Consider the following 144,179-nt stretch of genomic DNA (forward strand, 5'->3'; position numbering starts at 1 on the left):
TACTTGTGACAATAAAAAATTATAATTAAAAACCATACAAAGGATAACCATGAGGGAAATAGCCCAGGTAAAAGGAGCGGCAAGATACTTGCTGCGCCAAAACTGTTCAATATGAAGCTTTGCAATCTTCTGTTGAGAGCTGTACACCTCCAAGCCCCTGGAGTGGGACTCAAAGATGAAGCAGTTCCTTGACAGACTGGACATGCTGGTCTGGGGGAAGATAGGGGATAGGGCCTTGAAGCACCATTAGAACTTAGGGAAGTCATGGAGAGCATTACCTCCATGCAGGATGGGAAGGCACTGGAGCCAAACGGATTCCTGGTGGGCCTTTGTAACAAATTTGCACCAGCACTGACCCGGCACCTGCAGGAGACGTTTGCAGACTCACTAGCAGACTCACTAGGTACCCTGCTGCCAACTTTGGTTCAGGCCTCAATATTACTGATCATCAAAAAAAGACAAAGACCCGATAGAGTGCGGGTCCTACATACCCATCTCCCTCCTTAACATCAACGCGAAGATCCTGGCGAAGGCCCTGGCAATGTGGCTGGAGAGCGGTGTGCCAGAGGTAATCGAGGAAGATCAGATGGGCTTTGTCAAGGGCAGGCAGTAACAGTGAATATCAGGCACCTGCTGAGCGTGATCATGATCCCATGCGGTGAGAAAACATCTGAAGTGGTCATCTCCCTGAACGCAGAAAAGACCTCGAAAGGGTCGAATGGGAGTACCTAATAGAGGTACTGAAACAGTTTGGGATTAGGCCAGGGTTCACCTCCTGGGTGGAACTACTGTACAGCGCTCCCATGACGAGCGTATGGACAAACATCACCAGCTCTGGATACTTCTGACTGCACAGAGGTACGAGGCAGGGATGCCTGCTGTCCCCGCTACAGTTTTCCCTGGCGATCAAGCCACTGGCGATTGCCCTTCGAGCGACGAAGGGGTGGTGAGGTATGCAAAGGGGAGACAGAGAGCATAGTGTCTCATTCTATGCAGATGACCTGCTCCTCTGCATCTCCAACCCCCTGGCCAGCATGGAAAGAATAATGAATCTCCTGAAGGAGTTCAGCGCTTTCACGGTATACAAGCTTAACCTGTAAGAGCGAAATGTTCCCTGTGAACCTGCAGAGGGGAGGGGCAGATCTGGGGATCTGCCATTCAAACTGGCTCAGACCAAATTCCACTATCTGGGACTCCAAATAGCCTATGAATGGTCACGGATCCACAAGTGGAACCAGACGGGTCTGGTGGAGGAAGTTAAGGAGAACCTGCAGAGGTGGGGCTCACTCCCACTCTCACTTGCAGGGAGATTGCAGATGATCAAGATGAACGTGCTGCCAGATTCCTCTTCCTGTTCAGATCCCTCCAGATCTACATCCTCAAGGCCTTTTTCAACACAGTTGATAAGTTACTCATGTAGTTTGTTTGGGGAGGGGTGACAGAGAGGAAAGAACTCGAGGATTAGGACAAAGGTCCTACAAAGGAGGAGAAATGTGGGAGGCCTGGCCGTCCCGAACCTCCAGTTCTGTCACTGGGCGGCCACCGCAGAAAGCACCATGGCCCCCATCTGCAATAATCACAGTTCACTTCAGCAACAATGGACGTCTCTTTCAAGAGGTGGAGACAGGACGGGGGTTAGGGACATGTACATGGATGGTAGAGTAGCGACCCCGGAGGAACTCATGGAGAAATTTTGGTTCCCGAGCGGGAACGACCTGAGGTACATACAGGTCAAAAGACTCCTGAGACAAAGAAGAAGTGGGAGGAAGAACCCGGCAGGGAAATAGGAGGATGATTCTGGATTGAAGCACTGAACATGGAAAACTTCACCTCCATATGTGCAGAGCTGAACCTAACACAACTAAAGGTTGTGTACAGGGCACACCGAACGAGAATACTAAGGAGTGGGTTCTTCCTGGGGATGGAGGGCAAATGCGAACGGTGACAGGGAGGCCCAGCCAACCACACCCACGTGTTCTGGGCATGCCCCAGACTTGTCGGGTACTGGACATCCTTCTTTGAAGCCATGCCCAGGTTGTGAGAGTGGAGCTGTGCCCACTAAGTGGCAGTCTTCGGGATATCAGAGCTCTTCATAGGGAGGGGGGCTGATGCCTTAGCGTTTGCATCCCTGATCGCCCACCAGAGACTCCTCCTCAGCTGGCGAATGGAAGCACCACCCAAGACTGCAGACTGGCTGTCCAACCTGGCGGAATCTTCTCAGGCTGGAGAAGATAAGGTTTGTCATCCATGGGTCGGAAGACTTTCACAGGACCTGGAAGCCATTCACCAACTTTTTCCAAGACCTGTTCATGGCCAGCAACCAATAAAATAGGGAGGGGGGAACACAGCAAAACATGGAACAAGGAAGAGACAGAAAGGGGGCAGGGCATGGGAGGGTAGGGGGGAACAAATGCACTCAAAAGAAACACTGGAGACAGGCAGAAGGGAGGAAAACTACGAGACCAGTTTGTTGGCAAATTAATGCCTGAACCACAACGTACATAAACCACTGTAAATACGTGCGTTGGCCAAGTCTGGCTATGTAAAATCTGTAAGAGAAGTATTATTGTTAAGGGAGGCTATTGTTACAGTTGTCAGTTGGAACTTATTCTTTTGTTGATATGTGTATTGGTCTTGTTTGGCCCTGTCAATTTGCGATGTAGAATGTTAAAAGCTCAATAAAACTATTTTCAAAAAAAATACAGAGGATATTGCATATTTACAGTGGAACTGAAACTTTCCAGACTGCTGCAAACAAACCCATTGTTATATTTATGGACAAGGTACACCTTATTTCCTCTAGAACATCCTCTTTCAGGCATAGCTATTGAGAATCTGTGCACAAACTAACTTCCTTTTTTGTCCAGCAGTTTATCATTATAATTTAGTAGTTTGAATATAGTCATTTTACACAACCACAGTCAAAGCAATTTAGGTAAGCTATTGTCAACCACCAGGAAACAATCACACAAACATTGTAAGAAAATAGATTCCTGAAACACACAATTGTTTCATCACTGTCTGGTACTGCTGAGTGCTTGTGGATCTCCTGTGAGTGTTCATAAATTGACACATATAATCCCTCGTTTACGTGTCTGTGTTTTCTCTTCCTTTTTTTTCCTTTACCTTTTACTGTTTTTTCTGAGTTGCTTATTATGCTTCTCCCTCTCATTTCTTTTACATGTGAGATGTTAAGTGGATCATAAGGGATGGCAATAGTTACATAACTGAAATTGTGCAATTTCCATGCAGGGGAAATGATTACAAAATAGTACATTCTCGATCCACCGGCTTTCTAAGATATTCAACTGCACCATCATTTTTGATTCGAGCCTCCATTTTCCATCCTGGCCAGCTGTACAAGGGACTAGATTCTCTGTTTTTGGGACCATGACCCCACACCGGCATCAAAACTGCAGACTTTCACGCCAGAAAAACTGGCATGAAAGGGCCATATATTCCGAGCCTTGCAGGGGGTTAGCAGGGACCCGGCGTAAGTCTAGCAGTTTTGCTGCAGATGCAGGCCCCTGCACATCCGGGTCGGAGGCTGCGCATGTGCATGGCAGCGGCCTCCAGCGGCTGCGCCGGTCTCAGATCACGGAGCTGGACCCTAAAAATAGCTCCCCCCCCCCCCCCCCCCCCCCCCATTTGGCCATGCGCCCGGCCCTGACCGCCCGCCCAAACATTATCCGGACGCCTATAAGCCCCCCCACCCCCCGCCGTCCGATCGGCCCACCCCCAACCAGGGCAGCTGCGGATTGAATCTGCAGCTGCCACGATAGTTTCCCGACCGGCAGGACCACAGTAGATCCACGCCGTCAGGACTTCGGCCGGTCGGGGGCGGAGAATGGCAGAGTGGACCTCCAGCAATGGCCTCAGGTAGGTGCTGCGCGGTGTCCTCTCTGAGAACACCATTTTTTGGGGCCCACGGAATCGGGAAACTGGTGCCGGTCCCGATTTCATGCTGGGAAATGGATTATCTGCCCCGCTGGCCGTGATTCCGGCGTCGGGGTGCGGAGAATCCAGGCCCAGGTATTCCTCCAATTTTTTTTTTCTTTATTAACCCTGGTCTTTTCTCTTTATCTTGTTTATCTCCGACGTGGCTGGGAGAAGGTGGCGGAGTGGGGGGCAGACTGTGCAGTCATGGTGTTCCAACTATCATGTTTTTTTTAATAAATGTTTTTTATTAGATTTTTGAACAAAGTATATTTGCCGTTATGTACACAGAATATATATATATATATATATAGTAGGCATCTGTTTGTGCCGGAGAGACAATTCCGGAGGGTAATCCTGGTGCTGGTGTTGCCGCCGTTGTCTTCTTGTGCACACTTGCGCTTCAGCCGGTCCTCCCGTCTTCCGCCTGTATTCTCCTTTTTCTCTGTTCCTGTGGTTGTCAAGTGAGTTAACGTTTCCCTGCCTCCCATCCCCCTCCCCCTCCCCCCACCTACCTCGCTGGCCCTCCTCTATTGTTCCCTGTCTCTTCCCTCCTCCCCTCCCCCCCCCCCCCCCCCCCCCCCGTGGTTCGCCTTTCCTTCCTCTTAGATTGAGCTGTTCCCCCCCCCCCCGCCTTCTCCTGGTCTATCTCTCCCCCTCATGCTTTGGCTGCTTTCCCTTGGTTCTTGGCTATTCTTCTGCTTGTTTGTTGGCCACAAACAAATCCTGGAACAATTGGGTGAATGGCTCCCATTGTGGAAGCTGTCGTCTGACCCTCGGATGGCGAATTTGATTTTCTCCATTTGGAGAGATTCCAAGGTCGGACAGCCAGTCTGCAGCTTTGGTGGTGCTGCTGACCGCCAGCCAAACAGGATTCTACGGCGGGAGATCAGGGAGGCAAAGGCAAGGGCGTCCGCCCTCCTCCCCCGGAATAGATCTGGCTGGTCTGAAACCCTGAAGACCGACACTTTCGGGCATGGCTCCACCCTCACCCCCACCACTTTGGACATTGCCTCGAAGAAGGCAGTCCAGTACCCCGCAAGTCTGGGGCAAGACCAAAACATGTGGGCGTGGTTGTCTGGGCCTCCTTTGCACCGTTCGCATCTGTCCTCCACCTCCGGGAAGAACCTACTCATACGAGTTCTTGTTAAGTGGGCTCTATGTACCACTTTTAGTTGCTTCAGGCTGAGCCTTGCACACGTGGAGGTGGAGTTGACCCTATGCAGTGCATCGCTCCAGAGTGCCCACCCTATTTTGATCCCCAGGTCCTCCTCCCATTTCATTCTTGTTGCGTCCAGTACGGTGTCGGCCCCTTCTACCAGTCGGTCATATATGTCGCAACAGTTTCCTTTCTCTAATATGCTTGCGTCCAGTAACTCTTCCAGTAATGTCTGTCGTGGTGGTTGTGGGTAAGTCCTTGACTCCTTTCGTAGGAAGTTTTTGAGTTGCAGGTACCTTAGCTCGTTCCCACCTGGCTAGCTGGAATTTCTATGTCAGTTCGTCAAGTGTTGCAACCCTGCCATCGATGTATAGGTCCCTGACTGTCAGTGTCCCCCTGTCCTGTCTCCACCTTTTGAAGGTGGCGTCAGTCAGTGCTGGTGTGAACCTATGGTTGTTGCAGATGGGAGCTTTGTCTGACATTTTGGTCAAGCCAAATTGCTGCCATAGTTGAGTCCAGGACTGGAGGGTGGCTATCACCACAGGGCTGCTGGAGTGTTTTTTGGGTGGGGATGGGAGTGCCGCCGTGGCGAGGGCCTGGAGGAAGGTCCCCTTACAGGAGGCCTCTTCCGCACACCCGCTCGGCTTCTGGCTCCTTGATCCATCCCCTTATTCGCTCGGCCGTCGCCACCCATTGGTAGAATTGTAGGTTTGGGAGGGCTAGCCCTCCCCTTGATTTTGTTTTTTGTAAGACCTTCTTTGGGATCCAAGTATTCTTCCCCCCCCATACGAACGCCATGATTAGTTTGTCTAAAGCTTTGAAAAAGGCCTTGGGGATGTAGATCAGGATGGATCTAAATAGGATGAGGCACCTTGGCAGCATGTTCATTTTGATCATCTGGACTCTCCCCGCCAGGGAGAGTGGGAGTGTGTTCCATCTTTGCAGGTCCTTTTTTACTTCCTCTGTCAGACTGGTGAGGTTCCATTTGTGGATCCCTTTCCAGTCATGGGCTATTTGGATCCCCAGGTAGCGGAATTTGTGTCGGGCTTGTTTAAACGGCAGCCACATTAGTGCTGCCCCACCTACTTGTGGGTGTACCAGGAAGATCTCGCTTTTGCTCATGTTGAGTTTGTAGCCCGAGAAGGCGCCAAACTCTTTCAGGAGCGCAATGATTCCGTCCATGCTGCTTTGTGGGTCTGAAATGTAAAGGAGCAGGTCACCTGCATAGAGTGAAACTCTGTGCTCTCTGTGCCCCTTTGGTTCCCCCTCCAGCTTTTTGCCGCTCTAAGCGCAATTGCTAGTGGCTCGATCGCTAGGGCGGACAGCAGCGTGGACAGTGGGCATCGTTGTCTGGTGCCCCTGTGCAGCTGGAAGTATCTGGAGTTGGCGTTATTTGTCCGTACGCTCGCCATGGGAGCGTTGTTTAGGAGTTTCACCCAGGAGGTGAATCCTGTTCCAAGCCTCAACCGCTCCAGTACCTCTGAGGTATTTCCATTTGACTCTGTCGAAGGCCTTTTCTGTGTCGAGGGAGACGATCACCTCTGATGTTCTCTCCCCGGATGGGGTCATTATCACGTTCAGCAGGCGCCTAATGTTGGAGGTAAGCTGTCTACCTTTGACAAAGCCTGTCTGGTCCTCTGCGACCACCTCCGGCACGCAGTCTTCTAGACTTTTAGCTAGAATCTTGGCCAGTATTTTGGCATCTGCGTTCAGCAGTGAGATGGGTCTGTATGACCCACATTCTGTTGTGTCTTTATTTTTCTTAGGTATCAGTGAGATTGAGGCCTGTGCTAGCGTGGGTGGTATTGTGCCCTTAGCCAGCGAGTCTGTAAACATCTCCCGCAGGTGCGGGACCAGTGCTGTCGCAAATTTTTTGTAGAAGTCCACCGGGAATCCATCTGGTCCTGGCGCCTTCCCCGCCTGCATGGAGCTAATGCTGTCCATGATCTCTCCCAGTGCTAGTGATGCTTCCAGGCCCCGTTTTCTGCCCTCCCCCACTACTGGTATGTCCAGTCCATCAAGGAACCGTTTCATCCCGGACTCCCCCATTGGGGGCTCTGAGGTGTATAGCTCTTGGTAAAAAGCCCTGAAGGCTTTGTTGATCTTTTCTGGCTGTTTCGAATGTGCCTCTAGTATCCCTGATTTGTGCAATTTCTCTGGTGGCTGTCTGCTTTTTCAGCTGGTGTGCCAGCAGGCGGCTGGCTTTGTCTCCGTGTTCTATAGGGTTCCACGTGCTTGGCGGAGTTTAAGCACTGCTTTCCTGGTGGAGAGCAGATCAAAGTTCCTTTGTAACTCTTTCCTCTCCGCCAGGAGCTCTACGGTCGGGGCCTCGGAGTATTTATGGTCTACCTCCAGTATGGAGTTGACCACTGCTGCCTAGCCGCCCTTTCCTCCCTATCTCTTCGCGCTTTGAAAGCGATGATTTCCCCTCTTAGTACGGCCATTAGCGCTTCCCAGAACATGAAGGGTGAGACCTCCTCATTCTGATTATTCTCCATGTACTCTGCTGTGGCCCGCGATATCTTTTCATTGAAAGCCTGGTCAGCTTGTAGGGTAACGTCCAACCTCCATGTGGGGTGTTGGGCCCTGACCGTCTCCAGCTTGACGTCCATGTAGTGTGGAGCGGGGTCTGATATCACAATTGCGGAGTATTCCACTTTGTCTATCCCCGGAAGCACCATTTTCCCCACCACAAAGAAGTCAATTCTGGTGTAGACGTTGTGTACTGGGGAGAAGGAAAACTCCTGCTCCCCTGGGTGGGTGAACCTCCAGGGGTCCACCGCTCCCATCTGTTCCATAAAGTGACCGAGTTCCCTTGCCATGTTGAGCCCACTATCATGTTGTGGGGTAGGCTTTGGTATCTTTGGAATCCTGCCAGGAACATGTCTAATTTGGTGCACTGATTTAAAAAAAATATTAAAGTACCCAATTATTTCTTTGTCCAATTAAGGGGCAATTTAGCCAGGCCAATCCACTTAACTTGCACATCTTTGGGTTGTGGGGGTGAAACGCACACAGGCTCAAGGAAAATGTGCAAACTCCACATGGACCCAGGGCTGGGATTTGAACTGGGGTCCTCAGCGCTGTAGGCAGCAGTGCTAACCACTGTGCCACATGCTGACCCCTGGTGCATTGATATTTGTAGAGAACAGACTTATGATCATAGAATCATATAGAACAGTACAGCACAAAACAGGCCCTTCGGCCCTCAATGTTGTGCCGAGCCATGATCACCCTACTCAAACCCACGTATCCACCCTATACCCGTAACCCAACAACCCCCCCTTAACCTTACTTTTATTAGGACACTACGGGCAATTTAGCATGGCCAATCCACCTAACCCGCACATCTTTGGACTGTGGGAGGAAACCGGAGCACCCGGAGGAAACCCACGCACACAGGGGGAGGACGTGCAGACTCCACACAGACAGTGACCCAGTCGGGAATCGAACCTGGGACCCTGGAGCTGTGAAGCATTTATGCTAACCACCATGCTACCCTGCTGCCCCACCACATCATAGAATTTACCATGCAGAAGGACGCCATTTGGCCCATCGAGTCTGCACCGGCTCTTGGAAAGAGCACCCTATCCAAACCCACACCTCAACCCTATCCCCATAACCCAGTAACCCCACCCAACACTAAGGGCAATTTTGGACACTAATTGCATGACCAATCCACCTAATCTGCACATCTTTGGACTGTTGGAGGAAACCGGAGCACCCGGAGGAAACCCATGCACACACGGGGAGAATGTGCAGACTCAGCACAGACAGTGACCCAAGCTGGGAATCGAACGTGGGACTCCGGAGCTGTGAAGCAATTGTGCTAACCACTATGCTACCGTGCTGCCTAAACTTTACACCAATGGAATCTGCGTATTTTGCATGGAAAGTATGATCGTGTGAGCACATTAACAGGAAAGGGATAGATTCTGGCTTTAATATAGGTCCCAAAATTCAAAAGGCAAGTGGCAGCCAATCCCCGCAGTGGTGACTGATTGTTGGCACAGTTTCTTTTGAATATGTGAACTGGATTAAAATGTTGGCATTTACTTAAATTGGGTGGATCGACCCCCGACCCCTTTCTCAGAGCAGGAGGGTGCTGAGCTAAGTCATGTTTCTTTTGCTGAGTGCTGCTTACCCATTGATGTACCATCAATTGGACGCGAGACATGATGAAAGTCCAAACTTAGGCTTTAATCAGCTAGATGTTAGCCCGGCGGTCGACTACAGTGAAAGGCCAACCACTGGAACCTCTGGGTACTTATACCCCGTCTACTTGCCCCTCGACCAATTGGTGAGCAGTCACATGACTAGTCTCAGCCAATCAGCCGAGAGGCACATGACCAGCCAGAGCCAATGGGAAAATGGTGCTCTGCACCAATGGCAGCACTCCTAGTCATCCCATCACACCCATTATTTAAATATTCCCCTCGTGTTGTATTAGGGACACAAGACACAGCAGGAGCATGACAGCAAGTGTAGGTTCTGCCCAGCTGCACTTCCAATGGTGCCATTTCACCAGAATGTGTAAATGTGGACATAAAACTGTTAATTAAAAATCGTGACTGTTACTTCAAAGTGAAGATGCGCAGGCATGAATGCCTTGCTATATTCAAGACTTTTGATAGTATAGTGCTAATACGAGTTACCTTCCAACAATTTACTTGTTTAGATTTTTGATGTAGAAAAGTAATATAACTTCATGATTTAAAATGTTTTAAATTTCATTGGTAGGAGGAAGCCCTTTAACAGGAAATAGTTTTATCTGATAGAATTCGAAAGTAAGGACAACATAGCATCAGGTCAATCGCTTTCTCTATGTCATGGACAACCAATGGACCGAGCAGCGGTAGTCTCAGATTTACACCATTTTGCCATCTTTAAAACCCCTTCCAGCGTGAGAGGAATCCTTTACCCTGGCACTGTGTTGCTGCTGCAAAATATTCAAAATTACACTTGTCGAATGTCTTAAAATCTCAACTGGAATCTTCCATTTCATGCTCAAACTGTCGTGCCACTTTGGTCTCAAGGACACAGGTTCAACTTTACACCAATGGAATCTGTGATGCGTATTTTGCATGGAAAGTATGATCGTGTGGACATAACGGAAAGGGGTGGAGTCATATTATTTTGGCAATAACCTTTAAAGGTCAGACACGGGGTGAATTTTAAGCATGACATTCAACGACCAGTTACTTCTGAGAATTTAGGTTAAAACATCCAGCTTGCCAGTGTGCATTATCAATGCGCTAGGAGCAGCGAACGTTCTGCCTCAGATCCCTCCAACTCCAACCGTCAGATTCCAGCAGCTTCCACTGCACGCGCTTCGGGGGGCCGGGGGTAAGGGACAAGAGCCTGGCGCGCATGCCCAGTCGGTGCCCGCTCCACCAAACCTGATAGCGGAAGCGCTCTGAGGTTAGTGATTGACGTCATATCTTGACCAATCACGGAGCCGCACCTTGCCGGCGCCTCCCGCGATTGAACAGTTCCTTTGGGGGCGTTGCCAATCGGGAGCAGCGCCGGGGGTCAGTTGAGGCGGGACTTGGCACAGGCACAGGTTTGGTTGTCGCGCGTTTACATCCGCCCGGGAATACAGCTCGGTTTATTTACAGCCGCTCTGGGCTTCCCTTCGGGTGGCTTTCTCCTCTCCTTCACCCCCCCCCCCCCACCGTAAATCGGCCGCCAGCTGGGATCTTGTCGGCTCTTTATTACAGGGTCCCGAGAGGCAGAGCGGAGGTGTCCCGGCTCTGTAAGTGAAAGTTGGGAACTGGAGCTGAGTGAGTGAATGAATGTGTCAGAATCCCCCAGGCACCTCTCTTCTCCCCCCCCCCCCCCCCCCCCATTCCCCAACCATCTCCCCCATCCCCCCAAGCATTCACACCCCCTCTCTTTCCCCCCCCCCCCCTCCCCCCAGTATCTCCCCACCCCCATCTCCCAAGCATCACCCAATCTCCCTGGCATCTCTTCTACCCCCCTCCCCCCCCCCCCAATCGATCCCCCAGGCACCTCTTCTCCCCCCCCCCCATTCAATCTCCCAGTTAGCTCCTCATCTCTCAATTCCCCTAGGCACCTTCCTCCCCCCACCCCTGCTCGATTGCACCTAACCTTTGGGCCCCGAGTGTGTGGATAAGTATATCCTTTTCATTGTTGTCCTTCCTCACTTGAAGATGTTGGTATCTTTCCACTGTGTTCTGACTGTCTCTGGTGTTAGACCTTTGCCTTCAGGTGCTGAGGTTGACGGTATCATGATCCAAAAGCTAACATTAGGCAGAAATAGGGAGTGAAAAAAATCTGGTGCGGGATTCTGTGATCCTGAGGCTAAGTGTTGATGCCGTCGGAAATGCCGTTGCGTTTCTCGATGGCGCCAACACGACCTCAGGATCAGCAATTCTGGCTCCCACAGGGCACTGGAGCGGTTCACGCCACTCCAGTTGCTGATCCTACTGTGAACTGGGATCCGTGCATGCGCAGTGGCACTGGTGCCAATGTGCGCATGCGCAGTGGCTTCCTTCAATGCACCGGCTCTGACGCAACATGGCGCAGGACTACAGTGGCCGTCATGGAAGAAACGAGGCCGCCAGCCAGAGAGGCCAGCCTGCCGATCGGTGGGCCCGATTGTGGGCCACCTCCCCCCCCGGGTCGGGCCCCCCCCCGACCCTTACACGCTGAATTCGCAGGTGTGGGCGGGACTCGGCGTTTTTACTATGGCCGCTCTGTGATTTGAGCGGGGGCGTGTAGAGCGGCCCCCGACTGGTGCCATGCCAACCACACTGGTGCCAATGGTGCCAATTCTCTGCTCTGTGGAGAATTGTGTGCCAGCGGCGTGGCGCAATTTGCACTGGTCGCGGGGATTCTCCAGCCTGTCCCTGGGCTGATAAAATCCCACCCCTGTTGTTTTCCCACCGTAAGTTTTGGGTAACTGATGCCATTTTTGTGCTTTCTTGATTGTTACCCGATATGAGTTAGGTTTGGTGCATAGACCAGATGTGTGATTTGTAGCTGGCCGTTTAACTGCTTTGGATGGTTCAGTACTGTAGCACTTCGTGCATTTACTTACAGAGCCACCGAGGAAAGGACAGTTCTTTCTCCAAGCAAATTATGTTTTAATTTTGAGGGATTTGTTTTTCAGAGTACAGCCACAGCGATCTATCTCAGTTTTACCTTTTAATAACAAGCTTAGATATTCATACCCTTGACTGCCAATGCACAGTGGTTGCAGAGTTTACCATATACAAGGTGCAATGCAACACCCATCAAGACTCCTGTGACAGCTCCTTCCAAAGTGGGCAGCACGGTAGCACAAGTGGATAGCACTGTGGCTTCACAGCGCCAGGGTCCCAGGTTCGATTCCCCTCTGGGTCACTCTGTGTGGAGTCTGCACGTTCTCCCCGTGTCTGCGTGGGTTTCCTCTGGGTGCTCCGGTTTCCTCCCACAGTCCAAAGATGTGCAGATTAGGTGGATTGGCCATGCTAAATTGCCCTCAGTGATCAAAAACAGGTTAGAAGGGGTTATTGGGTTACGGGGTGGAAGTGAGGGCTTAAGTGGGTTGGTGCAGACTCAATGGGCCGAATGGCCTCCTGCACTGTATGTTCTATGTTCTAAAACAAGCAGAAGGACATGGGCAGCAGATGCATGGAACATCACCATCTGCAAATCCCCTCCAAGCGATGCACCATCTTAACTTGGAACTATATTGCTGTTCCTTCACTGTCACTGGGTTAAAATCCTGGAACACTCTTCCAACAGCACTGTCTGTACCTACTGTACATGGACTGCAGTGGGCCAGGAAGGTGGCTCATCATTTCCTTCACTAAGGCAGTTAGGGATGGGCGACAAATGCTGGCCTAATTGCCAGTCCCCCACCCATGAAAGAATAAAAAAAAATCTAAGGTGAATTTAAGGTCATACAATAGTGTATGCTAACCATTCCAATAAACCTGTTCAGATTTTTATGGTTGTGGGCCAGCTTCATGTTTTTTGACCTGCTTCAGGAATGCATGATGGAATACAAGCTGATGCACTATATTGCATTGCCTTTTGATAAAGGGCTATGATTAGTTTTGATTCTTTTGTTGCTGTTGTGATTTTCTTTGGACTGAGATATTTTCTTTACTGTCGATTATCTTGATTATGATCTGACAATGGAAAATGGGTTTAGTTGAAGGGCAGCATGATTTTCCTGAAGTGAGTGGTTTAAAATTTGGATATCGGCCGTTAGGCTTGCACTGGATTTTGACATGTTGATCCTGCAATGATTGACCAGCTAATAAATGTAATTGTATGTATATTAACACCAGAGGATGTTTTTGAGAGAAAGGATGGTATAATTTTTTTTTATAATTGTAAAATAAGCAGTCAGGAGTTTCGCTGAATATTCTAATTGGGTGCTAAAGGTGTTAAATGTTCCTAGGTACAAAGTGTTCAAGAAATATAGGAAAGAAAAAAAAAAGGAGGAGGGGTGGTGGTGGTATTGGTTAAATAGAGAGTATTGCAGTGTTGTTAAAGAGAGAGTATTGCAGTGTTGTTAAAGAGAGAGTATTGCAGTGTTGTTAAAAAGAGAGTATTTTGCAGTGTTGTTAAAGAAAGAGTATTGCAGTGTTGTTAAAGACAGAGTATTTCAGTATTGTGGAAGGAGAATGTCCCAGAGGGTTCAAGGACGCAATCTATTTAGTTAGAACTAAAGCACAAAAAAGGTGCAATTACATTGTTCGGCATAGTCTATAGGCCACCAACGACTGGAAAGGATGTAGAGAAGCAAATTTGCAAATAAATTAGAGGTGCTAAAATTGTAGAGTACTTCTTTTTTTTAAATAAACTTAGAGTACCCAATTAGTTTTTCCAATTAAGGGGCAATTTAGCGTGGCCAATCCACCTATCCTACACATCTTTGGGTTGTGGGGGTAAAACCCACGCAGACACGGGGAGAATGTGCAAACTCCTCACGGACAGTGACCCAGGGCCGGGATTCGAAACCGGGTCCTTAGCCGTTTAGGCAGCAATGCTAACCACTGTGCCGTCCCTGTAGAGTACTTCTATTAGTGGATTTTAATTATCCAAATATAGTCTAGATTTATTCCCTTGAAAGGGAATGGTATGGCAACAAATCCAGAGCTCCTTGGTTGATGAAGTAGATAGTAATTAAGATAAAGAAGAAAAAGTGTGTATGCCAAGTGTCGGGCTGAAACTACAATTGAGAACCAGGTTGACAATTGAAGGTTCAGAAGGGAAGTGAAAAAACAAAAAGAGGGAGTATGAAAAGAGACTGACAGCTAATATAAAAGGGAATTCTAAAGTCTTCTATAGGCAAATAAGTAATAAAAGGAGGCATAGAGCCAAGGAGTGAATTTATGCATGGAGGCAGAGGACATAGCTAAGGTACTAAATGAATAATTTGCATCTGTCTTTGCCAAGGAAGAATACATGCTACCCAGGCAAAAGAGGAGGAGGAGGAGGAGGAGGAGGAGGAGGAGGTAATTCAGACATTGGCACGGTTCAAAATGAAAAGGGGCAGCACGGTTCAAAATGAAAAGGGGCAGACATTGGACAGGTTATCTTCATTTGAACCAGATGTGATGCATCTCCAGATGCGAGAAGTGAGAGAGGAAATTGTGGACCACTGGCCATAATTGTTCAGTCTTCCTCAGATTCTAGGATAGTGCCAGAGGACTAGAGAATTGCAAGCGTTACACTCTTGTTCAAAAAATGGTGTAAGGATGCGTCCAGCAACTGCAGGCCAATAGTGTAACTTTGGTGGAAGAAACTTTATAGAAACAATAATTTGGGACAAAGTTAATAATCTTAAGGGCAAATACAAGTTAATTCAGGAAAGCCAGGGAAAATCATGTCTAACTAACTTACTCGAGATGGGAGAGTTAACAGAGAAGGTTGATGAAGGCAATGTTGTTCATGTGGTGTACATGAACTTCCAAAAGGCATTTGATACAGTACTACACAGCAGACGTGTGAGCAAAATTAAGTAAGTTTGTGGATGATACAAGACTTGGAAACATTATGAACTGAGGAGGCTAGTGCAGAACCTCAAAAAGACATCAACAGGTTTGTAGAATGGGCAGACAGATGGCAAGAGGTTCAATGCAGAGAAAAGTGAAGTCTCTCATTTTGTTACAAAGAACAAAAGATAGTATGGAGAGATGGTATAAAATTGTGGGTGCAACTCTAAAGGAGGGACGAATCAGAGGGACCTGCATGTATATGTCATTTAATATGGTAGGACAGATTTAGCGAGTGGCTATTAAACATCCTCCTATTAAACATACAGTATCACATGCTTTGTTAATATGAGCATGGAGTACAAGAGCAAGGAGGTTATGCTGAACTTGTGTAAGTCACCTAGTTTGGCCTCAGCTGGCATATTGCTTCCAGTTCTGGGTGCCACACTTCAGGAAGAGGTGAAGGCAATGGAGAGAGTGCTGAAAAGATTCACAAGCATGGTTCCTGGGATGAAGGTAGATTGGAGAAGTTGTGAGAAAAGAAGGCTGAGAGAATATTTGTTGGAGGCATTCAAAATCATGAGGGGTACAGACATAGTAGCTAGAGAGAAACTGTTCCCACTCATGAAGGGATTGTGACCGAGTGTGCCCAGATTTCCAGTGATTAGTAAAATAATCAATAGTAATATGAGAAAAAACTTTTTTGTGCAGAAATGATTAGGGCCTGGAATGCTCTGCCTGAAAGTGTGGTGGAGAAGGACTGGAATTTGAAGAGAGAAAATGTGCAGGATTACGTGGAGAAGGCAGGAGAACGGAACTATGTGTTACCCTTTCGGAGAGCTGGTGCAGACACGGTGGGCCAAATGCCCTTCTGTGCCAGAACAATTCTGTGATTGAACTTCTATCTGAAGGGTATATTCTCTCTCTCAAGTGTGCAGCATGATCAGCATTTCAAACAGGTGGCTCTTCAGCATGATTTAGACTTGAGTGGTTGACTGACTGCAACTATAATATTGGAGTTCTGCTTCAGAGCTCTTCGTAAACACTCATTCAGCCTGGCAGAAACATTAGTTCACTTCAACAGTCACTCAAAATACCTCATCTAACCAATGTTTTCAGTGAATTCTTTTTATTGAATACATTAAACTTGTGAACATTAAAAAGCCTAATATGGATGCGAGACCTTGGCAGGATTTAAATTCTGTCCCTGAGAATTAGAATTCAAAGGATTGTTGTTAGTGAGCTGGGAGCTGCTTTTGTTCAGCTTCTTTGAAGGTAGAGTAGAAAACAGCACTGCCCTGGACAGGTTGTATGCAGTTCGGCTGGGTTAGGAATGAACACTGTTTTTCCTGATCTTAACATTGACAAGCTACATCTTCAAACATTCACAAAATGAAAACCTGACCCTCACAAAGGCAAATAATCGCTAGGTTCTATATTATTATTATTTTTTAAATTTCGAGTACCCAATTCATTTTTTCTAATTAAGGGGCAATTTAGCATGGCCAATCCATCTAGCCTGCACATCTTTGGGTTGTGGGGGCGAGACCCATGCAAACACGGGGAGAATGTGCAAACTCCACACGGACAGTAACCCAGAGCCGGGATCGAACCTGGGACCTCGGCGCGTGAGGCAGCAGGGCTAACCCACTGCGTCACTGTGCAGCTCTGGTTCTATATTATTTTAAGAAAAAAAAAATCTGTGGCTTGAATTATATACATTTTGAAAATCGAGGTGGTGAATCCTGCTTGGGTAAGTACGTCTGACGTTTTCAAACAATTGTTCATGAGCTGTGACTTGGAAGGAAACTTGCAGGTGCTGGTTGTTTCCATGCACCTACTATCCGTGATCCTTGAGGTAGTGGCGATTGTATGTTTAGAAGGTGCTCTCGAAGGAGCCTTTGGGATTTGCTGCATTAAATTTGCCATCGCACTCCTGACTTGTGCCTTGTAGTAATAATAATAATAGCCTATTGTCACAAGTAGGCTTCAATGAAGTTACTGTGAAAAGCCCCCAGTTGCCTGTTTGGGGAGGCTGGTACGGTAATTGAACCCGTGCTGCTGGCATTGTTCTGCATTGCAAGCCAGCTATTTAGCCCAATGTGCTAAACCAGCCCCTGATTGTAGATGGTGGTCAGACTTTGGGGAGCCAGGAGACTAGTTACTTCCTGCAAAATTCCCAGCATCTGACCTGCTGGTCCCAGTTGAGTTTCTCTGATCACCTTTCTCCTGCTGGATGTTGATGGTGGGGCATTCAACAATGCTAATACCATTGAATGTCAAGGAAATGAGGATATTCTCTATCTTGTTGGAGCTAGTTGTTGCTCTACAATTGTGTAGCATGAATGTTACTTGTCTTATCACACCAAGCCTGAATATTATCCATGTCTTATTGCATGAGGACAGTCGGTGCTTCATTATTTATTTGAAGAGTTGCAAGTGGAATTCAAATAGGGATGTCTTGCTGAAATTATACAGGACCTTGGCGAGACCACACCAGGAATATAGTGTAGTTTTTGTCTCCTTATCTGAGGATGGGTGTTCTTGCTATTGAGGGAGTGCAGCGAAGGTTTACCAGACTAATTTCTGGGGTGGTGGGACTGACGTTTGAGGAAAGATTGAGTTGGTTAGGATTATATTCGCTAGAGTTTAGAAGAATAAGGGAAGATCTCATTGAAGCCAAAAAAATTCTAACAGGACTAGACCCGATAGATGCAGGAAGGATGTCCCCGGTGGTCGGATAGTCCAGAGTAAGGGGTCACAGTCTAAGGATACAGGGTAAACCATTTCGGACTGAAATTAGAAATTTCTTCACAGAGTGACCCTGTGGAATTCGTTACCACAGGAAATAGTTGAGTCCAAAACATTGTATGTTTTCAAGAAGGAGTTAGATATAGCACTTGGGGCCAAAGGGATCAAAGAACATGGGGGTTGGGGGCTGGTGGGAAGCAGGAACAGGTTACTGAGTTGGATTATCAGCCATGATCAGAATAAATGGCAGAGCAGGCTTGAAGGGCCAAATGGCCGCCTCCTTCTATGTTCTATGCTTCTATGAATTGAGCACTGGACAATTATCAGCAAGTGTCCCCTCCTCTGACTTTATGATGGAGCAAAGAGTCATTAATGAAGCAGCTGAAGGTGATTTGGATTTTGGATTGAGCCTTGAGGAGCTTCTGAAGTGATATCCTGCAATTGAGTTGATTGGCCTCCAACAACCACAACTTTCCTTTGTGACATGTATGGCTTCAGCCAGTGGGGATTTTTATCCCACCCGATTTCCATTCTCTTCAATACGCCTCTTTAACACCACACTTAGTCAATTGCTGCCTTGATCTCACTCTCACGTTCCGCCTGGGTTTCAACTCTTGTGCATGTTTGGACCAAAGCTGTATTTTATGGTCTGGAGCCAAGTGGCCTTGGCAGAACCCACACCGAATATTGCTGAGCAGGTTATTCGCGAGTAAATGGTGCTTGATAAAATTGTAGAAATGTAAAAACATAAAAAATAGGAGCCTACTCTGCCATGATCATGGATGAACCTCTTATCTCAGTGCCATACTGCAGCGCTCATCCCATATCTCTCTTGACACCTTAAGAGTCTAGAAATCACGGGCGGGATTCTTCCGTACCCGGCGGGGCGGGGGGTCCCGGCGGGACAGAGTGACGTGAACCACTCCGGCGTCGGGCTGCCCCAAAGGTGCGGAATCCTCCGCACCTTCAGGGGCCGGCGGTGGAGTGGTTTGCTTCCCGCCGGCCGGCGTGGAAGGCCTTTGGAGCCTCTCCAGCTGGGGCGAAGGGACTCCGCCGGCCGGCGCGGGTCTCGGGAGCGTCACCGGCTGCTGACGTCATCCCCACGCATGCACAGGTGGGGGATTCACATACGCATCGGCCATGGCGGAGGCTTACATGGCCGGCGCGTAGGAAAAGAGTGCCCCCACGGCACAGGCCCTCCCGCGAATCGGTGGGCCCCGATTCCGGGCCAGGCCACCGTGGGGGCATCCCCGGGGCCAGATCGCACCAGGCCAAGACCCTGGAGCCCGCCCGCGCCGCTAGGTCCCGCCAGTAAGGGACCTAGTCCAATTTAAGCCGGCGGGATCTGCATAGAACCAGCGGGACTTTGGCCCACTGCAGGTGGGAGAATCGCCGGGGAGGGGGGCGCTGCCAGCGGCCGCCGACCGCGTGGCGCGATCCCCGCCCCCGCAGCTGGTGGGGGCGGGATTCACACCGACCCCTGGCGATTCTCCAACCCGGCGGGGGGTCGGAGAATCCCGTCCCTATTGTCTCTGACACCTAATGGTTTGTTGATTGAGAGTAGAATGATCTTGCCAAATTGGATTTATCCCATTCACAGAAAAAGAGAATATAGGTGGGCAGTTTCTAACTTTGTCAGGTGGATGCCGAGTTCGAGCTGTACAGGAACAGTTTGGCAAGAGGCATTGCCAGCATGGTAGCACAAGTCTTCAATACTGCAGTTGCAAGTTGTTGGGACACATCCTTTGTATCCAGAGTGCTCACTTATTTTGCAATTGCATTTAGTCCCATGTTGCTTCATCAAGTTGGCGCCTCATTTTAGATGTGTCTGGTGCTGTTTCTGACATTTGGTTCCACACTTCCCATTGAACCGAAGTACCTGGACCTGCACCGTCAGTGCTGTAAGATACAGGGCTATGGACTGGGTGTTGGAAGGTGGAATTAGAAAAGGCAGCTGAGCGTCCGCTGACTGGTATGGACAAGATGGGCCGAATGGCCCCTTCTCTGCTACAACTTTTCTATGATCCCCTGATTTGATAGTATTAGAAGTGGAATGGCTGGTTTAGCTCACTTGGCTAGACGCTGGTTTATGATGCAGAGCAAGGCCAGCAGTGCGAGTTAAATTCCTGTACCATCTGAGGTTATTCATGAAGACCCTGCTTTCTCAACCTTGCCCCTTGCCTGAGGTGTGGTGATCTTCAGGTTAAATCACCACCAGTCAGATCTCCCCCTCAAAGGGGACAGCAGCCTATTATCATCTGTTACTATGGCCTCCCCTAATGAGGGATATACTGGGCCATGAGGTTACAGATTGTGATGGAATTCACAAGGCCAGTCGTGTCTTGAGTGGGTCCAGTTTTGAGCTGCTTGATCTGTTCTGAACATATCTCGCGTATCACAGGGTAAGGAGCATACAACATAAGAGGGTGCATCAGCATTAGGTAGATTGGTGAGGTCAAGTAGATTATTTTCCTCCTGGTTTCCGTGCTGCCAGTTGCCATCGGCCCAATCTATTAACGACGTCCTTCATAACTTGATCAATTATACAACTGAGTGATTCTTGCTTCTACACAAATAAGTCCACCCACAATCATAGAATCATCGATTTTACAGTGCAGAAGGAGGCCTTTCGGCCTATCGAGTCTGCACTGCCCCTTGGAAAAGCCCACACCTCCACTTTATCCCCATAATCCCTGCTGACCGTTTGAAAACGAGGAGCAATTTAGCATTGACAATCCACCTAACCTGCACTTCTTTGGATTGTGGAAGGAAACCGGAGCACCCGGAGGAAACCCATGTAGACACGGGGAGAAAGTGCAAACTCCACACAGGTGGTCACCTGAGGCTGGAATTGAACACAGGTCTCTGAAGTTGTGAAACAGCAGTACTAACCACTCTGCACCCTGCCACCCCATTCTGTGCCCTTGCTACCCTCTGTGTTAGTCCCAAGTGGTGCTCAACATGAAGGGATATTGATTCATTATCTGAGGGAGAGTGGGAGATGATAATTAGCTGGAGGTTTCCTTGCCCATGTTTACCTGATGCGATGAGGTATCAGGTTAAGTCTGCCAGTGGGACAGTACGTACCAGGCGATGAGGATGGAGGAGTGTGGGTGTTGGCTGAAATATTTGATTTATCTTCATTTTTATTCTTCTTAAACATTTTCATGCAATTTGATGCAAATAACTGACTTGCGGAATTTAAATTTCTCCAGCTGCCATTGCAGAATTTGGACTTTTGTCAGGATAATTAATCCAGACCTATGGATTGCTAGTTCTGTAACATGACCACTATGCTAGAGTGACTAAGTTCACAAAACAGATGCAATTATAACTTTTGCTGAATAATTCATGTATCCATGATGCACAGCCTCCTGTATTTTGTGTGGCAATTATAGAACAGTTTATTTAAAAAATGGTTAGAATAATATTAAAATACCATCTTTTTTTTCTTTTCCAGCTGTCCAACAAATCTTTGACAAATGTCCTTCACCTGAAGAATTTATCTTCCTGCTGCAGAATCTGTGTTCAGCAGAATGACGAATGTACATCCTTCGGGCGCTTAGAATCATAATAACACATTGACTTTGAGAATACGATCAACACATTTTTACTGAAAACCTGCATCATGTTGAATTCTGCTATATGGAGCAAAGAGAAGTCCAATGTGACACTTCGTGATGAATTCAAATATTATTTGGTTCCTCAAGAATGTAGTGCGATTGATAAACATACTCAAATACCTTTAAGACTAGTTAAAGGTCGCATGCTAATGCTTCATGATCGAGGTCCTCACATGTCAAATGTTCATTCTAACAAGAATAAAAGAGGGTTTATTACTGTGCAGTGCTTAGAACAGCCATATACTGTTATGCTTGCTGAAGAAAAAGATTTGCAAGAAATTGAGGGAAGGATAGCTGAACTGCTTTTAGCTGTTTCAGCCTGTGATGAGAGGCATGTTCTTTCCAAAAACAAACCAAAACTGCAGAAAGCACTCCAGATTGATTATGATTCTAGGGTTAAAGTTCAGCTGAGGTCTGGTGATGAGAAAGTACCCGGTATTGTACGATTCAAGGGATCGCTGCTACAGAGCAAGTTGCTGTGTGAATTGTGTTTTGGAGTGGAATTGTTGGTAAGTGTTCCAAATTCTTTTCTGTTTCTTGAAAGTAATAAGGTAAATTATATTGAATTAAAAGAGGGGGAGGGAGGTAGAAGCTTTTATGTCTTTCCCAGTTAACTTTGATGTTGAATAGTCAAAGACTGCAATCCTTAAATCAGCTCATTTTCTGCCTTAATAATTATTCTGCATGCTTGCTCTGGAAAAAAGCAATTTCTTTCCTGATTTGTAGAGTCCTATAGGATACACATTGGTCTCTATCTGTCCGAGCAGATCCTGAACAGAGTGAAAAGTTAATTATTAGTGGACCTTCTACGCTTTAACGAGGGAAGTTGAAGAATTAAGTTTATCTTGTCACAATTGTCACTTTGGTGAAGGTTCTCTCCCACCTTTTCTGCATCCTTTTATCTCTTTTTAAACATTTTTTAAATCTTGTTTTTTTACTTGTAATTTTTCCCCCTTTTTCCTCTTTTGAATGATCCAGACAGCATGGCATTGTGTAGTGAATAAAGGACCATAAGACAGGAGCAGAATTAGGCCACTCAGCCCATCGAGTTTGTTCCGCCATTCAATCATGGCTGATATTTTTCTCATCCCCATTCTCCTGCCTTCTCCCCATAACCCCTGATTCCCTTATTCATCAAAAACCTATCTATCTCTGTCTTAAAGACGCTCAGTGATTTAGCCTCCACAGCCTCCTGTAGCAAAGAGTTCCACAGATTCACCACCCTCTTGCTGAAGAAATTCCTCCTCATCTCTGTTTTAAAGGATCGTCCCTTCCATCTGAGATTGTGTCCTCTGCTTCTAGGTATTCCTACAAGTGGAAACATCCTCTCCACGTCCACTCTATCCAGGCCTCATAATATCCTGTAATTTCAATAACATTCCCCCTCATCCTTCTAAACTCCAATGAGTACAGACCCAGAGTCCTCGACCGTTCCTCATACGACAAGCTCTTCATTCCAGGGATCATTCTTGTGAACCTCCTCTGGACTCTTTCCAAGGCCAGCACATCCTTCCTTAGATACGAGGCCCAAAACTGCTCACAATACTCCAAATAGGGTCTGACCAGAGCGTTACATAGCCTCAGAAGAACATCCCTCGTCTTTTATTCCAGCCCTCTCGACAAGAATGCTAACATTGCATTTGCCTTCCTAACTGCCGACTGAACCTGCATGTTAATCTTAAGAGAAGCGTGAACAGGGACTCCCAAGTCCCTTTGTGCTTCTGATTTCCTAAGCATCTTCCCATTTAGAAAATAGTCTATGCCTCCATTTCTCCTTCCAAAGTGCATAACCTCACACTTTTCCACATTGTATTCCATCTGCCACTTTGCCCACTCTCCTAGCTTGTCCAAGTCCTTCTGCAGCCTGTCTGCTTTCTCAATACTACTTGCCCCTCCACAGATCTTTGTACCATCTGCAAACTTAGCAACAGTGCCTTCAGTTCCTTCCTCCAGATCATTAATGCATATTGTGAAAAGTTGTGGTCCCAGCACCGACCACTGAGGTACACCACTAATCACCGGCCGCCATCCTGAAAAAGACCCCTTTATCCCCACTCTCTACCTTCTGCCAGTCAGCCAATCCTCTATCTATGCCAGGATCTTACCCTTAACACCATGGGCTCTTAACTTATTTAACAGTCTCCGATGCGGCACCTTGTCAAAGCCCTTCTGGAAATCTAAATAAATCATGTCTACTGGTTCTCCTTTGTCTAACTTCCTTGTTACTTCCTCAAAGAACTCGAGCAGATTTCTAGTCCTCTGGGACCCTTCCTGCCTCCAGTGATTCCTGAAAGATCATCACCAATGCCTCCACAATCTCCTGAGCTATCTCGTTTCGAACAATGGGGTGTAGTCCATCCGGTCCAGGTGATTTATCCACCTTCCGACCTTTCAGTTTCCCCAGAACCTTCTCCTTAGGAATGTCACTGCGCTCGCCTCTGCCCCCTGGTTCTCCTGGACCTCTGGCATCCCACTGGTGTCTTCCACCGTGAAGATTGATGCAAAGTAACTATTCAGTTTGTCTGCCATTTCTTTGTTTCCTATTATTACTTCTCCAGCCACATTTTCCAGTTGTCCAATGTCTATTTTTGCCCCTCTCTTACCTTTTAAATATTGAAAAAAACTCTTCCTATCTTCCTTTAATTTACTAGCTAATTTGCACTCAAATTTCACCTTCTTCCCCCCTTATTGCTTTTTTAGTTGTCCTGTGCTTGCTGTTAAAAGGCTTCCCAATACTCTGACTTCCCACTAATCCTCACCACTTTGTATGCTTTTTCTTTAGCTTTTACGCTGTCCTTGACGTCCCTCGACAGCCATGGATGCCTTGTCCTCCCCTTAGCATGTTTCCTCCTCCTTGGGATAAATTTCTGTTGTGCCTCCCGAATAACCCCCCCAAAATTCCTGCCTTTGCTGTTCCACTGTCTTACCTGCTAGGCTCCTTTTCCAATCAACTCTGGCCAGCTCCTCCCTCATGTCTTTGTAGTTACCCTTATTTAATTGCAATACCGTTATAACTGATTGCAGCTTCTCCAACTCAAACTGCAGGGTAAATTCTATCATGTTGTGATCACTGCTCCCTGAGAGTTCCTTCACCTTAAGTTACCTAATCAAGTCTGCCTCATCATACATCATCAAATCCAGAATTGCCTGTTCCCTAGTGGGCTCTTGTCGCAAGCTGCTCCAAAAAAAATGTCTCTTAGACATTCTGCAAATTCTTTTTCTTGGGATCCACTACCAACCTGCATATTGAAGTCCTCCATGATTATTGTGCCTTATTTACATGACTTTTCTAACTCCTGATTTATTTTCTGCTCCACATCCTGACTACTGCTAGGGGGCCTGTACATTACTCCCATCAGGTTCATTTTACCTTTGCGATTCCTCAACTCTACCCACAGAGATTCTATGCCTTCTGATCCTACATCGCTCCTTGCTATCGATTTAACTTCATTCTTCACTAACAATGCAACCCCGCCCCCTTTGGCCATCTGCCTGTCCTGTCGATAGGACACATATCCTTGGATATTTAGATCCCAGCCCTGATCCCCTTGCAGCCACGTCTCTGTGATGCCCACAACATCGTAACGGCTAATTTCAAGGTGTGCAACAAGCTTGTTTCGTACACTGCACGCATTTAGGTACAACACCCTCAATCCTGCATTGACCACCTCCCTTTTCACACTTGTCACCTTTTCTGCTCTGCCTGTTCTTTTATATTGGCTATCTATTTCTCCTTCAGTTATTATACTGTCTAAGATCACATTCTGGTTCCCACCCACTTTCCATACTAGTTTAAATCCTCCCGAGTGAATCTAGCAAACCGTCCAACCAGGATATCGGTGCCCTCCAGTTTAGATGCAACCCGTCCTTCTTGTACAGGTCCCATCTGCCCCGGAAGAGATTGCAATGGTTCAGAAATCTGAAACCCTCGCTCCTACACCACCAGTTTAGCCACCTGCGAAAGGCTGTGGAAAATGTGGCTTCCCACCCCCTCTAACACCTTTATTTTCTATTTAGCTCCCATAACCCCTTTCTTCCCTGACAGTTTTCCTACACTGTTAGCCCTACAAACTCTCAACACCATCCACCCCCACTCCCCTGTCACTTTTTTCACTCTTCAGGTACTTTTTCATGACTTCCATTTGCTGCTCCTTCTCCCCACCCAGGATGTGTGGATAGGAGACTTCAAACTTCCTGCCTCCACCCCTTCTGCCATGCCACCCCTCATTTCTCTCTCTTAACTTTTTACTTTTCGAACTATAAAATGTCTATGGGAGGACCCAGACAGGTAGTTGGCAGGTTTTTAAAAAAATGCAGCATAAGGTGGTGTGTCATGGGAAGCCGTAGATTAACATTGGGAATTGTATTAGAGTGCACCTACTGACATAGCAGGAAATTGGCTATGTAGACCATTATCATACGGAAAGTAATAATAATGATTATTATTATTAAGTAGACTGTTATCACATGGAAAGTTCCACAGGTGACATAGACAAAGTGGTTTTGATAAAGCATAAGATGACAATTTTGGTATGCTATATATTCCTATCATTTGCATAATAAAATAGACCGTGGTAAAATTGTGTAGTCTTAAGTATTTTTAGAATATGATTTTGGCCAGCATAAATTTTTATTTCAGCAGGCACTAAAGTCTTTAGAGCTGTGTAGTCAGCTGATGACAAGTAGGAGTGTGGAATATCCAGATGCCAGTATCTCAGTCAGAAAATGGTCATCGTATTACTGTGGTCTGCAGTGGTAGTAGAAGCAGAAGGAATAAGATAAGAGGAAATGGGGAATAAATAAGCTTGGGAAGATGCGGCTAAATTCTTAGGTCTATGTTCCAATACGAACGACAAATAGAAAATACTGGAAATCCTCAACAGATCAGGCAGCGCCTGTTGTTTGATTTTCCTGGAATATTGATAGTCAGGTTTTTCTCTTGGTAAATATTATACTCCGGTTCTGTCATTGTTTCAGAAAGACAGTAAACTACTTAAATATAGATTTGTGCAGTGAAAATCACATGCTAGAGAATTGAAATGCAGGAAAAATATAGTATGGAAAATTCTCAACACATTGGGTGCAATTTCCCATTTTGGGCATGTAGTGTGGGGCATTTCTCGGCTTTATCCAATGGGACTGTCAGTTTTTGGTCAGCAACACCCCACCAAAACCGCACTTGCCTCAAGATGACTCACCAATCTTTCAAACCCCATGTCAGCATCCTCACGTGGCCTCCAGACCCCCCCCACACCCCATTTTGCCCCTAAATATCTCCAGGCCCCTGTCACCCTATTTCAAGGGCATGGCAACCCCAGGCCCAATCCCTGCCATGGGCATCTTGGCACCCTGGCAGTAAACCCTGCCATTCTGGCTGTGCCAGGGTGCCTGGGAGCAGTGCCTAGGTGCCACCAGGAGTGCCAGGGTACTACCTCTCCCAGAATCCAACCAGCCGCGGGCCTCCAATGGCCTGGGAGACACCCCCAGGTGCCGTTACGGCCTGATCCATCTTTGTGTGGACCAGTGTTAAACAGCGCCATGGCAAAGTCTCCCAGGTGAGGCTATTTAGTTTCTGGACCTAATGGCTTATTTAAATATGTTAATCTGGATCACGCCCAGTGAGGGAGAGATCCATATCACGACGTCTTGCCAATGCTCCGAGTGGCCCTCTTGTGAGATTTACTGCCTCGTCGCATCACCGAGTCACGCGAGATGAGACCATTCGATTGCGCTTATTGTTTGCGTGGCACAAAATATGCCTGCTCCAGCCAATTACATTGTGGGGGCTGGCAAGGTGGTGTAGTGGTTAGCACTGCTGCCTCAGGGCGCTGAGGACCCGGGTTTGATCCCAGCCCTGGGCCACTGTCTGTGTGGAGTTTGCACATTCTCCCCGTGTCTGCGTGGGTGTCAACCCCACAACCCAAAGATGAGCAGGCTAGGTGGATTGGCCACGCTAAATTGCCCCTTAATTGGAAAAAATAATTGGGTACTCTAAATTGCTTTCTTTTAATTACATTGTGGGGGTCTCTAACATTACCTCCGTTGATGACCAATGGTGAAGCGAATTTAACTCTCTCTTTGCGTTATGCACATATATAATTGCATACATGCTTGAACAAGCTAAATGTCCTCTTAAAATACATTGGAAGCTTTTATTTTTTTATAAACAACTTTACTGTCAGGAAAAAAAACATAATTGTCTATACCCTGAAATAGAACTGGACCTGCCACATTACTACTGTGGCTACCAGGGCAGATCAAAGACGAGGAATCCTATGGCGAGTAACTCACTTCCTGATCTCCTCCCCCCCCCCCCCCCCCACCCCCCACCTCCCCAAAGCCTGCCCACCATCTACAAGGCACAAATCAGGAGTGTAATGGAATACTCCCCACTTGCCTGGATGAGTGCAGCTTCTACAACACTCCAGAAGATCGACACCATCCAGGATAAAGCAGCCCGCTTGATTGTTCCCCCTTCCACAAACAGTCAAACCCTCCACCACCAACGAACAGTGGCAGCCATGTGTACCATCTATTCTACAAGATGCACTGAGTAACTCACCAAGGTTCATTAGACCACACTTTCCAAACAAACAACCACTACCACCTAGAAGGACAAAACCAGCAGATACCTGGGAACCCCACCACCTGGAGGTTCTCCTCCAAGTCACTCACCACCCCAACTTGGAAATACAGCACCATTCCTTCAGTGTTGCTGGGGCAACTTCCTGTAACTCCCTTCTTAACAGCATAACGGGTGTACCTACAGCCCAAGGACTGCAGCGGTTCAAGAAGGCAGCTCACCACCACCTTCTGAAGGGAAGTAGAGATGGGCAATAAATGCTGGCCTAACCAGCGATGCCTGCATCCCGTAAATGAATTTCCCCACGAAAAAACCCTGTGACAAAGAAACATTCCTTAATGCTCCACCAACCTCGTGTCTGTCCCAGTCAGGAACTTACCAAGTTTTCTTTTTCAGTGTTTGAAGTGAATCTGCACTTGGTCGGTCAATAACACTGCAAAAAGAAATGAAGGTGCCCGATCTGCTTGTGGAAAGTATCCTGTTTTCTGGTCCTCTTTGTCTATCTGATTTAAATAACTTATCCACAGAAACCAAATTTAATACATTCACCCTCACCTGATGAAAGAGCTGAGCTCCGAAAGCTAATGATTCCAAATAAACTTGTTGGACTTTAACCTGGTGTTGTAAGACTTCTTATGTGTCCACCCCAGTCCAATGCTGCCATCTCCACATCATCATTATAAAGATCTTGTTAACGGCAGCACGGTGGCGCAGTGGGTTAGCCCTGCTGCCTCACGGCGCCAAGGTCCCAGGTTCGATACCAACTCTGGGTCACTGTCCGTGTGGAGTTTGCACATTCTCCCCATGTTTGTGTGGGTTTCGCCTCCACAACCCAAAGATGTGCAGGCTAGGTGGATTTGCCATGCTAAATTGCCCCTTAATTGGGAAAAAATGAATTGGGTACTCTAAATTTATATTAAAAAATAAAGATCTTGTTAGTCTACATTTTTTTTCTAGTGCAAAACGATTAGTATTTTTTTCTCCTATTATGGATCTTTAAATTGTGTGTCAGTCTAATAATCCTCCTCTGTACCTCTTCCAAGTTTTCAACATCACCTTCTATAAATGGATCAAAACTAGCCACATTATCCCTGCAGCCATTTTGTTTAAGATCATGGATGCATTTATTTTTGTAATCTTCTCAAATTCCCTAAATTATGCAAAGTTCCCAGCGGATTGGAAAATTGCAAATGTAATCTTTCTATTCCAGGAAAGAAGCATATAGAGAGCAGGAAATTAAGGGCCAGTTCCAAATTCTGGAATCCATTATTAGCAAAATAGTAACAGGCCATTTGGAAAATCATAATGATCAGGCAGAGTCAACATGGTTGACAAATTTATTAGAGTTCTTTTGAGGGTGTAACAAACAGGGTGGATAAAGGGGGGGGGGGGGGGGGGGGGGGACAAGTAGATGTAGTGCATTTGGATTTTAAAAAGACATGCAATAAGGTTGAACATGGGTTACCATGAAGATGAACGCTCATGATGTAAGGGGTATAATATATTACCATCGATAGAGCATTGGTTATCTAAAAGGAAACAGTCCGAATCAATGGTTCATATTCAGGTTGTTAAACTGCAACTGGTGGAGTGCTAGAGGGACAAGTGATGGGTTTCAACTATTTATGATCTATGTTAATGACTGTATTGCAGCCATATTTGCTGACAACCAAAGATAGGTGGGAAAGAAGTTGAGGAGGATGCAAAGAGCCTGCAAATGGATAGATTCAGTGAATGGGCTTACATTTGGCAGATGGTGTATAACATGGTAAATAGTGAGATTGTCCACTTAGAGAGGAAGAATAGAAAAGTAGAGTAATATTTAAAGAGAGACTGTGGTACAGAGGAATCTGGACATCCTTGTACATGTGTGGCAAAATGTTGGCATACAGATACAGCAAGTAATTGGGAAAGGGAGTGAATGTTGGCCTTTATTGCAAGGAAGATAAAAAGGGGTCTTGATACAACTGCTTACGTGGCTTTGGTGAGACCAAATCTGGAGTGTTGTGTACAATTTTGGTCTCCTTAATTAAGGGTGTGGGGGGTGGGAATATACATGCTTTTGAAGCAGTTCAGAGAAGGCTCATTAGACAGATTCCTGGGATGAAAGTGGATGCTTTATGAGGAAAGGTTGAGCAAATTTGGCCTATACTCTGGAATTTAGAGGAATGAAAGGTGATCTTATTGAACCATAGAAGAGGCTTGATGGGGTAGATGCTTTGCGGATGTTTCCTCTAGAGGACACAGTTTAAATATAAGGGGTCCCCCCTGATGAAGATTAAGATTAATTTCTTCTCTTGCGAGTCATTAGATTTTGGAACTCTCTTCTCCGGAGAGCAATGTAGGTTGGATGATTTAATATATTCAAGGCTGTGCTAAGCGCATTGATCTGCAAGGTACTCTAGAGTTGTATGGGGATGTGGTGGGGGGGGGGGGGGGGGGGGTGTTGTTGTTCAGGCAACTAATGGATCAGCCACAATTTTAAATGGTGGAAGGGGCTGAATGGCCTACTCCTGCCTCTTTCTTGTGGCATCATCTTATATTCTAAATGAGGCCCAATCGAGATCCTGTGTAAATACAACATAAATGTTTTTTTGCTCAGTATTTTAATCATCCTGGCAATTTTCTGCTTTTGTAAAATCTCATCCATTCAAACATTCATGTCCTAAAACATCCAAGTCTTTCTCTCACTTAATAGCCATAAAAGTTGCTAACTTTGTTTAAACGCTTGCATTGGGGCTACCTAAAATGCCTAATGCTACATTTATCTGTATTAAATGATTGCCAGATGCAGGCCCATTTTGCCCATTACATCAGCCGGTAATTATCTTGCATTTGCTGCTTCCTGCTGCTGATATAACTTTTGATTTAGTGCTGGCTGATCTTCTATAATCTGTTAATTTATTCTTACCTACTTAGCTGTGCTGCATTCTTCACCAATTTCTATTTTTTTCTTCTCCACGATGGTAAATGAGGTTTGAGTGGTTTCAGTTTCCCTGTAATGTTTACCTGGTGTCAGATTATAAATTAAGTTCTCTGAGTTATTTTGCTGTTTTTAATTATTTTAGTCACAGTTTCTGTGGTCTTGAGTTTTAGGATATTCTGTCACCATATCCTTTGGAAACCTCAAGATAAAATGGTTCAACACTACAGATCCCTTGTGCGATGCCACAGAAAGTAACATTCCTAATAAATCGGTGGTACAGAGGTTAGCACTGCTGCCTCACAGCACCAAGGACCCGGGTTCAGTTCCAGCCTTTGGTGACTGTGTGGCGTTTGCACTTTCTCCCCATGTCTGCATGGGTTTCCTCTGGATGCTGCTGTTTCCTCCCGCAGTCCATAGATATACAGGTTAGGTGGATTGTCCATGATTTAAAAAAAAAAAATTGCCCATTCGAGTCCAGGGATGTACAGATTAGGTGGGTTACGGGGATAGGCCAGGCGAGTGAGCCTACTTAGGGTGCTCTTTCAGAGGGTCGGTGCAGACTCAATGGGCCGAATAGCCTTCTGCACAACCGATTTTATAGTTCTAATCTATACAGTAGATAACCTTGTAAATTCCCTGGAAACTGGGAACTTTCTTTATTTGCCATGAGTCTATAAGACAAGTTCCTCAAAATACTGAGACCTGCTATCCTGTCAGTGTTATTTTGTACCCTTCTCCATGATGTCCTTCCTATGTTATGGTGACACAGCACACCATGAAAGAGTTGGTCAGGGCATAAACCTGTTTTCACCTTGATTTGTCTTCTGTTCCTCTGTTACTGCAACACACCTTGTTTGTTTTCACTGAAGCCAGCTAATGGTTTCAACAGTTTTTTAAACACACAACACCCAGATCCCTTTTCTGATGAGCAGGGTTTTATATGTGCATGTTTTTACTCTGGTTGCTTGCTGCCAAAGTAATCATTTTACATTTATCTTAAGTTCATTTACATTCTCTAGACTAATTTCTTCAATAATAGCTTTAAAATTTGGAAATTATTCCTTATTTGTTTTCCTTTACTTCCTCGTTTTTGAATTCCTGCTTCCTTTTGAAATCCTTACTCAAGTCATTTCCATAGTTTACATGAGAGATTCCATAGTTAAAATGCAAAGTATAATAATTCGGAGAACTCCACAGACTAAATGCATGCGTGAATAAAAATAGGAAGAACCACAAAAGTGACGTAAAGTTTTAGGTCTTCAAATATTCTCCTTGTCACTAATGTAAGTGATCCAAATGTTTTTCTTCAGAAGCTTACTGTACTGTCCATTAAACCTGGGGTGTAACGATAGGACCCATGAGTGATTTGAACCGGGTGTTGGCTTTTCTTTCATGCACTTCCTTTATATGAACTGAGAAACACTTTGATAAAGCTTTCTCTCCATTCGGTGAATTCACCAGTCAACCTGTCCAGAAAATTGGCTACCACCTACCTCTTTGGTATAAAGAAATACTCTCCTAATCTCAAAAGGAATTGGGGCTGTCTTGGGTTGAAATGGTGGGTCATCATTGCATTAGAATTAGTCTAAGATGTGAAATTCTACAAATGAACACATTTGGCTTTAACGTGCATCATCAATGTCTTGGGTCTGTTGATTTATATTTTAACCCTGTGAGCAGTCAGTTTGGTTGGAATGTAGCATTTCAACAGATTCCAAAATTCTTACTGTTTATTAAAAAACAAATCGCAGTGTGACACTTAATCAAACAACTGTTTTCTCACTGGTCTTTTTGATTGTAGGGAATATACCTGCTATTATAACCATTTATGGTTTGCATATGGATAGCCAGTTATTTATTTTGTGTAATATCTTTATTCCTCAGTTTATTTGTAATTTGAAGCCTATTTTATTAAGATATTAATGGCTCTGATTTAACAGGAAGAAGGCAGGGGTCAAGGCTACACCGATGGCTCGTACAAAGGAAAACAGCTCTTTAGGTGTGAAGATGATTGTGGAGTTTTTGTTCCTTTTGACAAACTGGAACTTGTTGAAGAGGAAGATGACACTGAACTCCAATCTGGCAACACTGAAATGTTTCTGTACAGTGAGAAGTCGGCAATAGAAATTAACTCCAGGGTGTCTACATACATAGAAAATGATCTAATGTTTGGAACAGTCGTATTTTGCGGTCTACTATCAGGGAAAGAAGACTATGGCTATTTTTTAGGTGTTGACATGGTGAGAAGATTTCTTTGTAAGTGTTTATGATTTTATTCTCTGATGTGGAACACCTTCTGCTGCTATATTTGAAACTAGTTGTCACCTGTCTCTGAGGGTAAGCATAGAAGTAATTTTTCTTTTGGAAATGTTGAGCCTAATGATGTCAAGAACTACACCTATGAATACAGCTTCATCAGTGAGGCAATTGAAACACCCTTCAACTGTAAGACCAAAAGAAAGGGGACGGAAGTAGGCTCTTCGGCCCATTGAACCTGCTCCGCCATTCAATAGGATAATGGCTGAAATAACGTTCCTCACTTCCACTTTCTTGCCCTTTACTCGCAATCCTTGATTCCCTTACTGATCAAGAATCTATCTATCTCAGCCTTAAATATACACAAGAACCCTTCAGCTCTCTGTGGCAAGGGATTCCAAAGACACTCAATCCTCTGAGAAAGAAAAAATCCTCCTTTTCTCAGGCTTAAATTTGCACCCCTTTAATTCTGAGACTCCCATGAGGGGAAACATCCTCTCAGCAATTAACCCGTCCTCTCTCTCTCCCTCTCGAGGTAATTTGGACATTCTGAGTTCTCCCTCTGTGTACCTGAACAGGCGCCGGAATGTGGCGACTAGGGGCTTTTCACAGTAACGTCATTGCAGTTTTAATTTAAGCCTACTTGTGACACTAATAAAGATTATTATATTATATCTCTCCGTGTCTCCCACCCTCCCTCTCTGTGTGCGTCTGTCTCCCACCCTCCCTGTCTGTGTGCGTCTGTCTCCCACCCTCCCTGTCTGTGTGCGTCTGTCTCCCACCCTCCCTCTCTGTGTGCGTCTGTCTCCCACCCTCCCTCTCTGGGGCTGGTTTAGCTCACTGGGCTAAATCGCTGGCTTTTAAAGCAGGCCAGCAGCACGGTTCGATTCCCGTACCAGCCTCCCCGGACAGGCGCCGGAATGTGGCGACTAGGGGCTTTTCACAGTAACTTCATTGAAGCCTACTCGTGACAATAAGCGATTTTCATTTCATTTCATTTCTGTGTGCGTCTGTCTGTCTGTCTCCCACACTCCCTCATTTGTGCGTCTGTCTGTCTGTCTCCCACACTCCCTCTCTGTGTGCGTCTGTCTGTCTGTCTCCCACACTCCCTCGTTTGTGCGTCTGTCTCCCACCTTCCTTCTCTGTGTGCATCTGTCTCCCACCCTCTCTGTGGCCTCCAGTGCTCTCTTAGAGTTACTCCCTCTTTTCCCTTGTGCTCCAAAATCCCTAATCATTTACTTTAAAGAGCAGAAATAAGAAGGGACTGATAATCACCTGTTTCACCAAACTGCAGCAAAGAAGGAACCTGCTTTAGTATAATGCTTTTAGTGCCTCAGGATCTTCACAGCCAATTAAGTAATTTTTAAAATGTTGTCTCTGTTTTATTGTAGAAAAATAAGCAGTCAGTTTGTTTACTAGATCCCACAAACACCGTTGCAATAAATGTCAAATTGCTTTTAAATTGTGATGAATAAAGGGTAAATGGGGAAATGTTGAACAGGTCACTGGAAGTATTCCCCTTCTCTTTGATTAAGGTCCTCCCACACTCCTCTCCCCCTCCCCACCCCCCCCCCCCCCCCAACCCTGCATTTGAATTTCAATTATACCACATTCTTGTATTCACCAACATCTCTCTCTAAAAGCACCATTTTAGGTGGAAAGATGAATCTGAAGAAATGCTTAAAAGGGGAGGGGTCTGTGCAGTAGAAGAGAGAATCCAACATAGCAAAACATTGCCCTTGAGAGGTGATATACATTCTTCCACTGTTCCTCCTCTGATTTTTCTTCTGTTGCTAAAGTCTGGTTTCAGGCAGGAAAATATAATAGCCCATGCGCTGTTTAAAAATGCAGACCCATATGACTAAGAAGCAAAAGTGCTGTTGATTTTGTCTGATTCCCAATGGATAAATGTGCTGCATGATCTTCCCAAGCCTTGCAGACTGCGAAGGTCCTAGGTGCTGTCCCTTTTTTCACTGTGGGGGAGGAGAATATCTGGTTTCTTGCTCCTGTTGGCAGATAAATGGACCCTTGGGACGGGTAGACATCAGCCAAGGATTGGACCATTGTGATGCCCTTCTCTGTTCAGCTTGAAAGCCTGCCAGCATTTATTAGGGAAGCTCATACAAAGCACTTGGGTGCGGGGCTAGAGGGCTGTTGGCAACAATAAATTGAATCTCAGAAAAAATTTTCAGAAGTGGAGAGATCCCACACTCAGACAACTATGTTCAAGCTTCTTCAGGGAAGATGTATAATATTCCTTTCTCTTGAAATAAAATTCTAAATGAGGAAAGTTCTCCTTTTAGTAAGTATACCGTAACAGTACAATAGCACAGTTACTTCACAACTCTAGGGTCCCACGTTCGATTCCCAGCTTGGGTCAGTGTCTGTGCGGAGTCTGGATGTTCTCCCCGTGTGTGCGTGGGTTTCTGCCGGGTGCTCCGGTTTCCTCCCACAGTCCAAAGATGTGCAGGTTAGGTGGGTTGGCCATGCTAAATTGCCCTCCGTGTCCAAAAAAGGCTAGTTGCGGTTACAGGGATAGGGTGGAGGCGTGGGCTCAAGTGGGGTGCTCTTTCCAAGGGCCGGTGCAGACTCGATGGGCTGAATGACCTCCACCTGCCCTGTAAATTCTATCCAATGTTCTCACTTTGTCCCACTGAGCCAAATGGATACTTTTTCAATAATGTTTTTACTTTCCCCTCCTTCGTTCAAAAGTATATGTGATCCAGGTGTATGGAATGCTTTGTATCCAGAATTACTTTTTCCAAAATTTCTAGCAGCTTGCCTCCTTTCTAAACCAAAAAGCCCAAGCCTCTGCAGTGCTTCATAACAACTCTGATCTCTGGCACCAGCTGCCTTTGTGCTTGAATGATTTCTTGGAGACCAGAATTAGATGCAGCATTAAGGGTGTGGTCTGGCCAGTGCATATAAATTTTGATGATTACCTTCTGTGACTCGAATTGTACTGTATTAGTAGAGCAATTTAACATTCCATTAGATTTGCTGCTTTGCATTGGTTAGACTTGGTCCACTAAGATTCCCAGGTCGCTTTGCCTTGTTCCTTTGCTATTTGAGATCCGTTTTGTCTCACATTTTTCCTTCCAGTGCATTTTGAATTTGGGTGCATTAAATTTGATATAATTTTTATTGTCACAAATAGACTTATTACACTGCAATGAAGTTACTGCGAAAAGCCCCTAGTCCCACATTCCGGCGCCTTTTTGGATGCACGGAGGGAGAACTCAGAATGTCCAAATTACCTAACGGCATGTCTTTTGGCACTTGTGGGAGGAAATTGGGGCACCCGGAGGAAACCCATGCAGACACAGTAAGAATATGCAGTCTCCGCACGGACAGTGACCCAAGCCGCGAATCGAACCTGGAACCCTGGTGCCGTGAAGCAACAGTGCTAACCACTGTGCCATCGTGCCGTCATTGTTCTGCCTCCTAAATGCTTTGTCCAATGTATTGTCTGTTTTTCTAATTGATCTCTTCCAATTCTATGTTCCTCTCGGCTTGATGTAATCAGCAAATCTGACCACTTTGCATTGAATTGCTGAATTTAAATTCATGTAAATTGGAAACCATTCTGGATCCAATACTGATCCATGGGGCACCCAGTGAATCATCATTTCTCTTCTCTAGCCCCCGCACCCTGCCACTGTTGTATATAGTGCAGTGGGCAGGGAGGGAGGGTAATGAACTGCTGCAGTGGAGGGTTCAGAAAACTGAAACATCGATAATGGAATGGAATCAAGACAAAAAGTACAGGTAGAGGAGGAAAGAAATATTAAAAAGCCATTGCTGCAAAATAACTACATTCTTTGTATTGTGTACTATGTATTCATCATTAAACATGTATACTCTAGGCCGGGGCATTATTTTAATCCCATGAGCAGTACAAGAATGCTTAATGTAAGTAAAAACCACTGAACTATTAAAATTTCTGTTTTCAGGACAATGTCTTGGGTGATTGGGATGGCACATGGGAAGGAAAAGTACTGTACAATATTCCGCAAGGAAAAGTCTCCCTTCTATGGATAGAAGATGTAATACTAGGTATATATACCTTTTGGTCCTCTAAAGTTATAAAAGTTAATTCTGGAAACTCCTTGGATTCAAAATGTTTTTAAATTTAATGAGGTTTGTAGAGAAGATTGACCAAGTCACATGAGATTCTGTTGTCTTACTGAGAGATCTGTTGGAAGGCAAGCAGGGTTGGCTTTCCGCGGCGCCCCTCATTCCCGATGATGGGTCCCTCGATTGGGCACAGAGTGGCTGTGAGCTAGGGTCCCCTTTGCCTTCAAGGCCACAGGGTTTTCCAGGCGGTCTCCTCAGATGGCAAGAACCCTGCCTGCAGCTGGTTAAATGCCACCTATGGTGGGATAAGGCCCTTGAGTGCCTCAATTTGTCTGCAGGTGGGAAAGGTACATTCTATCCTTCCTACCCTGAGCTTGACTGGGAGAGGTAGGAAAGCAGCAAGGTTCCCATCGGAGCCCGCTCGTCTCTGAACTCCACTTGGGGAAGGTGGGGGGTATTACATTCCTTCCAAGGTGTATGTTCACATTCAGTTAGTTCATACCATGAGTTATGGTTGCTTGCATAAATTACTGTTGCTGGAGCATTACTGTATGTTGTTATGTTCTTTATGATGTCACAGAGCTATATCTTTAACTCTGCAATGTAAATCTGTACAATGTTTTGAGCCAGTCTGTTTAGTAGATGATACAAATTAATCTCTGAAGACGGAGACATGTATGTATTGTAAATTTTTTAGATAAAACTTTTCTCAAAGTGAAAGATGGAATACAATATTTGTTTTAAACAGAAAAGAAAAACACAATGTTAATGTCAGTGCCCTTGTAAATCCATTCTTTTCGCTCAAAATCTGAGAGGTGATATCATTAAATTGTTTAAGAACATCAAATGATTTGGTAGGAGAGATAGAAACCATTTATTCTGGTGAGAAAAGTCCAGAATAAGGGGAGGTACGATGGCACATGGTTAACACTGCTGTCTCACAGCGCCAGAGACCCAGGTTTGATTTGGCTTCGGGTGACTGTGTGTGAGTTCGCACTTTCTCCCTGTGCCTGCGTGGGTTTCTTCAGGGTCTTCCGGTTTCTTCCCACAGTCCAAAGTTTTGGAGGTTAGGTGGATGATCAGCGCGCTGGGTTGCACTGATTGTAGATGCACTTTCAGAGGGTACAGACTTGATGGGCCACGTGGCCTCCTGTGCTGTAGGGATTCTATTGATAATAAAATTATAGCTGGGTCAATCAGGGATGATGTGAGGACAGAGTTTTGGAAATCTTGAACACTGTCTAGGTCACTTTGAAATGTTAAACCTGAGATTGATAGATTTTCATTAAACAAGAATATTAAGGGATAAGAAACCAAAAAGCATAAAAGGAAGATACGGATTAGCAGTGATCTAACTGAATAGTGGAACTGACTTGTGGGGCTGAATGGACCACATTTTTTCCAATGATTGTTATTCTAATCAAAACGATGTTCAACTGGGTTTTGTCAATATGGAATCTCTTGTGTAGCAATGAGACTGTGGATGTCCAAAAAAATCACAAATAGAATAACATTTTTAATATTTCTGTCATGACTAATATATGGGAGTGTGGTTAATAAAAAACTAAATTAAATATATCCTTTACAACTTGTATATTGACTAAACTATTTCTGAAGAAAATATACTTTTCAATGCAAGTTTGCTAATACATATGACTCACAATATTCCCCACAAATTTATCTGTATCATTAAATGTTCTGCATCTACCACGTTTGTCCATTAGGCCAAATTTCATGATTGTGATAAATAGCTACCATCTGTTAAATTAACTATACTAATTTCTCACAAATTCAAAGTAATTAAAATTCCATTCCAAGCTTAGTAGAAAGATTTCCAAATTTCGCAATCATTGGACCAAATCGTTTTTTCCCAGTTTGATGTATTTGACATTAACCAAATTATTGAAATGTCATTATACGGTTTACCATTGCCATTTCCCTTTCTTGCTAAGATCAGTGTAGAACAGTTTAAAATAACATGCCATAGAAGTTTAAAAAGTTGCACTCTTCTGGGGATAGGACAGGGGGGGGAAGAAATAATTTCTAAATGTAATTGGTGCTAGTGTGGTGTCTGGTGTGGGTATTGGAAAATAGTGTTACATTGTATAGGAGAGTGTCCTCTTTTGAGCAAAGTGAACTGGTTTTACCTGTCTCGGTTGTTGAAATTGTGTGTGCCTGAAAGAGTTCCAGTTCCCAGTTTCTCAAATTGATATGAGCCAAAATGTTAAAATATCTCATTGCTTATACAGGTGCCTGCAGAAAACTCTACAATGAGTGTATTGTACTTTGCACAAGTAAAATAAAACTATCATGTATTTTGTAAACCAACCCTGGTCAGAAACTAAGAGAAAGGAAGAAACCAGAAAGAATAGTTTTCTTCGCAGTTGATGCATTTAGTGGTAATAAAATGCTGTGAGCCAGGAAGCAGGTTAGTCACAGATGCGGGGCTGGATTCTCCCCTACCCGGCGGGGCGGGGGGGTCCCGGCGGGATGGAGTGGCGTGAACCACTCCGGCGTCGGGCCGCCCCAAAGGTGTGGAATCCTGCGCACCTTTAGGGGCCAAGCCCTTACCTTAGGGGCTAGGCCCGCGCCAGAGTGGTTGGCGCGCCGCCGGCCGGCGGAAATATCTTTGGCGCCGCGCCAGCCGGGGCCGAAGCGACTCCGCCGGTCGCCGAAAGTCCGCGCATGAGCGGGAGCGTCAGCGGCTACTGATGTCATCGCCACGCATGCGCCGGCGGGGGGGGGGGGGGTCACCTTCACGTCAGCCGTCGCGGAGGTTGATGCCCGACGTGGAAGGAAAAGAGTGCCCCCATGGCACAGGCCAGCCTGCGGATCGGTGGGCCCCGATCGCGGGCCAGGCCTCTGTGGGGGCACTCCCCGGGGCCAGATCGCCCCACCGGTAAGGGAAGTGGTTTGATTCACGCCAGCGGGACCGGCATTACAGCAGCGGACTTCGGCCCATCGCGGGCCGGTGAATCACCGGGGGGGGTAGGGGGGCCGACAGGCGCAGCGCGATTCCCGCCCCCGCCAAATATCCGGTGCCCGGCGATTGCCCGAGGTGTTGAAGAAGCAACAGAGAGATAGAGGGGGGCCGCCAATCTCCGGAAACCACACAGCCGCAGATACTGAAGGCCAAAAGCCAGTTGTTGCAAAAGGTTGTTTTCTTCACTGAACTAAAGACCATCCCCAGTTCCTGGTCACTTAGGCCATACAGTGTGGTAGTCATTGGCTAGATTTGACCAATAGATTTATGCTTGTTATTTGGGAAATAGAGAGGTCTCAGTAAAATTTAGGATTACGGGTGAAATAGATGCTTTTGGATTTCCAGTCTTTGGGGGACTACGTGCTTACTGTTAATGTGCCAAAGTATAAGATTGTTCTATGTAATGTTTCATTATCCTTCTTCTACTTTAAACAACAATAAAAGTATTTATTAATCCAAGAGATTTGAGTTCCCACTGTTTCCGCAGACGTTTGTCACTAATATCCAAAACAAAAAACAACATTCCATGCATGAACAGTGTTTCAGATGCACTCGCACATAACATAGAACAGTACAGCACAGAACAGGTCCTTCGGCCCTCGATGTTGTGCCGAGCCTTGTCCAAAACCAAGATCAAGCTATCCCACTCCCTGTCATTCTGGTGTGCTCCATGTGCCTATCCAATAACCGCTTGAAAGTTCCTAAAGTGTCCGACTCCACTATCACAGCAGGTAATCCATTCCACACCCTAACCATTCTCTGAGTAACGAACCTACCTCAGACATCCCTCCTATATCCCCCACCCTGACCCTTATAGTTATGATCCCTTGTAACAGCTACATCCACCCGAAGAAATAGTCTCTGAACATCCACTCTAACTATCCCCCTCATAATCTTATAAACCTCTATTAAGTCACCTCTCATCCTCCTCCGCTCCAAAGAGAAAAGCCCTAGCTCCCTCAACCTTTCTTCATAAGACCTATCCTCCAAACCAGGCAGCATCCTGGTAAATCTCCTTTGCACCCTTTCCAATGCTTCCACATCCTTCCTATAGTGAGGTGACCAGAACCGCGCACACTGGGGTTTCATAACATGCTTCCATTGAGGTGTAAACAACAGAAATATGTCTTTCTGCACCAACTTTTTAGCTGTATTTATATGTACTTTGAAACAATAAACTAAAGTTTTGAGCTTAATTGGGTTTGTTGGAATGAGGTTTCTCGGGCACTGCTGATGGCAGTGCGATGCTCTGGGATGCGTAAACAGTGTGCCCGCAGGTCTGCGAGATGCTACTGTTAAACAAAATGTGAACCTGTGTTGAAGATACTTGTGTGCTAATTGGGTACTGTGCAAACATTGCAGACACCCCAGAATCACGACCGGTGAAACAAAGCTTTGTATCGAGAGGCATCAATGAAAAGATCTCTTCAAACGTGAGCAACAGATCAAAAAATAAAGGTAGGGCAGTTTTCTTTTCTGTTCCACATTGTGAAGATATTTTATTCATCAAATGTTGACCTGTAAAGCAACTAGTGCTCTAAATCTATTCCTACAGTTTATTTAGAACATTACCTCATGATGGGTTTCTGGAAGCTGCTGATATAATATGATCATAATCTATAATAGAACCTGGTCCATCAGGAATATAAATGTAACAGTACAAAATAGAATTGCTGGCTAGCAGTCAGGACCAGTAGTTTTGCACAGTCTGTGGATCAAACTTGGGACCTTTTTGGTGTATGCTGTATTAACCAAGTAACCTGAACTGAAATGAAGTCCAATTGTTATTTTATAAGCATTAATTTGCATAGATGTTCGGACTTTGTTACAAGAACTGATTAGATGCTGCAGTGGGTAACTTTTAAGGTCTTTGTGGATGGATAATTGATATTGGCTGAATGGCCTTCTTGTGACCCTGTGAAATATTTGCATAAAGTTGACAATTCACTGCGGTTATTTTTACATTCCAGAAACCATATTGAATTGGTGTACCAAAATGGGCAATATTTGTTTCCTGATGCTGATGACATGATTTTATCAGCTTGCAGTTGTGTAAGATGTTGTCCTGATATTAACACATTACCATAAAATGATAAATGTGTTGTAGTTATGTTTTATTACACAGTAAATTGCTTCAATATGTTTAATATTTAGCCCTTCAATTTGCTCTGCCATGATTTCCAAAAGCAGGTGGACTGATAATTAAAATCAATAGCAATGTTAAATTCATAATCTATTATTGTCACAAGTAGGCTTGCATTAACACTGCAATGAAGTTACTGTGAAAATCTCCTCAATCAAGCCACATGGTACGCTGTATAAGATTCCTTTGATCTTTCAATACCTTGTTAAATTTTGTCATCAACAGGACTGGTTTCACAATCGGGAAAGCCTCCAGGACATAATCGAAGCCGATCTGAATTACGATGCACATTAAATGGCACATCTATTGATCAACAAACAAAATCAAAAAGTACATGGTATATTGACGAAGGTAATGAACTTGGAATCAGCAGATATTATCTGAAATAATGCAATCACTGCATTATTTTGTGATTGATTGCAATTTCCTATACCACTGGTACTTCCTTGACAAAATCCAACTTTGTTACAGCAGTTATTCATCAAGTAGATGTGCTGTTGCCCATCTTTGATAAAAGGGTTTGAAGTTTTAAAATTGGTTTTAGATTTGCAAAATCTTTTCACCAGCGTTTTGGGAAAAGCTCGCTGTTAATATAGATCACGAGCTAAAATAATTTAGCACTGTCATATATTAGTATTTATAATGGCGAGTTCAATTTATCTTTTATTTCTAAATCAGTGCAATTGAATGGATATTGAATGGATTGTCTGTGCGGAGTCTGCACGTCCTCCTCGTGTGTGCGTGGGTTTCCTCCGGGCTCTCCGGTTTCCTCCCACAGTCCAAAGATGTGCGGGTTAGGTGGATCGGCCATGCTAAATTGCCCGTAGTGTCCTAAAAAGTAAGGTTGGGGGGGGGGGGGTTGTTGGGTTACGGGTATAGTGTGGATATAGTGTGGGTTTGAGTAGGGTGATCATGGCTCGGCACAACATCGAGGGCTGAAGGGCCTGTTCTGTGCTGTACTGTTCTATGTTTCTATGATACTTCTGAGGTTAAAGGTCATCTAATTGTACACAATAAAAAAAGAAGTGCCACCATTTCAATTGGGAAATGTTGAACGTGTAAGCAAATTTGGGCAGATACGTTTGGTTTAAATAATAATCAATGGTTAAACAGAATTAAGATTGTCAATTGCTAATCATTAGTTATTGACTCCTAGTAAATAAACTTTGGATTGAATAAAAAATTCTAAATTCTTGAGAGAGTAAATGCTTAATGATCAAAGTTTAATTGAAATGTTAAAATTACTTATCTTAAAACACATGACAATCTGGCAGTACCTTTGGCTGTTGTGAATCTGGGCACATTCTTTTGGAACAAGACTGGGCCATTCAACCCACCAAGCCTGCTCCATCATTCAGTTAGATCATGGCTGATCATTTACCTTAACGCCTCACTCCCATGCTATCTCCATATACCCCTTGTCCAACTAACTGGCACCATGTTAAAACCTCATATTGAAGTTCATGACAAGGATCTGACACTTTATTAGCATGCACTTGTAGACTCAAATTTTCAATTACATCAAAATAATAATACTAGTTAATAGTTTAAGGCATGAAATTAGAATATATCATGCTCTTTACTATCTCAAATTGACTTTTAGGCAATAAAAAAAAAAATTCACTTCCTGTCTCTTTTAAATTGCAACAATTATTCACCAAGCATATCTAGTCTCGGGTTGCAATTTGTAATATGTTTAATTTTTAAAAAACTATTTTTCTTGTATTAATATCCATTTATTGATTGACGTTTGTCAACGATCAAAGGTTAGATTAATCCTATGTTTTAGAAAGCACAGATTGCTTTGAACACAAGTTTAATATTTGTAGGCAATTGCATATTTTGAAATTTCTTAGATATACATTAGACAATAAGGCAGCAATGTTGTTGGAAGTCATTAGATCGACTCCGTATGCCTGCTGTATGTTGCGTTATTTGATAATCTTTGTGAATAAGAAACGCTTTTTTATTTTTGATATGCAATTTTTTCAGACTGTCACTAAGAAAAGTTACTCGATTTCAAAGTAATTAACTGTATCTGAAGTGCTTTGGAACATTTGAGTAGGTATGAAATGATGTATATATCTGCACAATTCCACATTTTTATGTCCAATCTTTAATTGCTACTTCATACTCTACCACCTTGTAATAGCTGTTTCCCATTGTCATTTTAGCGAACTGACCACATGTACTTCTCTAGGTTAAAGCTTGTAAATTAGCATTGATTTGGTTGACATGGAAATTTATTTTCTTTACTTGGTTTAACCTTTTTGATGCTGCTCAAGTTACTCAATTTTAATCAACTAAATATCTTTATTTGAATTCTGTGATGTTTTATTTTATGTAGATTCTGAATAAATATAAGCTATTCGATTATCACTTGCATAAGAACCAAGAGCAGGACTATGCCATCTGGCCCCTCGAGCCTTCTCCGTCATTCACTAAGATCATGGTCGATCTTTATGTGGACTCAGTTCCATTTACCCACCCGCTCTCTATCTATCTTTACCTTAGAAACATTTGACAAGATAGCCTCAGCTGCTTCACTGAGTAGGGAATTCCACAGATTCACAAATCTTTGGGTGAAGAAGTTCCTCCTCAACTCAGTCCTATATCTGCTCCCCCTTATTTTAAGGCTATGCCCCCTAATTCTAGTTTCAACCATCAGTGGAAACAACCTCCCTGCTTCTATCTTATCTATTCCCTTCATAATTGTATGTTTTTATAAGAACAATGACTATAGTCCCAGTCTACTCAGTCTCTCCTCATGAGCCAATTCTCTCAACTCCAGAATCAACCTAGTGAATCTCGCTGCACCCCCTCCAGTGCCAGTACATCCTTTCTCAAGTACTTCAGGTGTGGCCTCACCAGCACCCTATATAGCTGCAACGTAATCTCTATGTTTTTAAACGCCATCCCTCTAGCAATGAAATGCAAAATTCTATTTGCCTTCTTAATTACCTGCTGCACCTGCAAACGAACTTTTTGCGATTCTTGCACAAGGGCATCCAGGACTCTCTGCAGGGCAGCATACTGCAATTTGTACCATTCAAATAATAGTCCATTTTTTTGTTAATCCTACCAAAATGGATGACCTCACATTTACCAACATTGTCCATCTGCCAGACCCTCACTCACTTAAACTATCTATATCCCTCTGCAGATTTCCAGTGCCCTCTGAACACTTTACTCTACCACTCATCTTCGTGTTATCTGCAAACTTTGACACATTACACATGGTCCCCAGCTCCAAATCATCTATGTAAATTGTAAACAATTGCGGTCCCAAGACTCATCCCTGAGGCATACCACTAGCCATTGTTCACCAACCAGAAAAATGCCCATTTTTACCCACTCTTTGCTATCTGTTAGTTAACCAACCCTCTGTCCATACTAATACATTACCCGTAAGGCTTTGCACCTTTTAGCTGATGCAATAGCCTTTTTTGCAGCATCTTATCAAATGCCAGATGTACCACATTCACCGGTTCCCTGTTGTCCGCCGCACTCGTAATGTCCTCAAAGAATTCAATAAAATGGTCAAACATAACCTGCCTTTCATGAGCCCATGCTGCGCTTGCCCAATGGGACAATTTCTATCCAGATTTCTCACTATTGCTTCTTTGATGATAGATTCAAGCATTTTTCCCACTACAGAAGTTAAGCTAACTGGCCTTTAGTTACCTGCCTTTTGTCTACCTTTCTTAAACCATGGCGTCACATTTGCTGTTTTCCAATCTGCCAGAACCGTCACAAAGTCCAGCGAATTTGGGTAAATTACTAAAAGCGCATTTGCTATTTCCCCCACCATCTCTTTTAGTCAATCACTTGTGGACTACCTCCTACAGACCAGCTTTGATAAACATGTAATTCGTTCAAGCATTAAATAGTAACTAGCTGGCCCTCCCACAGTAGTTTCCCTTTGCCTTACCCAAATTACTGCTGTTAGTGTAAGTTTAATAAAGGTAAGTAAGTAAACAATCTGTACGTCAACATAGTAGGTAGGCATGTGTGCATCATTTGGTTCAGTTTCAGCCCTTCAGTCTGGCTAGCCACTCAGTTAAAAATAAGCCTGCCCACAAGTAGAAATGGGAAAGCTACTTCACGTTTCTGTTTGTGAATCCCAGGCTAAGAAAAGGATTTATTGGCTGGTGCCCTCTGCAAAGGCAGAGTCTGCCTGTCCTTCAGCTTGGGAATATGTCACAGAAGGTTACTGCACAGGACATTTGGCCAGTGTGTCTGCACTGGCTCTCCAAAGGAATAGTTTACCTAGTGCACTGGCTGGTTTTCTCCCCATAGCCCTGCACATTCTTCCTTTTCAAATAATAATCCTATTTTTCTTAAATGCCTCAATTGAACCTGCCTCCATCATACTCGGGCAGTCATTCGATATCTGAACTATTCGTGCGGTGAAATGGTTTATCTTATCTATGTCGTTTTGACACCACTATCTTCCTTGCTGTTCACAATGCTTCCAAGTTTTGTATCATTCTCAAATGTTTTTATTGTAACTGGTACACAGGTCTAGTTATTAATATATATGAAGAAGAGCAAGGATCCTAACACTGACCCATGGGGAACTCCACACAAATCTTTCTGCAGTCAAAAACTTCCATTAACCACCATTCTCTGCTTCATGTCACTCAGGGATTTTGTATCCATGTCGTTACTGTCCCTTTTATTCCATAAGTTATAACTTTTCTATCAACTCGTGCAGCAATTTATCAAATGCCTTTTGAATGTCTATCAGTCAGCATCACCCTGATCAACTCTTTCTGTTACCTCATCGAAAAGCTCCAGCAAGTTAGTGAAGCATTACTTTCCCTTAAATCCATACAGGCTTTCCTTAATCAACCTGCATTCACCCAAGTGGCTATTAATTTTGTCCCAAATTATCATTTCTGGAACCTTCCCCACCACTGAGGTTAAACTGATTGGCCTGTACTTGTTAGGCTTATCTTTATGCCCTTTCTTGAACAAAGGTGTGACGTTTGCAATTATCCTAGTCCTCTGGCCCGAGTCCTCTGCACCACCCTTGAGTCAAAGGAAGATTGGAAAATGTCTCCGCAATTTCCACTGTCACTCTTCTCTATATCTATATTATTTACTGTATCTAATATGTCCTGGTGCAGTATCAACTTTTAGTACCTCGTCTTGATCAGTTTTAAATCCTTCAAATGTGTGACTTACCTCTCCTTTCACCATGACCTGTGCAGCAGCAGCTTCCGTGGTAAGGTCCGATGCAAAGTATTTATTTAATACCTCAACTATACTCCATAAGCATGCACATACCTCCTTGCCATAGGAAGGTGTGAAATTCAACAAAATATTCATAAAACCAATTTGCTTTCAAGGAATCTTACTGAAGAATTTCTTCAGAAGATGATCATGGATTTGCACTTTGAGATGTATTGCTTAATTTTGGTCACTTTTGACGAGTATGGGCGGCACGATGGCGCAGTGGTTAGCACTGCTGCCTACAGCGCAGAGGACCCGGATTCGATCCCGGCCCTGGGTCACTGTGTGGAGTTTACACATCCTCCCCATGTCTGTGTGCATTTCACCCTCACAACCCAAAGATGTGCAGGTTAGGTGGATTTACAACGCTAAACTGCACCTTAATTGGCAAAAACATTATTGGGTAGTCTGAATTAATTTTTTTTTAATTTTGACGACGTATGATACCAAACCATTATCATGGATTGATATAGTATAGAAGTGAGCCATTCAATCCATTGTGCCTGAACTGGCTCTTTGGTAGACTTATCCAAATAGTTCCTCTCCTCTGTACATCCGTTGTGGTCCTGTCATTTTGTTGCCTTCAAGTACTTATCCCATTTCCTTTCTTAAGCTGCATTAAATTTGCTTTGGCCATTCTTTCGAGCAGTGCATTCCAGATCTAAACATTTTTTTCCATTCATTTTCTACGGGATGTGGCTTCGCTGGCTAGGCCAATATTTGTTGCCATCCCTAATTGCCCTTGAGAAGGTGATGGTGAGTGACTTGAACTGGAACTTCCAGGTGGTGGTGTTCCCATGTATTTGCTGCTCTTGTCCTTCCATCTGGTAGTGGTTGTGAGTTTGGAAGGCACTGCCGAAGGACCCCTGGTGAGTTTCTGCCATACATCTTGTAGATGGGATACACTGCTACCACTGTGCAGTGGTGGAGGGAATTAATGTTTGTGGAGGGGGTGCCAAACAAGTGGGCTGCTTGGTCCTGGATGGGGTCCAGCTTCTTGAGCATTGGAGCTCCCATCACACTCCTGACTTGTGCCTTATAGGTGGTGGACAGGCTTTGGGGGGTCAGGAGACCAGTTACTTGCTGCAGTATGCTTAGCCTTCTGGCCACAGTATATCGCTAGTTCAGTTTGTGGTCCATGGTAACCCCCAGGATGTTGATAGTGTGGGATTCAGTGATGGCAATGCTATTGAATGTCATGGGGTGATGGTTAGATTCTCTCTTGTTGGAGATTGTCAGTGCTTGGCACATGTGTGGCATGAATATTACTTGTCACTTCAGCCCATCCTGGATATTGCCCCGGTCTTTGCATGTGTACGTGGACTGCTTCAGTGTCTAAGGAGTCGTGAATGGTGCTGAATATTGTGCAATCATCAGCGAACAACCCCACAACTGACATTATGTTAGAAGGAAGGTAATTGATGAAGTAGCTGAAGATCGTTGCGCCTAGGATACTACACTGATGTCCCGGGACTGAGATGACTGACCTCCTACTACCACAGCCATCTTCCTTTGTGACTACAACCAGTGGATAGTTTCCCCATGATTCCCATTGACTCCGGTTTTGGTAGGGATTCTTGATGCCATACTCTATTATTATATGCTGTGTTGATGTCAAGGGCAGTCACTCTTACCTTCCCTCTGGCGTTCAGTTCTTCTGTCCATGTTTGAACCAAGGCTACAATGTGATCAGGAGGTAAGCGAACCTGGCAGAACCTAACCTAAGCTTCAGTGAGCAGGTTAGTGCTGATTAAGTGCCACTTGATAGCACTGTTGATGACCCCTTCCATCACTATTTGAGAGTACACTGATGGGGTGGTAATTGACTGGATTGGATTTGTCCTGCTTTTTGTGTACAGGAAACACCTGGGCGATTTTTCACATTGCCGGGTAGATGCCAATGTTGTAGCTGTACTGGAATAGCTTGGTTAGGGGCACGGCATGTTCTGGAGCACAAGTCTTCACTATTATCAGGACTCATAACCTTTGCAGCATCCAATGCCTTCAGCTGTTTTTTGATATTACGTAGGGTGAATTGAATTGGCTGAAGATTGTCATTTGCGATGCCGGGGACCTCTGGAGGAGACCGAGATGGATCATCCACTCAGCACTTCTTCTGTCTGAAGTTTTTTTTTCTCTTTTTCTTAAAAATAAATTTAGAGTAGCCAATTATTTTTTTTCTAATTAAGGGGAATTTAGCGTGGCCAGTCCACCTAGTCTGCACATCTTTGGGTTGTGGGGGTGAGACCCACGCAATCACAGAGAATGCAAACTCCACACAGACAGTGACCCGGGGCCGGGATCGAGCCCGGGTCCTCAGCGCCGTTTTTGTGGATGCTTCTGCCTTGTCTTTTGCACAGATGTTCTGGGCTCCTTCATCATTGAGGATGCGGATATTTGTGGTCGAGCCTCATCCAGAGATATTTTAATTATCCACCATCATTCATGACTGCATGTGCAAGACTGCAGAGCTCAGACCTGATCCATTGGTTGTGGAATCGCTTCGCTCTGTCTATCTCTTGCTTGTGTTGGCTGGCATGGAACTAGCCCTGTGTTATAGCTTCACCAGGTTGACACCCCATATTCGGTATGCCTGGTGCTGCTCCTGCACTCTTAATTGAACCAGGGTTGATCTCCTGGCTTGGTGGTAATGGTAGAGTGGGGATAAGCCAGGCCATGAGGTTACAGATTGAGTATAATTCTGCTGCTGCTGATGGTCCTCAGCACCTCATGGATGCCAGCCTCGAATTGCTAAATCTGTTCTGAATCTATCCCAGTTATCACGATGGTAGTGCCACACAACACGATGGATAGTATCCTCAATGTGCAGACAAGACTTGGTCTCCACAAGGACTGTGCGGTCGTCACTCCTTGTTTTAAAATAATTTTAAAGTACCCATTACTTTTTTTTTCAATTAAGGGGTAATTTAACATGGCAAATCCACCTACCCTGCACACCTTTGTGCTGTGGGAGTGAGACCCACGTAGACATGGGGAGAATGTGCAAATTCCACACAGACAGTGACCCGGGCAGGGATTGAACCCAGGTTCTCGGGGTGGTCACTTCTACTGATACTGTCATGGACAGATGTATCTGCGTTAGGCAGGTTGGTGAGGATGAGGTCTAGTATATATTTCCCTCTTGTTGGTTCCTTCACCATTTGTCGCAGATCCAGTCTCGCAGTTATGTCCTTTAGGACTCATCCAGCTTGGTCAGTAGTGGTGCTGCCGAGCCACTCTTGGTGATGAACATTGAAGCCCCCCCACCCAGAGTACATTCTGTGCCCTTGCCACCCACGGCGCTTCCTCCAAGTGGAGGAGTACTGATTCATCAGCTGAGGGTGGATGGCGTGGTAATCAGGAGGTTTCCTGATGACCTGAAGCCATGAGACTTCATGGGGTCCGTAGTCGATGTTGAGGACTCCTTCCTGAGTGCATGCCACTGTGGCTCCATCTCTGCTGGGTCTGTCCTGACGGTGGGACAGGAAATACTCAAGGATAGTGATAGTGGTGCTTGGGACATTAACTGTAAGCTATAATTTTGTCACTATGACTTTGTCATTTTGACTATGTCAGGGTGTTGCATGACTAGTTTGTGAGACAGCTCTCCCAACTTTGGCACAAGCCCCCAGATATTAGTAAGGAGGACTTTGCAGGATCGGCACCGCTGGGTTTGTCTTTGTCATTTCCAGTGGTCTGTTTGCTTTCTTTCCCTTTTTTGCCTTTGTAGTGGTTCGATACAACTGAGTGGCTTGCCAGGCCATTTCAGAGTCAAGAGAGCATTTAAGGGTCAACTACACTGCTGTGGATCTGGAATCACATGTAGGCCAGACCAGATGAGGACTGCAGTTTTCTTTCCCTAAAGGACATTAGTAAACCAGCTGAGTTTTTTTAACAATCAGCAATGGTTTAAATTTCAGATACTTATTGGATTTAATATCCACCATCTGCCATGGTGCGATTCGAACCCAGGTCCCCAGCATATTATCCTGGGTCTCTGGATCACCAGATAATACCACATTGCCACTGCCTCCCCTAATCTGTCATTAAACCATCTTTCCCTGCTTCTGGTTCCTTTGCCTTTAATCACTTTTTAATTATCATACTGTCACTTGAAACAGTTTTTCCTAATTTACTCAAAACCATTAATGATCTCTATCAAATGTTCTCAGCATTTTTACTCCAAGTAGAACAACTTCAATTTCTCCAGTCTCTCTACATAAGCGAAGTCGCCCTTGAACTTGGTGTAATTTTAGTAAACCTTCTCTGCACCCTATTCAAGGCCTTGAATGTGATGCCCAGAGCTGAACACAGTACAAGGGGACATGGGAAACGTTAGCAAAAAATCTCTTTGTATCTTAAAAAAACATATTGTAATGTCATGTTACTGCTAAAAAAGGTAATTGGATTTGATAGAATCTTTGAATCTGATGTTATACTTGATCTCACAAAAAGTCTTCATATTTAGTTAATTAGTAGCCTCTGAGGGAAATGCATAGAATCCTTCCCACACCAGGACTGGCTGCAAAAAAGGAACTTGCAGTGACCATCTTTAAGAACTGTAGTCACTTTTAAAATTTCAAATTCATACCTTTGTTTCAAATATTTTTTTCAGTCCTTCCAACGCAATAGGCAAAGGGGTGGAGGAGCAGAAGGTTGCACAGGAAGCTATCTGTATTTAGGAAAATGGAAGGAGAAAGTGGTGGCTATGTTTTGAAGTGCATCAGATTTAAGCTTGCGCACCTATTAAATGGTGAGTTAGCTTGAGTGGGTTCATGCTTCAGACTCGAGTGGGTCTTGGCTAACTCGGCAATAAATTTCCTTTAATTTATATGTTCCAGAATGATATTGGATTAAATAAAACTAGTATGCAAATCAAGTTTTAAAAAAAAATACTAAACTGGACCTTAGTTTTGACCACAGAGTTGTGTTGAAAAGTCTCATGTGTTTAAGAGTTTCTCACTCCTGTTAATTAAGCTGTTCTCTACAATATTGGGCAGCACGTTAGCACAAGTGACGAGCACTGTGGCTTCACAGCGCCAGGGTCCCAGGTTCGATTCCCTGCTGGGCCACTGTCTATGCGGAGTCTGCACGTTCTCCCCATGTCTGCGTGTGTTTCCTCCGGGTGCTCCGGTTTCCTCCCACAGTCCAAAGATGTGCCGGTTAGGTGGACTGGCCATGATAAATTGCCCTTGGTGTCCAAAAAGGTTAGGGGGGGTTATTGGGATAGGGTGGAAATGAGAGCTTGAGTGGGTCGGTGCAGACTCAATGGGCCGAATGGCCTGCACTGTATGTTCTATGTCCAATAGGGATGGTGGGTGTAACCTGACCACTGAGAACTAACTCTCTTGCTCCTGCCAATGGTTTGTGATTTTTGTACTTGCTATCGGTTTGAAAAGATGACAATTGTTAACCTATTGCATGTAAATTCTGATCCTCTCGGGCCACTCATTCTTAGTGAATTAAAGGAATGTTGTGCAGGCAATGAGAGGTGTCATTGTATTCAAATAGCATTCTAATTCAATTATCCACATGATCTAAAATGAGGAAAAATGTTTTTACCGATGGGTTAGGATCTGGAATGCATTGCCTGAGTGCATAATTGGGGCAGATTCAGTCCTGGCTTTCAGAAAGAAATTGGTTAATTGTCTGAAGAGGAAGATTTTCAGGGCGACAGGGAAAGACAGGAGAGTAGGATTAGTTGCATTCCTACAGAGAGCCAACATAGAAATGATGGACTGAATAGAGGTCTCCTTGCTATAACCATTCTTTTGATTCTTTATTTCTATAACTGACAACGTTTAAAATTGGTTAACATTTTTTTAAAAACCTGATAATGGTGCTACTATTTACACTTATTTTTTACTGAAAGTATTAAATTGGCTGTGTATGATATTTTTGTAGGAAGTGAAGATACAGCAAAATCACTAGTAGATGAACACTCTAAGTTGAGTCAGTCACCACCCACCACGTCCTCATTTCAAGCTTCCCTTTCAAATGAAAACAAGTTCCATTCGTTGCCCTTCAGCCTCACCAAGAAACCTAGTGTTAATGGAAGCATTGGTCATACCCTTTCCTTGTCTGTCCAATCAGTAATGATGGATGTGAATGCCAGTGCAAATCAGGATGCAGAACCAGTCGGAGTGTCAATGAAAGAACAACCTAGTTTGGAAGTGGGATCATTGGTACAAGTGAAGGAAAATCCTCCTCTTTATGGAGTAATTCGATGGATTGGTCAGCCTCTTGGTGTTAATGAACAAACAGCTGGACTTGAACTTGTAAGTAGAATGGATACAAAGCTAAATGCAATATTTTTCTTTCCCTTGCATAATAGATTCTAACCCTCACTTGGCTTGCCTTACTATAAAAAAAGTGAAATATTTAACAAAAGAGAAACCTGGGGACGAAGTCTAATATCCAAAAGTGGCTGGATTTGGATCGAGTCAAATGTTAAAGTTTTAAATATTCGAACCTCGACCACACGCTTCGTGCAGGTGGAGAGAGGGCTGAGTAACCATTCTGCATCTTGGAGGCATGTTGTCAATTTAAATATTTTAATGAGGCTGGCAACCTTTTGTTACAAGTTGCTTTGCTGGCTCAGCAACGCCAAACTAATTTTCCCAGCCTCAAGGAAACCTGGCAGCTGAAGGGTGCAATGACCACTTTGGGCACAGTAAGAAGTCTTACAACACCAGATTAATGTCCAACAGATTTGTTTCGAATCACTAGCTTTCGGAGCGCAGCTTCATGGTGATGAAGGTGATGAAGCTAGTGATTCCAAATAAACCTGTTGAACTTTAAACTGGTGTTGTAAGACTTCTTACTGTGTCCACCCCAGTCCAATGCCGGCATCGCCACATCATCACTTTGGGGAGAATACAAATGCTTTTACAGGACTGTTTGTGAGCCAGACATGGAGGAAAGTGGACTTGTGTGTTTCCCAACTAAAACTCTGCATTCACCTCCACAGGCAAGCACCCCTGCACCTACCATGACACTATGAAACCCACCCTTGATATCTAAAAGCCTGACATCTGTTTCCTTTAAACTTTAAAAAATAATTATTATTTGTCTCTTTTCTGCATTTCGATAGACTGCCCAGAATTACTTTGTTTTTATCTGGTTTCTAGTTCTCATTTCTCTGATGTGGGATGCTTGCATTTTCCAGTATTGGCCGACAACATTGGCCAGGGGAGTTTAATGGCTTTCACAAAATAAACATTTGTGATAGGTTTCTGCATTGAATGCCCTATTCCGGGCCATATATGTCTTGATGCAACTTGGGATTTGTGTAATCACTGTAGACTTTAGATAGTGAAACATAATTTAGGACAGTGCCTGTTATTATCATCTCTGTAAATAAGATAAGCATCCAGATAAACAAGTCACGTTAAACAAATGAGTTTGAGCCATTGGTTCTTTAACAGACAAGGGCAACATGGTAGTCATTTTACGTTCAGCAAAATCAGCAGTGTGATAATGACCCGATAATTTGTTATTATTTGTTTGTTGAGAGTTAAATATTGGTCAGGACATTAGGAGAAATTCCCTGCTCTCAATGCCATGGGATCTTTAACTTGCAACTTTAAAATCTGACTTGAGTCTCAGTTCAATGTTATTGCAAAAGGTTGGCACCTCTGATAGTGCATTAATGAAGTGTCACCCATATTTTATGCTCAAAACCCTGGAGTGAGACTCAAACTCACCAGCTTTTGTTTGAGGGATACACCTATTATCACTGAACCATGGCTGCCATGGTTCCCTAACTCTTGAAGAGTGTGATTGTTGCTTGTTTTTTGGTTCAAAATAATAGTTTTAGATTTTTGCTTTTATTCAGGAAGAAGAAAGTGCAGGTTGTACAGATGGTACTTTCAAGGGAATGCGTTACTTTATATGTGCATCGAAGAAGGCCTTATTTGTAAAACTTAAAAGTTGCCGGCCCGATTCAAGATTTGTGTCGTTACCTCATCACTCAAATCAAATTGAAAGATGCAATTCAATTGGTAATTTAAAATATAATTAACCTTTCCACTCTGCTTATTTACTGTTGATGTGTGATTAATGCCAATTCTAATAGCTTTTTTTTCAGAAAGTTCTTTATATAATGTTGTCTAATCCAATCCTCATAGATGCTGCTTGGGTCAATCTGCTGGATCGCTTGTATTTTTGACAGAGCTGCTTGCCATGTGGATCAGTTAGTGTAGATAACATTTTGAACTAAGACATATAGAAAATAAATGTTTCCTCTTTTTGATTCCCCTCACTATCAGTTTAGTGGAAAATTGATAATCAATTGCGCAAAATGAAAAACAATAAATTAATGTGGTGATAGTTGAAAGTGAAACTACTAAGCTATGTGAAAAATATTTGTTGAGAGTAAAAAGAATGATGATATAAAGGTATGTCTTTAGGCTGGGCAAAAAGATTGCAGTGAATCAAAAAATGGGATGTGTTTAAATCTTGCCAAGAGTTTTGTGATTGAAAACTGAAAAAATACAGATCATAGTTAAACTGGGACAGTAATTTATGCTCCATTTAAGGTATGTGTTATGAAGAAAGAATTGAGAGTATGTTCCCACTACAATATTAAAAACAAATAATTATAAGCCATTGGCAGATATTTACACGGGGGGTGGGGAAACATTCCTCTCAATGTTTACCTGAGCATTGCTAACCCTTTGGAATTCTAACCTGGCAGGAGAGGAGGGAGTTTTTCTGATGATTTACAACTTTGAGATTATGCTTCACCCGTGTTTTGTTTGTGTGCATCTCTGTTTCAATGGAGAAAACTGAGTTAATTTTATGCACGCACCATTGGTGCCAATTATGGAGGAACAGTTTCATATCTACAATATTTTTGATAAATCTTTTGGATATAAATCTTGTACTTCTGAAATGATGTTTGGTCACATGTGTATGCAACATTTCAAATTAGGTTCTACATGATCTTATAAAATGTTTATGAACGAGTGAACAGATCGTGTGAACTGTTAACAGATGTGTGTATAGCAGCTTATAGACAAGCATTTAAGCATACTTTTAAATGGAAACGCAGCATTTTTAAATTACATTTTCATCTGTTTAACAAAAATTGATTTGTTTTAAGTAAAATATTTCGTTTTCTTGACTGTTTTCTTGAGATTAGATTATTAGGGGACTAAATTGGATACTCACCCCACACGAGCAAGTGCAGGAATCATGGTGCACAATGAATCCGTCTCTGATTGCAATGTAGGCAGCATGCCAACTTAGTGCCATTACTCATTTCAATGATCTGTGCCCAACCAGCATTAACCATGCTGTTCATTGGCTAGACACATTAGTCAGGGGCCAATATCATTAACGCCTCGCACCACTGAAAGCTAGCTTGCACTGCTCAAAGTGGCAATACATTGTGGCTGGAGCAGATTTTGGGAGCCATGATTAAAAAGAATCTGAGCTGCGAAAGAGTGAGGAAACCACACAGGGAAGAGAACAGCCTCCAAGGTTTTCCGACACTGCACTGGAGAGTTTGGAGGTAGGAATGAGGAGAAATGCTTGAATCTGCAGGAGAAGAAAGAAGCTCTACAGAGATGCATTCAGAAGATAGTGTGAGCAGATAGACCTGCAGGCCAAAGACAGTAGTTTGGTCCCCAGGACTTGCATGCAGTGCCATAAGACATGCAATGATCTCAAAATGCATCTTTAAATGCCACAGTCCATCACTGCACCACTAGACTCTGTCACTGCTCAAATCATCACACCCTTATCACTCATCTATTCTGTAATATCTCTCAACAATCTCTATTAATCAGGACTCAGAGCTAGCATTCAAATACTTTACTTCACCTTCACACACTTAACATTGCTCCCCACACCCACATCTTGCAGGTTCCGCACACCACCAGCTATTGAATCATGACAGCAACATCTTTCAGATGACAGAAGGGGTTGCACAACTGGAGGCAGCAGGAACTAACTGGTGGAGGGTAGCATGTCCAACCCCCTAGTGGGACACTGTGGTGACCATATTAGATCAGCCATTGGTGTCTCTGGCCAACAATGGGGCCGAAGCTAATTGCTTTGTTTCTTCCCACCTCTTCCTCCTCCCACATGCCATCAGATTTGCCAGTTGCAGATGACAGACACCTGCCTACAGCTCAGATATTCTCACTGCAGTTGTCAATTATACTAGAGACACAAAGTTATATACAGGACACAAGCACTAAGCATTTAGGTGATTACTTGACTTTTTTATGCAATGTGGCATGATTTCATTTGTGAATTTGGTTAGCAATGCTGATTTTTGTGGCAGCTTTTAATTTTGAGTTGTAGACATATGGATGTTTTGAACAAAGTTTTAAGATGGTTGGTGAATGGAGAATTGGGGAAGTAGTTACTGCAGCAGTTAACTTTTTTAACAGAAATTTAGAGTACCCAATTATTTTTTTCTCAAATTAAGGGGCAATTTTAGCGTGGCCAATCTACCTAACTTGCTCATCTTTGGGTTGTGGGGGTGAAACCCACGCAGACACGGGGAGAATGTGCAAACTCCACACGGATAGTGACCCAGGGCCGGGATTCAAACCCGGATCCTCAGCGCCGTAGGCTGCAGTGCTAACCACTGTGCCACATGCCGCCCACTCTGCAGCGGTTCAAGAAGATGGTGGTGAACAGTGCTGTTAGGCAGAGTGTTCCAGGATTTTAACCCAGTGATATTGAAGCTATGGCATTGTAGTTCCAAGTCAGGATGCTGAATGGCTTGGAGCAGAACTTTAGGTGGTGGTGTTCCCATGTGTCTGCTGCCCTTGTCCTTTTTAGGTGGTAGAGGTCCTGCATACACCTTTTGCATTTACTATACACCGAGAGAGGGCTCAAAACCGGTATTTGTCAGCTGTCTGATTAAGTATCATCTTATGAGTGGATTTTAAAAAATATCAGTTCAGGGAGGCTTTGAGAGAACCTTTTCTAACGATGGAAATTTGGATTCTGTTCTGACACTTCAGCCTGGGATGTGGGTAGCATTTCAGAACAATATTCGTTGTTCAGCCAGCTTGGTTGATCAGTGAAGCTTGAAGGGACTGTCCTGTCCCTGGAGGTTGGATTTCTTGCCACTGGAGTTCAAATAACCCTGCAAGCAAATGTCTTAAAGGGCACAGTAGCACTGGCTAGACAAATAGGAAGCGTATTATGTTGGCAAACTGTAGTTTACATTATTGGGGTCTTGCTGACCTGAATCCAAGTTAACTGAACTTGGATAAGTCGGGTATGCCCTTGGGAGCAAGGGTAGTGTGCATTTGGTATTAGACAAATAGAAACTCCCTGAGTGGACTGTTCAGGAGCTCTATAAGAAGACTCTTAAATATGGTGATGTTCCATATGTGCCACAGTCCAAGTGATTACAAAAACAAATTCACTCCCCTGTTCTTAATTCCAATCTGGTAAAGGTCTCAAAATGGTGAAAGCCTAAATTTGGGTTTGCTTATTCCTGAGTTACCGTCTCTCCTACAATTTGTATTCTTGTTAATATACCACACTGTGACCTTGTTACCAAATATCTTAATTTAAGATGAGTGATTTCTGAAGATTTCTACTGTGAGGCCGTCATCATTCTCGGCAGGAATGGGGAATTGCCAACAATAATTCCTGGATTTCTGTGTTTAATTATGAATATGAAGATTGCAGAAGTTGCTGTTCACTTTACAGAGTAATAACAGCGAGCACTGAGAGGATCACGGTCATTACTATTGCTAAATTTGGGCTGTTGCGAGTAATCATGTGCTGAGATTTTTTTCAAAACCAGCTGGTCCCTGCTTTGTATTTCTTAGTTAATAGCTGCAGCTTGGAAAATTTGCTGACCGTTTGCTTTTGCTTTAGCATTTGGAGGATATCGAAGTGAAGTGGTTAAAGAAAACACTCCTCCCAAGATGGAGAAAGAAGGCCTAGCTATCATGGTTGGGAAGAAAAAGGGTATTCAAGGACATTACAATTCCTGTTATTTGGACTCTACTTTGTTCTGGTAAGTCTGTTTATGCCAATTTTAGTGCTCTCTGATGGTTGGGAGCTTGGCTTGTATTTATTAATTTGTGGGATGTGTGTGGTGCTGGCTAGGCCCGTCTTTATTGCTCATCCCTAATTGCGCTTGGGATGGTACTGATAAATTGTCTTTGTGAACATGACTTGAGTGACTCACTAGGCCTTTTTCAAGAGGGCAGTTAAGAGTGAGCTAACCCCTCTAGTTAATTCTGACACTGTGGTCAAATTTGCGTTTTAGCACCTGACACCTTGGCCGTGATTCTCCGCAACCACGATGGGTGGGAGAAAAGCAGGAGGTCCGCTCCCGCACCTCTCGCTATTCCCCCCCCCCCCCAAATGGCGTGTCCAGTTTTCCGACACGCCGCTCGGAGAAACGCGGGCCGCCGTTTTTCACGGCAGTCCGCGATTCTCCGGCCCGCATGGGCCGAGCGGCCTGCCATTCCCGACCTGTTCACGACGGCGGCAACCACACCTGGTCGCTGCCGTCGTGAACATGGCGCGCTAGGTAAGTGTGGGCCAAGGGGGGGGGCGGATCGGGGATCGAGCACCACGACCGTGCTCGGGAGGGGACTGGCCCGCGATCGGTGCCCACCGATCGTCGGGCCGGCGTCTCAAGGGGACGCACTCTTTTCCTCTCCGCCGCCCCGCAAGATCAAGCCGCCACGTCTTGCGGGGCGGCTGAGGGGAAAGACGGCAACCGCGCATGCGCGGGTTTGAGCTGTCCAACCCGTGCATGCGTGGCTGATGTCATTAGGCTCCGCCGCGGCGTCATTCTTGGCGCGACGGGCCTTGAAGCCAGGGACAAGGCCCGGCCGCCGTGTTTCCCGGTACGGCCCGCCTATCTCCCCGGGTAGGGGAGAATAGGGGACCGGGGGAGGCTTCTGACGCCGTCGTGAGACCTGGAGAGGTTTCACGACGGTGTTGGGCCTTGCGGAGAATTCCTCCCTTTTCTTCCAATCTCAGTGCTAGATGGATAAAGACATTCATGTGGCAGATGGGGAGGGGGGGTAAAGATTATTGCACATAACTGATGTGAGAATGGATAAATTCTTGATAATTTTTGCACTGAGTTGGAAAAAAATGATCTGTATAAGAACAAAAACAACATGAGAATTGGAAGGTAGACCATTCAGTCTTTTGTCCTGCACCTCTGTTTGATGCGATCGTGGCTGATATACCGGCACTATCCTCATTTCCCTTAATTCCCAAATATCCTCTGATTTCTGTCCATATTATACTGCAATGGGTGAGAATTCTTGAGTTTAAAAAATTCTACTCGTGTCAGGCACAGGGTTCAGTATATTTGTCATTAAGTCTTGTTCGTTTCTCCAATACTATTTCTTTATTAATAATATCCCTAAGTTCCTGATTTCTCTAGTTCCCTTGGTTCCCCAGTGTTTGAGAGTTTATTTTTCTCTTCCATTATGAAGTCAGATATAAGATATTTGTTTAATTTCTCTGCCACTTTCTTATCCCCATTTCAATTTCTCTGCTGGTAATGGACTCCCATTTACTTTTTCTAATCTCTCTTCCTTTTTTTTACGTCGATTGTAAAAGCTTCTATATACTCCCATTCATTACTTTAGAACATAGAACATAGAACAGTACTGCACAGAACAGGCCCTTCGGCCCTCAATGTTGTGCCGAGCCATGATCACCCTACTCAAACCCACATATCCACCCTATACCTGTAACCCAACAGGCAAGACAAGGCAGGCTGAACAATGTCGACCAAAATTGACTGTTCGCCAGTTGGTACTTGAATTTAATAATATATTGCATTTCTATCTAATAGTAAGAAGAAAATCTGTTTTATTATCATTAATCATTTAACATTTATAATTGTTTAACATTTTCCCCACAGTATGTTTGCTTTTAGCTCTGTGTTGGATACTGTATTGCTTAGGCCTAAAGAGAAGGATGATGTTGAATTTTATACCGAAACCCAAGATTTGTTGAGAACAGAAATAGTCAATCCTTTGAGAAAGTAAGTATCATGTATTTTCATGTATTTCATGACCTAAACCCATGGTTACAGCAACTTTACTATTTTGCACTTGGAGATAATTGAGGGCTAAAACATAATTGGCCAGCTGGAAAAGGTGAAATCCTGGACTGACGTAGAATTAAGTGCAATTTTTTTTAGATTGTTAACTTGCGAATGTTTTGTGTGATCGGGCGTACCTATCCAGAAATTGGAGTATCAGTGAGGCTTAATTCCTTCAAAATCAGTTTACTTCAGAGTTGGAGAAAATGCACCCCTGGGGCAAAATTCTCCGACCCTACTGAAAATCCCACCCCTGCCGTGGCAGAAATTCTCCAACACCCGGGAATTGGCGGGGGCGGGAATCGCGCCACGTCGAGCGGCGAGCCCCCTGCGGCGATTCTCCAGCCCGCGATGGGCCGAAGTCCCGCCGCTGGGAGGCCTCTCCCGCCGCGGTGGTTTGAACCACCTCTGGTGGCGGCGGGATCGGCGGCGCGAGTGGGCCCCCGGGGTCCTGGGGGGGGGCGCGGGGCGATCGGACCCCGGGGGGTGCCCCCACGGTGGCCAGGCCCGCGAGCGGGGCCCACCGATTGGTGGGCGGGCTAGTGCCGTGGGGGGCACTCTTTCTCTTCCGCCGCCGCCACAGCCTCCGCCATGGCGGAGGCAGAAGAGAATCCCCCCCGCGCGCATGCGCGAACTGGCGAAGGCCTTTCGGCCGGCGGCGGGCCTGAAAGGCCCCATGTGCCGGTTTTCGCGCCAGTCGACGTGGTGCCAAGCGCTCCGGAGGCCCGACGCTGGAGTGGCTGGCGCCACTCCCCTACGCCGGAACCCCCCGCCCCGCCGGGTAGGTGAGAATGCCACCCCTGGTTTTTGAGGACTAGGAAATATATTTTTTTAAAGCCTTTAATTGATACAAATTGTCTGGGTGCTGTTATGTATGTTTAGATTAATCAAACAAAACAACTTCATTTTGTTTCTATTGAGGTAGTGTTTTATTTGTTACACTGCTGCTCTCTAATTGCTACAAAAAAAAAATCCTTTTTCTCCTTTTAGTCATGGGTATGTATGTGCTACTAAAATAATGAAACTTCGAAGAATTCTTGAAAAGGTCGAGGCAGCTTCAGGATTTACTTCGGAAGAGAAAGGTGTGTCATCTTTTGTATTTTGCTGGTTGCAGGTTGTGTGTGTTTGCATATAGGCCCCCCCCCCCATCAATCATTCAATAGAACCATATATTTGACAATGCTTTCTACATTTTTCTGAAATGCCTCTTTGTACTTTTTAGTGACAGTTATCTCTGCTCAAATAAATTAGCATTTTTGTTTTTAAATATGGAAAGAGGGATTTTAGCTGAAATTATTTAGCACTCATATAATTTTATTTCTTGGTTCACTTGACAAGATTTCACACTTGTATTTATCAACTCAACACTGAAGATCTATTTGGGCCAGAGTGCTTGACCACTTTGATTAGTTGGTTGGTCCTTGGTTGACACATTTGATGCTTTCAAGCTTTTCAAACCGTGGCTATCTTGGTGACATTAACTGGCAAGTTCTCGATGAAGTAGCACATACAGGAAGACCACAAGTAGGTTATCATCAACTCCCCAAAGTCTGGGAAGCCACAGCTAATACTCATGTAGCTGGCACCAACCCACTACCTGGATGGAGGGCATCTTGGGACACATGCTGCATAAACAAAAAACCATTCATAACTGACACAACGGTAGAGGTCCTGACTTAAATCTCCCTCAAAGATGGTGGCAGTGCTCAAACTAATCCACACATGATGTGGATAATCTGACCACCTGCTCCATGAATGGAAGCTGAGGGCCAACCTAAGGTGTAATTGATTCGATGAGTCCCAGACCAGGGAAAACATCGCATAATAATAATAATCTTTATTAGTGTCACAAGTAGGCTTACATTAACACTGCAATGAAGTTACTGTGAAAATCCCCTAGTCACCATACTACGGCACCTGTTTGGGTACACTGAGGGAGAATTCAGAATGTCCAATTCATCTAAAAAGCACGACTGCCTACTAAGATCTGTTGCTGAGGCATCTAATTTCTCCACAGCATCTCGGGTGACCATGAAATGGACAGACAAACTATAAGCTCTTCCTGTCATGGAAGAGTTGTAGTCAAGGGCCATACTTTTATAATAAAAGTGACACATGTTTGATGGGTTAAATGGGAAGTTTCTAAGCTTGGATTCCACAGATATCTTTCTATTAGCAGCCGTTTCTTTTTTTTAAACCAAGTCGGTTAGTTTCGGTTAGTTGCACCAGTCTTGTTCATGATCGCTAAGTCATTATAGCCTGGTGTATAGTAAAGTTACCATGATTCATCCTCTATCAGAATATTTGCTTTTGAATTATTGTAAATTTTCAGTTCTGTGTTATGAACTTGATCTGAAGTTGCTGGTTTGGGCATGCCAAATTTGAATAATTTCCTTTTGAAGTCTCAATTTAAAATTTAAACAAATCCTGAGAAGTCTGTAGACTGCCCCATCCAACCAAAGAGGGATCTATTTTAATAAATGCCTGAGATGGTGGTTTGAGAAGTTTCAAGAATATATTGTCCCAAATCTTGATCCACAGTATTGCTTACCCCAGACCTGATGACAATCCGTCTACAATGGAAATGATAAAACTGGGTATCTAAATTTAATTTATTTATATCTCGAGCCGATAGAGAACATCTTTCATAATTCATTGCTGATCAAATATTTTGTAAATTTACAGTGTTCTATAATGCCAATAAGACACGTCTTCGGGGATTTGTTTGTTTGTCTACCTGACCAAAATTTCCAATTTTATAGATCCTGAAGAATTTCTCAACATATTGTTTCATCATATATTAAAGGTAGAACCTTTGTTGAAAATCAGGTAAGCAAACTTTTAACAGGGCCAACTGAAGGGTTTTTGTGCTACAAATCTTATCGAAATTTCAAGGGCGGAATTCTCCGCTCCCGCGATAAATCGGGAAGGCCGTCGTGAACTCGGCCGAGTTTCACGACGGCCTCGGAGGCCACTCCTCACACCTAATTCACCCCCACCTGGGGGGCTAGGAGCGGCGCGCCGTAAATCTCGGCCGCCGGGCCTTGATACCTGCGTCAAGGCGGCGCGCCGAGAATGACGCGACGGCGGCGCCTATGTGACGTCAGCTGCGCATGCGCAGGTTGGCCAGCTCCAACCCGCGCATGCGCGGCTGATGTCATGACGGCTGACGGCTCCAACATGCGCGGTTGCCGTCTTCCCCTCCGCTGCCCCGCAAGACGTGGCGGCTTGATCTTGCGGGGCGGCGGAGGGGAAAGAGTGCGTCGCTTGGCGACGCCGGCCTGACGATCGGTGGGCACCGATCGCGGGCCAGTCCCCTCCCGAGCATGGCCGTGATGCTCACTCCCTTCTCCGCCCCCACAAGCTTCAAACGAGCCTTTGGCGCCATGTTTACGACGGCAGCGACCAGTGTGGTTGGCGCCGTCGGGAACGGAAGGCCGCTTGGCCCATTCAGGCCGGAGAATCGCCGGTCACCCTGAAAAACGGCGAGCGGCGATTCTTCCAAGCGGGGGGTGGGAGAATCGTGGGGGGGGCCAGGGGAGCGTGTCGTGAGTCGCCCGGCCCTTCCGCGATTCTCCCACCCGGCGTGGGGAGCGGAGAATCGCGCCCCAAGTGTTTGGGATTGAGAAAAATCTGATTTGATGAAAATAGAATTGGAAACCCCCCAGTCAATGATTTAATTACTAGCATGTGGTCAAGACACTAGCTTCATGATTGAAAACTTCCTGTCCAGTTTTGTCTCAACAGATGTAGCCATAAAGAAACAAAAAATCTTTCCTTTTGTATTGCGTTTTCATTCCCTGAAGATGTTCCAAATGTGGCTGGAAAAACAGCCTCACTGTTAATATGTAGACAATTATAGCAGCTGGTTTCTGCATGGCAAATAAATAGAATGACCAACTAATCTGTTTTGGTGACAGTTGAAAGATGATTGCTGGCCCAAGTCTGCTGTTTTCCACGTTTTGCTTTTTCATGAGTGGGCAGAGATTTAACTTTAAAAAAAAAGATTTATTTTACTATCCAATTATTATTTTTCCATTTAAGGGGCAATTATCTACCTACCCTGCACATCTTTTTGGGTTGTGAGAATGAGGCCCACGCAGAAACGGGGAGAATGTGAAAACTCCACACGAACAGTGACCCAGGGCCGGGATCGAACCTGGGACCTCGGTGCCGTGAGGCAGCACTGCTAACCAATGTGTCACCGTGCCGCCCGAGATTTAACTCTTCAAACATTTTGTCAATAGGAATGTATCTTGTCTGGTATTGCATTGAAATGCCAGCCTAGATTAAATAACCAAACCCTGTAGTGGGCATTATACTCATGACCACCTGATCCAGGGACAAGAATGCTTCCTCTAAAGCAAACCTCATTTAGAATACAAACTTGAACTTCGCATTGAGCGCTATGGATGCAAGTTTGAGAGTTTTGTGAGGGACACGAAGAATCCAGCACGAGTCTTCAGGATACAAAGAAATAACATTTAGTTACAATAACATATATATAAAGAAGTCTTACAACACCAGGTTAAAGTCCAACAGGTTTGTTTCAAACACGAGCTTTCAGAGCGCAGCTCCTTCCTCAGGTGAAGGAATTCACCTGAGGAAGGAGCTGCGCACCGAAAGCTCGTGTTTGAAACAAACCTGTTGGACTTTAACCTAGTGTTGTAAGACTTCTTACTGTGCTCACCCCAGTCCAACGCCGGCATCTCCACATCATATATATATACAACAGCAGCAACTTCCCTTGCAGCTAGCCTCTCTGTCTGCTGGTTCCAAACTAGCCAGCTTTATTTATGCAGGGAGTCTGCTAATGATTTCTCTGCCCCCCTCATTGGGGAAGCTCATACTCCCACAGGATTGTGGGATTGTCATTAGTCCCCAGCCAATGGTAAGCAGGCAGGCAGTACCACCCTAGTGACTACATCCTGCTGGGTGACGGGTTGGAGGATTTCATTGTAGGAGACCCAGGCCTTGAGGATAACCTCAACAGCTCTGAGCATGAAAGTCCCGGCTGCAATATCTAGGCAAGGGTGGCAGCAGTCTATGCTGCTTCATTGACGGTAGCAGTAAGGTTGCTGGTGAAGTGGCGGGATGGGAGCATGGATGGTGTCATCATGTATTCAATTTAACTACTGCAACTCCTGCGGAGCAGTGGCTCAGCCACCCAGTAAGCTTAGCCACCCAGTAATCTGTTGGAAAATAAATTGCTGGACTGATGCAACACACTGCAAACCCCTTTGAACGCTGATGTCCACAGTCCTGATGGCAACCATCTGAGCTTGCATGGCAGAAAGGGTGCCAGTCCAAGCTTCTATTGTAGCACTTAAACTTTTGGTAGAAATTGCTTGTGCGGAAATGGAAACTTGAGACATTGGCTGGCGGACACTGCTTCATGGCTGGTTCCACAAGTGCACTGATGGAATTGGCCACACTTCAATCCAGAGAAGGATGGGCTCTGTATTCATGAAAGTCCTGTGCCAAGTTGGTGCCAGAGTCCTCCTTGAAGTTGAACACTGACTTTTGATAGACTTCCAATGCACAAAGCACTTTGTTGAACGTACGCATCATTCACCTTCTGCAATAAAATAAAATGCTGGAGATGTTCGGCAGGTCTGGCAACATCTGTGGAGAGAGTTAAAGTTTCAGATTGATAACTCTTGACCAGAACATCGTAGATCTAATAGAATGATACCTGGACTCCCAAACGTTAAGCTACGAAGATTAGTTAAAAGAATTGGGTTGTATCCTTAAAGAATTTGGAAAGTTAAGGCTAACAGAGCAGATTGGGGGAAATTATTTGTGCTAGTTTAGTCTAGAACCAGGGGTCCTTGTCGGAAAATTGGAGGCAGACCTTTCAGGAGTGAAATATGAAATCTTGGAGCTCCCTTCCGCAAATGGTAACTGACACTAAATCAATTGAAAATTTTTGAAGTAGGTTATACAGAGTTAGGTCACAGATTAGCGATAATATTGCTCAATGGTGGGTCAGGCACACAAGGCTAAATGGCCTAATCCTGTTCCTGTGCCCCTAACTCTGCTGTCTCCCAAGTTCCCCTCCAGGTCACACATCATCCTCACTGGCCATATTATCACTATTCCTATTATTTCTGGGCCAGAATTCTGAAATCCTACACTCATTACGGTGGTGCCCCATCAGTGGAACAACTGCAGAAATTCACAAACTGACAATGCCATCATCTCTGGGTAACCAGGAATGGCCAAAGAAAATGAGACTTTGCCAGAGTTCCCTACACCCCGAGCCAAATCCACGCAATACCCATGAACCAATCAGTGCATATCATGTCTCATTGGCCTTCTGAACTAAAACCTACAAACCTGTCAAGATCCTGCCTGTTCTGCCTTTTGATTATCATACTACCTAGCCAAAAACCTTGCTCTAAAATTAATACAGCATGCAATATTTGGATCTCCACACCACCTTTTTTCGTCTTGTCCAGCAGGAGGAAGGTCTTCACCTAAAAACCATATGAGTATCTCCAGTTGTCAACGTTATACGGGGATACTAATGCATTTGTGTGCTTCTATAGCATGTCCAGCAATCGTTGTTTATATTTCACGGTGCCATATTTACTTGCTACACCACTAAGTGGGCAAAATTTTGTGTGGAATTCATTTTTAACACTTGTTCCAACACAGATCAGCAGGACAAAAAGTGCAAGATTGTTTCTTTTACCAAATATTCATGGATAAAAATGAAAATGTTGGAGTCCCAACAATTCAGCAGTTACTTGAATGGTCCTTTATTACTAGTGACCTTAAATTTGCTGAGGTATGTGATATTTAAATCAATATCTTGGAGTTGCATAACAAAATTTCATTTTGTACTTTTGTATGCAGGGAAATTAATAAAATGTTCATTCTCTTGATTAATCTGGATTTCATTACTTGTGTGTCCAGTTTGGATCTACCAGTACTCGTCTGTCTTACTAACCATGGAAAAGCCAAGCCTAACTTTAAGTTTCTTGACCTGCATTTAAATTAGACAAAACCCATGTCAGTAACATAGATGCTGACGCAAGCAACCGGAATCTAAAGTTAAACGGGTGGGTCTGAAGAGAGCTAGTAACCAGGAATACAGTGGAGAATTGGCACTGCTATTGTGGGTTTTTCGTAGTAGAGAAATAGATTTAAATAAGGAACTGCTCATGTTGGAGGACAAAGACTTTATTTACAGTATTATATTGAGGTTAAATAAACAGTTGTGTTTCCCTGTGAAGGTAATCATCAAGCATCCTGTGTCAGAAATGCATTTTTAACGGAGGAAAACTGGATTGGATATTTGCCCCTCTGAATTAGAGATGGGATTATATAATTGCTTTCATTAAGTTTTGTTTGCAAACTGCAATAAAGTCAATTTTTTTACTGAAAATGAATTAGTGGATATTGAACAGAGGAAATGCAAAGTGTTGAGAAAGGCTGGTCACCATAAGTCCTTTGCATCATATTGTCATGTTAAAACAACTAGACTGCTTCAGTTCTCATAGGTAAATTATATAAAACTTTGAAAGTTCAGTTGAGCTTGAAATTCATTTTGAATTTAACAAATAAGATGACTAACCAAAATGCCTGTGCTTGTCTGATTTTTCTTTTTAGGCGCCCTCCTGTCTCATAGTTCAGATGCCTCGATTCGGAAAAGATTTCAAGTTGTTCAATAAGATATTTCCATCTTTGGAACTGGATATCACAGATTTATTAGAAGACAGTAAGTAACATTTTTACTGCACTTTAAATGATGTAGAATTAATTGCTTCTTTCGGTGTTACTATTAGAAAACTATTTGGCCTGCTCAGCATTTTTTTCTGTTGGGTCTTTGGAGTCTTCCTCCTCAAAAGCCACCCAGGCTATTAATTATGTTGCATCAATGTAATTTACTCAGATTTGCCGCTCCTTTTCAAGAGTGCTAAACTGTGAATAAGCATAATCATCAAAACATTTTTAATTGAAGGTTAAATGCTTAAACTTAACATTTTGATTTCTTGGAACGGATATTCCGAAGAGCGAACCATTGTACTTTCTAAAGTACAAGAGTTGGGACCCTTTGCTTTGTTTCTTGCAATTATTTATCTTTGTTGTATGGTTTTATCCTCGTTTGAGTAGACCATTATATTATTTTAGCACACACCCATGTTCATTTGAATGCCATTTGCCACTTTATTACCCTGGCGCTGAGTCTGAGCATCTCTTTATGAATGTTATATGTCTCCACATAACTTAGTATCCTGAGCGAAGTTTAGTTTTCTGTTTGTGGTCCTTTTTTTTTGTCCATTTTCTTAGAAGCTATCTGAGGTTATTGCTCCAATATTGAACAATTCCAATTCAGCAGCTCCACCACTTTTATGGTTAATATTATATCATTTCTGCTGCTGCTGGTCTCTATAAACTACTGGGGCATTCAGTCCTGTGTCTGCTGCCTACATTTTCATTTGAGAGTAATGACAGTTTTCCATGACTCAATTTTGTACAAGTTATACCCTTCCCTCAGCAACAAAGCTTAAAAATGTTTGCGTTGATTTTCATCTCACACTTGCCTCGACAGCTCCCTTCTTCTGAATTCTTGTCTTTCATCGTTTATTTTCCACCTGAGTCTGGCTGTGGATGGTCTGGTGTCTGATGTGTGTTGTCTGATGGGTTTTTAAGATCTTATTGATGATAACATGAACACAGCCACCTAAAGCAAGCAAAGGTGACAATTCTTCATTGCTTTACAAAGTTTCGACTGTGATATAGCTAGCAGCCACTTGAGGGAGCACCACTTCGCAAGAAATCAAATTACAATCCAGTGCAGATCCCTTTTAAAACAGCATGTTCGTCAGTAGATGAAAATACCTAAAACCCAGAATCATTTCTGATGATTACTTCGTAGGACACACAATTTTTGACTAGAGATTCCTATTTCCCCCACCTCAATTTAAACAACTTGATAGTCAATTTCTGTTTTCAGCTATTTTTGTATTATTCTGTTGCCATTCAAAGTTGGCCCACTAAAACAGTAAGTCCATCATGCTAATGTATTGATTTGTTTAGAATTCTGTACTTTCAGTAGCACATATTTTGTGTTGCTTTGACATTTATTAAGATATTTTAGAAGATGCCACCCCAATGTCCTGTCCTCCCTTATATTTATCCTCAACCAACATCAGCACCATTGCAGTTATCTGTCCAGGTAGCTGACAGCTACAAATCCAACATTGCACATACAAACTTGGTTACTCAGACTATTTGTCATTAGTTTCTTCAAGATGCAGGAACTCACTCAAGGTTCTGTCGGCAGCACTTTCCAAACCCATGACCGTTGCCATTCACAAGGACAAGGGCAGCATATATCAGTGAACCCGCCACCTGGAAGTTGTACTCCAACCATTCAGTATCCTGACTTTGAAATTTATCGACATTCCTTCAATGTCTCTGGTCAAAATCCTGGAATTCCCTCCCTAACAGCACTGCGGTGTACCTACACCTCAGGGACGCCAGCAGTTCGTCATCACCTTCTCGAGGGCAGTTAGGGGTGGGCAATAAATGCTGGCCTAGCCAGCGGCACCCACGTCCCGTAAATTAATTTTTACGAAAGGTTAATTGAAATAACTATTATCACGTCCACAATCATGTCATTGAGCCAAATAGTTTGTATGGAAACGGTACTCTTTAGCAATGCCACGATATCCCTTCTGGTTTTTGGAACAAATAAAGTGAAGCAGAAGTACCCTACTTAACTTTTTCCTCTTCAGAAGATGGTGTTGACAGTGCTTGGTATGTCTGCAAATTAGCTCCTCTTCGTCTGTAAATCTAAAGATTGTTGGCAGCTATTCCATAAAACAGCTACCACTTTTAGCACATTCCTCATGCTTTTGACAGCCAAAGCAAAGTTGTTTTAAGGGAAAATACCAAAGTAGCTGGAAGATCTGCCATCGTTACTAAAGTAGAAGACAAGGCAGTCTTGGTGTCAGAAGAATAGAAAGTGGTGGTTAGCATAAATGCTTCACAGCTCCAGGGTCCCAGGTTCGATTCCCGGCTGGGTCACTGTCTGTGTGGAGTCTGCACGTCCTCCCCCTGTGTGCGTGGGTTTCCTCCGGGTGCTCCGGTTTCCTCCCACAGTCCAAAGATGTGTGGGTTAGGTGGATTGGCCATGCTAAATTGCCCGTAGTGTCCTAATAAAAGTAAGGTTAAGGGGGGGGGGGGGGTTGTTGGGTTATGGGTATAGGGTGGATACGTGGGTTTGAGTAGGGTGATCATGGCTCGGCACAACATTGAGGGCCGAAGGGCCTGTTCTGTGCTGTACTGTTCTATGTTCTATGTTCTACATATGCGGTCATGAGACTTGAGAAGATTGCTCAAATAGAATGATATAGCCTGACTGGTTAATGGAATTGGAGCCAGAGACATGTAGTTACTTGCACAAGGTAGAGAACAGATTTTCTTTTGGTTGCACTGAAAGAAATTGTGGCTCATTCACTCTTTGCCGTAAAGCCTAATGTCTCTTGGCGACTCCTAGTTTTCTTCTCTCCCTCCGAAGTGCACCGAGAAAGTCCTAATGTTTTCATGTTCAATCCAGCTGAAATTAGTTTGCACAACACCTATCTGGAACTTGACAGCTGCTGTGTATCATTCATTAATGTGCCTCTTGGACATTTATTGACTGAACTCTGAGAGTGTAGAGGGTAGTGTTTTATAGTATTCCCCCACTGTCTGTGCGGAGTCTGCACATTCTCCCCGTGTCTGCGTGGGTTCCCTCCGGGTGCTCCGGTTTCCTCCCACAGTCCAAAGATGTGCAGGTTAGGTGGATTGGCCATGCTAAATTGCCCTTAGTGTCCAAAAAATGTTAAGTGGGGGGTTACGGGGATATGGTAGATATATGGGCTTCAGTAGGGTGCTCTTTGTAAGGGCCGGTGCAGACTCGATGGGCCGAATGGCCTCCTTCTGCACTGTAAATTCTATGATTCTGTGTTGCAGTCATATAATTCCTTTGTCAAATTCTGTGGAAATGAATATGTGGATATAAATGTTTTGGCTGAAGCATTTTAAAGAGTACTGAAATATTCAAACTCTTGTCATGAAACGTATATAAAATCAGTTAAAAGTATGGTGCAACAAGCTGATTGTATTTTTATTTTAGCACCCAGAGACTGTCGTATCTGTGGAGGTCTTGCACTTTATGAATGCAAAGAATGTTATGAGGACATTGATATAACTGCTGGAAAAATCAAGCAGTTCTGCAAAGCTTGTACTACCCAAGTAGGTATTTTTCTTGGTGGATAATAGAAATTCCATTACAAAATGCAAGACTCCATGCTCACCAGAATAGACATCTGTTATCAATAACATTTTCACTTTCCCCTTGAAGAAATTGCTATGATTATGTTCAAGCTGATCATTTTGTTTTATATCCTTCATAGAAATTGCAAGACAACATAATAGGCCATGGTTCATCTTGATATTGTTGCATTGTACCATCCCAGTGCACACTGGAACCATAGCTCCAATGTCAGCTGTCCCTCCCAAGCTTTACTATTACACTTGTCTGATATTTCCCAATTCTGTACTACAAACTGGTATTTTCAGAAAAGATCTCATTTACGTTTGAATTAGTATCAACTGCTTCTACCACCTCCCTAGCAAACCTTTTCCATTGATTGACCACTTGTTCATTGGAAAATTGCGCGCAATTTTCCCACCGCGTCACGGCAGTGAATCATCGGAGAGCCCCAAACATCTCTGCGCCGGCATGATCTGGATCTCGCCCTCGCTGGGCATGATACAGATAATGATGTTTAAATATCCAGATGCCATATTCGCCTGGCAGCCGAGAGTTCATGGGCACATCTGTGAGGCCTCAACCGGGCACCAATTAGTACCAGTTTCCACAAATGTGGACCAAGTGTGATGGTACCTTGGCGGGGGGAACAAATCTTGCAGGCCACTGAGCTCCCAGAGTGCTTGGCTGGCACTGCCTAGGTGCCTGGTTGGCACTGCCGGGGGTCAGGGCATGGGGGTGCCATGCCCATGAAAGGAAGGGAGAGGGGGTTTGAGAGGACCAATAAAAAGTTTGGGAGGGTGAAGGGGAGGAGTTGTGTGTAGACATCGAGGCAGCCATGTGCAACCTGATCTGTGAGGAACCGGTCCTGATGGCGAGCTCAGCTCCTCAGTGCAAGAAATCTACCTAACTGTGGCCTCCACGGAGAGAAACTCCCTGAGGCCCAAAAAACGGCTACGTCTCGTTGAATTGCGGTATCATTATGTGCATTGCAGCTGCTAAGAAACACCCTGCCAAACACACACAAAACCAGACTTTTGTCCAGGTGAATCGCGCGCATTGTTTCTGCAGATTATTTCTGAATTGGCCCCTCCAAGTGCATGCTTTACAGTTCTGGACAAAGTGCAATAACTTGTCATGCCTGTATTAATTAGACCTTATACAATCATATCACCACTCAACCTTTCTTCTTTGTAGCAAAATGTGCCCAATTTATTTATCTACTGTGATCTAACATTTTGCCCATATTCTCTTAATTTATTTTAAATCTAAATTTAATTTGAATTAATACCATTAATTAATGAACATGTCACCTGTTGGGTTGAGTATTCTAGTAACAGGACACTTTACAAATCCAGAATAATTTAATTTAGCTGCACATATCTATTGGCCCCATTAATGTTCAGTAAATGATAGCCTCAAGTCTTCAAGTCTCGACTGATCACTTATTTGCTCCAGAATGATGTTTGGTTGTCTAGTATTGGCATGAAAATCAAATTACTTTACAAGCTAAACTGGGTCTTGCAGAGTTGTTTTGAAAAGTGGCAATGTGCTGTTAGAATTTCTCAGTCTGTTGATGAAACATGTCGGGATTTTTTTTATCAACAATAGGGTGGGGGAGGGGGGGGGGGGGGAACATTGCCAGTGGGAACGCCATTATCCTCTTGCCAACATCTGGTGATTCCTGTGCTTGTTTCTCCTACTGTTGATTTGAGAAGGGTAATCCTAACCATTTCAGGACATTTATTCAAACTGATTGAAAGGAAAATTGTCCAATCATTTGGAGGTTATTACATTAAACTTCTATGGGATTAGATCTAAATTATCCACACAATATAAAATGAGGAAAAATATTTTTATTGAGTGGTTGGGATCTTGAATGCACTGCTGAAAGTGTGGTGGTGGCAGATTCAATCGTGGCTTTCCAAAGAGAATTTGATAATGATCTGGAGAGAGGAAAAATTGCATGAAGACAGGGCAAAGATCAGGAAGTCGAACTTAGCCGAGTTGCTCTTGCAGAGAGCTGGCATGGACCCGATGGGCAAAATGGCTGCCTCCTGTGCTGTAACCATTCTATATGGCTGCTTTTAATTCTTCCTTCCTTCTCTTCAAACTTAAAAATACCAGCATAAGAATGAATATAAATTTGTAAAATTGTTAGCAAAATCTAACTGATTCACCAATGTCTGTGGGGAAGGAAAATTACCCGATTTGGCCTGTATCCAATTCCGGTTTGGACACTATAATAACCCTCATGAGACACACTGGGACACGTTGATCAATCTCCCCATGGGACTCGTAGAATAAGAGCTTCTCCGCTAGTCGATGGAGATCCGCCCAGCTGGTGCTCGTAAACTCGCCCTCTAAAAGCCGGCCTAAACTGGGACTGGCATTTCCGGTGGACCTTTTGAGTCGTAAGCTGCATTGCGGTCTTTACATTAACAAAATAAATGTTACCTTCTCGGGCCTCCGGTGCTTTTATACACGCACCAATGTCATTGACTCTTAAACTGCCCTCTGACGTGACCTGGCAAACCACTTAGCTGTGTTTGTTTTAAAAGAAAAGCTGGGCATTCAATCCAGCCTTGCCAGTGATGCCCAAGTAATTTGGACAAATCTGAGTATTTGAACCTTTGGCTGCTCAGACTCTGAACTTTGCAGAAGATTATTATAATGGTGTCTTAAGCTTGCATTGATGCCGTTCTTTGTTCCAGGTACATCTCCATCCTAAGAGACAAGGACATAAGCAGAGAAAAGTAACTCTACCAGAACAGATGGCTGACTATGCCTGGAGGCAGTGTTGTGTACCCAGACAGACGATGAAACTGTTTGCTGTGCTCTGTATAGAGACTAGTCATTATGTGGCTTTTGTCAAATATGGCCCAGATGACTCCGCCTGGTTGTTTTTTGACAGCATGGCAGATCGAGATGGTACGGTGCAAATTTCATGACCTGTATTTATTTTGTGCCTTCACTGTTTTGTGCTGTTTGTGTGATGTTGCCATTGTGTTGAAAACCAGAATTTGTGTCCAGAGATGTTCTGTGTCGCAAATAATAAGAGGCAATGTAACACCAAAGTTTTATTTGCGTTAACTAGAATCTACAAATGGGTTTTGTTCTATTTTTATCTAATTTGTTTAGTTGTATTTTTTATTTCATGAGCATTTTTAGTCAATTGCACAGGAGAGCTGACTGCTAAAAATTAGTTAAGTCTCAGGTAATTGACATTTCTCTGGTACTGTAAGCAATTTAACATGCTAAAATATATTATAATATGCACTGGGTTGCAAAATGCTAAGAGCGTACTGCATAACTTGTCTTTAAGACAGTACTGTAAATGCAGGAAAAGCTTTCATTTGATCACAACACTGAGGCACAGGATCCTGCTAAGTCACTGAACCTGCTGCAAACTTCTGCACAACTCAAATTATAGTTATAAAAACTTTTATTTCTGTGAATGTTGCAAGGAATTCAAATGCCTTTAATATATCACAGAACATCCGATGTGTGCATCCGTGCAAATCAGAATACTTTGGAAAATAATGGGATTGTCCCCCACTTGCTTAAAGATTACATTTTGGTTAATTTGTCTGTTCCCACCATGGAAGAGGGTGTACATTTGTATAGCACTGTTCGAATCTCAAATCTTCAGGATGTTTCAAAGTTTCACAGCCAAAGAAGTACTTCTGAGATGTCATTGGTTGTCATAAAGACTCATCCGGTCCACTAATGTCCTTTTAATGAAATAAATCTTCCTTGCCTGTTCTGGCCTACATGTGACTCCAGATGCACAGCGATGTCATTGACTATTGATGGCCATCTGAAAAGGCTGAGCAAACCATTGGGTTAAAGACCAATGCAGTATGGGCAACAATTTCTGACCTAACGGTGATGTTCAGATTGCATGAAATATATATATTTTTTAAACTGCATAAGCTAGAAAGCAGTTGCACATCATCAGATAAAATGCTTAAATGAAGACACAACACCTTAATAAAAGCATTTGCGTGTCTTTTCACCTGACTTTCAATCGGTTCAGGGTTCACTTAGATTTGTGCATTGGGAACTGATACCCTGTGAATATCTTACTGAAATAAAAATAAATGCATTGTAGCAACCAAATTCCGATTCTATTCCCCCCACCACCACCACCATTCCAACATTCGCAGTTGCTCATCAATGCTGCTTTCATCATGCTAACTATTGGGTGGGGATATATCCTCACTGATTTTAAATCTTCCCTTAATGTAGATGTTTCAAAACTTAGTCATGTAGATGTACTTTTTTATTGGCAAGTAAATTGTCCGGTTACTGAATTGAATTCAAGTTGAACTGATTTTCTTGAAATTCCAGATCTAAAATTAATTGCACTCTACATAATCTGCATATTGTTTTCTTTTTAGGATATGATTTAGAAAGCATTAGAATTAAAACCGTTGTTTGATTATTTTTTGTAGGTGGGCAGAACGGTTACAACATCCCTCAGGTGACTCAGTGTCCTGAGATAGGAGAATATTTAAAAATGTCACCAGAGGAGCTACATGGATTGGATCCTAAAAGTATCCAAGGCTTTGCACGAAGACTGCTATGTGATGCATACATGTGCATGTACCAGAGCCCAACTATGAGTTTGTACAAATAGACTGTGAATCCTTCAGTGCTTAAAGAGAGAACCCCGGATACTAATTTATTACACTTTTAAAAAAAGAAATTCTAAATTACATAAAATAAAGTGAAAGTATTGCTGTAACATGTTTTGCACTGTAGAATATATTTAGTATTAAGTGTTCAGTAGTTGAGTGTAAAAGTAGGACTAAGGCCTGTTTAAAAATGGAATTCTTGTGTGAATAATGAATTTTTTCTTCATTTTGGTGGGAGGGGGGGGAAGTATATAGGTACTGATTTGTTAATGAATACCTTTGCAGCTTTAACAGATTTAACATTGAAAACTGTTTTGTTAACCTACACATCATTGGAATAGTGTTGACTAATTGCAACATGCAAACTCCTAACTTGCCTGTTAACTATTTGGCACATGTTGCTCAGTGGCAATCCTGCATTCTAACAAATGCAAGTTCTTTTTTATTGTCAGCCCCCATGAGTCACAGTTCTTTTCTGTAGATCAATATTGGTGTGTTTCGTGATGTTGTTTTCCACTGTATTATGAACGTATGAATCAGATATTTTTGTGCACCTATAAAACATTATTGCAATTCTCTTGTAATTTTCAAAAATCTTGGTTATACTGGAATAGGGTTTTGTCTTTGCAAGTTCTTATTTTCCCTCCTTTTGAACCTTGTGGGAGAATGAGATGCGGGGACACAGCAACACTTGAGTTAAGTATATTTTTAGTGTTTGTATCTTTCTATTCATTTGTGATGAGGCCTAATCGGTTGGATCCTTGCATCGGTAATACAGTAAAATGCAGAGATCTGTTCTTTATCTTTTAATTTTTTATCATTGCAAAATATGCACTATGGGAAGCAATTCTCTTCTTATTTATTCTTGCACAACAAAATCTGTATCTGACGGAGATGTTAATCAAGGAACGCTATTTCTCTAAAGTAGTAAGAAAAATACTGCTGAGCAGAATGTATGCAACCCTTTTCCTGCACCTAGTTAATGAATTGAATTCACCTTTGGACTCTGCTGCACACATCAGAGAGAGTTTGGAAAATAAAATTGGGTATCATATATGAACAGGTTCATCCTGATTGTACTAGAACAAAGAGAACAAAGAAAATTACAGCACAGGAACAGGCCCTTCGGCCTTCCCAGCCTGCGCCGATCCAGATCCTTTATCTAAACCTGATCCCATTAGCTTTGAAAATCAATTTGTATTCCGTCTGAAAGTATAATATTACATGTATGGGATCTTTATAATTCTACAATAATAATCGCTTATTGTCACAAGTAGGCTTCAATGAAGTTACTGTGAAAAGCCCCTAGTCGCCACATTCCGGCGCCTGTTCGGGGAGGCGGGCACGGGAATCGAACCCGCGCTGCTGGCCTTGTTCTGCATGACAAGCCAGCTGTTTAGCCCACTGTGCTAAACCAGTCTTGGGTTGGTTGTTGGTAAGCATCTATAACTGCCTTTTTTTATCAGAATACAGTGTATTGCTATAGTCCTTGAAAAGAAATAACTGGAATCAGCAAAATAGCCAAGTATTAATGTTCACTTGCAGCAATTTGGAGCACCTGAAGAAAGGCCATCAACTTGAAACATTAATGCCATTTCTCTCTCCATGGACGCTGCCAGACCTTTGGAGTATTTCCATTATTTTATTCTTTTTAATTTCAGTTAAGTACCTCCTAGCTTTTAATATGTCCTTGTAAGTCAGATACCATGGGAATACACCGTTGGCCTTCTCATTTGGAGTTTCAGTAATTCTAAATTTTGTTACAAAATGAGCTATGCATGAAGAAAGATGATGTTTTGTTTGCTTTAAGGAGAATAGGCACTGGACATTTCTTTGGTTCAGGGTTTTCCCAACAAGACAGTTGCACTCTGATTTGATTGGTTTTTGGATTGAGCATTGCTTTCTGAGAGTTGAGCTGTGCGGAGTACAGCCCTACAAATGTATACACCAGACATGGTGAAGATCGACCATGAGTATGCTTAAGATCCAGGGCAGAGTTTTTCCTCATGGGCTTCTTAATCCCACCATCAGCTAAAATGGAAACCCGAAGTCCACGCTGTCTAGTGAATAGTGACTCATTGTGATTTTCCCCAAATTGACAAATTAAAGGCCAGAGGGTGGACCCACTGTCAAATCCAGAATGTTCGACAGGTCTTTAAAGCTGGAGGACCAATCGGAGACCTTTCCACTTGAAAACAACAAGCAAGATGCCATAAAATAAAAATAGAAGAAGCTGTAAAAGCCCACCAGATCTGGCAGTATCTGTGAAGAGAGAAACTGTTAACGTTTTGAGTTCAAAGACTATCCTTTGGAACTTAGGAAGTTGAGTTTAGAGAGGAAGAAGGTACCTCAAAATGGAGGCAACCTCTCTTTTTAAACATTTGAAACAAAGCAAAAGAAAGACTTGCATTATATAGTGCTTTTCACAGCCATCTCGAAAGTGCTTTACAGTCAATTAATTACTTTTGACGTGCAATCACTTGTTGAAAACACGATGGCCGATTGTACACCGAAAGCTCCCACAGACAAGTTATTCTGTTTTTGTGGTGATGATTGAGAGGGAAATATTGGCCAGAACACCAGAGATGACTCCTCTTCAAAGTAGTGTCATGGGATCTTTTACATCCACTGGACAGACAGATGTGGCTTCAGTTTAATCTCTCATCTGAAATACCAGCAAATGTGCAAAAAGATGTTTGCAGCTGGGCCACCATTGTGGGGTTGGGAGTACCTAATCACCAGGCAGCCTGGGGTGTCTAAGCCTGTTAGGTGCGCAGCCCACAGCTCTCGACATGCCCCACTACACTCCTGCCTTCCAGCAGGGGGGCCAACTTCAGGCAGCTAAACTAGCCCCGGCCACTTCAGGGATCTTTCTATTTGGCCTCTGGCAATAGACTTTAATTAAATTGGCTAGCCCGCTTGCGGGTGGGCAACCCTGCCAGCTCCTCCACCCCATCCCTCTACCAGAAAAAGCACCTTGTTGCAAGAAAGAGCCTGTCAGACAGCAGCACAATTTTAGGACCAGACGACCGCTGATCCAAACCTGGTGGGGCTACAAATCCTGGAAGAAGTCTATCTCCTTCTGTTCCACTTGCTGATTGGAGGCAACAGAAGAATAGAAAAGGAAACTAACCTTAATTGTCACGTGCTTGTCAGTGCATAAATGTTCAACTTCCCTCCCATGTACTACCATTATTTTTTTAACTTTGCTGTGTGTTTCCTAGAAAGATTCCATGAAGTATGACAGGGTACATTTTGTTTTTTAACATTTCGTCAATTATCCTGGTTGCAAGTTCCAAAACAGAATGCAGTTTTATTATTGTTCAGCATTTAACTTGCACAACTGGGAAATAGTTTTTAATTTAAAGTTTTTGAATCCGGTTTTTCATTTTGCATTTTCTACCTGTCAGTTTTCAAGTCAATTCTTCATGAAAATTGGATGTTTCACATGTGAATCTCCTTTACCTGTTGTCAAATTTTTCAACTCGGTGCAGGCCACAAATCGGCAACCACACTCTAAAGTCATATTAAGTGGGTGGATCGTAGTTGTGGGAAATGTAAGCTGACCAAATCAGCAGGGAGTGGCTTCTTGCAGTGTTTTAGACTAAGAAGTTTGCATTGGGCCATGCTTTATCTGACCAGAAGCTGTCTGCTATTGTGATTGGGTAATGAATGGGTAAAATGTTTCATTCCTCCATGTTAATTTGGTTCACCTAGGGGACAAATAAAAACAGGATACAAAAAATTATTTTTTTTGTTTATTTGATGGAAGCACAATACAATGTAGAGCATAGTTGAGTTCTATATCATTAATGAAGTAACCTTTTTGCAGTAGCTCAGAAGTGACAGCCTAATTGGAACCAGGTCCCAGTCTTAGTGCAGTTCTACGAGAAGCCTTTGAGAGACTTTCTCGCATCACTTGGCCTTGACACTGTGGTGTGTAATTCCAGTGTGGTGCCAGTCTGCATTTAAAAGTAGTGATCTCATAGGCACTTTAAAATTGATAGTTTTTTTTAGAACATGTGCAGGGCTCTTTGCATGAGCAATTCCAGTCAGTCGGTATAAATCAGGTGTTGCTGGCTGTGAATTGATTTTGCAGCTTCCAATCTGGGACTGGTAACAGTGTAGTTGGCCTTACAGTGCATTCAGTCCTTGCATTTCTTTTTAAATAGCTTGGTTCAGAATGATGACACAGAACTGATGTACTATTGGAAAATGAAGCAGCATTTTAAGAGGTGAAACTGAATTTTGTTTAATGTTTTTATTTATTTGGTTGTACAACCTAAAGAAATAAATAACTTGAATTTGTATTGTACCTTAGTCCATCTCGTGCTGAACTGAGAAAAATAATTTAGCATTTTGTATGCTTTTGTAAATTCATGCCTCGAGTCTGGTAAATGCACATGTAGCATCTGTGACAACTGCTCAAATATGTAACATGCATGCTGTCAATCTGACTGCATCAATTCATTTAATTTAGAGTTCCTTTTGTAATGTATAGCTTTAAGTCCTCAATTGGTGAACTCAAACATTGTGACTTTTAGTCACAGCTGGTTTATTTTTCTACCAAGGACAGTAACAGCACGCATCAATTTGCGTATTGGGTTATGCTGTTTATAATGTTGTGATTTGCTCCTCCCATCAAAGAACAACCAGCAGTTAAGGCTACAGTTTTGTTAATTAAGTTTGAACTACAGATCCTGGTTAACCTTTATTTTAAAATGAGTTTCAATTCCTTTGAGTTTTCAAGACTCTTTTTTTGGATGGGCAAAATAGCTTTTGGTGATTTGAAGGTGCAAAACTTGAGGGCAATGAAAAAGAAGGGCGGTGTTCCAGACTTTACAGAAGATAATCTAAATGTTTGCATGGTATTTTGCAGCCATATTACAGGAGCACTGAATTCTGATAACTTGAACAATTTTAAATGATCCTTGTTCCAATCTGATTGCAAAGTCTATTTGGAACAAAGTCGATTTTTTTCATTACTTTGCTTGTGTGATTGTCTTCTGTACCAAGTGTTCAATTCAAAATTAAAATGTTTGAAATGTATAGTTTTAGCACTTTGTGGGAGTGTTTTTTTTTCCATTGATTGCATCAAATTTGTTCTTGGATGCATACAGTTAGAGAGTGGAGCAGCCTATTTGGAAAATACTTCATGCAGTAGAATATATTCAAATTCAAAGGGAGGATGAGCTTTCCAAGTTGTACAATCCTTTCCCAAAACATTACTTGTTCAAAAAGTTGTAATTAATCTTTACTTAAGCAAAATGTTGAGGGAATTGAGTCCTTTATGAAATTGTGTCCTGTGCTGTAACAATTTATGTGATGTACTTCAAGGTTTAGGCAAGTTTGTATATTTTCTTTTAGTAATGATTTGAATTATGGCTCCACCTTCAGGCTATTATTTGAATCGCATCATTCAAAAAAATGGCTTTTCATAGATTTTGTAACAAACTTCCTATTGATTTTAAATCTATTTTTTTAATATTACCAGCTGTTTGAAGGACCAAACTCTACAAGTCAATTGTGTTCCATAATTGTGGAATTGTCAACTTTGCATGTACTTGCAGAATACAATGAGATCACCAGTGATTATTGACTGAGAGTTCACCATAAAGCAATCACCTGGTTTATCAGCTTATGCCTGGAATGGAAATTTAAATTTGTGTTGTATCAATTTGTTCACATAGTTCCAATTCTAACAATATTTAAAGTACCAAACTTTCAGTAGGATGCGCAAGCTACGAAGTGAATTGACTAATTATTATTAAAGTCAGACAACAAATAATTGTTTACTCACCATGGAATCATAGCACTTAATTATTCAAATAATTAGTAAGTGTGATTAGTTAAAATAAATGAATAGTTACAGAGACCATTTGGTAATGTCACAGTAATTCAGCATTAACTGCTTGCTGATAGGTTTGCAGCTGTAGTCAAGAATGTGAAAGTTGTGAAATTAATTTAGGATTAATTCCTAGGATAATTGGCTTTTTAATGCTTTTATCTAATTTATTCAAAAGTTCCAATTTTTAGAGACATGCAATTTATTTGCTGTAGTTTCCAGATGCAGGGACCACTATTCATGGTGTTCCCATGTGTGTGGAATTGAGGCGAGATAAGTCATAAAATCTGTTTACCTACTCATCTTCATGATGTAACATGTCCGCAAGTGGCCTCTATGCAGGCACCCTCTGCGCACACCAGAGGCTACACGTACAGGCTGCTGAAATGGAAGTTGCAGCAATACACTGCAGACTGCTGGATAATAGTTTTCTATTTAGGGACAAACTAAGGCACACCAGGGGATTGATCGGTCTCCAATGAGTCAACATCAACACGGTATGCCAAATGGCAGCTTCTTGTGCTGTTACCATTCTGTGACTCTTGCATGGGAGGATCATCTACGACCGGCTGATAACTGATGGGGGAATCAAGAATTCATCCCTCAGGGGACTTCCGGTTGCGGCTATGCGGAGCTAAGCCGCACGTTCGGCAGCTCCTGCCAGGAACGGACTTTTGGGCTCTTTTTAGGGCCCCCAGCGGTACTTTTTCGACGTTTCCCGACGTGGGAAGGAGTCAGCAACATTTCCCCAGTAGTATATGGCCTGGACCAGGAGTGGGGCGAGTAAGAAAGTGGTTGCAGCGCCAAAGCAGATGCGAGGGCAAGAAGCACAAGATGGCGGAGACCAGGAGGCAGTGGGCGCAGGAGCAGCAGGAGACTCTCCAGCGCTGCTTCAGGGAGCTTAAAGCGGAGATGCTGGAGCCGTTGAAGGCTTCAATTGACAAGCTGCTGGAGACCCAGACGGCCCGGGGGTGGCGATCCGAGAGATCCGACAAAAGGCCTCCGAAAGAGAGGACGAGACCTTGGGCCTCGCGGTGAAGGTGGAGATGCACGAGGCGCTCCATAAAAAATGGCAGGAGAGGTTCGAGGAGATGGAGAACCGGTCGAGGCGGATAAATCTGTGGATCCTGGGCCTTCCGGAAGGGCTGGAGGGGTCAGACATGGGGGCCTACGTGGTCATCATGCTAAATTCGCTGATGGGAGCTGGGTCCTTTCAGGGGCCCCTGGAGCTGGAGGGGGCGCACAGAATATTGGCAAGAAGACCCAAGCCGAATGAGCCGCCACGGGCGGTGCTGGTGCGGTTCCACCTGTTTGCTGACCGGGAGTGTGTGCTCAGGTGGGCCAAGAAGGAGCGGAGCAGCAGGTGGGAGAACGCAGTGGTACGGATCTACCAGGACTAGAGTGTGGAGGTGGCAAAGAAGGCCGGGTACAATCGGACGAAGGCGGTGCTGCACAGGGAGTGAAGTTCGGCATGCTGCAGCCAGCGCGGTTGTGGGTCACCTACAGGGACCGACACTTTTACTTTGAGTCCCCGGAGGAGGCGTGGGCCTTTGTGCAGGCCGAGAAGTTGGACTCAAACTGAGCGATGGGTGCGGGAGTCTGCATGTAACTGTGTTATATTTTGAGGGGGGGTACTCTGTTTAATGCTGGATCTTCGTTGTTTTCAGGGCGGATGGGGCACTGTTTTCTGCTTGGGTTTATTGGATGGGCTCGAGGAGGGGGGCAGACCTGCAGTGTGGGGGGCTGATGGTGTGAAGGGGGGTTGGGGCCCGGCGAGGGGACCGGGCCGGTAAAGGGAGCTGCTTTAGAGGAGGTGGGGTCGGGCAGGTGGAAAGCGCGGGATTTTTCCCGCGCTGAGAATTGACGGGGGTGGGGCCGGAGCTGGGAAGCGCGGGCTTTTTCCCGCTTGAGAGCGGGAGGGGGAGGAGGAAATCCTGCTGGTGGACACTGGGGAGGAGGGGAAGCCCCACGCTGGGAGGGGTCGGAGGAGTGGCGGGAGTGGCCGGGGTCAGCAGGAGTCAGCTGACTTGAGGAAGTGCAATGGAGGGTGTGACGCAGCTGGGGGGGTGGGGGGGGGGGGGGGGGGGGGGGTACCGGGTTGCTGCTGGAATGGCCAAGAAGGGGCTGGAGTATGTAGAGGGGGCCGGGATGGGGATTTGCCGCCGGGGGAGAGGGCACGTCGCGAGCTGAGGAAGGGTAATGGCTAGTCGGCGGGGGAGGGGGGCAGGTAGCCCCCTGATCCGGCTGATAACCTGGAATGTGAGGGGACTCAATGGGCCGGTCAAACGGGCCCGCATGTTTGCGCACCTGAAGGGGCTGACGGCGGATGTGGCCATCAGGAGACTCACCTGAAGGTGGCCGATCAGGTTAGATTGAGGAAGGGATGGGTAGGCCAGGAGTTTCATTCGGGGCTGGATGCAAAATAACGGGGTGGTGATCCTGGTGGGGAAGAGGGTGTCGTTTGAGGCGTCGAATGTGGTGGCTGACAGCGGCGGGAGGTATGTGATGGTGAACGGCAAGCTGCAGGGGGAGCGGGTGGTGCTGGTCAACGTATACGCCCCGAATTGGGACGATGCGGGTTTCATGCGGCGCATGTTGGGCCGGATTCCAGATTTGGAGGCGGGGGGGCCTGATAATGGGGGGGGGGATTTTAACACGGTGCTGGATCCGGCACTGGATCGATCCAGATCCAGGGCGGGTAGGAGGCCAGTGGCGGCTAAGATGGGAGGGGTTTATGGACCAGATGGGAGGGGTGGATCCATGGAAGTTTGCGAGGCCGAGGGCCAGGGAATTTTCATACTTCTCCCATGTGCATAAGGCCTATTCCCGGATTGTTTTTTCGTTATGAGTAGGGCGCTGAATGTGAGGGTGGAGGATGCTGAGTATTCGGCGTAGCCATTTCTGACCATGCCCCGCACTGGGTGGACCTCGAGCTGGGGGAGGATAGAGACCAGCGCCCGCTTTGGCGCTTGGAGGTGGGGCTGCTGGCGGACGAGGAGGTGGGCGGGGGGTTTGAGGATGTATCGAGAGGTACCTGGAGGCCAATGACAATGGGGAGGTCCGAGTGGGGATGGGCTGGGAGGCGCTGAAGGCGGTGGTCAGGGGGGAGTTGATCTCCATTCGAGCCCACAGGGAGAGGAGAGAGCAGGGAGAGACTGGTGGGGGAGATGGTGAGGGTGGTCAGGAGATACGCGGAGGCTCCGGAGGAGGGATTGCTGAGGGAGGAGCGTAGACTCCAGGCTGAGTTCGACTTGTTGACCACCAGAAAGGCGGAAGCTCAGTGGAGGAAGGCACAGGGAGAGGTGTATGAATATGGGGAGAAGGCGAGCAGGATGCTGGCACACCAGCTCCGTAAGCGGGATGCGGCCAGGGAGATTGGTGGAGTTAAGGATAGGGGAGGGAATGTGGTCAGGGACTTTTATGAGGAACTGTATCAGTCCGAACCCCCAGCGGAGGAGGGGGGGATGGGGCGCTTTTTGGACCGGCTGAGATTCCCGAGGGTGGAGGAGGGACAGGTGGAGGGACTGGGGACGCCGGTTGAGCTGGAGGAGCTGGTCAAAGGGATAGGGAGCATGCAGTTGGGGAAGGTGCTGGGGCCGGATGGGTTCCCGGTCGAATTCTATAAGATGTATTCAGACCTGTTGGGCCCCCTGTTGGTTAGGACCTTCAACGAGGCAAGGGAAAGGGGGGGCTCTGCCTCCGACGATGTCTCGGGCGCTGATTTCCTTGATCCTTAAGCGGGACAAGGATCCCCTGCATTGTGGGTCATACAGGCCGATTTCACTCTTAAATGTGGACGCCAAGCTGTTGGCGAAGATTTTAGCCACGAGGATAGAGGTCTGTGCCGCAGGTTTATCCATGAGGATCAAACGGAGTTCGTGAAAGGGAGGCAGCTGAATACTAACATACGGAGGCTCTTGAATGTTATAATGATGCAGCGGTAGAAGGGGAGGCGGAGATAGTGGTGGCGTTAGACGCGGAGAAGGCCTTTGATAGGGTTGAGTGGGGGTACTTGTGGGAGTACTTGTGGGAGGTACTGGAAAGGTTTGGAGAGGGGTTTGTCAGGTGGGTGAGGCTGTTCTATGAGGCCCCGATGGCGAGCGTGGCCACGAATGGGAGGAGGTCGGAGTATTTTCGGTTATACCGAGGGACGAGGCAGGGGTGTCCCTTGTCCCCCCTGCTTTTTGCACTGGCAATTGAACCCCTGGCCATGGCGCTGAGGGAGTCGAGAAACTGGAGCGGGGTGGGGAGGAACACTGAGTGTCTCTTTATGCGGATGACCTATTGTTGTATGTGGCGGACCCGGTGGGGGGAATGCCGGAGGTGATGAGGATTCTCAGGGAATTTGGGGATTTCTCAGGGTACAAGCTCAACTTTGGGAAGAGCGAGCTGTTCGTTGTACACCCGGGGGACCAGTAGAGGGGGATTGGTAGGCTCCCACTAAAAAGGGCAGAAAGGAGCTTCAGGTACTTGGGGGTCCAGGTGGCCAGGAGCTGGGGGGCCTTGCATAAGTTTAACCTCACAAGGCTCACAAGGTGGAGCAAATGGAGGAGGAGTTTAAGAGATGGGACATGTTGCCGCTGTCTCTGGCGGGTAGGGTGCAATCAGTCAAGATGACGGTGCTCCCGAGATTTCTGTTCCTGTTCCAGTGCCTCCCCATCCTTATCCCGAAGGCCTTTTTCAGGCGGGTTAACAGGAGCATTACGGGGTTTGTGTGGGCGCACGGGACCCCGAGGGTGAGAAGGGTGTTTCTGGAGCGGGGCAGGGATAGGGGGGTGGCTGGCGCTACCCAACCTCTGTGGGTATTATTGGGTTGCCAATGCAGCAATGGTGCGTAAGTGGGTGATGGACGGGGAAGGGGCAGCATGGAAAAGGATGGAGATGGCATCCTGTGTGGGCACAGGCCTGGAGGCGTTGGTAACGGCGCTGCTGCCGCTTCCTCCAACAAGGTATACCATGAGCCCGGTGGTGGCGGCTACCCTCAGAATTTGGGGGCAATGGAGACGGCACAGGGGGGAGGTGGGGGCCTCGATGGGGCCCCGATACGGGGGAACCACCGGTTTGTCCCAGGGAGGATTGATGGTGGGTTCCTGAGTTGGCAAAGGGCAGATGTTAGGAGGTTGAGGGACCTGTTTGTTGACGGGCAGTTTGCGAGCCTGGGTGAGCTGGAAGGGAAGTTCGGGCTCCCCCCGGGAACACCTTTAGGTACATGCAGGTAAGGGCGTTTGTCCGGCGGCAGGTGGCGGAGTTCCCTCTGTTGCCGCCGCGGTGGGATCCAGGACAGGGTGCTCTCGGGGGTGTGGGTTGGAGAGGGGAGGATCTCGGCAACATACCAAATGATGTGGAGGTAGACGAGGCCTCGGTGGAGGAGGTGAAGTGTAAATGGGAGGAGGAGATTGAGGGGGGGATGTGGGCGGATGCCCTGGGAAGGGTGAACTCCTCCTCGTCTTGTGCCAGGCTTAGCCACATACAGTTTAAGGTGCTGCATAGAGCTCACATGACCGGGACAAGGATGAGCCGGTTCTTTGGGGGGGGTCGTCTTTGTTTTGGGCAGAAAGGACGTGTATATTTGTTCTTTGCTAATGACGGGCGTTAATTTATTTCTTCCTTTTTGTATACACGGGGGGGGGGGGGGGGGTCTTTGTTCTTTTCTTAGTATTTTTTGTTATTGATATTTTGTGAAAATTTGAATAAAAATTATTTTTAAAAAAGAATTCATCCCTCAGTACCCTCTTGTCAATAATCCTCTGGATCATGACCACCAGTGCCATGGAGTCATGGCATCTGACACTGCCAAGACCATCCTGGGTGATATTGCACCTGTTTCATTCACTCATCCTCATCCTGAAAGGTATCATGAAATGGAAACAGCAGCTGAAGTGATCATGGACTGTCCTTGCCTCAGCTGCAACCTGTTGCATGGTTCTTTAAATGTAAAGTTCCAGAGCTAACACCTGAACTGAATAACACTTTCCCTGCACATCTGTTGATCAATTTTTGGCATTCTTGTGGTGCATCAGGCCATTGAGTTGAGTCATTTTTTTTTTTGCATTCGGCAATTTCAGGCACAGGCAGGTGCCACATCTGTATGTGCAAATTCTGTTGATTCACATTGGACCGGGTGGGAAGTAGGCAGCAATGCCTCCCATATTGCCAGTCTACAGATAGTCTTGCCTAGCGCCCCTTCTAAATTAGTTACATGCACAGATGGCATGATGTTCACTTGCAACAGCGCTACGCAAATTAATTCCATATCCTTGGTGTATGTAGTTAAGCCTGGTTATCAATGTTTACAGAACTGATAAGAAACTCCTTGTGAGCTGGTGTGGATCAGCTGGCTGCCTTGACCTCACACCGATGACGTTTGCCTTATGAGACTTGAGAGAGCTGAGTGCTGTGCTATATTAGATGACATTTGTTTTTCGTCCACTTGATTGGTAGTAGATGTATCTGGTCTAGCCATCTTAAATCTCACCTCCCTTAATCTCTAGCCTAAACTTGATCATATCTGCCCCAATTTGGCCAACTGCGGAATTTTGATCGGTGTGGTCTAGAATGCTGAACATTGCCAGCTACATGTCTGGTAGTCGATCATTTTTTTTTACATAAATATAGAGTAGCCAATTCTTTTTTTTTTTCCAATTAAGGGGCAATTTAGCGTGGCCAATTCACCTACCCTGCACATCTTTGGGTTGTGGGGGTGAGACGCACACAGTCACGGGGAGAATGTGCAAACTCCACACGGACATTGGCCCGGGGCCTGTAACCACTGTACCACCGTGCTGCCCAGATGACAAACATTCATAAACTCTTTTTTAATCTGGCACATGATGAGAACATTTTTTGATTTTAAAGAACACTGTGGGTGATTACACTCCTTACTATGGGGGGTAGTATTATGCAGCAGCTAAGATGGTGGCCTATCGCCTTTGGAATTGTGTTCAAATACAATTGAATAGATTGTAAATCTTTCAACTGATGCCTGTAGAGATCCTATGCGAAACTCAAAACTTAGTTGGTAATTAACAAATTTGTTCTAATTCAGCAGTAATTGAGTGAATGGAGTTGGAAGAATTTCCATTTTTGAAGTTAGCACAAATAGGAATGGAGCTGAGGGACTTGCTCTACACACTGCATCTGTCCGGCCCAATCTGAATTAAAGACTCTTTACTAGCCACAGGCCACTCTAGGTAGAGATGTATTAAGATATTTCACTATAAGTACAAAGTTTGATACTTAAAGGCAGTGGTGTACAGTCAGTTCAGTTGACATCGGTCTGTGGAGTTCCAATTGACTGTGGCATTGCCTCTTGCTGTGTCCGGTTGACTGCCGTCTTCCTGCTCTCTCTTGGGGTGTGTACCATGGGGCCTAACCAGCTGTTTTATGCCCTCCTTGGCTCTGGCCTTGTGCCATATTAGATGACATTTGTTTTTCGTCCACTTGATTGGCTTACAATTACTTTATCCTTCGTCCATAAATGTACAAGTTTGTATGTACCTCACACTCCTCTAAAATAGTATTTCCTGTCCTTTGCAAAAAACTTTGTTCCACACCTTTAGCTGATACGGCCAACTTGGCTCCACTTTCTGCCATTATTCTTTGCATACAGGTCAGTACAACCAAAAAAGTTTTTCATCAAGTCTTGACATGTTTTAGGCAAAGCCATTGCTTTGCTTAGTGAATTAACAATCACATCGTTTTTCAGCATATCATAAAGTCACAAAACTTCAACTAAATCTATGCAATTCTCTTTGAAAAATATTGCGTAAGAAAAAAGATGCATTCTTATTTTATGGTTTTTACTATATTGTCTCGTTAAGACAGGCTCTGTGGATATGTAACAGGCTCCTCGGGCAGACTTTTCCCAGCCCAGGGAGGAATGGCAGCTGGAAGCTGGGTCAGGACAGCTCCTGACATGGTCCCACCACCAGGGAGATTTCTCAGGCAACCTGAGAAATGCATTGGCTTCCTGCATGACAGTGGGGAGCTGGCAATTTGCATATTTCAGGCCCCAATTTGGGTTGATTTTGAGGACTCATCTGCACGGATGGCACAGAGGTTAGCACTGCTGCCTCACAGTGCCAGGGACCCATGTTCCGGTCTTGGGTGACTGGAGTTTGCACGTTCTCTCCTTGTCTGCGTGGGTTTCTTCCAGGTGCTCCGGTTTCCTCTCTCAGTCCAAAGATGTCCAATGGTTAGGTGGAAAGGCCATTCTAAAATTGCCCCTTAGTGTCCAAAGATGTGGGGGTTGGGTGGGGTTGTGGGGGAGTGGGCCTAGTTGAGGTGCTCTATCAGAGGGTCAGTACAGACTTGATGGGCCGTGTAGGAATTCTGTGGATTTTGCTGGCTGCCGAGTGACCCCCAGTGCTCGCTACCTTGCTGCATGCAGAGGTGGTCACCTTCATGAAGGTGGCCTCCTTGTGGTAGACATGGGACAGTGGAGTAACAGAGCCAGAGGTTTCATGGTTTCATCCCCCGAAAAAGGGGTCAAGAGAATCAAAGGCTACTTTGACCCCAACAATCCAAGCAGTGTGGTTCCCTGAATGAACCCACAATGGATGCAGTTTGGTCCCCCCGCCCTATAGATACTCCATTTTACATCTCTTGAGGTGCTCAAACCCGGCAGCCAATTAGGAGGCTGATTCTCATTCCCAGCAAGTGTGCTTCAGACTCCCAAAACCCATGGGGAAACTCCATCCCCTAATGTTCCATGCTGCAAAAGGTCGGGGGGTGGATGGCATGACCACGTTGCTCTCGTTTTTCCCCATGCGTTAACATTTTTTCCAGTGGATGAAGGATTCAAATCAAATATTGTTCGCTTTGACAATGTTTAGGAGCAGAAGATCGAGCTAAAGATGGACTCTAGATCCCTTGATCTGACAGTATTGGAGCTCAGAAACCCTAATCATGTAATTACTGACTCACCAGCTCTTTGACTTTCTATCCATGTCTTTCCTGTTTTTATTTCTGATTTTGGGCAGCTTCTTCTGAATTTGAATTAAGAACAGGAAATCCATTGATCCTGCATCACTGGATTATGGAAGAAAGATTGTTGCTTTTGTTGTGACCCAGTTTGTTTTTAAAGGTAGTATCAACCTGTTTGACAGTCTCCGCATTTTTAGTTTTACTTTTAATCCTTTAAATAGTCTTGTTCGCTGTTATCGCTGTCCCCAACATTCTCAGCAGCACAATTTTTTTTCTTAGTGCAATCAAATCCATTCAATGCATATATTACACTCTTTTGGCTCTTGCAGCTATGATTAGCTCATCTTGAACATAAAGAAGTATTTCCCTTTAATAAATGACTACATCACCCTTAAAGCTACATACCTTAAGTGTTTGGAATTAATGAGGTATATACATATATCAGACACGACTTTGGAACATCTGACGTTAATTCATTTAGTATCTAAGTACTTATTATAACATGTCATTGGCTTAATTAATTAATGATACCATTGTATCCCTTTCACTCATTTACCATATTAAGTATGTAATCCATGAAACAGTGTAATCCATGAAACAGTCTATCATCTAATTTCGCTATCTTGGTAATTAACATTCGGCAGAATCAAACCTATGTTATCCTAATGTATAATTGCTCCTCTATGGCACTTCAAACTCTGCAATCACTAAGAGTAGTATGGTGTAATTCAGTGACCAGTCACTCCCAATTGTTCAGGAAAGTTTCTCTTTCCATGGGCGGGTTTCCCCCAACGGGAGACTATGGGCGCGATTCTCCGCTCCCCACGCCGGGTGGGAGAATCGTGGGAGGGCCAGGCGACTCATTTCACGCCGCCCTGGCACCCTCCACGATTCTCCCACCCCCCCCCCGCTCGGAAGAATCGCCGCTCGCTGTTTTTCACGGTGACCGGCGATTCTCCGACCCGGATGGGCTGAGCGGCCTGCCGTTCGCGACCGTTTCACGACGACGACAACCACACCTGGGTGCCAAAGGCCCGTTTGAAGCTTGTGGGGGGCGGAGAGGGGAGTAAGCACCACGGCCGTGCTCGGGAGGGGACTGGCCCGCGATCGGTGCCCACCGATCGTCGGGCCGCCGTCTCAAAGGGATGCACTCTTCCCCCTCAGCCGCCCCGCAAGATCAAGCCGCTACTTCTTGCGGGGCAGCGGAGGGGAAGACGGCCACCGCGCATGCGCGGGTTTGAGCCTTCAGCCATCGTGACGTCAGCCGCGCATGCGTGGGTTGGAGCCGGCAAACCTGCGCATGCGCAACTGACGTCACATAAGCGCCGCCGTCGCGTCACTCTCGGCGTTCCGCCCGGCGGCCGAGAGTTACGGAGCGACGCTCCTAGCCCCCAGGTGGGGGTGAATACGGTGAGAGGAGCGGCCTCCGAGGCCGTCGTGAAACTCAGCCGAGTTCACGACGGCCTTCACGATTTTTCCCGGAAGCGGAGAATTCCGCCCCAAGTGCCGACACCAGAATGAAAACCAGAGTGTTTCACTCCGGCATCGCAGGCCGCTCCTTGCCCCCTATTCTCCCACCCCCGGGGGGCTAGGAGCGGCGCCGCGTCACTTTAGCGCGTCAGGCTTTGGCGCCGTGTAAATTATGCGGCCGCTGCAGCGTAAATGACGTCACCTGCGCATGCGTGTTTGCCCCTGCAAGAAATGGAGGAGTGATCTTGCGGGGCAGCGGAGGAAAGGAGTGAGTCCTTCAGAGACGCTGGCCCGCCGATCGGTTACCGTTTGAGCGCCCCCCCCCCCCCGGTGCTCGATCCTACTTCCCCCCCCCCCACACACAGGCCGCCCCCGCAGCGTTCTCGCGCTGTTCACGCCGGCAGAGACCAGGTATGGTTGGCGCCGGCATGAACCCGTCGTATTGGGCAGGCCGCTCGGCCCATCCAGGCCGGAGAATCGCCGCTCGCCCGTTACAAACGACAAGCAGCGATTCTCCGAGCGGCCTGCCGTAAATCCCGGTGCACCGTTTGGGGTGGGGGGGGGGAGGGGAGGGGGGTGGGAGAATAACGTGCGGGTGCCAGGGTGGCGTGGCGGGACTCAGCTGGCGCCCTCGCGATTCTCCCACCCGGCGGGGGGGGGGGGGGGGGGGGAGAATTGCGCCCCATTTCTCCTATTTGTTATAACATCCATCATTGATATTCTCTTACTCTTTCTTTTTGCTTGAAATCTTCCCTCCATAACATTGCCGACACGGGGGCGGAGAATCCATTTCCACGCATGGAATCGGGGCCGGCGCCGGTTCCCCGATTCTCCGGGCCCTGAAAAGCGGCGTACACGAGTATGCCGCACCGCATATCCCCTACCTGTGGCCATTGCTGGAGGCCCGCCCGCCATTCTCCGCTTCTGACCGACCAAAGTCCCATCACCGTGAACCACTCATGTCCTGCCAGTCGGGATACTAACGTGGCGGCTGCGGACTCAAGTCGATTGGATGACGGGGCTTATAAGGCACCGGGCTAATTTCGGGTGGCAGCCGGTCGGGGGCACTATTTGACAGGTCCAGCTCCGCGGTCTGAGTCCGCCATGGAACACCGTGCGGCTGCTGGAGGCCAACGTCGTGCGTATGCGCGACCTCTGACCCGGAAGTGCGGGGGCCCATATCAAGAGGGTAGGGCCCATATCAAGAGGGTAGCATCCACTACCCTCTGTATAAAAAAAAAAACTTGTCTTGTACATCTCCTCTAAACCTTGCCCTTCGCACCTTAAACCTATGCCCCCTAGTAATTGACCCTTCTACCCTGGGAAAAAGTATCCACCCTGTCTATGCCTCTCATAATTTTGTAGATCTCCATCAGGTCGTCCCTCAACCTCTGTCGTTCCACTGAGAACAAACCGAGTTCATTCAACCTCTCATAGCTAATGCCCTTCATACCAGGCAACATCCTGCTAAATCTCTTCTGCACCCTCTCTAAAGCCTCCACATCCTTCTGGTAGTGTGCGACCAGAATTGAACACTATAGTCCAAGTGTGGCCTAACTAAGGTTCTATACTGCTGCAAGATGACTTGCCAATTTTATACTCAATGCCCCGGCCAATGAAGGCAAGCATGCCATATGCCTTCTTGACTACCTTCTCCACTAGTGTTGCCCCTTTCAGTGACCTGTGGACCTGTACACCTAGTTATCTCTGACTGCCAATACTCTTGAGAGTTCTACCATTCACTGTATATTCCATACCTGTATTAGACCTTTCAAAATGCATTACCTCACATTTGTCCAGATTAAACTCCATCTGCCATCTCTCCGCCCAAGTCTCCAGACGATCTAAATCCTGCTGTATCCTCTGACAGTCCTCATCGCTATCCGCAATTTCACCAACCTTTGTGTCGTCCGCAAACTTACTAATCAGATCAGTTACATTTTCCTCCAAATAATTTGTATATACTACGAACAGCAAAGGTCCCAGCACTGATCCCTGCGGAACATCACTAGTCACAGCCCTCCAATTAGAAAAGCACCCTTCCATTGCTACTCTCTGCCTTCTATGACCTATCTAGTTCTGTATCCATCTTGCCAGCTCACCTCTGATCCCGTGTGACTTCACCTTTTAATCATATATAATCATAAGAATTTACAATGCAGAAGGAGGCCATTCGGCCCATCCACTCTGCATCAGCTCTTGGACAGAGCACCCAACCCAAGCCCACACCACTCTATCCCCATAACCCAGTAACCCCACTCAACCAACACTAAGGGCAATTGTGGACACTAAGGGCAATTTATCATGGCCAATCCACCTGACCTGCACACATTTGGACTGTGGGAGGAAGCAGAGGGAAGGCATGGCTCTCACAGTCCATGTTGTGTGCAAAGAGCACACACTTCCATTCGCTTGCTATTTCTTTACACGTGTATCACTTCTGTCATACCAGGAAAAAAACTACACAGACCGAAATTAGTGAAATGTGGCAGCCCTGCAAATAGTCAACAAAATGTCTTGTGATTGGCACTCAGAACCCAGATGGACCTCATAAGGTCTCTGGGCTGCTGGTTGCCCACCATGGGTTTAGAGTTCAAGTTTCCCTCACAGGTAGTGATCAGGCAATATTGTTTTAAATCTTTTATCACAGTAAACAACTTTCAATGTGAAATCTTGTCATCTCATCCATTCAGCGATTAACTGGAAGTTCAAATTTCTTTTTGAAATATATTGGTCTCCATGGACGCATAATAGTTTTCCCGTGATGTTGTAAGGAAACTAGGCAAAATAACTTGCAGACATTGAGGTTCAGAAATGGCATTAAAAACAAATAGATCTGGGGATTTTGTTTCATTACTGGTGTAATTTGAGCAATACTGAAAGGAAGTCTAGTTCCATAGAATCCCTACAATATAAAAACAGGCAATTCAGCCTATCGAGTCTGAAACGACCCTCTGAAAGAGGGAATGGGACTATTTGGCGCCGATCAATTGGCGCCGACCTTTTGGCGCTCATCTGTTTTGGCGCTGGCCTTTTGGCGCTCATCTCTTTTGGCGCCGTTCATGTTCTGGAAGAGCAAACTATAATTTCTATATAAATTGACCTGACTGTGTTCGTGAATCCAGGATTAAATAATTCCCGCAGACAGGAGCAGGAAAGCAGATTCAGGGGAGCTGTGAGTACTCGCTGAGGTTTTTGTACGGGCCACCAGCTGCTATCTAACGCTGTGCCTCAACTGCACAGTAATAGACCGCCCCGTCATTCACACCCAGAGCGCTTATATTGAGGTAACAAACATTTTGGTTTGTGCATAATGCACAGACAGACAGCACACGTCAACAAACAGGCTGTCACCTACATTTCACGCCGACAGAGAAGCAGTAATAAATATTGTCGCGATATTTGACAGCTATAGAAAAGCGTAGTACACCAAACGTCTACACAACAAAGGCGCCAAAACAGCTGGGCACCAAAATAATGAGCGCCAAATCAATTTAGCGCCAAAATGGCGGTGCCAAATGATCGGTGCCAAAAGGGCGGCGCCAAAACGTACCCGACCCCTGAAAGAGTACCCTGCCCTATCCCTGTAACTCCACCTAACCTGCACACATTTGTACATTAAGGGGCAATTTAGCATGGCCAATCCACCTTTACTGTTTTAACAAAAGGGTATGGCCAATCCACCTAATCTCCACATCTTTGGACTGTGGGAGGAAACCAAAGCACCTGTAGGAAACCCACGCAGACACAGGGAGAACATGCAGACTCCGCACAGACAGTCATCCAAGACTGAAATTGAAACCGGGTCCCTGACGCTGTGAGGCAGAAGTGCTAATCACTGTGCCACCGTGCCGCCGATTTGACATCAGTGATACAAAAGTTGATTAAATGTGCAGTTTCCAAACTGTTCCTTTTTGAAAAGGGATGAAGTTGTTTCTGGTGCATTTACTGACTCGCCACTTCACTTGAAATGTGCGGTAATGCACCAAAAATAAATGTGAAGATTTACTTTGCTGGAGTTAACGTAATGCAACAGTTTGCACATTCCCATCTTGATAGAAGCAAAGACGAGTAAATCATGCATTTTAAAAAATAAATTTAGTGTATCCAATTATTTTTTTTCCAATTAAGGGGCAATTTAGCGTGGCCAATCCACATGCCCTGCACATCTTTTGGGTTGTTGGGGGAGAATGTGCAAACTCCACATGAACAGTGGCCCAGGGCCGGGTTCGAACCTGGGACCTCGGTGCCATGAGATAGCAGTGCTAACCACTGCATCACCGTGCTGCCCGAATCATGCATTTTAACTACAAATGCTTTCAAGGACACTATTGTCTAAAAGTGACTGAATTTTTTCAGAAATTCCAAAAACAGAACCAGTTGCAGTGATGGCAAAAAAATGATATCGCAATACATATGCTTTTTAAAAGTTAGGACATTTTACAAGTTATTCTGATCAAATGTGCAGATTTTATATAACCAATCTATCTCATTGTCAATAAACTGTTCCAAATATTTTTGTAATCCTGAAGTCCAGTGTTCGGACCATGGCAATAACTGGATAAGATGTGAGTTATTATGTTGAAATATATTCAAATGTTACTTGGTAATTTAAGTTGAGTTGCTCGAGGAAGATAAAACGAATTTCCTTTCTGTGGCTCGCTTTCTATGTAATGGATATACAAGCAATTTATCTGATTAAGGAACAGAATAGTGGTAGATGTTTGGGGAGATAGTTTATTCACACACTCCTAATGCGGAGCACTCAGATTTCTGAATTAAGAAAGGAAGATTGGGAATGTAAATAATTCATCAGAAGCATCAGGTGTGTCTGTTTGAGTGAATGTTTTTACAATCTGCTAATCCTTCAAATTCTCTGTGAGGTTGGGTAGTATTTCCTTAAAGTGTTCAAACTGCATTGGGTTAAACTTCTTTTTACGATGACAGGGAAGTGTGATATTTTAATACTATTGTTGGGATAAGAAAGCATATCAAAACAACTACTGAACCTTCAAGACTATTGTGTACTTACTTTTACAATGTGCAAAAACAGAGATGGAATCCAACCATATATTTACGTTGAATACAAACAGATGTGCATGTCATGAAAGATACCTTTTTGTTTCTGAATTGGGAATGACATTTTATCAGAAAGATTATTAGAGTAGAGCAGTCTGGCCCTAATGAAGACGTATGTACATTCTTTGTACATTAAATAGTAACCGGAGTAAGTCATGTTTCCACTTGTAGGAAAAACTAGATCTCAGACAAAAGGGGCGATCCATTAAAACTGAGATGAGGAAGAATTTCTTCAGCTATCTGAGATGAAGGAGGAATCTGTGGAACTCTGCTGCAGAAGGCTGTGGAGGCCAAATCACTAAGTGTCTTTAAGACAGAGATAGATAGGTTCTTGATTTAATAAGGGGACCAGGGGTTATGGGGAGAAGGCAGGAGAATGGGAACGATAAAAATATCAGCCATGATTGAATGGTGGAGCAGACCCGATGGGCCGAGTGGCCTAATTCTGCTCCTGTGTCTTATGGTCTTATGTAACCTCTTGATCCTATTCTGCCATTCAAAGGCTGGAAAGCACATAAGTGAATGAGTTTTTGACATCAATCTGGTAATTATTGTCACCTGCCAGTTTGTTATTTTCAGATTTTGTAAACTGAATTCAAGTTCTCAAACTACCCAACAGGATTTGAACCCATGATACGAGTACATTAACTACTACACTACCATTAATTGTATACACTGTTGGACCCTCGTACCATTTGGTGTAAAGAAACAAAAACCTTGGGCGCGATTGTCCGAAAAGGAGAGAAACCCGGAGTGTTTCACTCTGGCGTTGGAGGCTACTCCTCGCCCCCTATTTCCCCCCCCCCCCCCCAACCCGGAGTGTTTCACTCTGGCGTTGGAGGCTACTCCTCGCCCCCTATTCCCCCCCCCCCCCCAACCCGGAGTGTTTCACTCTGGCGTTGGAGCTACTCCTCGCCCCCTATTTCCCCCCCCCCCAACCCGGAGTGTTTCACTCTGGCGTTGGAGGCTACTCCTCGCCCCCTATTCCCCCCCCCCCCCCAACCCGGAGTGTTTCACTCTGGCGTTGGAGGCTACTCCTCGCCCCCTATTTTCCCCCCCCCCCAACCCGGAGTGTTTCACTCTGGCGTAGGAGGCTACTCCTCGCCCCCTATTCCCCCCCCCCCAACCCGGAGTGTTTCACTCTGGCGTTGGAGGCTACTCCCCGCCCCCTATTCCCCCCCCCCCAACCCGGAGTGTTTCACTCTGGCGTTGGAGGCTACTCCTCGCCCCCCAACCCGGAGTGTTTCACTCTGGCGCTGGAGGCTACTCCTCGCCCCCTATCCCCCCCCCCCAACCCGGAGTGTTTCACTCTGGCGTTGGAGGCTACTCCTCGCCCCCTATTCCCCCCCCCCACCCCAACCCGGAGTGTTTCACTCTGGCGTTGGAGGCTACTCCTCGCCCCCTATTCCCCCGCCCCCCCAACCCGGAGTGTTTCACTCTGGCGTTGGAGGCTACTCCTCGCCCCCTATTCCCCCCCCCCCCAACCCGGAGTGTTTCACTCTGGCGTTGGAGGCTACTCCTCGCCCCCTATTCCCCCCCCAACCCGGAGTGTTTCACTCTGGCGTTGGAGGCTACTCCTCGCCCCCTATTCCCCCCCCCCCCCCAAAACCCGGAGTGTTTCACTCTTGCGTTGGAGGCTACTCCTCGCCCCCTATTCCCCCCCCCCCAAACCCGGAGTGTTTCACTCTGGCGTTGGAGGCTACTCCTCGCCCCCTATTCCCCCCCCCCCCAAACCCGGAGTGTTTCACTCTTGCGTTGGAGGCTACTCCTCGCCCCCTATCCCCCCCCCCCAACCCGGAGTGTTTCACTCTGGCGTTGGAGGCTACTCCTCGCCCCCTATTCCCCCCCCCCCCCCAAACCCGGAGTGTTTCACTCTTGCGTTGGAGGCTACTCCTCGCCCCCTATCCCCCCCCCCCAACCCGGAGTGTTTCACTCTGGCGTTGGAGGCTACTCCTCGCCCCCTATTCCCCCCCCCCCCGGGGGGGCTAGGAGCGGCAGCGCGTGAATCCCGAGCGCCCGGCCTTGACGCGTCAAAGCAGCGCGCCGGGAATGACGCGGCTGGCGGCGCTTAAGTGATGTCAGCAGTGCATGCGCAGGTTAGCCGGCGCCAACCCGCGCATGCGCGGTTGCCGTCTTCCCCGCAAGACATGGCGGCTTGATCTTGCGAGGCGGCAGAGGGAAAAGAGTGCGTCCTTTAGAGACGCCAGCCCGACGATCGGTGGGCACCGAACGCAGCCCAGACATCTCATGAGCACGCCCGTGGTGCTCGATCCTCCCTCCGCCCCCCACAGGCCCCACACTTACCGGTCGCGCGATGTTCACACCGGCAGCGAGCAGGTGTGGTTGACGCTGGCGTGAACCGGTCGGGTTCGTCAGGCCGCTCGGCCCATCCGGGCCGGAGAATCGCCGATCGGCGTAAGAAACGGCGACCGGCGATTCTCCGAGCGGCGTATCGTAAAACGCGACATGCCATTTTGGGGGGGGGGGGGGTGGGTGGGAGAATCGCGGTGGGTGCCAGGGCAGCATGGCGTGATTCACCCGGCCCTCCCGCGATTCTCCCACCTGGCGTGGGGAGCGGAGAATCGCGCCCCTTTTCTAGCATTTCTTTGTATCCCTCTTACCAATCCCCGTTAAAATGTCACAGATTGGTTTGCTACCAGGTCAACTGCATTTTCATTTGTTATAGTTTACTATTAACCAAATCCGGGTTCCCATCCTAGTCCCGATACTCTTCCCTCTGCACCTCATACCAGGCCCACCTGGTACCAGGGGGCTTCCAGCCCCGCCACCTGTCACTCGCTGCGTTAGCTCACCAGGTCCTGCACCCTTCTGTGGGGTCTACCATGGGTGCCCTCCTTGGGTCGGTTGCATGCTACCCCACCAGCAGGGTGCCACCGACTGGCGCCATGCTTGGTGGCATATGTGCAGGCAAGAACCACGGACGGGGCTGGGTGAGGGGGGTGGGCACCCATTGGGACTACAGCTGTAGCGTGCAATAGGTCTTCTGTACGAAGCAAAGGGTAATACCTACATGTCTGGGGGCAGGATGAATGGGATCAGAGACGCAGTGGGCAGGCAGGGATCGGTGACAACTGGTGGTCCTGCAGGGTGGACCAGTTGATGGTGCCACTGGTGGATGCATCCGTCCTGGAGGGGGGGGGGGGGGGTACAGTGTGCCAGGGAGGGTGGCAAGGACCACAGTGCACGCATCCGCTGTTCGGGCTGAACTCTGCGCCCCACCCCTGTCCTGCGGCCCTTCCAGTAGAGCTACCCCTCGGATGGGTGGACTGAGGGGCGTCAACAGCTAGTGGGCCACTAGCTGTGGTGGGCCAAAAACATCCTGTTGATGTGTCAGCTGAGATCTGGGGGTTTCTAGCGGGATGGCCGGAGAGAGCAGGGGCACTTATACAGCCGGTGGCGCTCTGCACATTTACAGGTCACAGTGGGCAGTCAGTGGAGAGTGCAGCCAGATGGCTGCCTTGCAGGCAGCGGCAATAGCGGTCTGTGTCCTGCCACCCTTGCCCCGGGGCGACACTCCAAACCCACAATCCATCTACTGGTTGCACCCCGCTACTTCTCCTGCCCCTGGCATGTACCCCCACAGCCAGCAGCACAACTGTCAAACCACGGTTGCGCCTTTGGAAACATTTCTTACCTCCTCTCTCACCTTCAGCAGCCATGGTGCCCAATTCATGTTTTTAAATATGACAAGTGAACCACGTCAGCGTCACGTCCACCTGCTGAGGCGGAGCATCGCAGGAGGCCGGAGATTACCGGCTTGGCCCGTTAATGAAAAGCATCAGCAATTCTGTATGTTAATATGTTAGACCTCCAACCAGCAGGTGGCAGTAGAACTACACCACGTGACACTGCAACCTCAGGGAGTCTGGGTGAGGCGTCATCGTGGATAGTCGTGTTTAGTATTAGCTCTCGCATTCTAGTTGTTAACAGTTCACAGTTCGTTATTAGTATTGTTTTCTATCCAATTTAATAAATCTTAACTAGACACGAACTAGATGTTCTTTTGTGCACTGACTTGATCATTGCAATGTATTAGAACGTAACAATGCTAACTGCCGTTACTGTACAATTTGCATGCCCACGCTGGCGCGGAGTGTGGAACGTTATTAAGATATCGGAGCATGGCGTTGTGTTGGGCACCCGGTGCCGACCTAGATTTTAGGCTGAAGCCCAATTCTCTGCCCTACCATGATTCTGGTGTCATTGGATGGAGAATCCCACCCTCTATTGCAACATCAGAAAGTGGGGATGTTGGTAAGGATGGACGAGCAGTAGAAACACAATGGATTGAGGAATGGAAAGGAGAAAAGATTTTGGTGGGAATTGTTTATAGAGCTCCAGATAGCAACGGTAAAGTAATTGGATCTAAAAACATGGACATAAGAGAGGTTTGTCAAGAAAGCCTGTGATGGGAGACTTTAATTTTCACACAGACCGAGAGAAGTAGAACATTTGAAGGCAACGCGTTTCTTCAGTATATTCAGGACAAATTTCTCTTGAAATAAAAGAACAGACAATCTTCGTCTCAATAAAGAGCAATAAAGTGCTTGAATGATCCAACAGTAAAGGAACAGTGACCATAACATGATAGAATTCGATGTTAGGTTTGAAAGGAAGAAGGGGAGTCGAACCAAGGTTTTACACATTAAGTAGGGCTAACTTTTCAGGGTTGAAGCATGAATTGACCACTATAGACTGGGCTAACCAATAAAACTATGGATGAACAGTAAGAGGTGTTCAAAGAAAATACTTGGTTGAATATAACAACCGTGGCTGCGCAGAGGGAAGTAAGCCCAAGTACAGATATCACTAAAGCCAAGTGGATAGGTAACAAACAACTAAAAAGGCAAATGGAATGTCAGCTTTTAGCTTGAGCGCTGGAATACAAAGAGGAGGGGGGGGGGAGGGTGGAAGTTTGTTGTGGTTGTATAGTGCTTTGGTTAGATTGCATTCAGTTCTGGGCACCAAACCTATATTAGCTTTGGAGGGCGTGTAGCACAGATTCACCAGAATGAGACCCAGGGCTAAAAGGCTTAAATTATGAAGACAGGTTGCAGAGATTAGGCTTGTATTCCCTTGAATACAGAGGATTAAGGGCTGATCCAGTTGAGTTGTTTTAAGATGATTGAAAGGTTTTATAGGATAGATAGAGAGGAACTATTTCCTCTCTGTAGAGTGCAGAACAATGGGGCATAGTCTTAGAATTAGAACAAAGCCATTCAGGACTTATGTCAAAAAACAGCCCTTCAGCCAGAAATTCATGGAAATCTCAAACCGTCTCGCCCCAAATGCACGTGAAGTTATCTGAAAACTTTAAACTGTGATCGATAGTAAGGCAAGGCTATTGAGCATTATGGAATCAAGGCATTGGAGTCGATGGGGTTCAGATACAGATCAGCTATTATCTAATTGAATGATTTGTGTCTATGTTTCCCTGTCCCTATGCATTACATTCAGTAAATATAGGGCACATGTTTAGTTTAAAAATCATTTTTAACTACCTGTTACCTTCGGAGTTGGTGTTGTATTTTCTGTGTGTGACATGTCATGCCTTGTAATACACGGTGAGGCTATTTCATTGCAGCGATGAGGTTGTGCAATCTGATCATCTGGTTTACGTCCATCACCCAAAATGTGTTCCGAAAAGACGTCAGGCTCCATTTTTCCTCTTCTCTGAAATTGCTAATGTTCAAAATAATGATTTGAATTATTTGCATTTTATTCTAAGTTACTTAAATTTAATCAATTAAATTGCCATTTGTTCCCTTAATAAAGATTTTACTTGAAGCTCTCTGCCTCAAAAGCCTGGGCTTAGACATAATACTTTTATGTCAAGGTTTTCTGAAAGTGTGGAGTTGGCAGTTTTCCAACCTGCAGATCTTGCCTCAACAGGGTGAAAAGATTTGCCCTTAATTCTCAGAGGATTGGGATCTTTCTCCCCCCCCCCCCCCCCCCCCCCCCCCAACCACCTTTTTTTACAAAAGCAATGAAAGCAAACCGTAGACTGAAATTCTATGCCTGAAAAGTAGAAACGGCCAAGTGGCATTTCGGGGCCCACTCTGCTGGTAACTCTCCTCCACAAGCACACTGGATGCTGCACCAGACCAGGACAGGAAAGTGCGTCTTTAAATGGGAGGTCATCCCCCAGTGTTATCATTGGGGTGTGACTGATACCTGAACCAAAGTGAAAGTTGCTCACTGGGCATGCTTATGTTTACTTCGAAACAACTTTCAGCAGCTGGCTAATTTATATGGTAACGTCGTATTGTCCCGTTTTCTAGTTGTTCTGTTCAGAACCATTTGGTGCGATTCAGCGGACATAAAATGGAGTCCGCTTTCGGGGTGTTTGGCGGGGTGTTTCTCTGATGACTCGCGATCTGACCGGTGCCCGGCCCGGAGACCGATTTGGGGCTCTTGTGGCATTCACTCGGCATGCCCAAATCCAGGCCGGGTGCAACGCAATCGCCAAATCACACCCATTATGTACTAAATTTTTTAAAAACTCAATTTGCTTGTTTTCAATAACCGAAGTCAATGGTAGTCAATTTTGCTCAACTCTGGGGAACGAAACGGTGATAACATTTCGAGCATTCGGTATGACTCTTCTTTGGAAATGATGTTGCCCCACCTGTTAAGTTTGTCCAACAGTTTTTGTTTTTATTTTATTTTAATCGCCAGCACCCATTGTATTTCACTTTCATTGAACTAAGCAGATCCAGGTTGTGATTTTCAATCTGGGTTCAGAAACCCAACACCTGAATTGTTTTCGGGTCCCAACCCTAAATGCCGTTTAAAGTGCAAAGGGGGCCTGATAGGCACTAAACATGACCCCAGCCAAATGAGCAGTTCTGGGAGCAACCTAGAGGTCGGACCCGAGAGCCCGCAGGGGGCAGTTATGATTGCCATCTCTGCTGGATCTGTTCTGCAAGTGGGACAGCACATACCCAGGGATGGTGATAGTGGTGCGTCCGGGACATCATCTGTAAGATATGATTCCATGAGTATGTCTATGTCAGGCTGTTGCTTGACTAGTCTTTGAGACAGTTCTCTCAATTTTGGCGTAAGCCCCCAGCTGTTAGTAGGGGAGACTTTGCAGGGTTGACAAGGTTGAGTTTTAAGGCTTCAGTGCTTCGGTCATGCTCAGTCATCCATCCAGTTTCATTTTAGAGGCCATTTAAGAGTCAAGCACACTGCTGTGGATCTGGAGCCACAAGTAGGTCAGAGCAGGTGAGGATTGCTAACTTGCTTCCCTGAAGCAGTGTTTTTCGAACATTTTTTCCCAGGACCCACTTTTGCCAATCAGCTGACCGTCAGGACATATGCCACATTCGCTTACCTTCAATGTGAAAGGGGTGCTTGCTTGGCCCTCGTGATCTCACTTGAATCAGGTTCAAAGGAGGTGAGGGCAAAGTGCATATCCGGTGCAGACTTCAGCCAGATCTTTAGTGCTGTCTTCACCTTTGTGAAAACAGAAAATCCAATCTTGCACATGTAGGTTGTCATGAAGGGCAATAGCCGGAAAATGCTTCTTTTACGTAGAACTGGCTACTCTTGGCAGATGCTACTCCAGAATCCAGACAGCCTTATGGGCTTTTAGTGTGTTTTCTTTTATAAATGTTTTTTATTGGGTTTTTAAACAAAGTATATTTACCGTTATGTACACAGGATACGAAACATCTATATATGTGTGCATATATTATATATATAAGAGAAGGGCACACCCAAACATACCAAAGAAAAGAAAATAGTTTAAAAAAAACAATAAAAAATAAAATAGAATAACTAGTAGGGTATTGTGCACCAGCTCAACAGCACCAACAGGTCAGAGACCGCAGCATTATCTTTTAATTTGCAGTCAGCTGTAAGTTAATAACTGACTCTGGGGTCTCAACCTCAAAAGGAATTTTTCACCCGCCACTTCTCTTTCAAAACCTGAAAGTCTTCCTCTCATTTCCCAGTACTTCCCTGCAAATAGCACACATTGACTTTGCATCCTTATTTGCATCGGCACGATTGACAAAGCCATACCTCAATAAATCATCTTTCTTTTACTGCTTTGTTCTTGAGTGCAGTTTCTTCTTTATATGTTGTTAACCAGAGTCCCCGGAGCTCTGTACAGAGGTAACACTGGCACTGCTCTGTCTTGACCTGGACTCTTCTGGGCAGCTTTCTCCAGCAGATTCTTTTGTGCAAACCTGTCCAGTAGGTACACTGCTTATTTGTGTCTCTGGCCATCTCTTACTTGTAAGAAAATTATCTTTCTATTCCCACACCCATGTTAGCCCCCAGCAAAATAATCTGTTGAACTCCAGCTACTGAGTGGCATCTCAGCAGGAAATCCACTGCTCATTTACTAGGTCAAACCTGTTGGCACATGATTCCTCTGCTGGATGTGATCCCAAATTATTTTATTTATTGTGGGCAAGGTGAAGTGCAATCTTTCTCAGTACACCGCTCCCCCCCCCCCACCCCCACCCCTGTCGCTTTCCGCCTAGTGCCAACAAACCTTAACACTCAAACCCCTCTTGCTGACTCCAGTGGGACTGTTTCAGCTGTCTCTAAATTGCCCCCTTGTGTCCAGAAGGTTACAGAGATAGGGTGGAGCCGTGGGTTTAAGTAGGGTGCTCTTTACAAGGGCTGGTGCAGACTTGATGGGCCGAATGGCCTTCTTCTGCACTTTAAATTCTATGATCCTATGACTTGGGCCAATGAGTATTAATGAGGGCTGGCCATTCAAATTGGTTGGGCCACCCCCTTTTTTTTAAAAAAAACAATATTTTTGTTGGTTTTACATTTATTTATAATAACATTCGCCAGAATTAGCACACAGCAAAAAAGAGGAATCTACAGAAATGGATATACAAAAAGGAAAAAAAAAATGATAAACAAATAGGTATACATCCAAGAGTAATATATGTACAGATGTCAGGCCGGCCCCTATTTTTGAGCCCCAGTTGTTGGTTGCTGCAATCGTACTGTTTAAATTATGTACATGCCACCTCCTGGTAATAGAACATATCAGGGGGTGCGTTTGGTGTCAACTGGGCATGCTTTGGCATTGCTGTTGTCGTTGCACCCATGCGTGTCCCCACTGCGTGTCCCTTTGGCTTCCTGTTTACCCTATGTTTTGCTTGATGTTTTCCCCCCCCCCTCCTCTTTCTTTTCACCTTCCGGTTCCATTTCGGTCCTCCCTCCCTTTCCTTCTCCCCCACTCCTCTATTTGTTGCAGGTCACAAACAGGTCTTGGAATTGGCTGGTGAATTGTCTCCACTTCTTATGGAAGCCTTCCTCCAATCCCCAAATGGAGAATGTTGGGCTGGATTCTCCGTTTGGAGACCATGTCCAAACGCCGTTGTGGAAACTGTACATTTTTATGCCAGGAAAACTGGCTAGCAGGGAGCCGTCGTAGAGCTTGCAGCTCTCGCTGCCAAAATGGCCCCCGGAACTTCCGGGGTCAGAGGCGGCACATGCACATGATGGTGGCAGCCTGCAGCGGCTGCATCGTGCACCGTAGCAGACTCAGCCCGCGGATCTGGACCACCAGAATAGTGCCTCACATTGGCCGTTCGCATGCCCTGAACCGCCTGCCCACATTGCCCCCAGCATCGAATGAAGTCCCCCCTGCCCGCCGATCGGCCCTCCCCTGACTGTGGTGGCCCCGGACTGAGTCCATAGCCGCCACGTGAGGATCCCTAAGCCACATCATCAGGAATTCGACTGGCCGGCAATGGAGCATTGCAGGGCAGACGGTGGATACTCGATGCAGCATACTCCTTGATTTTCAGAGGGCGGAGAATTTAAAAATGCACCGCTTCCGATTTTGGTGCCAAAACGGATTCTCTGCCCCCTCGCTGAACGCGATTTCGGCGTCGGGGTGCGGAGAATCCAGCCTATTATTTTTGCCAATTTAAGGAATTCTGCCAAGTTGGACAGCCAGTCTGTGGCCTTCGGTATCGCTGCTGATCTCCAGCCAAACAGGAGTCCCTGGCGGCCGACCAGGGTGATAAAGGCCCCTTTACCCGTAAAGAGTTATGGCTGTTCTGATAACCCGAAGACCGCCACTAGTGGGCATGGCTCCACCCTCACCCCCACCACCTTATATATGGCCGCAAAATAGGCTGTCCAGTACCCAATACGTCTGGGGCATGACTAGAACATGTGGGCGTGGTTGTCCGGACCTCCCTGGCACCGTTCACATTTGTCCTCCACGGCCGGGAAGAACCCGCTCATGTGTGTTCTGGCTAAGTGCGCCCTGTGCACAACTTTAGTTGCGTTAGGCACAGTCCTGCGCATGAGGAGGCGGAGTTCGCCCTGTGCAGGGCTTCAATCCAGAGTTCTCCCCTTATCTCCACGACCAGTTCCGTCTCCCACTTCGTTTGTGTCTTGTCCAGTGTTGTCTTTCAGTAGTCGTCCATACATGTCTGCAGTTACCGTCAGAAATCTGGTTAGTAGGGAGTGTCCTGGTTGCTGAGGAAATGTTGCTGTATCCTTGCGGATGAAGTCCCTTATTTGTATGTACTGGTTGGGCCTCCCTAGCTGCCACTCCCTCACAAACACCCCCGTCTTTGGTTAATCATTTTAATTCTAAATGTGCTGTTTCCTTTTGTCTGGCTTTGGGTGTGGGGGCAGTGAGCATTCGCACTCTGTTGCTGAAAGTGAGCCCTGTTTCCGGTTTTCAATCGTGTACTCTGCCCTGCCAAACTTTGCCCTAACACAAATGAACAAGTAATTTGAGTTTTAACAAAAATATTCTAATGAAGGCAAAATATGAGAATTCTAGAAGGGCAGCAGAGAAGCTGTTAATTTTAAGTCTTGGTTCAAGGATTGTTGTAATGAATTTACTCTCAATACATTTTTAAAAATTATTTCATGGAATGTGGGTGTCTCTGCCGTGGCTAGCATTTATATTGCCCATGCCTAATTGCCCTTGAGGAGGTGGTGAGGGGCCACCTTCTTGAATCGCTGAAGTCCATTTAGTGTAGGTGAATTCAGAGTGCTGTTAGGAAGAGAGTTCCAGAGTTTCGGCCAGTGACCATGAAGGAACAGTGATTATATTTCCAGGTCAGGGCGGTGAGTGACTTGGAGGGGAAGCTGCAAGCGATGGTGGGGTTCCCAAGTATCTGCTGCCCTGTCCTTCTAGGTGGTAAAGGTCACAGGTTTGAAAGGTGCTGTCGAAGGAACCTTGGTGAGTTGTGACAATGCATCTTGTAGATGGTATGCACTGTTGCCACTGGTCAGTGGTGAAGGGAGTGGACGTTGAAGTTTTTTGGATGGAGTGCCAATCAAGTGGGCTGCTTTGGCCCGGATGGTGTCAAGCTTCTTGAGGGCTGTTAGAGCTATACTCATCCAAGCAAGTGGTGAATATTCCGTAACACTACTGACCTGTGCCTTGTAAGTGGTGGACAGACTTTGGGGAGTCAGGAGGTGAGTTACTCAGAATTCCCAATATCTGACCTGTTCTTGTAGCCACAGTATGTATATGGCTAGTCCAATTCAGTTCCTCGTCAATGATAACTCCCAGGATGTGAGTTTTTGGCGGCCATTCTCCCAAATGGAGCCCAAGTCCAAGGGTGAACGGTGCCGGCAGGACTCTGTCATATCCGCGTGGCCGCTCGGCCCATCCAGGCTGGAGAATCGGCGGCCCCGCTGATTCCAGCGGCCCATGGCCGCGCCGTGCCAACCGTGCCGACATAAATGGCGCTGATTCTCCGCACCTTGGAGAATCGCATGCAGGCGCGGGGCGCCGTGGCGCGGTTGCGCCGATTCTCCAGCCCGGCACGGGGCACGGAGCATCGCCCCCCCCCCCGTTTTGCTATTCACATTCCTGGGACTGGCTGGGTCAGCATTTATTAACGGAGATGGTGATCTGCCTTTTGAACTGCTGCAGTCCACGTGCTGTAGGTACATTCGGTGCTGATAGGGAGGGAGTTCCAGGATTTTAACCCAGCGACAGCGTGCATTGGACTGAAAATCAACACGGAGAACATGTCTGCAGTTATTGTTGTAGTTTCAAACTGCATACTAAATAAATAGTTTAGGACAATGGAATAAAAAAGTACGTTTGCGAAATGAGTCTTATAATAACGACCCCATGAATAAATATTGTTTGCCAAAATGAACGCTGTTTCTGTGCAAACACTTTTCAGCTGCCGCGTGATTCTTGTGCCATCTTCGTATTCACCAGCATTTTTTATTTTATTGTTTGTAACATGTTAAAAATGCTCTCATTTGCCTGCTATCTGCAACAGAAGTCAATGGAAGCTAATTTTGCTAGATTGCAGTGAAACTGCAGCAGACACTCGATCACAACATAATCTTTCTAATTCCAGCTAATGAGTTGTATCTCACTAGCAAGCCACTGCTTATTTTAATGCAGATTTCAACACATCCAATACCTGTCACTTAAAAGTAATCCTGCTAAATAAAATCATGGCTTCACTGCTCCGCACGAAATGTGTGTAAAATCAGACTTGAATGTAAAAGCCAACACAAACTCTATCGAGAGCTGACAGTGTCTGCAAGATCTACAACTAGCTTCTGTTTGCTGTGCATGTGATAAAAAACCAACAGCATCACTTTAGGAGCCAGAAGTAATGTGTGTTGCAAGTGTAATGTTTTGAGACTTGCCAGATCTCTTGATAGCGGAGACGATATTTTTCAAGGGGTCATGTTACCATGCATGTCATTCGATAGAAAGGTGTTGCAGTTTATTAAACTGTAGAGAGAGGTGCTTGCTGCAAACATAAATGAGCCTGTAATGGTCCATATGCTTTGATTTTTATTGGGTGATCCCTCAAGGGTTTAAAGCTTGAGTGCAAATAACAATGCTTCAGCCCATCTGCTGGTGCATTATCAGCCCTGGTTAAATTCTCACATGCTCTGAGTAGCTGGCATATGCTGTGGCATAAAGATGTTAAAAAAAAAAGTGTTATCAACCAGCTGCTGTGTCAACAAATACTTTTTAGCTAGTCATTAACTTTCTCACACTGATCAGGGAATACTTTACCTAAAAGGATATTCTCTTGATAATGGAGTGAGTTGGAGGAGGTAGTCGGGCTGGAGGGAGGAAGATGAACTTTTGATACCAGGCCGAGTCTGGTCTCCCTCTCACATGAGAAATTTCTTGAAATTTTTCACAGGAAATGTCTTTGGTTGTGTTCTGTTCTCAGCTCTGTTCTCCTTCAGGGTGTGTCTTCACATGCACTCGTTGGAACTGTTTCAGCATTCTGTTCCCAAAGTCATTATCGGGCTGCAGCAAGCCTGAGAACAGATCACAACACTTTTTTAATCTGACAGCAACATTTACAAATCTCTCCCATTTCAATGCATGCGAAGAACTGAAGAGCTCCTCGCGCGAAGCAAAAGGGTAAAAATTCAAAGAAGGTAACAGTGAATAAACGAGAAGTAATCATCTAAAGGTTACTTCAGAGGCTGAAAAGATGTGCTGTGCTCGCCTGCATTTTTATAGCATGGTTACAGAAACAGTGAGCAAAGCGGAAATGGTTGAGGTGTAATTTCTTCAGTGTTGGCTCATTATTCCAGCCTCGGACTTGAGCTGAACGTGAAGGATTTACAGGATTGCCAACATAACAACAGTCACTGCATCCCAAAAAAATAAATCCATGCTTTGGACTTGCACTCATGAGAGAAGGCACTTTATAGATGCAAAAAGTGTTAATTCTGTATTTATTTTATCTGTAACAGTTAATAGTGTTGTTAGGCTAATTGAAATATTCTGATGTTGTTATGAACCCCAGTGTGTTATAGTGGACCGTGTGAACCACTGGGATTAAGTCACAGATTCCTTCACGACTGTATTTTCTAATTATTTACAATAAATTACTTCGCAAGAAAATTATGTATGAATAGTTTTGGAGCGTGTTGTCTTGCTATTTGCTGGGGGTTCCATTGTGTCGGAATAGTACCGTATATCATTCACTAATGGATTACTAGAGCATTACAAATACCTTTATTGTCCTTCTGGAAATGTCAGTGGTTTTACCTTCATTTTTCTACATCTATTATGCACAGTACTATTGATGAAATAAGAAACGATGGCTGTTATTTTCACATGCCTCTGTTCTAGGTCACTGAGCCAATAACATGAAATTAAGCCACAATAGGGAAAGAAAAATTAAAGCCTTTGTTTGCTGTCCCCAATGTGTTGTCTTGTAACAACAATAATGAAAATTAGTTCAAGTACACCAGTAATGTCACCAATCTGTGTCCTCTGCAGAAATTATTTTATAACATTTGTTAAATTATAAAGAATATTTTACAACTGTACGACAGGAGTAGGAAATCTAAAATGTAAGCTGCACATTCAGACCTTGTTTAAGGTCATACCCAGATAGGGTATATGACTTGAAGGCCGGATTAACTTTAACACACTGGGTGTGAATGGAAAATAGAAAGGCGAGGAGACTATAATCGAAGGTTTCGGATCAGTGCTTGAAAAGCGTAGACCAGATTAAAACCTGCACGTTTTGCGTTGCTTTTGTCCCCTAGTAATAATATGGCAAATTGTGGAAACTTATATAAGGCGTAATTCAACAGACTGGGACAGTTTGTTAGATTTTAATGTTAAAAAAGGCATATGGCTGGCATAATAGTGCTCTGTTAACACTAGATACATTAAAAAGTGTTAAGCATAAAAATTTTCCAGATGTTCTGAAATTGCGGTGGTGTGAGAGTATGCAGGAAGTAGTCTCGCACTCTTGCTATGATGTGGCCTAAAGCCAGATCCATCACCCGACTCCCTACTGTTTTCAGCCAAAACTGCTTTACCCACCGGCTCAAAGCTGGCAGAATAACTGGCCTATTGGGCCACTTAAAACTTTCACTTCATTAACCCAACTACAAATTTTTACATACTCAGTTCATTGTGAGTAACAAAAGACAAAATAGTTGTGAAAGATACAGTGAACGAAACCATAACAGACATTTGAGTTACAAAGGTGCTTTGAGAAGATGCGTACATACTTGCATGAACATTTGTAAGCACGTGCTTCAAATCCCACTCCTGCACATGTTGAGTAGCCAGGAGTAAGGTCACAAGTCTGGAGAAGTGCTAGTGATGCACTGGAAAGCACCATTGACACCACTCTTGGAACATTTTATCAAGTTCTTGAAATCAGACCATCAGCACCAAATCATAGGCTTGGAAAGAGTAAAAAAAAACATGGTGCCAGGAATCACTCTTTGAACTGTTAACAAGATGGAGACCATCAATTCTCATTGCAAGAAAAAATGAAGTAGTGATCAGTATGTAGTGTTGGGACTGAGTGCTCGATCACTGAATATATGTTTGTTGTGCTATGGTGTTGATCTGCTCTGTGCTGAGTGGCAAGGTGGTGGCAGATACTGCAGAATATCTTCACAGGAGCAAGGGGCAATTGTAATTGGATGATCCTATATGCTTGCTGAAGAATGGGAACGACGGAGAATTAAAAGCCATGAAGGGCCAGGCTGTCCACCCAAGGGCAAAAATGTTAGGACCACTGGAACTAAAGTTCAAGGGTAATTTAGCAGGAGGGTGGGGCAGAGGAAGGAAAATGCTGAAGGAAGTATGATTTGGAGCTTCACAAGTGAGGAATTGAAGAGTTCAAATATTCTTTGTAAGGAAACCCAAGGTCATAATTATAAAATTGTTAAATCAGAATTTAGTTGTGACACCATCAGCACAGTATTAAAACATGTACAAATCAACCTATGGAATAAAGTATCCAGATGCCAGATCTTTTTAAAATAAATGTTTGCAAACTGTAGGAGTGTGAAGCGTTAGATTTCTTGAACTGAGAATTCACATTTTAGGTAAACCCTTAATTTAGCGCAAACAAGTTAAAGTAAACAAGTGGTGGCAAGACTGTTAGTGCACCCATCAGGTAACAGGTTTACTAGACTATTGCGGCCCAAACACTTCACAACATTCTGCAGAGTGAGAATACAGTTAAAAAGTGGATTAATTCACAACCGCCTTCTGCACAAAGGATGATTTACATCAATTTGTAACAACCCAATATGACTGTGATTGTGAAAACTGCTGGTTAGATAAATAACTCAATAAATGTTCAGTTTTAAGGCGAAGAAAGATTCACACTGCAATATTTGCAGTAGGTTAAAACATTGTACCCAATTTGACACTCTTTGCAATTGAATGAATGCTCGAAATATCTAATTGACAGGTTGTAGATTGTGCCTTGTTTTAGCGTAGTCCATTTTATGATAAATATGTGCAATGGTTTAGTGAATTAGAAATGACACTGCTTTAAAATGATTTGCACCAAGTCACCATAAATTGACTTTTTAACATGATAAAGTGGTCCACCAAATAACTGAAATATCTATGAGTTTGCATTGTTAGGATGCACACTGTGCTGTCAAACTTAGCTTGGACAGATGGCCTTTTAAAATTCATATCAATATTACTCGAGCCTTGGATTTTTCAAAAAAGGTCAAACTTTATATCAAAAATTCAAATTAATATCAGACTTTTGGTGATAAATCTGGTCTTTTTTGAATTTTCTTGAGGATCCCCTCTTATCAAAACAACATGCTGTTGTGCAGCTGTGCATATTATATTTTCTAACATATAGGAACTAATGGATTCATTATTGAAGATATATTTGTGAACTGATACTGCTCCTGATCAACACCCTCTTGTTGACTTTGTAAAATCCACTTAGCTGTTAAGACCCATATTTATTTCAGTTGAGATACAACATTGACAATTATCTTAATAATTCAAATGATTTTTTAATGGAATGAGATTGACCAACTCAGCCATCTTCAATATGTTTTGGAGATCTTCAGTTATCAATGAAAAGATGGAAAGGATGAAAATTAATTTGAATTCAACACAGAGCTCAAGAATCATTTTTTGCTGATTGGTGAAAGGTTTTGCATAGTTTTATTTTGAAAAGCAAACTTACCCAAAGTGGACAAAGTTGTTGCTTTGCGTATATTACAGATTTGGCTTCAGTTTGCATTTTGCAAGCAAGTAAATTGTTATTCCACACGACAGTGAGAGTACAATATTGATATGCACTTACTTTCCCTCTTTTGTGTTCATAGAATCAGAGAATCCCTACAGTGCCATTCGGCCCATCAAGTCTGCACTGACCTGCCAGAAGAGCATTCTACTCCACTGCCCGTAACATAACTTGCACATCTCTGAACACTAAGGGGCAATTTTAGCATGACCAATCCACCTAAACCTCACATCTGTGGACTGTGGGAGGAAACCGGAGCATCAAGAGGAAACCCACGCAGACATGCGGAGGGAGAATGGGCAAAATCGACACAGATAGATAGTCACCCAAGGCTGGAATCGAACTTGGGTGCCTGGAACCGTGAAACAGTAGTGCTAACCACTGTTCCTCCGTGCCACCCACCTTGTTTCCATAGATTGCAACAGGACCTGCTATTAAAAAAATACAGTTGCTTAAGGTGCATGGAAAATGAGCTTTCCATTACTTGACAATGATCAGAATATTTAAAGTTTGGTGAGCTTCCTAACCTTTCCTCCATTAAGGCATTTTAATTTAAAGCTCCAACTACAGTATTTATTTTGCACACCATATGACTGCTATTAAGTTGAAACTCTATTTTTAAAACAACATTGATTTCAAATAAGCTCACTGAAGTTTTATGTTCTAATTAACTTAATGCAGGCAATGGCTAGACCCAGTTGGCTGCAGCCTAAATCGACCTTAATTGGTATTTTGGTTAACCGTTTATGAAGATACTGAACCTAAAAATTACCATTAGCAATTGGTTGCAGGTAAATACTCAAGGTGTTTGTATGAAATTCCTATGTTCAAGTGAACACCTTAATCCATTTAAAGTAAATCATTTATAGTTTATGTCAAGATAGTGATTGAAAGAATGTCATTCAGCCTCATTGATAGATGCCTATTAATAGTGGCTATATTAATTCTTATATTTAATGCATAGAAAATTTGAGGGCTCACTAGCTGAAAAAATACAGTTAACTGTCATCTGCAAGAGAAATATTTCAACTGTATGGTAGCGGGAAATGAAATCCTTATTGAATAGTTTATCATATTCTAGTCATACACAGAGGAACCTCAATTAGACCAAAGAGGTTAAAAGTGGACTTCCTCCATGTACCAGGATGGCCCTGCATACCAGCTGTTAACAGTCACTCTGCTACATTATCAGCCATAAGCTAACATATGAATTGTTAATTAGTGCTGCCTTTTGAACCTGTGGATTGTCATGAATAATAGGACAAGGGGGGTTGACAGAATGTTGATTTTAATTATAACTGGTTCATTTAATTCAGGGATTCATTAGCATGCATGTTTGGCACCATTGATTATGATATTACATACCAAACAGATGACCCTGCTCCTGCAATACAAAGACAGAAGATATGTATGCAGGCTGGAGTTCCAGAGAGTTATGAATAAATTGTTTCTGTTGTAAAAGGCTATTAATTACACAAATTAGTGAGTACTGGGTAATCAAGTTGAGCATGTATAATTTATAATAATTGATTATGTTTTGACTGACCAACAGTAGCCCTGCAAAAAATACCCTCAGAAGAAAAATGGTCCCATTAGGAAAAGTTTAATCCTAATCATAGTTAATGAATCTTATTGCTTTAAGGTCATATTTGAAGCTTTGTTAATTGTCAGAACCATTTTAAATTGATTAGTGTTAAATTAAATCAATGTAATGTTTAGAAAAACAATATTTCTAATGGATGAGGCTGGAGCAACCCTGAATAAACATATTTATCAACTGATTATAGCGAATGAGAAGACCAGTAGCTGCATAAGTAATTCATCATTGTCTGCCGCAATATCAGATATCACTGAGTAATTATTTTTACTTAATATGCCTACTACTATATGATAAAATAACCTTGCTGAGCAGAGTATTTTAAACAAGTTCTAGGTTTACATATTTAAAACAAGGCCAGGTAACAAGAGATTGTGCCACATCAATTGGCTTAAACTCTTGGAAATGATTCAATTGGTTTTTTTTAAGATGCATAGTTGTAGAAAGGCATTAGTTAGAAAAACATTGCTTAGTTTTCCTTACATTAAGATATAATTGTGTATGATACCTGCAGTTTGGATGCAAGAAAGCTTTTTGCTTTTGCTTCAATAACTACCATGAGTATAAACAAAATTCAAATTCATTGACAAGTCTAAAGAAGTGCAGGCCAGGTGGTTTAGTCATGCTAAATTGCCCCTCAGTGTTGAAAGATGTGCATTTTAGGTGGAGTTACGGGGACAGTGTACGGAATGGACTTGGGTAGGGTGCTCTTTCAGAGGGTCGGTGCAGATGCGATGGGCCAAATGGCCTTCTGCACAAAGATATTCTATGGATTGTACAACATGCAAGGGGAAATATCAAAGGTGCAAGACTCTCACTGTAGAAGGATGTTTGTAAGTCTTAAAAACCCCTAGATGGCATGTCATGATAAAACAGGTGATTCACATTGAGGGAACGCTCAGAGAAATAGTCTAAATGAGTTTCTCTTGTAAAGAAGTCATTGGCCTGCATAGTCCCATGTTGTATATTAGGAAAATTTAACCTTAGGTCCTGGCCAGCTCTGTCTGTGGTGGTACTATTAAGCCACTCTTGGTGATGGTCATTGACGTCCCACACCCAGAGCATATTCTGCACCCTTGCCACCCGAGAGCTTCCTCCAAGTGGTGTTCAACATGGAGGAGTACTGATTCATCAGATGATTGTGGCCGGTCTGTGGTAATCAGCGGGAGGTATCCTTGCCCATGTTTAACCTAAAACCCATGAGACTTCATGGGGTTCAGAGTCGATGTTGACACCTCCCAGGGCAACACCCTCCCGAATGTGCTGCCACCTCTGCAGTGTCTGTCCTGCCGGTGAGACAGGACATACCAAGGAATGGTGATAGTGGTGTCTGTAAGGTATGATTCTGTGAGTATTACTATATCAGGTTGTTGCTTGACTATCCTGTGAGACAGCTCTCCCAACTTTTGCACAAGCCCCCAGATGTTAGTAAGGAGGATTTTGCAGGGTCGGCAGGGCTGGGTTGCAGGCGTTTCCGGTGCATAGGTCGATGACAGATGGTCCGTCTGGTTACATTTCTTCTTTGTGTTTTCATAGCGGTTGAATACAACTGAGTGGCTTGCTAGGCCATTTCAGAGGGCATTTAAGAATCAACCATATTGCTATGGGTCTGGAGTCATATGTAGGCCAGACCACGTGAGGATGGCAGAAGATTTCCTTCCCTAAAGGACATTAGTGAACCAGATGGGTTTTATGACAATCGTTTCATGGTCACCATTAGACTTTTAATTCCAGATATTTTATTGAGCTTAAATTCCACTGTGGTGGGATTTGAACCCGGGCCTCCAGATCATTATCCTGGGTCTCTGGAATACTAGTCCAGCGACAACACCACTACGCCTCCCTCCTCAGGCCCAAATTGGCAATCGGGGTTCCTATGACATTAAAAGATGTCAAGTCCTATTTCAAATGGGCCTACCACCTGACTCCGGGAGCCACTGGCCTTCCAGTAGTAAGAGTAGGAGGTCCACAGTGGCAGTACCAACTGAACAGGCAGTTATTATCCACAATTGGAGCACTTCCCAGCCCCTTCTACTGTTTCAGAGGTGCTGAAAATGAGAAATTAAATACATTTAAAAATTACAGTGTAAGTAATTTTAATATTAATCAGCAATAATATTTAACTTGAGATGAACAGTTAGTTCATAGATTATTTTCAAAACCATCATCTGATCTTGGTAGATTCAATGTTCAATCAATGCAATTACCAATGCTAATAAGATGCTGAGCTACATAGCCCAAAACAGAGCATACATCAAAGGAGCTAGTTGTTGTACATTCATGGTATTTCCAATGTTTCCTCACTAGCAGCTTTGCAGTGTAACAGGGGCGCTTTAAGAAACCGATCGATCGGCCATTTGCGTCAGCAAATGGGCAGTGTAACATAGCAGCTTGTATTGTTAACTTCTTCTCACAAAGCACTTTGTGTCTTGGAACCTCAAAGGCTTGCAGACTTAATTTTAAAACCACCACAGTAGTGATCAAACTGGTTCGGTGCTCTGCTCAGTCTCCACCCTGTGTCCTATGGTCAGTTCTGGTTACTGAGGCACCGAGAATACGTTCAAGTGCTGAGAAAAGCCATTAGATTGAATCCTGGCATTAAGGGCTTGAGGCCGGGAGAGCAGCTGGACAATCTCCAGCTGTTCAACCTGGGACAGAAACAGTTGAAATGTCAGGTACCAAATAAAATATTACTTTGTGTTTTCTCTTCTTGTGCCTAGTGGTGCATCAGGCAGAAAAAGCACATGCTTACATCCGTTTCCATTGTTGGTTTATCCTCTAACAGGTTGCCAGCATGTTGCCTGAGGCTAAGGCTTGAGGGGTGCCACTCAACATCATGCTTGGTTTGCCAGGAGATTCTCCCACATTTACCGCCTGCCACTGGCATATTGGGTGGATTTGCAGATTGATAATCTACCTCTTTGTCCATGTGATGACCAGATGGAATAGAAAAGATGGTATTACTTTAAATTAAATTATCGAGGTTGATCAAGAGGATACAATTACAAATTAATAAAAGAAAACTATAGGAATTGAATATGGTTCCTCGCATACAATGGTCAATGCAAGGAATGGACATCCAACTCTCAGTGATGAACTCATTTAGAAAACAATTTAAGGCTGTGCTTGGAGAACTTCAGGGTCTTTGGCTGGATTAGTATTCGTCAGATAGTCTCTTCAATACTAATTATTTTATAATCTTGTGGGAGGTGGTGGCGCAGTGGGATACATCTGAGGGCTACTGCCAAAATTGGGAAGGCTATCTCACAGACTAGTCAAGCAGCAGCCTGATGTAGTCATACTCATGGAATCATACCTTTCACGTAATGTCCCAGGCACCACCATTCCTCGGTATGTCTTGTCCCACCGGCAGGACAAACCCAGCAGAGGTGGCAACACAGTCAGGAGGGAGTTGCCCTGGGAGTCTTCAACATTGAATCTGGACCCATGAAGTCAAACATGGGCAAGAGAGCCTCCTGCTGATTACCACTGTATGTCCCCCCCCTCAGAAGATGAACACTACTTGGAGGAGGCGCTGAGGGTGGCAAGGGCACAGAATGTACTCTGGATGGGGAATTTCAATGTCTATCACAAGAGTGGCTCAGTAGTGCAACCAAAGACCAAGCTCTCTGGGTCCTGAAGCATATAGCTGCTAGATTGGGACTGTGGCAGATGGTGAGGGAAACAACAAGAGGGAAAAATATACCAGAGCTTAGCCTCACAAATCTGTCTGCTGCAAATGCATCTGTCCATGACAGTATCGGTAGGAGTGACCACCACAGAGTCCTTGTGGAGACAAAGTCTCGTCTTCAAATTGAGGGTACACGCCATCGTATTGTGAAGCTAACTATCACCATGCTGAACAGATCTAGCAACTCAAGACTGGGCATCCATAAGGCGCTGTGGGCCATCAGCAGCAGCAGAATTGTACTCAACCACAATCTGTAATCTCATGGCCCAGCATATCCTTCACTCTACCATTAACTCCAAGACAGGGGATCAACCCTGGTTCAATGAAGAATGCAGGAGGGCATTTCAGGAGTAACACCAGGCATATCTAAAAATAAAATGTCAACCTGGTAAATCTAGAGGCCACACAGCGTAAGCAGGAAGAAATAGACAGAGCAAAGCAATTCCACAATGAACGCATCAGATCTAAGCTCGGCAGTCCTGTCACATCCAGCTGTGAATGGTGGCGGACAATTAAATAACTGACTAGAGGATGAAGTTCCACAAATATCCTCATTGATGGAGGAACTCAGCAGATCTGTGCAACAGACAAAGATGAGGCATTTGCAACAATCTTCAGCCAGAAGTGTCGAATGGATGATCCATATTGGCCTCCTCCTAAGGTCCTCAGCATCACAAATGGCAGTCTTCAGCCAATAAAATTCACTCCATGTGATATCAAGAAACAGCTGAAGGCATTGGATACTGCAAAGGCTATGGGCCCTGACAATATTACAGCAATACTACTGAAGACTTGTGCTCCAGAACTTGACGCACCTCTAGCCAAACTCTTCCAGTACGGCTACAACACTAGCATGTATCCTGCAATGTTGAAAATTGCGCAGGTTTATCCTGTACACAGGAAACAGGACAAATTATTGTACCATCAGTCTCCTCGACCATCAGTAAAGTGATGAAAGGGGTCATCAACTGTGCTATTAAGCGGCATTTACTCTACAGCAATCTGCTCACTGACACTCAGTTTGCGCTCTCCCAGGGTCTCTCAGCTCCTGACCTCATTGCAACCTTGGTTCAAACATGGACAAAAGAGCTCAACTCCAGAGGTCAGATGAGAGTCACTGCCCTTGATATCAATGCAGCATTTCACCAAGTGTGGCATCAAGGAACCCCAGCAAAACTGGAGTCAATGGGAATTAGGGGAAAAACCCCCACTGATCGGAGTCATATCCGGCAGAAAGGAAGATGGTTGTGGTGATTGGAGTTCAATCATCTCAGCTCCAGGACATCACAGCAGGAATTCCTCATCATGGTGTCCTAGGCACAACCATCTTCAACTGATACATCAATGACCTTCCTTTGAAGATAAGGCCAGAAGTAGGGATATTCGCTGATAAGTGCACAATATTTAGCACCATTCGCAACTCCTGAAATACTGAAGCAGTCCACTTACAAATACAGTAAGACCTGGACAATATCCGGGCTTAGGCTGATAAATGACAAGTAACATTCGTGCCACACAAGTTCCAGGCACTAAGCATCTCCAACAAGAGAGGATCTACCATTGCCCTTTGACATTCAATGGCATTAACATTGCTGAATCCCCCACAGTCAATATCTTGGGGATTGCCATTGATCAGAAACGGAACTGCATTAGCCATATCAATTTGTATGATTTCTCCCAGTCCTCAGGTTTGCTGATTTTTCTGGCCAATTTATATGCCTCCTCTTTGGCTTTAACTCTATCCTTGATTTCCCTTGTTAGCCATGGTTGAACCAGCTTCTTCAACTTACTCTTGCACTAGACAGGGATGTACAATTGTTGAAGTTCATCCATGTGTTCTTTAAATGCCTGCCATTGCCTATCCTTTGCCAGCTAATCCTAGCCAATTCATGTCTCATACCATCAAAGTTAGCTTTCTTTAAGTTCAGGGCCCTAGTCTCAGACTTAACTGTTTCACTCTCCATCTTAATGAAGAATTCTACCATATTATGGTCACTCTTCCAGAAGGATCTCGCACCACAACATTGCTAATTAATCCTCTGTCAATGCACAGCACCCAGTCTAGGATGGCCTGCTCTCCACTTAGTTCCTCGACATATTGGTTGAGAAAACCATCTCTTATACATTCCAGGAAAGCTTGCCACCCCCACATTGATTCTGTACACACCTCCCGCTGCCTCAGGAAGGCAGACAGCATTATCAGAGACCCCTCCCACCCAGGCATTGCCTTCTTCCAGACCCTTCCATCAGGCAGAAGGTACAGAAGAGTGAAGACCCACACATCCAGACATAGGAACAGCTTCGTCCCTACAGCTGCAATAATAATAATAATCTTTTATTGTCACAAGTATGAAGTTATTGTGAAAAGCCCTTAGTCGCCACATTCCGGCGCCTGGTCAGGTAAGCTGGTACGGGAATTCAACCCGCGCTGATGGCCTTGTTCTGCATTACAAACCGGCTGTCTAGCCCACTTAGCTAAACGAAGACTCCTCAATGACTCCCCCTCGGAGTGATCTGTTCTCTGTAAGAACACTATTCACGGCGCCTTATGCTGCTCTTGCTCATGTATTTGTTTGGCCCCTTGTTTCACACTGTTTGTTGATGTACCATTTGTCAATGTACTCTGTCGATTATTCTTTTTTTTTCTACTCTGTACGTTCTCTCAGCCGCAGAAAAATACTTTTCACTGTACTTCGGTACATGTGACAATAAATCAAATCAAATCAAATCCTCCTCCATCGCATTGCTACCAGTTTGATTAGCCTAATAATCAAAATAACAACTGCTGTACCCTTACTGCTCGCATCTCTAATTTCCTGTTTGATGCCATCCCCAACCTAACAACTATTGTTTGTTGGTCTGTACACAATTCCCAGTAACGTGTTTTCCCTTTGGTGTTCCACAGCTCCACCCATACAGATTCCAAATCATCCAGACTAATGTCCTTCCTTAATATTGTGTTAATCTTCTCTTTAACCAGCAACACTACCCCGCCTCCCTTTCCTTTCCTTCAATCTTTCCTGGATATTGAATCCCCCTGTGTATTGAGCTCCCATCATATCCCAAATACATCATAGACATTAATGATTGTCAGCACAGTTAGTTCATGAGACTTGACTTCCGGGCGGCGAGCGAGGAGGTCGCAGGGAGAGGGGCTCCCGCAAGCGGCAGACGAGAAGAACAACCCCCCCCCCCCCCGACAGGCCGGACGGCGGAGGAGGAGCGCCGGCAGAGGAGCCGGAGCGGAGGAGCCGGAGCGGGAGCGGAGGAGCCGAGGAGCCGGAGCGGGAGCGGAGGAGCCGGAGCGGAGGAGCCGGAGCGGAGGTGCCGAGGAGCCGGAGCGGAGGAGCCGGAGCGGAGGAGCCGAGGAGCCGGAGCCGAGGAGCCGAGGAGCCGGAGCGGGAGCGGAGGAGCCGGAGCGGAGGAGCCGAGGAGCCGGAGCGGAGGAGCCGGAGCGGGAGCGGAGGAGCTGGAGCGGAGGAGCCGGAGCGGCAGCGGAGCGGCGACAGGGGGGCCCAACAGCAGCAGGTACATCCCCTCTCCCCCCCCCCCCCCACGCGGGCCAGGAGCGGTGCGGCGGCGGCCCCTCTTCTCCCCCCCCCCCACGCGGGCCAGGAGCGGTGCGGCGGCGGCCCCTCTTCTCCCCCCCCCCCCCACGCGGGCCAGGAGCGGTGCGGCGGCGGCCCCTCTTCTCTCCCCCCCCCCTCACGCGGGCCAGGAGCGGTGCGGCGGCGGCGGCCCCTCTTCTCCCCCCCCCCCCACGCGGGCCAGGAGCGGTGCGGCGGCGGCGGCCCCTCTTCTCCCCCCCCCCCCCCCCCACGCACGCCAGGAGCGGTGCGGCGGCGGCGGCCCCTCTTCTCTCCCCCCCCCCTCCCCCCAGCCAGCAGCGGGGACACACACCCCCCCCCCAGCCAGCAGCGGGGACACCCCCCCCCCCCAGCCAGCCAGCAGCGGGGACACCCCCCCCCCCCCAGCCAGCAGCGGGGACACCCCCCCCCCCGCCAGCCAGCAGCGGGGACACCCCCCCCCCCCCCAGCCAGCAGCGACCACCGGCCCACTCGCCCCTCCCCCCCCCCCAACTGCAGTGACCACCACGTGGCAAGGACAAAGAGACAAAGGGACTCTCTCTCTCTCTCTCCTGGTTGAGTGGGGAAAGAAGACAAAAGAAAAAAGAGACTTGTATTTCTGTTCTCCCCAAAAGAAAACTGGTAAAGAGAAAAGGGGTAGGGGAAATAAATTTAAAAAAAAAAAAAAAATATATATATATATATATATACATATATAGATATATAATAATAAATAAAATAAAAATAGGGTGCGGAAAAGGGGGAAAAAGAAGAACAAGGAGAGAAGAAAAGATGAAGGGGAAGGGGGAGAAAAAAGTGCCAGAAGGGAGCCAAGAGAAAGGGGGCACCGGAAGTAGACTGGGCAAAGGGAAAGCCAGCTCGGGCGAACGAGTCAACACGCGAAGCGGCGGGAAGGATGCTTCGCCGCATCCAGAAGAGCTGGACGGGCGGGCAACCTCTCCCCTGGGGTTAGAGGGGGGCGTGAATTGGAAGGAAGCCTTTGCCGAGGTGGTGAGGGAGCAGCTGCAGGCAATCAAGGCAGAGTTAAAAGCAGACGCAGAGGCCGCAGCACAGGCAGCAGTGACCAGGGCCATGTCAGGGGTGCAGCAGGTTCTGACCAGATTGGAGAAGAAAGTGGATGCCCAAGGGAAGATACTGGAAGCCCAAGGGAAGATACTGGAAGCCCAGGGGGCAACCATTAAAGAGCTGGAGAAGGCAGCGACTGACGCGAGCGACCGGGTCATATCCCTGGAGAGGGGAATGGTGAAACTGAGTGCAACACAAGGGAGCCTGAAGGGCAGGGTAGACGACCAGGAGACCAGCTCGAGAAGGCAAAATATTAAGATAGTGGGCCTGCCAGAGGGGATAGAGGGTAGAAATCCCACAACATTCGTGGCTGCGATGCTGGGCTCCTTAGTGGGGCGGGAAACTTTTCCCACCCCACCGGAAATGGACAGAGCTCATCGGTCACTGCGCCCGAAGCCCAAGGAAGAGGAAAAACCGAGAGCAGTTATAGCCAGACTGCACCGGTACCGGGATAGGGAGACAATCCTGCGCTGGGCCAAGGAGAATAGAGCCTGCAATTGGGACGGGCACGCCATCCGAATCTACGAGGATTTTGGAGCGGACATAGCTAAGAGACGGGCGGAGTTCAACAGAGCGAAAGCAGCTCTCTATAAGAACAAAGTACGTTTTGGTATGCTGTACCCAGCAAAACTCTGGGTCACATACCAACACAAGGAATATTTCTTTACAGCCCCTGCCGAGGCGAATAGATTCGTCGAGGAGCACGGGCTGGAAAAACGCCATGGGAAGTAGGGACGAGGGGCCCATGGCAAGGAGATACGTCATGCCGACGGGGGGGTGGGGAGGGGCGAGGCAAAGCCAGCCCCCTCCCCCCTGGCAGGAACACCCAGAACGGAAAACAACCCAATGCCCAAGGGCCCGCTCCAGGTGGGAGGCCAGGCCCCGGCACGAGGGAACGGGAGTACTGGAGAGGGGAGAGGGGAAGCGGGACAGCAACCTCCGAGAGGGGAGCCACCGTGCTAGCAGGAAAGCTAGCGAAGGGGGCGCGCAACAGAGCAGGGCCGCAGCGCACCCCCAACAGGGGGGAAGGCGCCAGGCAGGGGAGGGGGGGGATCACCCATCAAAGGTGGGAGAGCAAATGGGGACAGGAATGGGGGAGAGAGGGGCAATGGAGGGGTACACAGGGGTATCCCCGAAAGGGATAGAGCGGGGGGGGGGGGCACTCGGGGGGCGAGAGACCAGGGAGGGGAAACGCAGGGACGAAGGGACAAAAGAGGCCAGTAAGGGAATAGGGCCACAAAGTGCCACAGACAAGGGCTCGAAACAGGGAACTGCTGCAAGCACCCACCCAGTACGGTCTGTGGGTGAAGGGGCCCCCCGGAGTGCAGGGGACTACCCGCGTGGCGGACACAAAGTGGACGGCCATGGCGGGTGTCCCCGGGACAAGGGGGAACCCCGGAGCGCAGGGACCCGACCGCATGGGGAGAGCAGTGATAGTGGACATCCTGGACGGCCCCCTAACAAAGGGAAACCCCAGAGGGCAGGGGCGCGTCCACCGGACAAATATGGTTAACCCCACAGGAGCAAGGGGGCAGAAGCCCCCCACCAGAATAGTCACCTGGAACGTAAGGGGACTTAACGGCCCAGTGAAGAGATCTAGAGTCCTCACCCACCTTAGAAACATGAGGGCCGACATAGTCTTCCTCCAAGAGACGCACTTGAGGGAGCGGGACCAACTGCGGGTAAGAAAGGGCTGGGTGGGACAAACCTATCATTCCTGTTATGGGGCAAGGGCCAGGGGGGTGGCGATCCTGATTGGCAAGAGGACAATGTTTAGGGCGACAAAGACGGTTACGGACCCAGGGGGACGGTATGTCATGGTCAGCGGGGCCCTGGATGGGGCGCCGGTAGTTCTAGTTAACGTGTACGCGCCCAACTGGGACGACACGAGCTTCATCCAAAAGACCATGGCAGAAATCCCGGACATAGCGACGCACCGACTAATCATGGGGGGGGACTTCAACTGTGTACAGGACCCAACGACGGACAGATCAAACCCCAGAACGGGGAAAACCTCAAACATGGCAAGGGAACTCAGCCACTATATGGAGCAGATGGGAGCAGTAGACCCCTGGAGATTCGCCCACCCGGGGGAGAAAGAATTCTCTTTCTTCTCCCCAGTACACAACGTGTACACCAGAATTGACTTCTTTGTGGTGGGGAAAACGGTGCTTCCAGAGATAGACAAGGTGGAATACTCCGCAATTGTGATATCAGACCACGCTCCACACTACATGGATGTGCGGCTAGAGACGGGAAGGGCCCAGCGCCCCAAATGGAGGTTGGACGGTGCCTTACTAGCTGACAAGGCCTTCAGCGAAAGGATAGCGCAGGCCATAGCGGAGTACACTGAGATCAACCAAAACGGGGAGGTCTCACCCTCCACGTTCTGGGAAGCGCTTAAGGCCGTACTAAGAGGGGAAATCATAGCCTACAAAGCGCAAAGAGATAGGGAGGAAAGGGTGGCTAGGCAGAAGCTGGTCGACTCCATACTGGAGGTAGACCATAAATACTCCGAGGCCCCGACTGTAGAACTCCTGGCGGAGAGAAAAGAATTACAAAGGAACTTTGACCTGCTCTCCACCAGGAAAGCAGTACACCAACTCCGCCAGGCACGCGGGGCCCTATACGAACACGGAGACAAAGCCAGCCGCCTGTTGGCCCACCAGCTGAGAAAGCAGGCAGCCAGCAGAGAAATTGCGCAAATCAGAGATACCAGAGGCACGTTGGAAACAGAACCAGAGAGGATTAACAAAACCTTCAAGGCCTTCTACCAAGAGCTGTACACCTCAGAGCCCCCAACGGGGAAGGCTGGGATGAACCGGTTTCTTGATGGACTGAACATACCAGTTGTGGGAGAGGGCAGAAAACGGGATCTGGAAGCACCACTAGCACTGGGAGAGATCATGGAGAGCATTAGCTCCATGCAGGCGGGGAAGGCGCCGGGACCGGACGGATTCCCGGCGGACTTCTACAAAAAATTTGCGACAGCGCTGGCCCCGCACCTGCGGGAGATGTTCACAGACTCGCTAGCTAGGGGCACGTTGCCACCCACGTTAGCACAGGCCTCAATCTCGCTGATACCTAAGAAAGACAAAGACCCAACGGAATGTGGGTCATACAGACCCATATCTCTGCTGAATGCAGACGCCAAAATACTGGCCAAAATCCTAGCCAAAAGGCTAGAAGACTGTGTACCTGAGGTGGTCACAGAGGACCAGACGGGCTTTGTCAAAGGTAGACAGCTGACCGCGAACATCAGGCGCCTGCTGAACGTGATAATGACCCCCTCCGGGGAGAGAACACAAGAGGTGATCGTCTCCCTGGACGCAGAAAAGGCCTTCGACAGAGTCGAGTGGAAATACCTCATAGAGGTACTGGAGCGGTTCGGGCTTGGAACAGGGTTCACCGCTTGGGTAAAGCTCCTGTACAACGCTCCCATGGCGAGTGTACAGACCAACAATACCAACTCCCAATACTTCCAGCTGCACAGGGGCACCAGACAAGGATGCCCACTGTCCCCGCTGCTGTTCGCACTAGCAATTGAACCGCTAGCAATCGCGCTCAGGGCAGCAAAAAATTGGAGGGGGATCCGAAGGGGAGGTAGAGAGCACAGAGTCTCACTCTATGCGGATGATCTGCTCCTCTATATCTCGGACCCACAAAGCAGCATGGACGGAATCATCGCGCTCCTGAAAGAGTTTGGAGCCTTCTCGGGCTACAAACTCAACATGAGCAAAAGTGAGATCTTCCCATTACACCCGCAAGGGGGGGGGGGGGGGGGGGGGGGGGCAGCACTAAAGGGGCTGCCGTTCAAACAAGCCCGACATAAATTCCACTACCTGGGGATCCAAATAGCCCATGACTGGAAAGGGATCCACAAATGGAACCTCACCAGCCTGACGGAGGAAGTTAAAAAGGACCTGCAAAGATGGAACACACTCCCGCTCTCCCTCGCGGGGAGAGTTCAGATGATCAAAATGAACGTACTGCCCAGGTTCCTCTTCCTGCTTAGATCCATTCCGATCTACATCCCCAAGGCCTTTTTCAAAGCGCTGGACAAACTCATCATGGCGTTCGTATGGGGGGGTAAAAATGCTAGGATCCCAAAGAAGGTCTTACAAAAAACAAAAACCAGGGGAGGGTTAGCCCTCCCGAATCTACAATTCTACCACTGGGCAGCAACAGCCGAGCGAGTAAGGGGATGGATCCAGGAGCCAGAAGCTGAGTGGGTGCGTGCGGAGGAGGCCTCCTGCATGGGAACCTCCCTCCGGGCCCTCGCCACGGCAGCACTCCCATCCCCACCCAAAAAACACTCCAGCAGCCCAGTGGTGACAGCCACCCTCCAATCCTGGAACCAACTGCGGCAGCAACTTGGCCTGACCAAAATGTCGAACAGGGCTCCCATCTGCAACAACCATAGGTTCAAACCAGCACTGACCGACGCCACCTTCAAAAGGTGGAGGCAGGACGGGGGAACATTGACAGTCAGGGACCTATACACGGACGACAGGATCGCAACACTGGACGAACTGACAGAGAAATTTCAGCTAGCTGGGGGGAACGAGCTACGGTACCTGCAGCTCAAAAACTTCCTACGAAAGGAGACAAGGACGTACCCACAACCGCCACGACAGACACTACTGGAAGACCTACTGGACGCAAGTATCCTAGAGAAAGGGAACTGTAGTGACATGTATGACCGACTGGTAGATAGGGACGACACCGTACTGGACGCAACAAGGAGGAAATGGGAGGACGACCTGGGGATGGAGATAGGGTGGGGACTCTGGAGCGAAGCACTGCATAGGGTCAACTCCACCTCCACGTGCGCAAGGCTCAGCCTGACGCAACTAAAAGTGGTACATAGAGCCCACTTAACAAGAACCCGTATGAGTAGGTTCTTCCCGGAGGTGGAAGACAGATGTGAGCGGTGCCAAAGAGGCCCGGCCAACCACGCCCACATGTTCTGGTCTTGCCCCAGACTTGTGGAGTACTGGACAGCCTTCTTCGAGGTTATGTCCAAAGTGGTGGGAGTGAGGGTGGAGCCATGCCCGATAGTGGCGGTCTTCGGGGTTTCAGAACAGCCAGATCTATTCCTGGGGAGGAGGGCGGACGCCCTTGCCTTTGCCTCCCTGATCGCCCGCCGTAGAATCCTGTTTGGCTGGCGGTCAGCAGCACCGCCCAGAGCTGCGGACTGGCTGTCCGACCTCTCGGAATCTCTCCAAATGGAGAAAATCAAATTTGCCATCCGAGGGTCGGACGACGGCTTCCACAGAACGTGGGAGCCATTCATGCAACTGTTCCGGGACCTATTTGTGGCCAATGTACAAGAGGAAGAATAGTCGGGGGAAGGTAGTGGGAGGGGGGGGGGGCTACAGGTTTGTTACGGGGGTTCGATGGCTAGCTAAGGCCCAAAACCAAGCTAAATAAACATGTTGAGGGGGGGGGGGGGGGGGGGGGGCGCAGTTACTACTACGAAGATGCTTACCTGTAAATATGTATGTTAATTTTTGCGTGTTTGTTTTTGTTTGTTTTTTTTTTTTGTTTCTCTCTCCTAACAATTTGTAATTTGTTCAATATAAAATACGAAAACTGAATAAAAACATTTATAAAAAAAAAAAGCACAGTTAGTTCATCAACTTTATTACAAGTGCTCCTGATATTGAGACACAGAGCCTTCAGGCGTGTTTTCTTTGACATTTATTGCTCTTTTGGAATTATGATGTAATGTAGCCCTTTTTGATTTTTGTCTTTGGTTTCTCTGCTTTTCACTTTTCCCTTTTCTGCCTTTTGTTTCTATCCCGACTTACTTGCCTCCAACTTACCGCATCACTTCCCATCCCCTTGCCATATTACTTTAAACCCTCCCCAAATGCACTAGCAAACGCTCCCCCTTGGGAATTGGTTCCAGTCCGCCCAGGTGCAGACCGTCTGTTTGTACTTCTCCCACTTTCCCCAGAACCGGTTCCAGTGACCCAGGAATTTGAATCCCTCCCTCTTGCACCATCTCTCAAGCCACGTGTTCATCTTGGCTATCCTGCCATTCCTACTCTGACTAGCACATGGCATTGGTAGCAATCCTGAGATTGAGGTCCTGCTTTTTAGTTTAACTCCTAACTCCCTAAATTCAGCTGGTAGGACCTCATCTCATTTTGTACCTATATCGCTGGTGCCTATATGCACCGTGACAGCTGGCTGTTTACGCTATCCCTCCAGAATGCCCTGCAGCTGCTCTGAGACATCCTTGACCATTGCACCTGGGAGGCAACATACCATCCTGGAGTCTTGTTTGCAGCTGCAGAACCGCCTATCTATTTAGGTTACAATTGAATCCCAGAGGTTAGGAGAATATCTTTCACCCAGAGTGGTGAGCCTATGGAATTTGCGACCACAGCAAGTAGTTGAGGCCAAAACATTTATGTTTTCAAGAAGCAGTTAGATAAGGCATTTGGGGCAAAAGGGGATCAAAGGATATGGGGGAAGGCGGCATTGAGTTGGATGATCATAATTAATGTCGGAGGAGGCTAGGAGGGCCAAATAGCCTCCTCCTGCTCCTATTTTCTATGTTTCTATGCAGCTTCTCCAGTTCTGACCTCTTCTCTCTCTGATTTTCATTGGCAGCACTGCCTTCGGCTGTCCAGGCCCTAAGTTATGGAATTTCCACCTTGAATCTACCACCATTCTCTCTTTCTCGAAGATGCTCCTTAAAAATGATCTCTTTGACCCACCTTCTGGTCACCTGTTCTAACGTTTGCCACCTCTGAATGGTAACATATGAATTTGATTCTTCACTTCCCCATAATGTGAGTTCTTCTCTTAAACAAATTATTCCTACGGATTGCTGAGCAAATAACATTTACTGAAACTTGGAATAAAGGTTTGTGTTTTATTAACCTTGAGCATGGGTGTTAAAAGATATATTTATTTTTAAATCCTGTATACAGACTGCAGCATTTTTAAAAGGCCCAACCATCTTCGACTGCTTCATGCCTTATCAGGTCAGAAGTGGGGATGCTTGCAGATGATTGCACAACGTTCGGCACCATTCAAACTCCTCAGATAATGAAACAGTCCATTTCCAAATGCAGCAAGACCTGGCAACATCCAGGCTTGGGTTGACAAGTGGCAAGTTACATTTGTGCCAGGCAATGCCCATCTCCTTCAAGAGAGGATTTAACCATCATCCCCTTAACATCCCATAAGACCATAAGACATCAGAGCAGAATTAGGTCACTCGGCCCATCGAGTCTGCTCCGCAATTCAATCATGGCTGATATTTTTCTCATCCCCATCCTCTTGCCTTCTCCCCATACCTCCTGATCCCCTTATTAATCATGAACCTATCTATCTCTGTCTTAAAGACACTCAGTGATTTGGCCTCCATAGCCTTCTGCGGCAAAGCGTTCCACAGATTCACCATCCTCTGGCTGAAGAGATTCCTCCTCATTTCTGTGTTAAAGAATCACCCCTTTAGTCTGAGATGGTGGCCTCTGGTTCTAGTTTTTCATACAAGTGGAAATATCCTCTCCACAGTCACTCTATCCAGACCTCGCAGTATCTGTAAGTTTCAATAAGATCCCCCCCCCCCCCCCCCTCATCCTTCTAAACTCCAATGAGCACAAACCTAGAGTCCTCAACTGTTCCTCATATAACACGCTGTTCATTCCAGGGATCATTCTTGTGAACCTCCTCTGGCCCTCTTAGAAGGCCAGAACATCCTTCCTTAGATTCCTTAGATACGGGGCCCAAAACTGCTCACAATACTCCAAATGGGGTGTGGCCAGAGCTTATACAGCCTCAGAAATACATCCCTGGTCTTGTATTCTAGCCCTCTTGTATACAATGGCATACCATCAATGAATCCTCCAGAATCAACATGCTAGGGGCTACCATTGATCAGAAACTGAACTGGACTACATTAACACTTTGGCTAACAGGGCAGGTCAAAGGCTAGGAATCCTACGGTGAATAACTCACCTCCTGACCACCCCCACCCGCAACCCCCCAAAGCCTGTCCACCATCTACAAGGCGCAAGTGTTATGGAATACTCTCCACTTGCCTGGATGAGTGCAGCTCCAAGAAGCTTGACACCATCCAGGACAAAGCAGCCCGCTTGATTGCTCCTCCTTCCACAAACATTCAAATCCTCCACCACCGACGAACAATGTCGGCCTTGTGTACCATCGACAAAATGCACTGCAATAACTCACCAGGTTCCTTAAGCAGCACCTTCCAAATCCACGGCCACTACTATCTAGAAGGACAAGAGCAACAGATACCTGGGAACCCCACCACCTGGAGGGTCCCCTCCAAGTCACTCACCACCCTGACTTGGAAATATATCGCCGTTCCTTCACTGTCGCTGGGGAAAAATCCTGGAACTCCCTCCCTAACTGCATTGTGGGTGTACCTACACCTGATGGACTGCTCATGAAGGCAGCTCATCACCACCTTCTGAAGGGCAACAAGGGATGGGCAATAAATGCTGACCTCATCAAAGATGGCCACATCCCGTAACTGAGTTAAAAAAAATAATGCCCATTGCACTAAAAGAAAAGTCACAACTTTTCTGTTCCACTTCAGCTTACCATGGACCCATCAAAAGAATACATCATCAGGACTCTCGCCACATCACTCCAGTATCTACACAATCTGCTGACTCACTATGAATAATAATATCACTGGAGACGAATTTGCAGTAATGTTTTCCAAAAGTTCAGTTCCGTTGAACAAAAGTATTTGCTTTGCCTCAAAAGAAATAGAAATCTGGGGTATAATTTTTTTTTGCCTGTAAAATTCCGTGTTTCTTCTTCCATCAACAGGGAGGAGGCTCAAACCTTGTCAATATTGACTGTGAAATGAACTGGTTTTTTTTGTGCAGAAAACATATTTATTATTACCCTCTGCATTATTATATGAACAAAGAAATTCTAGTTGGAACACCACCACATTGTCTGAAAATTGCTGGTGTGAAAAACAGCTGCCAGTTATATTCTCTCATTGCTGGCGATTGCTCATCATTTATTATATGTTGCACTGCTATCTGTCAATTGTTGAGCAAGAGTAAATTGATTTGTGTCTGCTCTTAAGCAAAGGTCACTTTGATCAACACAATACAAAGCCAGCAAATTAAAGGTCTTCCTGACAGCATGCTACTTGAAATGAAGAAAAAAAAACAAAGGTATGTGAAAAATACATTTTACATTAACTTACAATATGACCATAATTAACAAAAAAAAAATCGATTTACAAAAGAATGACTGGGTTTCTCTGTTGAGATCCCTCAGAGTGGTTGCTGGTATCACAAGACGAGGGGTATTGAAGAATTTAAGGTCAGACAAGATGGATCACTGATTTCTTCATCCAATATAATTATAAAGTTGGACCAAGGCAAAAGAAGTCCCATAAAATTTGCAACCTGCAAGGTTAAATCACTGGATTGATGTTTTGGAGAATAATAGTTCTCATTGTTCTGTCTATTATAACTTTTATGAGTTTACTATTTTAATATTTTTAAATAAAGTTTTGGATAAAATATGAATTCAGATGTCTTTTTAAAAAAAGTTTGTAAGAAGCCTTCCTGCTTATTTTTTCCTTTTGATATCTATCCTCCCTTTCTTCTCTTCTATTTCTCAGTGTCACCCATCAGTATGAATGAAATGGTAAGCAGATAGGAGGATCGTCTGCACCTCCATCTCTGTCTGTACCAAATGAACTGAAGCATTGAAAGAGTGACATAAGGGCAATATTAAATCCAAGGTGTGTTTGGAGCTGGTTGGATGCAAAATCCACATTATAATATAATCTCTGTTGCGTAGACACCCCCTCCCTGGCAACTGCCAGATGCTGAAGAATTGAATTACTCCCGGGCTTGATTGGTTGGGTCTCTCACCAGTGTAATCAACTAAGTTTTAAGTGGGCATCCTATGTCTTTGAAAGGCCACCCCCTAAGTCTGCTTGTAGGGCCAAAGTGATAGGGAGCTGGAAGTGGGGCAAGATGAAAGTATCATAGGAGCTCCCTACAGAAATCATTCCCTGCACTCCAGTTGCACACCGGCTGAACATTGATTGAACAAAACTCCTGCAGTTTACGATCGTTCCTGATTGATCTGTGGTTGCCCAGATTTCCAAGTATATGGAGTCAATGACATCTGTGGAGTGCCAGCTAGATACACAAGCCCTAGTTCCACTCATGACTGATGTTGTCACAGGAAAAGTCAATTTAATCGCTTGCTCTTGCAAACAATCCATCAGTATGCATTTGTGTGCAGCCGCCTGGGAAATGTTGGCTTTGACAGCAGCCAGAATGGATCCATAGGCAAAAAAAAAATTAGGCCAGTGGTGGCTTTTACAGCTACTGGTTATGTGAAGTAACGTGTGGCCATGAAATTCAGCAAGGAGCAGCCTTCTTCTAAGAGCCTGCTGAAGTCTGTCACCACCTGATGCAGCAATTTGGCCTCTGAAGCACTGTTTTTCTGAGAGATCAAAGAAGCTTGGTTTCTGGGTGCCATGGTAGCGCAGTGGTTAGCACTGCTGCCTCAGGGCACCAAGGATCCGGGTTCGATCCTGGCCCTGGGTCACTGTCCTTGTCAGTGTGCACATTTTCCCTGTGTTTGCGTGGGTCTCACCCCCACAACCCAAAGATGTGCAGGGTAGGTGGATTGGCCACGCTAAATTGCTCCTTTAGGTGCCGGAATGTGGCGACCACGGGCTTTTCACAGTAACTTCATTGAAGCCTACTCATGACAATAAGCGATTATTATGATTATTATTAATTGGAAAAACCAATGAATTGGATACTTTAAATGTTGTTAAAAAAGCTCAGTTTCTGCCTGCACATCCTCTTATGCAGTTACTGCCTCCTGGACACTGCAGTCCACTACTACTCCCCTCTCTGCTGAGCACATGGAGCTCTTTCCAGACCATGTCTATTGTTGCTGGTGGCCGTCTTGTTTCATGTTTGAGGTCAAGTCTAAGCTAACCATAGCAATCCAATGATGTGTAGGTTAGGTGGATTGGCCATGCTAAATTGCCCCTTAGTGTCCAGAAATGTGCAGGTTAGTTGGGGTTATGGGGATAGGGTGAGGTAGGGTGCTCTCAAGTTGGTGCAGACTCAATGAGCTGAATGGCCTTCTTCTGTACTGTAGGGACTCTGTGATTCTATGAATGTCCATCCTGATCGTAGTCTCACTGGACTAGAAATTCAATTGATGGTATAGAGCCACTTTGAGTGCTAGTACTTTAAATGTTGTTAAAAAGAGGCCTGCAGCCATTTCTTCGGAGCGTCAGGTGCTGTGGGTTCCTTTTCAGGCAGTATTACAAAAGAGGAGAAGGGTACACACAGGTATGCCCCCAGCATGCCCCGAAGGCTTTGAATTAGCACCTTCCTGTTATCATACAGCCAACCCAACTGATGTGACACCAGGACACCTAATACCATACCCATTTGTCACACTTCAAAGATCGCACATGAGGCTACAAGCTGTGCCTTACACTCATGATCCTTAAAGGGCCATGCACCCAAATTGGAAGTAATGTAATTTTCCATCAACATTTTTGATTACCAAGTATCTGGAAGTATTCTGGAGGTCTTTTGTGGTGAGTTCTTGGATTGGCTGCAGAGCATCACTGCGTCCTCGCAGGGAGAGCAGATAGTTTGGTAGCCTGTGCACACACACAGTCTGCCACATGCAAGGGGGGTGTAGTTCCAGTACCTTTGGGTTTGCAGAGCAAGAGGGAGGTGGAGCAGAGGCAGAACCTGACTGTAATTTCACTTTCCGGGAGCTGGCAAATGAAACATCTTTTACTCCTGGACTGTCTGCAGGTCACTTGCGCTCGGATGACTCTCGATGTGTTGATTCCCACTCTACTGGGCTTCAGTGCCTTGCCAGTATCTGAGATGATGGCTTTGAGTGTCAGGTCAAATGGCAGAGCCTCTTCATCAGTGCTCTGCTATTGCTCTTGCTCCTTGGTGTGCTGTGTCTGGGCAGGCATCAATTCTTGGGCTTCTGTAGGCAGGAAATCTGAAAAGACAAGGTTGGAAAGAGGAAAGGCAGGTGAGGAGGAAAGGAAGAAGTCCTTAATCACATCACCTACAACTTGTTCATCATGCAAAATATCAGGAAGAGAATGTGCGTGGAGTTCAGAAGGGGCATGACATCCTCAATGTTTCCAGAGATGCCAGATGCCATTGGCCATTTTGCAGCCAGCCACAAGTTGCGGCATGCCCACATTGATTTTTCCCAGATTTTACAGATACACCACAGAAAGCATCTTATCTAGCTGCAACACAGCCTGGCAACTGCTCGGCCCAAGATCGTAAGAAACTATAGAGAGTTGCGATCACAGCCCAGTCCAACAAGCAAAACTGCCTCCCATCCATTGACTCTGTCTGTATCTCCCCCTACCTTGGCAAAGCGGGCAGCATAACCATAGACCCCTTTCATCCGGGGTATTCTCCCTTCCAATCTCTTCCATCAGGCAGGAGATACAAAAGTCTGAGAACACGTACTAATAGATTCAAAAACAGCATCTTCCCTGCTGCTCCCAGACAGAAATGATCTCTCCATGCATCTTCTCTACTGTGTACCACTACACTCCGTATGCTTCACCCAATGTCTATGTATATGTATTTATATCATGTATCTATCATATGTCCTATGTTTGCCATGTTTGGTATGATCTGACTGTACGGTACGCAGAACAATACTTTTACTAATAATATAATAATCGCTTATTGTCACAAGTAGGCTTCAATGAAGTTACTATGAAAAGCCCCGAATCGCCACATTCCGGCGCCTCTTCGGGGAGACCGATACGGGAATTGAACCCTCTCTGCTGGTCTTGTTCTGCATTACAAGCCAGCTGTTTAGCCCACTGTGCTAAACCAGCCCCTGATTACAGCCCTTTTCACTGTACTTCGGTGCATGTGACAATAAATCTAAATCTAAGCTGAGAGCCATCTCTTCTGTATGGTTCCGAAGATGCAGATGCCCTTGTTCCCCACTCACTCTGCTCTGCTCCCTTCTATTGTGTGCCACCTTGTCTCAAGAGATTGAAGGCAGAATATCTTGTGTAGCAGTGTGTTTGGACAACACAGATGAATAGTTGGAGGTAGGTGGAAGCCGTGAGAGGTGGAGGTGAGGCAAGCAGCATTGCTCAGTGTGTGAGGGTGAATTAGTGTAACTAGATGTCGAGTATGGCAATGATAGCAGAGTTATTATGTTACGTGACTGCAATCCATAAGACTGGACCTATGGTCTGGATACATGAGTTCAAATCCACTACAGCAGATGTATTAGCCGGGTGATTATGCATATGCACTGTAATGTATATAGTTATCTATGTGACCTAGGGCCATCAGCTGGCGATAGAGATCTACCATGTGACTGCACAGATGGGCAGTTGGTAGTAAGTCATACTAGAGGACAGTCACATTAGAAGTAGCTCCAGGAGAAATCACTTATTCGTTACCGTTTGTATTATAACTCATTAGTTATCTTTCCACATGTTCATTTTGTTAATAAACTACCTTACTAGCCAAAGAACTAGATGTTCTGTATGCATCTTTACCGTGGCCACAACACAGAACATAACATGGCACCAAGAGTGTTGAATAATTGAAGACAACTACGGAGAAGACGGGACGAAACAGACCGAAGAAAGAAAAAATTTTTTTTTTCCACTGACCTATTGTGTATTGTGTTGCTGCTCACAGTGGCAGGTCCTCAAGCTATCAAAATTTACAATACCTTCACGTTCGACAGCGAAGCAGAAAGCAAAACCTGCGATGAAGTAATAAAATACTTTGAGTGAAATTGCTCCCCGAAAAATAATGAAACGTTCAAGCATTATATCTTTTGTACGCATAACATTTAATGTGGTGATATACATATGCACAGTTATGTATATAGTTATCTATTTGACCTCCGACCAGCAGGTGGCGATAGAGATCCACAGAAGTTACTCTACAGATGGGCAGTTGTTAGTTAGTCATACTAATTGCATTAGAAGTAGCTCCAGTATTCTTACTGTATATTATAGTTCTCTTTCCACATGTTCATTTTGCTAATAAACTATTTTACTAGTTAAAGAATTAAATGTTCTGTATGCACCTTTACCACGGCCACAACACAGGTTATGCTGGAACTGTACAAACCGTTGGTTAGGCCACAGCTAGAGTATTGTGTGCAATTCAAGAATCCACATTGCCAGAGGGGTATGATAGCACTGGAAAGTGTGCAGAGGAGATTTACCAGGATGTTGCCTGGGCTGGAGGGTTTTAGTCCTGAAGAGAGATTGGATAGACTGTTTTTCTTGTAGCAGAGGAGACTGAAGGGGGAGATGATTTAGATGTTTAAAATTATGAGGGGCATAGATTAGAGTAGATAGGAAGAAACCTTTTGCTTTGGTGGAGGGGGTCAAAGACCGGGGGGGGGGGGGGGGGGGGCATAGAGGTAAGGGGTAGGAAGTTTAGAGTGGATGTGAGGAAAATCTTTTTCACCCAGGGGCAGGTGGGGGTCTGGAACTCATTGACTGAAGTGGTGGTGGAGGCACAGACCCTCATTACGTTTAAGAAGTATTTCCAGTGCTGGAAAATGGGATTAGAATAGTTAGGTGGTTCTTTTTGCGATGGGCTGAAGTGCCTTTTCTGTGCTGTAGACCACCATGGTTCCATGAGGAACGGAAATTCAATTTCTTAAATAAATCTGGAATATAAAGCTAACAGCAATAACAGTGACCGTTAAACCACTGGATTGTGATTGCAAACCCATTTTGTTCATTATTATCCTGTAGGAGAGGACATTTGCTGTGCTTATCCTGCCTGACCTACACGTGACTCCAGGCCCTACAGCATTGTGGTTGATCCTTAATTGCCCTTTAAAATGGGTCAGCAAGACAGTCAGTTGAATCAATGGCATTTTTATGGTCGTGTCAGTGGCATCCACATCCTGCAAATTACTTTTTTTAAAGTCTGAAGTGCGGCTGAGTGAGTGATGTGAGCGTGGTGCATTGAGCAGCGTGGGATATTGGTGGATTGATGGGTAGGGGATGTGACGTAAAGTACATTTACTGACCTTGTCCACCACGTGAGCTCATTACACCTCTAGGGGGCACTGTTTGCTGCCAGGTCCCGAGTCCAGAATCAGGAATGAATCTCCCTGGCCATCTGTTCCCACTCCTCCAGAGTGACCCTTGAGGGTCTCCCAGCCCCCTGTGGCATTGTGACGTCTCTCTCCTGTCCACCTCTACCATTGGGCAGCATGGTGGTACAGTGGTCAGCACTGCTGCCTCACATCGCCAGGGACCCAGGTTCAATTCAGCCCTTGGGCAACTGTCCTCCATGTTCTCCCCATGTCTGCGTGGGTTTCCTCTGGGTGCTCCAATTTCCTCCCACAGTTCAAAGATGTGCAGATTTAGGTGATTGGCCATGATAAATTGCTCCTTAGTGTTTGAAGGTTAGGTGGGGTTACGGGGTTATGGAGATCGGGCAGGGGAGTGGGCCGAGAAGGGGTATTCTTCCAGAGGGTTGGTGCAGACTCAATGGGCCAAATAGCCTCCTTCTGCACTGTAGGGATTCTCTGATTCTCTGATTAAGGCCTCCAACATCACATCCATTGCTTTGTAATCCCCTCTCTTCCTTCTTGTTCAACTTTCGGACATTTTAAAGTGCAGCAATTTCCTTCAGTGCCTTTAGAACTCTCTCCTTTTGAAGGGAAAGCTGGATGGACCATATGAATCTTGAATAATGCTGCCCGGCACCCCTGCTGAGCACAGAGATCACAGGCAACATTGAGGAGAGGAGAGCAGCATGGGATCCACTAGCCCAATATTGCAATCATTTGGATGAATTGGATACCCTAAATTTTCATGCTGCCTACCTCAATCTGAACAAGCGCAGGAAGGTCACGAATCACTCTAAAAATTAGGCAAACTACTATCTAAACCACTATCTCTAAAGTGTAGCAATGAACCTCTTGACCTTTTCGTAGTGGGGGATAGAAAGCAGCTTTCTGAGTATTTAATTTATTGGTCAACATTTAATGAGCACCATGGAATGGTGTTTCGGTCTTCTCCCCTTCGTTTCAACAGCAAGTTTCAGGATACCCGGGAAACTAAATTTAAATGCGGGTCAAAAACTTGTCAAAAGGTGGCTTGTTTAAATATTCTGAATGGTAACCACCAATACGGACGGGTGTACTTGCAGGCAGCAAAATACACCTGACTTAAACATGGAAATCTTCACAATGGTGTTGGCATCGCTTCTCGACCTTCTGGCTAAGATCAAGCATTAGATCAAGCCCAGGATGAGGTGCCATGCCATTTCTTGTCAGCTTGGGGTTTGTCTTGTCTCTCTTGTGGAGACCATGAATTGACTTCAATTTGAATTTGAATTGTTTTTTGGAGCAAGCAATGAGATGGATTAAGGGATTCTCCTGTCCACTCTGCACATTGGGCGCGATTCTCCCAAAACGGGAGAAATCGTAAGGCTGGCGTCAAACCCGGCCGGGTTTGACGCCAGCGCGCCCCTTCCCGACCGGGAACTGATTCTGGTCCCCGGTCGGGGCTAGCAGCCCGACGCCGTAAGCTCCTGGCATCACGGGCTTAACGAATTCGTTAAGCCCGCTTGCCGGAGTTAGCGCCGGCTGACGCGTCATCGCGTATTTGCGCGAAACCCGCGCATGCGTGGGCCGGGATGCCCCTCAGCCGCCCCGCGAATGGATACTGCGGGGCGGCGGAAGGAGAAATAGTGCGCGGGCATCGGGCCCGCTGCCCGCGATCGGTGCCCACCGATCGCGGGCCCATGGCACCCTTGGCACGGCCGTGGTACTGCCGTGCCAATCGGTGCCATGGTTATAAAAAGCGAGTTGTTCCCGCCGTTTTTACGAACGGCCAGACCAGGTGTATTTGCCGTTCGTAAAAACAGCGTAAAGGGCTTGGACTTCGGCCCATCTATCAGCTGTGAATCGCTGCCGGCCGTTAAAAAACGGCGGCAGCGATTCGTGTCGGGAGTTGGGCGGGGGGGGGGGGGGGGGGGAGAATAGCGGGAGGGCGGGAAAAATGTCGGGAAGGCCCTCCCGCTATTCTCCGACCCGTCGTGGGGGGCGGAGAATCGCGCCCATTGGCTTTGTAACTTTAAGGATGGGATAAAAACAAGTTGATAAACAATGGAACTGGCTTCCATGCCCGCTAACATTGTTTCGCCAATTTTAACAACTCTTCCAATCAGAAACTCCTACGCTGTTTCATATCAAAACGTACCATTTTATATTAATATTTTTAATGTTCGAAACCTATGCAAAGCAGTTTAGGAGACATTGTACAGTTGGAAAATGTGTGTGGCTGAGAATTTAAAGGATCTTTTGCTGAAGTATCGGCAGGATCAGTGTTGTCTAACGAAATGATTTCGTTCAGCAACCATAACCTTTTTATTGTGGGTTCGATTTGAATCCATGTATTGAACTCCATTCTGATGAAAGGTCATAAACCAAATCTTTTAACTTGTCTTATATCTTTCGGATGCTGCGAGACCGACGTAAATTTATTAACATTTTCTGTTTTCACTTACAACAATTTACAACAATTGCAGTTGCTTTATTCTCTTAAATATAGATTTTTCTATTTTTGAAATCTGCTCCTGCATGATGGACCATTGGAAAAGTAAATCAGTTTATCTACACTGTTGAGCTGTAAGTACAGTCTTCCTGCTTTCTACCTGTGTTGAAAACCAAACATTCCCACAATTGATGATTAAAAGCAAATTACTGCAGATACTGGAATCTGAACAGAAAATGCTGGAAAATTTCAGCAGGTCTGACAGCATCTGTGGAGAGAGAACGGAGCAAAATTTTGAACCTGGATGACTCTCCGGACTGGAAACGTTAGATCCATTCTTCCCCCCACAGATGCTGTCAGATCTATTGGGATTTTCCAGCATTTTCAGTTCTTGAACACAAATGGCGAGATTTCTTTCCCTTTCCCACCTGGAAAACCGATGCAACAGTACCCAGTTTATGCCCATTGTGTTTGCATTTCCTGGGATGTTGTCAGAGAGAGATGTTTAAATGTGACTTGTTCGCGTAAACTAACTTATTATAACTATCCTAGGACTGCCACTGAAAACAGAAGTGGCTATAATTTACCGCTATGAAGTGCATTTTTGTGAAGAGTTTCTGCTATAGCCCCTTCAGAGGAACTAGGTACCATATGAATCTCTATTTCAGGGCAAAAATTATCTTGTATTGGATCAAATTAATTTTGTCCACTTGGGATATTCAGATGGAAAAAAGGTGTACTGT

General features: G+C 45.5%; 1 protein-coding gene across 3 annotated transcripts; it reads left to right on the top strand.

Annotated features, from left to right (window-relative positions):
- The first annotated feature begins 10,589 nt into the window (after positions 1-10,589).
- On the top strand, positions 10,590-82,662 carry cylda (cylindromatosis (turban tumor syndrome), a). 3 transcript variants are annotated; one of them, XM_038806705.1, is made up of 17 exons: positions 10,590-10,658; positions 21,263-21,934; positions 32,875-33,174; positions 37,144-37,246; positions 41,613-41,708; positions 42,619-42,744; positions 53,536-53,909; positions 55,469-55,634; positions 59,488-59,629; positions 61,511-61,633; positions 62,684-62,775; positions 64,456-64,522; positions 68,354-68,486; positions 69,311-69,419; positions 72,828-72,946; positions 75,680-75,896; positions 77,423-77,646. In XM_038806705.1, the coding sequence occupies exons 2-17, from the start codon at positions 21,431-21,433 to the stop codon at positions 77,605-77,607; spliced, it is 2,856 nt and encodes a 951-aa protein (XP_038662633.1). In that variant the 5' UTR covers positions 10,590-10,658; positions 21,263-21,430; the 3' UTR covers positions 77,608-77,646. The 3 variants fall into 3 exon arrangements, with proteins under 3 accessions (XP_038662633.1, XP_038662632.1, XP_038662635.1); XM_038806704.1 differs by lacking the exon at positions 10,590-10,658 and adding an exon at positions 10,722-10,850; XM_038806707.1 differs by lacking the exon at positions 10,590-10,658 and having other exon boundaries at positions 21,431-21,934; positions 77,423-82,662.
- Positions 82,663-144,179: the final 61,517 nt, after the last annotated feature.

Source organism: Scyliorhinus canicula, chromosome 9 (genome assembly GCF_902713615.1).
Source record: "Scyliorhinus canicula chromosome 9, sScyCan1.1, whole genome shotgun sequence".
Classification (NCBI taxonomy): domain Eukaryota; kingdom Metazoa; phylum Chordata; class Chondrichthyes; order Carcharhiniformes; family Scyliorhinidae; genus Scyliorhinus; species Scyliorhinus canicula.

Coding starts and splice junctions, on each gene's coding strand:
- cylda (XM_038806705.1), top strand. CDS start 21,431: ATGTTGAATTCTGCTATATGGAGCAAAGAGAAGTCCAATGTGACACTT. Junction 55,635..59,487: donor TGAAAGATGCAATTCAATTG/GTAATTTAAAAT, acceptor CTTTTGCTTTAG/CATTTGGAGGATATCGAAGT. Junction 72,947..75,679: donor GCAAAGCTTGTACTACCCAA/GTAGGTATTTTT, acceptor TCTTTGTTCCAG/GTACATCTCCATCCTAAGAG.